This window comes from Schistocerca americana, chromosome 5, assembly GCF_021461395.2.
Source record: "Schistocerca americana isolate TAMUIC-IGC-003095 chromosome 5, iqSchAmer2.1, whole genome shotgun sequence".
Taxonomy (NCBI): Eukaryota; Metazoa; Arthropoda; class Insecta; order Orthoptera; family Acrididae; genus Schistocerca; species Schistocerca americana.
Window position 1 is genome coordinate 7,106,691 of NC_060123.1, and position 144,179 is coordinate 7,250,869.

The window sequence follows — 144,179 nt, forward strand, 5'->3', positions numbered from 1 at the left end:
TTAATCGATTTAGAAGGAAATGTCTTAGAACACATAGTACTCGTATTTCATAGCGTCGCAATTTCCGCGTGAATTCGTCAATGTTTGGGAGTGAGGGATGCAGTAAAGAACGATTAGTGGATCGGAAATGTGATTGTCGTATCCCAAAAGAAAATCCTGTCGTTTCCATAGAAACGTTACTCGATTTAGAAGGAAATGTCTTAGAACACATAGTACTCGTATTTCATAGCGACGCAATTTCCGTGTGAATTCGTCAATGTTTGGGAGTGAGGGATGCAGTAGAGAATGATTAGTTTATCGGAAATGTGATTGTCGTATCCCAAAAGAGAACCCTGTCGTTTCCATAGAAACGTTACTCGATTTAGAAGGAAATGTCTTAGAACACATAGTACTCGTATTTCATAGCGACGCAACTTCCGTGTGAATTCGTCAATGTTTGGGAGTGAGGGATGCAGTAAAGAACGATTAGTGGATCGGAAATGTGATTGTCGTATCCCAAAAGAAAATCCTGTCGTTTCCATAGAAACGTTAATCGATTTAGAAGGAAATGTCTTAGAACACATAGTACACGTATTTCAAAGCGACGCAATTTCCGTGTGAATTCGTCAATGTTTGGGAATGAGGGATGCAGTAAAGAACGATTAGTGGATCTGAAATGTGATTGTCGTATCCCAAAAGAAAATCCTGTCGTTTCCATAGAAACGTTACTCGATTTAGAAGGAAATGTCTTAGAACACTTAGTACTCGTATTTCATAGCGACGCAACTTCCGTGTGAATTCGTCAATGTTTGGGAGTGAGGGATGCAGTAAAGAACGATTAGTGGAAAGGAAATGTGATTGTCGTATCCCAAAAGAAAATCCTGTCGTTTCCATAGAAACGTTACTCGATTTAAAAGGAAATGTCTTAGAACACATAGTACTCGTATTTCATAGCGACGCAATTTCCGTGTGAATTCGTCAATGTTTGGGAGTGAGGGATGCAGTAAAGAACGATTAGTGGATCGGAAATGTGATTGTCGTATACCAAAAGAAAATCCTGTCGTTTCCATAGAAACGTTACTCGATTTAGGAGGAAATGTCTTAGAACACATAGTACTCGTATTTCACAGCGACGCAATTTCCGTGTGAATTCGTCAATGTTTGGGAGTGAGGGATGCAGTAAAGAACGATTAGTGGATCGGAAATGTGATTGTCGTATCCCAAAAGAAAATCCTGTCGTTTCCATAGAAACGTTACTCGATTTAGAAGGAAATGTCTTAGAACACATAGTACTCGTATTTCACAGCGACGCAATTTCCGTGTGAATTCGTCAATGTTTGGGAGTGAGGGATGCAGTAAAGAACGATTAGTGGATCGGAAATGAGATTGTCGTATCCCAAAAGAAAATCCTGTCGTTTGCATGGAAACGTTACTCGATTTAGAAGGCAATGTCTTAGAACACATTGTACTCTTAATTCACAGCGTCGCAATTTCCGTGTGAATTCGTCAATGTTTGGGAGTGAGGGATGCAGTAAAGAACGATTAGTGGATCCGAAATGTGATTGTCGTATCCCAAAAGAAAATCCTGTCGTTTCCATAGAAACGTTACTCTATTTAGTAGGAAATGTCTTAGAACACATAGTACTCGTATTTCACAGCGACGGAATTTCCGTGTGAATTCGTCAATGTTTGGGAGTGAGGGATGCAGTAAAGAAGGATTAGTGGACCGGAAATGTGATTGTCGTATCCCTAAAGAAAATCCTGTCGTTTCCATAGAAACGTTACTCGATTTAGAAGGAAATGTCTTAGAACACATAGTACTCGTATTTCACAGCGACGGAATTTCCGTGGGAATTCGTCAATGTTTGGGAGTGAGGGATGCAGTAAAGAAGGATTAGTGGATCGGAAATGAGATTGTCGTATCCCAAAAGAAAATCCTGTCGTTTCCATAGAAACGTTACTCGATTTAGAAGGAAATGTCTTAGAACACATAGTACTCGCATTTCATAGCGACGCAACTTCCGTGTGAATTCGTCAATGTTTGGGAGTGTGGGATGCAGTAAAGAACGATTAGTGGATCGGAAATGTGATTGTCGTATCCCAAAAGAAAATCCTGTCGTTTCCATCGAAACGTTACTCGATTTAGAAGGAAATGTCTTAGAACACATAGTACTCGTATTTCATAGCGACGCAACTTCCGTGTGAATTCGTCAATGTTTGGGATTGAGGGATGCAGTAAAGAACGATTAGTGGATCGGAAATGTGATTGTCGTATTCCAAAAGAAAATCCTGTCGTTTCCATTGAAACGTTACTCGATTTAGAAGGAAATGTCTTAGAACACATAGTACTCGCATTTCATAGCGACGCAACTTCCGTGTGAATTCGTCAATGTTTGGGAGTGAGGGATGCAGTAAAGAACGATTAGTGGATCGGAAATGTGATTGTCGTATCCCAAAAGAAAATCCTGTCGTTTCCATAGAAACGTTACTCGATTTAGAAGGAAATGTCTTAGAACACATAGTACTCGTATTTCATAGCGACGCAATTTCCTAGTGAATTCGTCAATGTTTGAGAGTGAGGGATGCAGTAAAGAACAATTAGTGGATCTGAAATGTGATTGTCGTATCCCAAAAGAAAATCCTGTTGCTTCCATAGAAACGTTACTCGATTTAGAAGGAAATGTCTTAGAACACATAGTACTCGTATTTCATAGCGACGCAATTTCCGTGTGAATTCGTCAATGTTTGGGAGTGAGGGATGCAGTAAAGAACGATTAGTGGATCGGAAATGTGATTGTCGTATCCCAAAAGAAAATCCTGTCGTTTCCATAGAAACGTTACTCGATTTAGAAGGAAATGTCTTAGAACACATAGTACTCGTATTTCACAGCGACGCAATTTCCGTGTGAATTCGTCAATGTTTGGGAGTGAGGGATGCAGTAAAGAACGATTAGTGGATCGGAAATGAGATTGTCGTATCCCAAAAGAAAATCCTGTCGTTTCCATGGAAACGTTACTCGATTTAGAAGGCAATGTCTTAGAACACATTGTACTCTTAATTCACAGCGTCGCAATTTCCGTGTGAATTCGTCAATGTTTGGGAGTGAGGGATGCAGTAAAGAACGATTAGTGGATCCGAAATGTAATTGTCGTATCCCAAAAGAAAATCCTGTCGTTTCCATAGAAACGTTACTCTATTTAGTAGGAAATGTCTTAGAACACATAGTACTCGTATTTCACAGCGACGGAATTTCCGTGTGAATTCGTCAATGTTTGGGAGTGAGGGATGCAGTAAAGAAGGATTAGTGGACCGGAAATGTGATTGTCGTATCCCTAAAGAAAATCCTGTCGTTTCCATAGAAACGTTACTCGATTTAGAAGGAAATGTCTTAGAACACATAGTACTCGTATTTCACAGCGACGGAATTTCCGTGGGAATTCGTCAATGTTTGGGAGTGAGGGATGCAGTAAAGAAGGATTAGTGGATCGGAAATGAGATTGTCGTATCCCAAAAGAAAATCCTGTCGTTTCCATAGAAACGTTACTCGATTTAGAAGGAAATGTCTTAGAACACATAGTACTCGCATTTCATAGCGACGCAACTTCCGTGTGAATTCGTCAATGTTTGGGAGTGTGGGATGCAGTAAAGAACGATTAGTGGATCGGAAATGTGATTGTCGTATCCCAAAAGAAAATCCTGTCGTTTCCATCGAAACGTTACTCGATTTAGAAGGAAATGTCTTAGAACACATAGTACTCGTATTTCATAGCGACGCAACTTCCGTGTGAATTCGTCAATGTTTGGGATTGAGGGATGCAGTAAAGAACGATTAGTGGATCGGAAATGTGATTGTCGTATTCCAAAAGAAAATCCTGTCGTTTCCATTGAAACGTTACTCGATTTAGAAGGAAATGTCTTAGAACACATAGTACTCGCATTTCATAGCGACGCAACTTCCGTGTGAATTCGTCAATGTTTGGGAGTGAGGGATGCAGAAACGAACGATTAGTGGATCGGAAATGTGATTGTCGTATCCCAAAAGAAAATCCTGTCGTTTCCATAGAAACGTTACTCGATTTAGAAGGAAATGTCTTAGAACACATAGTACTCGTATTTCATAGCGACGCAATTTCCTAGTGAATTCGTCAATGTTTGAGAGTGAGGGATGCAGTAAAGAACAATTAGTGGATCGGAAATGTGATTGTCGTATCCCAAAAGAAAATCCTGTTGCTTCCATAGAAACGTTACTCGATTTAGAAGGAAATGTCTTAGAACACATAGTACTCGTATTTCATAGCGACGCAATTTCCGTGTGAATTCGTCAATGTTTGGGAGTGAGGGATGCAGTAAAGAACGATTAGTGGATCGGAAATGTGATTGTCGTATCCCAAAAGAAAATCCTGTCGTTTCCATAGAAACGTTACTCGATTTAGAAGGAAATGTCTTAGAACACATAGTACTCGTATTTCATAGCGACGCAATTTCCTAGTGAATTCGTCAATGTTTGAGAGTGAGGGATGCAGTAAAGAACAATTAGTGGATCGGAAATGTGATTGTCGTATCCCAAAAGAAAATCCTGTTGCTTCCATAGAAACGTTACTCGATTTAGAAGGAAATGTCTTAGAACACATAGTACTCGTATTTCATAGCGACGCAATTTCCGTGTGAATTCGTCAATGTTTGGGAGTGAGGGATGCAGTAAAGAACGATTAGTGGATCGGAAATGTGATTGTCGTATCCCAAAAGAAAATCCTGTCGTTTCCATAGAAACGTTACTCGATTTAGAAGGAAATGTCTTAGAACACATAGTACTCGTATTTCATAGCGCCGCAATTTCCGTGTGAATTCGTCAATGTTTGGGAGTGAGGGATGCAGTAAAGAACGATTAGTGGATCGGAAATGTAATTGTCGTATCCCAAAAGGAAATTATGTCGTTTCCATGGAAACGTTACTCGATTTAGAAGGAAATGTCTTAGAACACATAGTACTCGTATTTCAAAGCGACGCAATTTCCGTGTGAATTCGTCAATGTTTGGGAGTGAGGGATGCAGTAAAGAACGATTAGTGGATCTGAAATGTGATTGTCGTATCCCAAAAGAAAATCCTGTCGTTTCCATAGAAACGTTACTCGATTTAGAAGGAAATGTCTTAGAACACTTAGTACTCGTATTTCATAGCGACGCAACTTCCGTGTGAATTCGTCAATGTTTGGGAGTGAGGGATGCAGTAAAGAACGATTAGTGGATCGGAAATGTGATTGTCGTATCCCAAAAGAAAATCCTGTCGTTTCCATAGAAACGTTACTCGATTTAAAAGGAAATGTCTTAGAACACATAGTACTCGTATTTCATAGCGACGCAATTTCCGTGTGAATTCGTCAATGTTTGGGAGTGAGGGATGCAGTAAAGAACGATTAGTGGATCGGAAATGTGATTGTCATATACCAAAAGAAAATCCTGTCGTTTCCATAGAAACGTTACTCGATTTAGAAGGAAATGTCTTAGAACACATAGTACTCGTATTTCACAGCGACGCAATTTCCGTGTGAATTCGTCAATGTTTGGGAGTGAGGGATGCAGTAAAGAACGATTAGTGGATCGGAAATGTGATTGTCGTATCCCAAAAGAAATTCCTGTCGTTTCCATAGAAACGTTACTCGATTTAGAAGGAAATGTCTTAGAACACATAGTACTCGTATTTCACAGCGACGCAATTTCCGTGTGAATTCGTCAATGTTTGGGAGTGAGGGATGCAGTAAAGATCGATTGGTGGATCGGAAATGTGATTGTCGTATCCCAAAAGAAAATCCTGTCGTTTCCATAGAAACGTTACTCGATTTAGAAGGCAATGTCTTAGAACATATAGTACTCGTATTTCACAGCGACGCAATTTCCGTGTGAATTCGTCAATGTTAGGGAGTGAGGGATGCAGTAAAGAACGATTAGTGGATCGGAAATGTGATTGTCGTATCCCAAAAGAAAATCCTGTCGTTTCCATAGAAACGTTACTCTATTTAGAAGGAAATGTCTTAATACACATAGTACTCGTATTTCACAGCGACGGAATTTCCGTGTGAATTCGTCAATGTTTGGGAGTGAGGGATGCAGTAAAGAAGGATTAGTGGATCGGAAATGTGATTGTCGTATCCCAAAAGAAAATTTTGTCGTTTCCATATAAACGTTACTCGATTTAAAAGGAAATGTCTTAGAACACATAGTACTCGTAATTCACAGCGACGGAATTTCCGTGTGAATTCGTCAATGTTTGGGAGTGAGGGATGCAGTAAAGAAGGATTAGTGGATCGGAAATGAGATTGTCGTATCCCAAAAGAAAATCCTGTCGTTTCCATCGAAACGTTACTCGATTTAGAAGGAAATGTCTTAGAACACATAGTACTCGTATTTCATAGCGACGCAACTTCCGTGTGAATTCGTCAATGTTTGGGATTGAGGGATGCAGTAAAGAACGATTAGTGGATCGGAAATGTGATTGTCGTATTCCAAAAGAAAATCCTGTCGTTTCCATTGAAACGTTACTCGATTTAGAAGGAAATGTCTTAGAACACATAGTACTCGCATTTCATAGCGACGCAACTTCCGTGTGAATTCGTCAATGTTTGGGAGTGAGGGATGCAGTAAAGAACGATTAGTGGATCGGAAATGTGATTGTCGTATCCCAAAAGAAAATCCTGTCGTTTCCATAGAAACGTTACTCGATTTAGAAGGAAATGTCTTAGAACACATAGTACTCGTATTTCATAGCGACGCAATTTCCTAGTGAATTCGTCAATGTTTGAGAGTGAGGGATGCAGTAAAGAACAATTAGTGGATCGGAAATGTGATTGTCGTATCCCAAAAGAAAATCCTGTTGCTTCCATAGAAACGTTACTCGATTTAGAAGGAAATGTCTTAGAACACATAGTACTCGTATTTCATAGCGACGCAATTTCCGTGTGAATTCGTCAATGTTTGGGAGTGAGGGATGCAGTAAAGAACGATTAGTGGATCGGAAATGTGATTGTCGTATCCCAAAAGAAAATCCTGTCGTTTCCATAGAAACGTTACTCGATTTAGAAGGAAATGTCTTAGAACACATAGTACTCGTATTTCATAGCGACGCAATTTCCTAGTGAATTCGTCAATGTTTGAGAGTGAGGGATGCAGTAAAGAACAATTAGTGGATCGGAAATGTGATTGTCGTATCCCAAAAGAAAATCCTGTTGCTTCCATAGAAACGTTACTCGATTTAGAAGGAAATGTCTTAGAACACATAGTACTCGTATTTCATAGCGACGCAATTTCCGTGTGAATTCGTCAATGTTTGGGAGTGAGGGATGCAGTAAAGAACGATTAGTGGATCGGAAATGTGATTGTCGTATCCCAAAAGAAAATCCTGTCGTTTCCATAGAAACGTTACTCGATTTAGAAGGAAATGTCTTAGAACACATAGTACTCGTATTTCATAGCGCCGCAATTTCCGTGTGAATTCGTCAATGTTTGGGAGTGAGGGATGCAGTAAAGAACGATTAGTGGATCGGAAATGTAATTGTCGTATCCCAAAAGGAAATTATGTCGTTTCCATGGAAACGTTACTCGATTTAGAAGGAAATGTCTTAGAACACATAGTACTCGTATTTCAAAGCGACGCAATTTCCGTGTGAATTCGTCAATGTTTGGGAGTGAGGGATGCAGTAAAGAACGATTAGTGGATCTGAAATGTGATTGTCGTATCCCAAAAGAAAATCCTGTCGTTTCCATAGAAACGTTACTCGATTTAGAAGGAAATGTCTTAGAACACTTAGTACTCGTATTTCATAGCGACGCAACTTCCGTGTGAATTCGTCAATGTTTGGGAGTGAGGGATGCAGTAAAGAACGATTAGTGGATCGGAAATGTGATTGTCGTATCCCAAAAGAAAATCCTGTCGTTTCCATAGAAACGTTACTCGATTTAAAAGGAAATGTCTTAGAACACATAGTACTCGTATTTCATAGCGACGCAATTTCCGTGTGAATTCGTCAATGTTTGGGAGTGAGGGATGCAGTAAAGAACGATTAGTGGATCGGAAATGTGATTGTCATATACCAAAAGAAAATCCTGTCGTTTCCATAGAAACGTTACTCGATTTAGAAGGAAATGTCTTAGAACACATAGTACTCGTATTTCACAGCGACGCAATTTCCGTGTGAATTCGTCAATGTTTGGGAGTGAGGGATGCAGTAAAGAACGATTAGTGGATCGGAAATGTGATTGTCGTATCCCAAAAGAAATTCCTGTCGTTTCCATAGAAACGTTACTCGATTTAGAAGGAAATGTCTTAGAACACATAGTACTCGTATTTCACAGCGACGCAATTTCCGTGTGAATTCGTCAATGTTTGGGAGTGAGGGATGCAGTAAAGATCGATTGGTGGATCGGAAATGTGATTGTCGTATCCCAAAAGAAAATCCTGTCGTTTCCATAGAAACGTTACTCGATTTAGAAGGAAATGTCTTAGAACACATAGTACTCGTATTTCACAGCGACGCAATTTCCGTGTGAATTCGTCAATGTTAGGGAGTGAGGGATGCAGTAAAGAACGATTAGTGGATCGGAAATGTGATTGTCGTATCCCAAAAGAAAATCCTGTCGTTTCCATAGAAACGTTACTCTATTTAGAAGGAAATGTCTTAATACACATAGTACTCGTATTTCACAGCGACGGAATTTCCGTGTGAATTCGTCAATGTTTGGGAGTGAGGGATGCAGTAAAGAAGGATTAGTGGATCGGAAATGTGATTGTCGTATCCCAAAAGAAAATCCTGTCGTTTCCATATAAACGTTACTCGATTTAAAAGGAAATGTCTTAGAACACATAGTACTCGTAATTCACAGCGACGGAATTTCCGTGTGAATTCGTCAATGTTTGGGAGTGAGGGATGCAGTAAAGAAGGATTAGTGGATCGGAAATGAGATTGTCGTATCCCAAAAGAAAATCCTGTCGTTTCCATAGAAACGTTACTCGATTTAGAAGGAAATGTCTTAGAACACATAGTACTCGCATTTGATAGCGACGCAACTTCCGTGTGAATTCGTCAATGTTTGGGAGTGTGGGATGCAGTAAAGAACGATTGGTGGATCGGAAATGTGATTGTCGTATCCCAAAAGAAAATCCTCACGTTTCCATCGAAACGTTACTGGATTTAGAAGGAAATGTCTTAGAACACATAGTACTCGTATTTCACAGCGACGAAATTTCCGTGTGAATTCGTCAATGTTTGGAAGTGAGGGATGCAGTAAAGAACCATTAGTGGATCGGAAATGTGATTGTCGTATCCCAAAAGGAAATTATGTCGTTTCCATAGAAACGTTACTCGATTTAGAAGGAAATGTCTTAGAACACATAGTACTCGTAATTCTCAGCGACGCAATTTCCGTGTGAATTCGTCAATGTTTGGGAGTGAGGGATGCAGTAAAGAACGATTAGTGGATCCGAAATGTGATTGTCGTATCCCAAAAGAAAATCCTGTCGTTTCCATAGAAACGTTACTCTATTTAGAAGGAAATGTCTTAGAACACATAGTACTCGTATTTCATAGCGACGCAATTTCCGTGTGAATTCGTCAATGTTTGGGAGTGAGGGATGCAGTAAAGAACGATTAGTGGATCGGAAATGTGATTGTCGTATCCCAAAAGAAAATCCTGTCGTTTCCATAGAAACGTTACTCGATTTAGAAGGAAATGTCTTAGAACACATAGTACTCGTAATTCACAGCGACGCAATTTCCGTGTGAATTCGTCAATGTTTGGGAGTGAGGGATGCAGTAAAGAACGATTAGTGGATCGGAAATGTGATTGTCGTATCCCAAAAGAAAATCCTGTCGTTTCCATAGAAACGTTACTCGATTTAGAAGGAAATGTCTTAGAATACATAGTACTCGTATTTCACAGCGACGCAATTTCCGTGTGAATTCGTCAATGTTTGGGAGTGAGGGATGCAGAAAAGAACGATTAGTGGATCGGAAATGTGATTGTCGTATCCCAAAGGAAAAACCTGTCGTTTCCATAGAAACGTTACTCGATTTAGAAGGTAATGTCTTAGAACACATAGTATTCGTATTTCATAGCGACGCAATTTCCGTGTGAATTCGTCAATGTTAGGGAGTGAGGGATGCAGTAAAGAACGATTAGTGGATCGGAAATGTGTTTGTCGTATCCCAAAAGAAAATCTTGTCGTTTCCACAGAAACGTTACTCGATTTAGAATGAAATGTCTTAGAACACATTGTACTCGTATTTCACAGCGACGCAATTTCCGTGTGAATTCGTCAATGTTTGGGAGTGAGGGATGCAGTAAAGAACGATTAGTGGATCGGAAATGTGATTGTCGTATCCCAAAAAAAAAATCCTGTGGTTTTCATAGAAACGTTACTCGATTTAGAAGGATATGTCTTAGAACACATATTGCTCGTATTTCACAGCGACGGAACTTCCGTGTGAATTCGTCAATGTTTGGGAGTGAGGGATGCAGTAGAGAACGATTAGTGGATCGGAAATGTGATTGTCTTATCCCAAAAGAAAATCCTGTCGTTTCCATAGAAACGTTACTCGATTTAGAAGGAAATGTCTTAGAACACATAGTACTCGTATTTCACAGCGACGCAATTTCCGTGTGAATTCGTCAATGTTTGGGAGTGAGGGATGCAGTAAAGAACGATTAGTGGATCCGAAATGTGATTGTCGTATCCCAAAAGAAAATCCTGTCGTTTCCATAGTAACGTTACTCGATTTAGAAGGAAATGTCTTAGAACACATAGTACTCGTATTTCACAGCGACGCAATTCCCGTGTGAATTCGTCAATGTTTGGGAGTGAGGGATGCAGTAAAGAACGATTAGTGGATCGGAAATGTGATTGTATCCCAAATGAAAATCCTGTCGTTTCCATAGAAACGTTACTCGATTTAGAAGGAAATGTCTTAGAACACACAGTACTCGTATTTCACAGCGACGCAATTTCCGTGTGAATTCGTCAATGTTTGGGAGTGAGGGATGCAGTAAAGAACGATTAGTGGATCGGAAATGTGATTGTCGTATCCCAAAAGAAAATCCTGTCGTTTCCATAGAAACGTTACTCGATTTAGAAGGAAATGTCTTAGAATACATAGTACTCGTATTTCACAGCGACGGAATTTCCGTGTGAATTCGTCAATGTTTGGGAGTGAGGGATGCAGTAAAGAACGATTAGTGGATCGGAAATGTGATTGTCGTATCCCAAAAGAAAATCCTGTCGTTTCTATAGAAACGTTACTCGATTTAGAAGGAAATGTCTTAGAACACATAGTACTCGTATTTCACAGCGACGCAATTTCCGTGTGAATTCGTCAATGATTGGGAGTGAGGGATGCAGTAAAGAACGTTTAGTGGATCGGATATGTGATTGTATCCCAAAAGAAAATCCTGTCGTTTCCATAGAAACGTTACTCGATTTAGAAGGAAATGTCTTAGAATACATAGTACTCGTATTTCACAGCGACGCAATTTCCGTGTGAATTCGTCAATGTTTGGGAGTGAGGGATGCAGAAAAGAACGATTAGTGGATCAGAAATGTGATTGTCGTATCCCAAAAGAAAAACCTGTCGTTTCCATAGAAACGTTACTCGATTTAGAAGGAAATGTCTTAGAACACATAGTACTCGCATTTCATAGCGACGCAACTTCCGTGTGAATTCGTCAATGTTTGGGAGTGAGGGATGCAGTAAAGAACGATTAGCGGATCGGAAATGTGATTGTCGTATCCGAAAAGAAAATCCTGTCGTTTCCATAGAAACGTTACTCGATTTAGAAGGAAATGTCTTAGAACACATAGTACTCGTAATTCATAGCGACGCAATTTCCGTGTGAATTCGTCAATGTTTGGGAGTGAGGAATGCAGTAATGAACGATTAGTGGATCGGAAATGTGATTGTCGTATACCAAAAGAAAATCCTGTCGTTTCCATAGAAACGTTACTCGATTTAGAAGGAAATGTCTTAGAACACATAGTACTCGCATTTCATAGCGACGCAACTTCCGTGTGAATTCGTCAATGTTTGGCAGTAAGGGATGCAGTAAAGAACGATTAGTGGATCGGAAATGTGATTGTCGTATCCCAAAAGAAAATCCTGTCGTTTCCATAGAAACGTTACTCGATTTAGAAGGAAATGTCTTAGAACACATAGTACTCGTATTTCACAGCGACGCACTTTCCGTGTGAATTCATCATCGTTTGGGAGTGAGGGATGCAGTAAAGAACGATTAGTGGATCGGAAATGTGATTGTCGTATCCCAAAAGAAAATCCTGTCGTTTCCATAGAAACGTTACTCGATTTAGAAGGAAATGTCTTAGAACACATAGTACTCGCATTTCATAGCGACGCAATTTCCGTGTGAATTCGTCAATGTTTGGGAGTGAGGGATGCAGAAAAGAACGATTAGTGGATCGGAAATATGATTGTCGTATCCCAAAAGAAAAACCTGTCGTTTCCATAAAAACCTTACTCGATTTAGAAGGAAATGTCTTAGAACACATAGTACTCGTATTTCATATCGACGCAATTTCCGTGTGATTTCGTCAATGTTTGGGAGTGAGGGACGCAGTAAAGAACGATTAGTGGATCGGAAATGTGATTGTCGTATCCCAAAAGGAAATTATGTCGTTTCCATAGAAACGTTACTCGATTTAGAAGGAAATGTCTTAGAACACATAGTACTCGTATTTCAAAGCGACGCAATTTCCGTGTGAATTCGTCAATGTTTGGGAGTGAGGGATGCAGTAAAGAGCGATTAGTGGATCTGAAATGTGATTGTCGTATCCCAAAAGTAAATCCTGTCGTTTCCATAGAAACGTTACTCAATTTAGAAGGAAATGTCTTAGAACACTTAGTACTCGTATTTCATAGCGACGCAACTTCCGTGTGAATTCGTCAATGATTGGGAGTGAGGGATGCAGTAAAGAACGATTAGTGGATCGGAAATGTGATTGTCGTATCCCAAAAGAAAATCCTGTCGTTTCCATAGAAACGTTACTCGATTTTAAAGGAAATGTCTTAGAACACATAGTACTGGTATTTCATAGCGACGCAATTTCCGTGTGAATTCGTCAATGTTTGGGAGTGAGGGATGCAGTAAAGAACGATTAGGGGATCGGAAATGTGATTGTCGTATCCCAAAAGAAAATCCTGTCGTTTCCATAGAAACGTTACTCGATTTAGAAGGAAATGTCTTAGAACACATAGTACTCGTAATTCTCAGCGACGCAATTTCCGTGTGAATTCGTCAATGTTTGGGAGTGAGGGATGCAGTAAAGAACGATTAGTGGATCCGAAATGTGATTGTCGTATCCCAAAAGAAAATCCTGTCGTTTCCATAGAAACGTTACTCTATTTAGAAGGAAATGTCTTAGAACACATAGTACTCGTATTTCATAGCGACGCAATTTCCGTGTGAATTCGTCAATGTTTGGGAGTGAGGGATGCAGTAAAGAACGATTAGTGGATCGGAAATGTGATTGTCGTATCCCAAAAGAATATCCTGTCGTTTCCATAGAAACGTTACTCGATTTAGAAGGAAATGTCTTAGAACACATAGTACTCGTAATTCACAGCGACGCAATTTCCGTGTGAATTCGTCAATGTTTGGGAGTGAGGGATGCAGTAAAGAACGATTAGTGGATCGGAAATGTGATTGTCGTATCCCAAAAGAAAATCCTGTCGTTTCCATAGAAACGTTACTCGATTTAGAAGGAAATGTCTTAGAATACATAGTACTCGTATTTCACAGCGACGCAATTTCCGTGTGAATTCGTCAATGTTTGGGAGTGAGGGATGCAGAAAAGAACGATTAGTGGATCGGAAATGTGATTGTCGTATCCCAAAAGAAAAACCTGTCGTTTCCATAGAAACGTTACTCGATTTAGAAGGTAATGTCTTAGAACACGTAGTATTCCTATTTCATAGCGACGCAATTTCCGTGTGAATTCGTCAATGTTAGGGAGTGAGGGATGCAGTAAAGAACGATTAGTGGATCGGAAATGTGTTTGTCGTATCCCAAAAGAAAATCCTGTCGTTTCCACAGAAACGTTACTCGATTTAGAATGAAATGTCTTAGAACACATAGTACTCGTATTTCACAGCGACGCAATTTCCGTGTGAATTCGTCAATGTTTGGGAGTGAGGGATGCAGTAAAGAACGATTAGTGGATCGGAAATGTGATTGTCGTATCCCAAAAGAAAATCCTGTCGTTTCCATAGAAACGTTACTCGATTTAGAAGGAAATGTCTTAGAACACATAGTACTCGTATTTCACAGCGACGCAATTCCCGTGTGAATTCGTCAATGTTTGGGAGTGAGGGACGCAGTAAAGAACGATTAGTGGATCGGAAATGTGATTGTATCCCAAATGAAAATCCTGTCGTTTCCATAGAAACGTTACTCGATTTAGAAGGAAATGTCTTAGAACACACAGTACTCGTATTTCACAGCGACGCAATTTCCGTGTGAATTCGTCAATGTTTGGGAGTGAGGGATGCAGTAAAGAACGATTAGTGGATCGGAAATGTGATTGTCGTATCCCAAAAGAATATCCTGTCGTTTCCATAGAAACGTTACTCGATTTAGAAGGAAATGTCTTAGAATACATAGTACTCGTATTTCACAGCGACGGAATTTCCGTGTGAATTCGTCAATGTTTGGGAGTGAGGGATGCAGTAAAGAACGATTAGTGGATCGGAAATGTGATTGTCGTATCCCAAAAGAAAATCCTGTCGTTTCCATAGAAACGTTACTCGATTTAGAAGGAAATGTCTTAGAACACATAGTACTCGTATATCACAGCGACGCAATTTCCGTGTGAATTCGTCAATGTTTGGGAGTGAGGGATGCAGTAAAGAACGTTTAGTGGATCGGATATGTGATTGTATCCCAAAAGAAAATCCTGTCGTTTCCATAGAAACGTTACTCGATTTAGAAGGAAATGTCTTAGAATACATAGTACTCGTATTTCACAACGACGCAATTTCCGTGTGAATTCGTCAATGTTTGGGAGTGAGGGATGCAGAAAAGAACGATTAGTGGATCAGAAATGTGATTGTCGTATCCCAAAAGAAAAACCTGTCGTTTCCATAGAAACGTTACTCGATTTAGAAGGAAATGTCTTAGAACACATAGTACTCGTATTTCATAGCGACGCAATTTCCGTGTGAATTCGTCAATGTTTGGTAGTGAGGGATGCAGTAAAGAACGATTAGTGGATCGAAAATGTGATTGTCGAATCCCAAGAGAAAATCCTGTCGTTTCCATAGAAACGTTGCTCGATTTAGAAGGAAATGTCTTGGAACACATAGTACTCACATTTCATAGCGACGCAATTTCCGTGTGAATTCGTCAATGTTTGGGAGTGAGGGATGCAGTAAAGAACGATTAGTGGATCGGAAATGTGATTGTCGTATCCCAAAAGAAAATCCTGTCGTTTCCATAGAAACGTTACTCGATTTAGAAGGAAATGTCTTAGAACACATAGTACTCGCATTTCATAGCGACGCAACTTCCGTGTGAATTCGTCAATGTTTGGGAGTGAGGGATGCAGTAAAGAACGATTAGCGGATCGGAAATGTGATTGTCGTATCCCAAAAGAAAATCCTGTCGTTTCCATAGAAACGTTACTCGTTTTAGAAGGAAATGTCTTAGAACACATAGTACTCGTATTTCATAGCGACGCAATTTCCGTGTGAATTCGTCAATGTTTGGGAGTGAGGGATGCAGTAATGAACGATTAGTGGATCGGAAATGTGATTGTCGTATACCAAAAGAAAATCCTGACGTTTCCATAGAAACGTTACTCGATTTAGAAGGAAATGGCTTAGAACACATAGTACTCGCATTTCATAGCGACGCAACTTCCGTGTGAATTCGTCAATGTTTGGCAGTAAGGGATGCAGTAAAGAACGATTAGTGGATCGGAAATGTGATTGTCGTATCCCAAAAGAAAATCCTGTCGTTTCCATAGAAACGTTACTCGATTTAGAAGGAAATGTCTTAGAACACATAGTACTCGCATTTCATAGCGACGCAATTTCCGTGTGAATTCGTCAATGTTTGGGAGTGAGGGATGCAGTAAAGAACGATTAGTGGATCGGAAATGTGATTGTCGTATCCCAAAAGAAAATCCTGTCGTTTCCATAGAAACGTTACTCGATTTAGAAGGAAATGTCTTAGAACACATAGTACACGCATTTCATAGCGACGCAATTTCCGTGTAAATAAGTCAATGTTTGGGAGTGAGGGATGCAGTAAAGAACGATTAGTGGATCGGAAATGTGATTGTCGTATCCCAAAAGAAAATCCTGTCGTTTCCATAGAAACGTTACTCGATTTAGAAGGAAATGTCTTAGAACACATAGTACTCGTATTTCTCAGCGACGGAATTTCCGTGTGAATTCGTCAATGTTTGGGAATGAGGGATGCAGTAAAGAACGATTAGTGGATCGGAAATGTGATTGTCGTATCCCAAAAGAAAATCCTGTCGTTTCCATAGAAACGTTACTCGGTTTAGAAGGAAATGTCTCAGAACACATAGTACTCGAATTTCACAGCGACGGAATTTCCGTGTGAATTCGTCAATGTTTGGGAGTGAGGGATGCAGTAAAGAACGATTAGTGGATCGGAAATGTGATTGTTGTATCCCAAAAGAAAATCCTGTCGTTTCCATAGAAACGTTACTCGATTTAGAAGGAAATGTCTTAGAACACATAGTACTCGTATTTCACAGCGTCGCAATTTCCGTGTGAATTTGTCAATGTTTGGGAGTGAGGGATGCAGTAAAGAACGATTAGTGGATCGGAAATGTGATTGTATACCAAAAGAAAATCCTGTCGTTTCCATAGAAACGTTACTCGATTTAGAAGGAAATGTCTTAGAACACATAGTACTCGTATTTCACATCGACGCAATTTCCGTGTGAATTCGTCAATGTTTGGGAGTGAGGGATGCAGTAAAGAACGATTAGTGGATCGGAAATGTGATTGTCGTATCCCAAAAGAAAATCCTGTCGTTTCCATAGAAACGTTACTCGATTTAGAAGGAAATGTCTTAGAACACATAGTACTCGTATTTCATAGCGGCGCAATTTCCGTGTGGATTCGTCAATGTTTGGGAGTGAGGGAAGCAGTAAAGAACGATTAGTGGATCGGAAATGTGATTGTCGTAACCCAAAAGAAAATCCTGTCGTTTCCATAGAAACGTTGCTCGATTTAGAAGGAAATGTCTTAGAACACATAGTACTCGCATTTCATAGCGACGCAATTTCCGTGTGAATTCGTCAATGTTTGGGAGTGAGGGATGCAGTAAAGAACGATTAGTGGATCGGAAATGTGACTGTCGTATCCCAAAAGAAAATCCTGTCGTTCCCATAGAAACGTTACTCGATTTAGAAGGAAATGTCTTAGAACACATAGTACTCGTATTTCATAGGGACGCAACTTCCGTGTGAATTCGTCAATGTTTGGGAGTGAGGGATGCAGTAAAGAACGATTAGTGGATCGGAAATGTCTTTGTCGTATCCCAAAAGAAAATCCTGTCGTTTCCATAGAAACGATACTCGATTTAGAAGGAAATGTCTTAGAACACATAGTACTCGTATTTCATAGCGACGCAATTTCCGTGTGAATTCGTCAATGTTTGGGAGTGAGGGATGCAGTAAAGAACGATTAGTGGATCGGAAATGTGATTGTCGTATCCCAAAAGAAAATCCTGTCGTTTCCATAGAAACGTTACTCGATTTAGAAGGAAATGTCTTAGAACACATAGTACTCGTATTTCATAGCGACGCAACTTCCGTGTGAATTCGTCAATGTTTGGGAGTGAGGGATGCAGTAAAGAACGATTAGTGGATCGGAAATGTGATTGTCGTATCCCAAAAGAAAATCCTGTCGTTTCCATAGAAACGTTACTCGATTTAGAAGGAAATGTCTTAGAATACATAGTACTCGCGTTTAATAGCGACGCAACTTCCGTGTGAATTCGTCAATGTTTGGGAGTAAGGGATGCAGTAAAGAACGATTAGTGGATCGGAAATGTGATTGTCGTATCCCAAAAGAAAATCCTGTCGTTTCCATAGAAACGTTACTCGATTTAGAAGGAAATGTCTTAGAACACATAGTACTCGCATTTCATAGCGACGCAACTTCCGTGTGAATTCGTCAATGTTTGGGAGTGAGGGATGCAGTAAAGAACGATTAGTGGATCGGAAATGTGATTGTCGTATCCCAAAAGAAAATCCTGTCGTTTCCATAGAAACGTTACTCGATTTAGAAGGAAATGTCTTAGAACACATAGTACTCGTATTTCACAGCGACGCAATTTCCGTGTGAATTCGTCATCGTTTGGGAGTGAGGGATGCAGTAAAGAACGATTAGTGGATCGGAAATGTGATTGTCGTATCCCAAAAGAAAATCCTGTCGTTTCCATAGAAACGTTACTCGATTTAGAAGGAAATGTCTTAGAACACATAGTACTCGCATTTCATAGCGACGCAATTTCCGTGTGAATAAGTCAATGTTTGGGAGTGAGGGATGCAGTAAAGAACGATTAGTGGATCGGAAATGTGATTGTCGTATCCCAAAAGAAAATCCTGTCGTTTCCATAGAAACGTTACTCGATTTAGAAGGAAATGTCTTAGATCACATAGTACTCGTATTTCTCAGCGACGGAATTTCCGTGTGAATTCGTCAATGTTTGGGAATGAGGGATGCAGTAAAGAACGATTAGTGGATCGGAAATGTGATTGTCGTATCCCAAAAGAAAATCCTGTCGTTTCCATAGAAACGTTACTCGGTTTAGAAGGAAATGTCTCAGAACACATAGTACTCGAATTTCACAGCGACGGAATTTCCGTGTGAATTCGTCAATGTTTGGAAGTGAGGGATGCAGTAAAGAACGATTAGTGGATCGGAAATGTGATTGTCGTATCCCAAAAGAAAATCCTGTCGTTTCCATAGAAACGTTACTCGGTTTAGAAGGAAATGTCTCAGAACACATAGTACTCGAATTTCACAGCGACGGAATTTCCGTGTGAATTCGTCAATGTTTGGGAGTGAGGGATGCAGTAAAGAACGATTAGTGGATCGGAAATGTGATTGTTGTATCCCAAAAGAAAATCCTGTCGTTTCCATAGAAACGTTACTCGATTTAGAAGGAAATGTCTTAGAACACATAGTACTCGTATTTCACAGCGTCGCAATTTCCGTGTGAATTTGTCAATGTTTGGGAGTGAGGGATGCAGTAAAGAACGATTAGTGGATCGGAAATGTGATTGTATACCAAAAGAAAATCCTGTCGTTTCCATAGAAACGTTACTCGATTTAGAAGGAAATGTCTTAGAACACATAGTACTCGTATTTCACATCGACGCAATTTCCGTGTGAATTCGTCAATGTTTGGGAGTGAGGGATGCAGTAAAGAACGATTAGTGGATCGGAAATGTGATTGTATACCAAAAGAAAATCCTGTCGTTTCCATAGAAACGTTACTCGATTTAGAAGGAAATGTCTTAGAACACATAGTACTCGTATTTCATAGCGACGCAATTTCCGTGTGAATTCGTCAATGTTTGGGAGTGAGGGATGCAGTAAAGAACGATTAGTGGATCGGAAATGTGATTGTCGTATCCCAAAAGAAAATCCTGTCGTTTCCATAGAAACGTTACTCGATTTAGAAGGAAATGTCTTAGAACACATAGTACTCGTATTTCATAGCGACGCAACTTCCGTGTGAATTCGTCAATGTTTGGGAGTGAGGGATGCAGTAAAGAACGATTAGTGGATCGGAAATGTGATTGTCGTATCCCAAAAGAAAATCCTGTCGTTTCCATAGAAACGTTACTCGATTTAGAAGGAAATGTCTTAGAATACATAGTACTCGCGTTTAATAGCGACGCAACTTCCGTGTGAATTCGTCAATGTTTGGGAGTAAGGGATGCAGTAAAGAACGATTAGTGGATCGGAAATGTGATTGTCGTATCCCAAAAGAAAATCCTGTCGTTTAGATAGAAACGTTACTCGATTTAGAAGGAAATGTCTTAGAACACATAGTACTCGCATTTCATAGCGACGCAACTTCCGTGTGAATTCGTCAATGTTTGGGAGTGAGGGATGCAGTAAAGAACGATTAGTGGATCGGAAATGTGATTGTCGTATCCCAAAAGAAAATCCTGTCGTTTCCATAGAAACGTTACTCGATTTAGAAGGAAATGTCTTAGAACACATAGTACTCGTATTTCACAGCGACGCAATTTCCGTGTGAATTCGTCATCGTTTGGGAGTGAGGGATGCAGTAAAGAACGATTAGTGGATCGGAAATGTGATTGTCGTATCCCAAAAGAAAATCCTGTCGTTTCCATAGAAACGTTACTCGATTTAGAAGGAAATGTCTTAGAACACATAGTACTCGCATTTCATAGCGACGCAATTTCCGTGTGAATAAGTCAATGTTTGGGAGTGAGGGATGCAGTAAAGAACGATTAGTGGATCGGAAATGTGATTGTCGTATCCCAAAAGAAAATCCTGTCGTTTCCATAGAAACGTTACTCGATTTAGAAGGAAATGTCTTAGATCACATAGTACTCGTATTTCTCAGCGACGGAATTTCCGTGTGAATTCGTCAATGTTTGGGAATGAGGGATGCAGTAAAGAACGATTAGTGGATCGGAAATGTGATTGTCGTATCCCAAAAGAAAATCCTGTCGTTTCCATAGAAACGTTACTCGGTTTAGAAGGAAATGTCTCAGAACACATAGTACTCGAATTTCACAGCGACGGAATTTCCGTGTGAATTCGTCAATGTTTGGAAGTGAGGGATGCAGTAAAGAACGATTAGTGGATCGGAAATGTGATTGTCGTATCCCAAAAGAAAATCCTGTCGTTTCCATAGAAACGTTACTCGGTTTAGAAGGAAATGTCTCAGAACACATAGTACTCGAATTTCACAGCGACGGAATTTCCGTGTGAATTCGTCAATGTTTGGGAGTGAGGGATGCAGTAAAGAACGATTAGTGGATCGGAAATGTGATTGTTGTATCCCAAAAGAAAATCCTGTCGTTTCCATAGAAACGTTACTCGATTTAGAAGGAAATGTCTTAGAACACATAGTACTCGTATTTCACAGCGTCGCAATTTCCGTGTGAATTTGTCAATGTTTGGGAGTGAGGGATGCAGTAAAGAACGATTAGTGGATCGGAAATGTGATTGTATACCAAAAGAAAATCCTGTCGTTTCCATAGAAACGTTACTCGATTTAGAAGGAAATGTCTTAGAACACATAGTACTCGTATTTCACATCGACGCAATTTCCGTGTGAATTCGTCAATGTTTGGGAGTGAGGGATGCAGTAAAGAACGATTAGTGGATCGGAAATGTGATTGTCGTATCCCAAAAGAAAATCCTGTCGTTTCCATAGAAACGCTACTAGATTTAGAAGGAAATGTCTTAGAACACATAGTACTCGTATTTCATAGCGACGCAATTTCCGTGTGAATTCGTCAATGTTTGGGAGTGAGGGAAGCAGTAAAGAACGATTAGTGGATCGGAAATGTGATTGTCGTAACCCAAAAGAAAATCCTGTCGTTTCCATAGAAACGTTGCTCGATTTAGAAGGAAATGTCTTAGAACACATAGTACTCGCATTTCATAGCGACGCAATTTCCGTGTGAATTCGTCAATGTTTGGGAGTGAGGGATGCAGTAAAGAACGATTAGTGGATCGGAAATGTGACTGTCGTATCCCAAAAGAAAATCCTGTCGTTCCCATAGAAACGTTACTCGATTTAGAAGGAAATGTCTTAGAACTCATAGTACTCGTATTTCATAGCGACGCAACTTCCGTGTGAATTCGTCAATGTTTGGGAGTGAGGGATGCAGTAAAGAACGATTAGTGGATCGGAAATGTGTTTGTCGTATCCCAAAAGAAAATCCTGTCGTTTCCATAGAAACGATACTCGATTTAGAAGGAAATGTCTTAGAACACATAGTACTTGTATTTCATAGCGACGCAATTTCCGTGTGAATTCGTCAATGTTTGGGAGTGAGGGATGCAGTAAAGAACGATTAGTGGATCGGAAATGTGATTGTCGTATCCCAAAAGAAAATCCTGTCGTTTCCATAGAAACGTTACTCGATTTAGAAGGAAATGTCTTAGAACACATAGTACTCGTATTTCATAGCGACGCAACTTCCGTGTGAATTCGTCAATGTTTGGGAGTGAGGGATGCAGTAAAGAACGATTAGTGGATCGGAAATGTGATTGTCGTATCCCAAAAGAAAATCCTGTCGTTTCCATAGAAACGTTACTCGATTTAGAAGGAAATGTCTTAGAACACATAGTACTCGTATTTCATAGCGACGCAACTTCCGTGTGAATTCGTCAATGTTTGGGAGTGAGGGATGCAGTAAAGAACGATTAGTGGATCGGAAATGTGATTGTCGTATCCCAAAAGAAAATCCTGTCGTTTCCATAGAAACGTTACTCGATTTAGAAGGAAATGTCTTAGAACACATAGTACTCGTATTTCATAGCGACGCAATTTCCGTGTGAATTCGTCAATGTTTGGGAGTGAGAGATGCAGTAAAGAACGATTAGTGGATCGGAAATGTGATTGTCGTATCCCAAAAGAAAATCCTGTCGTTTCCATAGAATCGTTACGCGATTTAGAAGGAAATGTCTTAGAACACATAGTACTCGTATATCACAGCGACGCAATTTCCGTGTGAATTCGTACATGTTTGGGAGTGAGGGATGCAGTAAAGGACGATTAGTGGATCGGAAATGTGATTGTCGTATCCCAAAAGAAAATCCTGTCGTTTCCATAGAAACGTTACTCGATTTAGAAGGAAATGTCTTAGAATACATAGTACTCGCGTTTAATAGCGACGCAACTTCCGTGTGAATTCGTCAATGTTTGGGAGTAAGGGATGCAGTAAAGAACGATTAGTGGATCGGAAATGTGATTGTCGTATCCCAAAAGAAAATCCTGTCGTTTCCATAGAAACGTTACTCGATTTAGAAGGAAATGTCTTAGAACACATAGTACTCGCATTTCATAGCGACGCAACTTCCGTGTGAATTCGTCAATGTTTGGGAGTGAGGGATGCAGTAAAGAACGATTAGTGGAGCGGAAATGTGATTGTCGTATCCCAAAAGAAAATCCTGTCGTTTCCATAGAAACGTTACTCGATTTAGAAGGAAATGTCTTAGAACACATAGTACTCGTATTTCACAGCGACGCAATTTCCGTGTGAATTCGTCATCGTTTGGGAGTGAGGGTTGCAGTAAAGAACGATTAGTGGATCGGAAATGTGATTGTCGTATCCCAAAAGAAAATCCTGTCGTTTCCATAGAAACGTTACTCGATTTAGAAGGAAATGTCTTAGAACACATAGTACTCGCATTTCATAGCGACGCAACTTCCGTGTGAATTCGTCAATGTTTGGGAGTGAGGGATGCAGTAAAGAACGATTAGTGGATCGGAAATGTGATTGTCGTATCCCAAAAGAAAATCCTGTCGTTTCCATAGAAACGTTACTCGATTTAGTGGGAAATGTCTTAGAACACATAGTACTCGCATTTCATAGCGACGCAATTTCCGTGTGAATTCGTCAATGTTTGGGAGTGAGGGATGCGGTAAAGAACGATTAGTGGATCGGAAATGAGATTGTCGTATCCCAAAAGAAAATCCTGTCGTTTCCATAGAAACGTTACTCGATTTAGAAGGAAATGTCTTAGAACACATAGTACTCGTATTTCACAGCGACGCAATTTCCGTGTGAATTCGTCATCGTTTGGGTGTGAGGGATGCAGTAAAGAACGATTAGTGGATCGGAAATGTGATTGTCGTATCCCAAAAGAAAATCCCGTCGTTTCCATAGAAACGTTACTCGATTTAGAAGGAAATGTCTTAGAACACATAGTACTCGCATTTCATAGCGACGCAACTTCCGTGTGAATTCGTCAATGTTTGGGAGTGAGGGATGCAGTAATGAACGATTAGTGGATCGGAAATGTGATTGTCGTATCCCAAAAGAAAATCCTGTCGTTTCCATAGAAACGTTACTCGATTTAGAAGGAAATGTCTTAGAACACATAGTACTCGCATTTCATAGCGACGCAATTTCCGTGTGAATTCGTCAATGTTTGGGAGTGAGGGATGCAGTAAAGAAGGATTAGTGGATCGGAAATGTGATTGTCGTATCCCAAAAGAAAATCCTGTCGTTTCCATAGAAACGTTACTCGATTTAGAAGGAAATGTCTTAGAACACATAGTACTCGCATTTCTTAGCGACGCTATTTCCGTGTGAATTCGTCAATGTTTGGGAGTGAGGGATGCAGTAAAGAACGATTAGTGGATCGGAAATGTGATTGTCGTATCCCAAAAGATAATCCTATCGTTTCCATAGAAACGTTACTCGATTTAGAAGGAAATGTCTTAGAACACATAGTACTCGCATTTCATAGCGACGCAATTTCCGTGTGAATTCGTCAATGTTTGGGAGTGAGGGATGCAGTAAAGAACGATTAGTGGATCGGAAATGTGATTGTCGTATCCCAAAAGAAAATCCTGTCGTTTCCATAGAATCGTTACGCGATTTAGAAGGAAATGTCTTAAAACACATAGTACTCGTATTTCACAGCGACGCAATTTCCGTGTGAATTCGTATATGTTTGGGAGTGAGGGATGCAGAAAAGAACGATTAGTGGATCGGAAATGTGATTGTCGTATCCCAAAAGAAAATCCTGTCGTTTCCATAGAAACGTTACTCGATTTAGAAGGAAATGTCTTAGAACACATAGTACTCGCGTTTAATAGCGACGCAACTTCCGTGTGAATTCGTCAATGTTTGGGAGTAAGGGATGCAGTAAAGAACGATTAGTGGATCGGAAATGTGATTGTCGTATCCCAAAAGAAAATCCTGTCGTTTCCATAGAAACGTTACTCGATTTAGAAGGAAATGTCTTAGAACACATAGTACTCGCATTTCATAGCGACGCAACTTCCGTGTGAATTCGTCAATGTTTGGGAGTGAGGGATGCAGTAAAGAACGATTAGTGGATCGGAAATGTGATTGTCGTATCCCAAAAGAAAATCCTGTCGTTTCCATAGAAACGTTACTCGATTTAGAAGGAAATGTCTTAGAACACATAGTACTCGTATTTCACAGCGACGCAATTTCCGTGTGAATTCGTCATCGTTTGGGAGTGAGGGATGCAGTAAAGAACGATTAGTGGATCGGAAATGTGATTGTCGTATCACAAAAGAAAATCCTTTCGTTTCCATAGAAACGTTACTCGATTTAGAAGGAAATGTCTTAGAACACATAGTACTCGCATTTCATAGCGACGCAACTTCCGTGTTAATTCGTCAATGTTTGGGAGTGAGGGATGCAGTAAAGAACGATTAGTGGATCGGAAATGTGATTGTCGTATCCCAAAAGAAAATCCTGTCGTTTCCATAGAAACGTTACTCGATTTAGTAGGAAATGTCTTAGAACACATAGTACTCGCATTTCATAGCGACGCAATTTCCGTGTGAATTCGTCAATGTTTGGGAGTGAGGGATGCAGTAAAGAACGATTAGTGGATCGGAAATGAGATTGTCGTATCCCAAAAGAAAATCCTGTCATTTCCATAGAAACGTTACTCGATTTAGAAGGAAATGTCTTAGAACACATAGTACTCGTATTTCACAGCGACGCAATTTCCGTGTGAATTCGTCATCGTTTGGGAGTGAGGGATGCAGTAAAGAACGATTAGTGGATCGGAAATGTGATTGTCGTATCCCAAAAGAAAATCCTGTCGTTTCCATAGAAACGTTACTCGATTTAGAAGGAAATGTCTTAGAACACATAGTACTCGCATTTCATAGCGACGAAACTTCCGTGTGAATTCGTCAATGTTTGGGAGTGAGGGATGCAGTAAAGAACGATTAGTGGATCGGAAATGTGATTGTCGTATCCCAAAAGAAAATCCTGTCGTTTCCATAGAAACGTTACTCGATTTAGAAGGAAATGTCTTAGAACACATAGTACTCGCATATCATAGCGACGCAATTTCCGTGTGAATTCGTCAATGTTTGGGAGTGAGGGATGCAGTAAAGAACGATTAGTGGATCGGAAATGTGATTGTCGTATCCCAAAAGAAAATCCTGTCGTTTCCATAGAAACGTTACTCGATTTAGTAGGAAATGTCTTAGAACACATAGTACTCGCATTTCATAGCGACGCAATTTCCGTGTGAATTCGTCAATGTTTGGGAGTGAGGGATGCGGTAAAGAACGATTAGTGGATCGGAAATGAGATTGTCGTATCCCAAAAGAAAATCCTGTCGTTTCCATAGAAACGTTACTCGATTTAGAAGGAAATGTCTTAGAACACATAGTACTCGTATTTCACAGCGACGCAATTTCCGTGTGAATTCGTCATCGTTTGGGTGTGAGGGATGCAGTAAAGAACGATTAGTGGATCGGAAATGTGATTGTCGTATCCCAAAAGAAAATCCCGTCGTTTCCATAGAAACGTTACTCGATTTAGAAGGAAATGTCTTAGAACACATAGTACTCGCATTTCATAGCGACGCAACTTCCGTGTGAATTCGTCAATGTTTGGGAGTGAGGGATGCAGTAATGAACGATTAGTGGATCGGAAATGTGATTGTCGTATCCCAAAAGAAAATCCTGTCGTTTCCATAGAAACGTTACTCGATTTAGAAGGAAATGTCTTAGAACACATAGTACTCGCATTTCATAGCGACGCAATTTCCGTGTGAATTCGTCAATGTTTGGGAGTGAGGGATGCAGTAAAGAAGGATTAGTGGATCGGAAATGTGATTGTCGTATCCCAAAAGAAAATCCTGTCGTTTCCATAGAAACGTTACTCGATTTAGAAGGAAATGTCTTAGAACACATAGTACTCGCATTTCTTAGCGACGCTATTTCCGTGTGAATTCGTCAATGTTTGGGAGTGAGGGATGCAGTAAAGAACGATTAGTGGATCGGAAATGTGATTGTCGTATCCCAAAAGATAATCCTATCGTTTCCATAGAAACGTTACTCGATTTAGAAGGAAATGTCTTAGAACACATAGTACTCGCATTTCATAGCGACGCAATTTCCGTGTGAATTCGTCAATGTTTGGGAGTGAGGGATGCAGTAAAGAACGATTAGTGGATTGGAAATGTGATTGTCGTATCCCAAAAGAAAATCCTGTCGTTTCCATAGAATCGTTACGCGATTTAGAAGGAAATGTCTTAAAACACATAGTACTCGTATTTCACAGCGACGCAATTTCCGTGTGAATTCGTATATGTTTGGGAGTGAGGGATGCAGAAAAGAACGATTAGTGGATCGGAAATGTGATTGTCGTATCCCAATAGAAAATCCTGTCGTTTCCATAGAAACGTTACTCGATTTAGAAGGAAATGTCTTAGAACACATAGTACTCGCGTTTAATAGCGACGCAACTTCCGTGTGAATTCGTCAATGTTAGGGAGTAAGGGATGCAGTAAAGAACGATTAGTGGATCGGAAATGTGATTGTCGTATCCCAAAAGAAAATCCTGTCGTTTCCATAGAAACGTTACTCGATTTAGAAGGAAATGTCTTAGAACACATAGTACTCGCATTTCATAGCGACGCAACTTCCGTGTGAATTCGTCAATGTTTGGGAGTGAGGGATGCAGTAAAGAACGATTAGTGGATCGGAAATGTGATTGTCGTATCCCAAAAGAAAATCCTGTCGTTTCCATAGAAACGTTACTCGATTTAGAAGGAAATGTCTTAGAACACATAGTACTCGTATTTCACAGCGACGCAATTTCCGTGTGAATTCGTCATCGTTTGGGAGTGAGGGATGCAGTAAAGAACGATTAGTGGATCGGAAATGTGATTGTCGTATCACAAAAGAAAATCCTTTCGTTTCCATAGAAACGTTACTCGATTTAGAAGGAAATGTCTTAGAACACATAGTACTCGCATTTCATAGCGACGCAACTTCCGTGTTAATTCGTCAATGTTTGGGAGTGAGGGATGCAGTAAAGAACGATTAGTGGATCGGAAATGTGATTGTCGTATCCCAAAAGAAAATCCTGTCGTTTCCATAGAAACGTTACTCGATTTAGTAGGAAATGTCTTAGAACACATAGTACTCGCATTTCATAGCGACGCAATTTCCGTGTGAATTCGTCAATGTTTGGGAGTGAGGGATGCAGTAAAGAACGATTAGTGGATCGGAAATGAGATTGTCGTATCCCAAAAGAAAATCCTGTCATTTCCATAGAAACGTTACTCGATTTAGAAGGAAATGTCTTAGAACACATAGTACTCGTATTTCACAGCGATGCAATTTCCGTGTGAATTCGTCATCGTTTGGGAGTGAGGGATGCAGTAACGAACGATTAGTGGATCGGAAATGTGATTGTCGTATCCCAAAAGAAAATCCCGTCGTTTCCATAGAAACGTTACTCGATTTAGAAGGAAATGTCTTAGAACACATAGTACTCGCATTTCATAGCGACGCAACTTCCGTGTGAATTCATCAATGTTTGGGAGTGAGGGATGCAGTAAAGAACGATTAGTGGATCGGAAATGTGATTGTCGTATCCCAAAAGAAAATCCTGTCGTTTCCATAGAAACGTTGCTCGATTTAGAAGGAAATGTCTTAGAACACATAGTACTCGCATTTCATAGCGACGCAACTTCCGTGTGAATTCGTCAATGTTTGGGAGTGAGGGATGCAGTAAAGAAGGATTAGTGGATCGGAAATGTGATTGTCGTATCCCAAAAGAAAATCCTGTCGTTTCCATAGAAACGTTACTCGATTTAGAAGGAAATGTCTGAGAACACATAGTACTCGCATTTCATAGCGACGCAATTACCGTGTGAATTCGTCAATGTTTGGGAGTGAGGGATGCAGTAAAGAACGATTAGTGGATCGGAAATGTGATTGTCGTATCCCAAAAGAAAATCCTCTCGTTTCCATAGAAACGTTACTCGATTTAGAAGGAAATGTCTTAGAACACATAGTACTCGCATTTCATAGCGACGCAATTTCCGTGTGAATTCGTCAATGTTTGGGAGTGAGGGATGCAGTAAAGAACGATTAGTGGATCGGAAATGTGATTGTCGTATCCCAAAAGAAAATCCTGTCGTTTCCATAGAAACGTTACTCGATTTAGAAGGAAATGTCTTAGTACACATAGTACTCATATTTCATAGCGACGCAATTTCCGTGTGAATTCGTCAATGTTTGGGAGTGAGGGATGCAGTAAAGAACGATTAGTTGATCGGAAATGTGATTGTCGTATCCCAAAAGAAAATCCTGTCGTTTCCATAGAAACGTTACTCGATTTAGAAGGAAAAGTCTTAGAACACATAGTACTCGCATTTCATAGCGACGCAATTACCGTGTGAATTCGTCAATGTTTGGGAGTGAGGGATGCAGTAAAGAACGATTAGTGGATCGGAAATGTGATTGTCGTATCCCAAAAGAAAATCCTGTCGTTTCCATAGAAACGTTACTCGATTTAGAAGGAAATGTCTTAGAACACATAGTACTCGTATTTCATAGCGCCGCAATTTCCGTGAGAATTCGTTAATGTTTGGGAGTGAGGGATGCAGTAAAGAACGATTAGTGGATCGGAAATGTGATTGTCATATCCCAAAAGAAAATCCTGTCGTTTCCATAGCAACGTTACTCGATTTAGAAGGAAATGTCTTAGAACACATAGTACTCGCATTTCATAGCGACGCAATTTCCGTGTGAATTCGTCAATGTTTGGAGTGAGGGATGCAGTAAAGAACGATTAGTGGATCGGAAATGTGATTGTTGTATCCCAAAAGAAAGTCCTGTCGTTTCCATAGAAACGTTACTCGATTTAGAAGGAAATGTCTTAGAACACATAGTACTCGTATTACATAGCGACGCAATTTCCGGGTGAATTCGTCAATGTTTGGGAGTGAGGGATGCAGTAAAGAACGATTAGTGGATCGGAAATGTGATTGTCGTATCCCAAAAGAAAATCCTGTCGTTTCCATAGAAACGTTACTCGATTTAGAAGGAAATGTCTTCGAACACATAGTACTCGTATTTCATAGCGACGCAATTTCCGTGTGAATTCGTCAATGTTTGGGAGTGAGGGATGCAGTAAAGAACGATTAGTGGATCGGAAATGTGATTGTCGTATCCCAAAAGAAAATCCTGTCGTTTCCATAGAAACGTTACTCGATTTAGAAGGAAATGTCTTAGATCACATAGTACTCGTATTTCATAGCGACGCAATTTCCGTGTGAATTCGTCAATGTTTGGGAGTGAGGGATGCAGTAAAGAACGATTAGTGTATCGGAAATGTGATTGTTGTATCCCAATAGAGAATCCTGTCGTTTCCATAGAAACGTTACTCGATTTAGAAGGAAATGTCTTAGAACACATAGTACTCGTATTTCATAGCGACGCAATTTCCGTGTGAATTCGTCAATGTTTGGGAGTGAGGGATGCAGTTAAGAACGATTAGTGGATCGGAAATGTGATTGTCGTATCCCAAAAGAAAATCCTGTCGTTTCCATAGAAACGTTACTCGATTTAGAAGGAAATGTCTTAGAACACATAGTACTCGTATTTCATAGCGACGCAATATCCGTGTGAATTCGTCAATGTTTGGGAGTGAGGGATGCAGTAAAGAACGATTAGTGGATCGGAAATGTGATTGTCGTATCCCAAAAGAAAATCCTGTCGTTTCCGTAGAAACGTTACTCGATTTAGAAGGAAATGTCTTAGAACACATAGTACTCGTATTTCATAGCGACGCAATTTCCGTGTGAATTCGTCAATGTTTGGGAGTGAGGGATGCAGTAAAGAACGATTAGTGGATCGGAAATGTGATTGTCGTATCCCAAAAGAAAATCCTGTCGTTTCCATAGAAACGTTACTCGATTTAGAAGGAAATGTCTTAGAACACATAGTACTCGTATTTCATAGCGACGCAATTTCCGTGTGAATTCGTCAATGTTTGGGAGTGAGGGATGCAGTAAAGAACGATTAGTGGATCGGAAATGTGATTGTCGTATCCCAAAAGAAAATCCTGTCGTTTCCATAGAAACGTTACTCGATTTAGAAGGAAATGTCTTAGAACACATAGTACTCGTATTTCATAGCGACGCAATTTCCGTGTGAATTCGTCAATGTTTGGGAGTGAGGGATGCAGTAAAGAACGATTAGTGGATCGGAAATGTGTTTGTTGTATCCCAAAAGAAAATCCTGTCGTTTCCATAGAAACGTTACTCGATTTAGAAGGAAATGTCTTAGAACACATAGTACTCGTATTTCATAGCGACGCAATTTCCGTGTGAATTCGTCAATGTTTGGGAGTGAGGGATGCAGTAAAGAACGATTAGTGGATCGGAAATGTGATTGTCGTATCCCAAAAGAAAATCCTGTCGTTTCCATAGAAACGTTACTCGATTTAGAAGGAAATGTCTTAGAACACATAGTACTCGTATTTCATAGCGACGCAATATCCGTGTGAATTCGTCAATGTTTGGGAGTGAGGGATGCAGTAAAGAACGATTAGTGGATCGGAAATGTGATTGTCGTATCCCAAAAGAAAATCCTGTCGTTTCCGTAGAAACGTTACTCGATTTAGAAGGAAATGTCTTAGAACACATAGTACTCGTATTTCATAGCGACGCAATTTCCGTGTGAATTCGTCAATGTTTGGGAGTGAGGGATGCAGTAAAGAACGATTAGTGGATCGGAAATGTGATTGTCGTATCCCAAAAGAAAATCCTGTCGTTTCCATAGAAACGTTACTCGATTTAGAAGGAAATGTCTTAGAACACATAGTACTCGTATTTCATAGCGACGCAATTTCCGTGTGAATTCGTCAATGTTTGGGAGTGAGGGATGCAGTAAAGAACGATTAGTGGATCGGAAATGTGATTGTCGTATCCCAAAAGAAAATCCTGTCGTTTCCATAGAAACGTTACTCGATTTAGAAGGAAATGTCTTAGAACACATAGTACTCGTATTTCATAGCGACGCAATTTCCGTGTGAATTCGTCAATGTTTGGGAGTGAGGGATGCAGTAAAGAACGATTAGTGGATCGGAAATGTGTTTGTTGTATCCCAAAAGAAAATCCTGTCGTTTCCATAGAAACGTTACTCGATTTAGAAGGAAATGTCTTAGAACACATAGTACTCGTATTTCATAGCGACGCAATTTCCGTGTGAATTCGTCAATGTTTGGGAGTGAGGGATGCAGTAAAGAACGATTAGTGGATCGGAAATGTGATTGTCGTATCCCAAAAGAAAATCCTGTCGTTTCCATAGAAACGTTACTCGATTTAGAAGGAAATGTCTTAGAACACATAGTACTCGTATTTCATAGCGACGCAATTTCCGTGTGAATTCGTCAATGTTTGGGAGTGAGGGATGCAGTAAAGAACGATTAGTGGATCGGAAATGTGATTGTCGTACCCCAAAAAAAAATCCTGTCGTTTCCATAGAAACGTTACTCGATTTAGAAGGAAATGTCTTAGAACACATAGTACTCGTATTTCATAGCGACGCAATTTCCGTGTGAATTCGTCAATGTTTGGGAGTGAGGGATGCAGTAAAGAACGATTAGTGGATCGGAAATGTGATTGTTGTATCCCAAAAGAAAATCCTGTCGTTTCCATAGAAACGTTACTCGATTTAGAAGGAAATGTCGTAGAACACATAGTACTCGTATTTCATAGCGACGCAATTTCAGTGTGAATTCGTCAATGTTTGGGAGTGAGGGATGCAGTAAAGAACGATTAGTGGATCGGAAATGTGATTGTCGTATCCCAAAAGAAAATCCTTTCGTTTCCATAGAAACGTTACTCGATTTAGAAGGAAATGTCTTAGAACACATAGTACTCGTATTTCATAGCGACGCAATTTCCGTGTGAATTCGTCAATGTTTGGGAGTGAGGGATGCAGTAAAGAACGATTAGTGGATCGGATATGTGATTGTCGTATCCCAAAAGAAAATCCTGTCGTTTCCATAGAAACGTTACTCGATTTAGAAGGAAATGTCTTAGAACATATAGTTCTCGTATTTCATCGCGACGCAATTTCTGAGTGAATTCGTCAATGTTTGGGGGTGAGGGATGCAGTAAAGAACGATTAGTGGATCGGAAATGTGATTGGCGTATCCCAAAAGAAAATCCTGTCGTTTCCATAGAAACGTTACTCGATTTAGAAGGAAATGTCTTAGAACACATAGTACTCGCATTTCATAGCGACGCAACTTCAGTGTGAATTCGTCAATGTTTGGTAGTGAGGGATGCAGTAAAGAACGATTAGTGGATCGGAAATGTGATTGTCGTATCCCAAAAGAAAATCCTGTCGTTTCCATAGAAACGTTACTCGATTGAGAAGGAAATGTCTTAGAACACATAGTACTCGCATTTCATAGCGACGCAACTTCTGTGTGAATTCGTCAATGTTTGGGAGTGAGGGATGCAGTAAAGAACGATTAGTGGATCGGAAATGTGATTGTCGTATCCCAAAAGAAAATCCTGTCGTTTCCATAGAAACGTTACCCGATTTAGAAGGAAATCTCTTAGAACACATAGTACTCGCATTTCATAGCGACGCTACTTCCGTGTGAATTCGTCAATGTTTGGGAGTGAGGGATGCAGTAAAGAACGATTAGTGGATCGGAAATGTGATTGTCGTATCCCAAAAGAAAATCCTGTCGTTTCCATAGAAACGTTACTCGATTTAGAAGGAAATGTCTTAGAACACATAGTACTCGCATTTCATAGCGACGCAACTTCCGTGTGAATTCGTCAATGTTTGGGAGTGAGGGATGCAGTAAAGAACGATTAGTGGATCGGAAATGTGATTGTCGTATCCCAAAAGAAAATCCTGTCGTTTCCATAGAAACGTTACTCGATTTAGAAGGAAATGTCTTAGAACACATAGTACTCGCATTTCATAGCGACGCAACTTCCGTGTGAATTCGTCAATGTTTGGGAGTGAGGGATGCAGTATAGAACGATTAGTGGATCAGAAATGTGATTGTCGTATCCCAAAAGAAAATCCTGTCGTTTCCATAGAAACGTTACTCGATTTAGAAGGAAATGTCTTAGAACACATAGTACTCGCATTTCATAGCGACGCAATTTCCGTGTGAATTCGTCACTGTTTGGGAGTGAGGGATGCAGTAAAGAACGATTAGTGGATCGGAAATGTGATTGACGTATCCCAAAAGGAAATCCTGTCGTTTCCATAGAAACGTTACTCGATTTACACTCCTGGAAATGGAAAAAAGAACACATTGACACCGGTGTGTCAGACCCACCATTCTTGCTCCGGACACTGCGAGAGGGCTGTACAAGCAATGATCACACGCACGGCACAGCGGACACACCAGGAACCGCGGTGTTGGCCGTCGAATGGCGCTAGCTGCGCAGCATTTGTGCACCGCCGCCGTCAGTGTCAGCCAGTTTGCCGTGGCATATGGAGCTCCATCGCAGTCTTTAACACTGGTAGCTTGCCGCGACAGCGTGGACGTGAACCGTATGTGCAGTTGACGGACTTTGAGCGAGGTCGTATAGTGGGCATGCGGGAGGCCGGGTGGACGTACCGCCGAATTGCTCAACACGTGGGGCGTGACGTCTCCACAGTACATCGATGTTGTCGCCAGTGGTCGGCGGAAGGTGCACGTGCCCGTCGACCTGGGACCGGACCGCAGCGACGCACGGATGCACGCCAAGACCGTAGGATCCTACGCAGTGCTGTAGGGGACCGCACTGCCACTTCCCAGCAAATTAGGGACACTGTTGCTCCTGGGGTATCGGCGAGGAGCATTCGCAACCGTCTCCATGAAGCTGGGCTACGGTCCCGCACACCGTTAGGCCGTCTTCCGCTCACGCCCCAACATCGTGCAGCCTGCCTCCAGCGGTGTCGCGACAGGCGTGAATGGAGGGACGAATGGAGACGTATCGTCTTCAGCGATGAGAGTCGCTTCTGCCTTGGTGCCAATGATGGTCGTATGCGTGTTTGGCGCCGTGCAGGTGAGCGCCACAATCAGGACTGCATACGACCGAGGCACACAGGGCCAACACCCGGCATCATGGTGTGGGGAGCGATCTCCTACACTGGCCGTACACCACTGGTGATCGTCGAGGGGACACTGAATAGTGCACGGTACATCCAAGCCGTCATCGAACCCATCGTTCTACCATTCCTAGACCAGCAAGGGAACTTGCTGTTCCAACAGGACAATGCACGTCCGCATGTATCCCGTGCCACCCAACGTGCTCTAGAAGGTGTAAGTCAACTACCCTGGCCAGCAAGATCTCCGGATCTGTCCCCCCATTGAGCATGTTTGGGACTGGATGAAGCGTCGTCTCACGCGGTCTGCACGTCCAGCACGAACGATGGTCCAACTGAGGCGCCAGGTGGAAATGGCATGGCAAGCCGTTCCACAGGACTACATCCAGCATCTCTACGATCGCCTCCATGGGAGAATAGCAGCCTGCATTGCTGCGAAAGGTGGATATACACTGTACTAGTGCCGACATTGTGCATGCTCTGTTGCCTGTGTCTATGTGCCTGTGGTTCTGTCAGTGTGATCATGTGATGTATCTGACCCCAGGAATGTGTCAATAAAGTTTCCCCTTCCTGGGACAAAGAATTCACGGTGTTCTTATTTCAATTTCCAGGAGTGTAGAAGGAAATGTCTTAGAACACATAGTACTCGTATTTCATAGCGACGCAACTTCCGTGTGAATTCGTCAATGTTTGGGAGTGAGGGATGCAGTAAAGAACGATTAGTGGATCGGAAATGTGATTGTCGTATCCCAAAAGAAAATCCTGTCGTTTCCATAGAAACGTTACTCGATTTAGAAGGAAATGTCTTAGAACACATAGTACTCGTATTTCATAGCGACGCAATTTCCGTGTGAATTCGTCAATGTTTGGGAGTGAGGGATGCAGTAAAGAACGATTAGTGGATCGGAAATGTGATTGTCGTATCCCAAAAGAAAATCCTGTCGTTTCCATAGCAACGTTACTCGATTTAGAAGGAAATGTCTTAGAACACATAGTACTCGCATTTCATAGCGACGCAATTTCCGTGTGAATTCGTCAATGTTTGGGAGTGAGGGATGCAGTAAAGAACGATTAGTGGATCGGAAATGTGATTGTCGTATCCCAAAAGAAAATCCTGTCGTTTCCATAGCAACGTCACTCGATTTAGACGGAAATGTCGTAGAACACATAGTACTCGTATTTCATAGCGACGCAATTTCCGTCTGAATTCGTCAATGTTTGGGAGTGAGGGATGCAGTAAAGAACGATTAGTGGATCGGAAATGTGATTGTCGTATCCCAAAAGAAAATCCTGTCGTTTCCATAGAAACGTTACTCGATTTAGAAGGAAATGTCTTAGAACACATAGTACTCGCATTTCATAGCGACGCAATTTCCGTGTGAATTCGTCAATGTTTGGGAGTGAGGGATGCAGTAAAGAACGATTATTGGATCGGAAGTGTGATTGTCGTATCCCAAAAGAAAATCCTGTCGTTTCCATAGAAACGTTACTCGATTTAGAAGGAAATGTCTTAGAACACATAGTACTCGTATATCATAGCGACGCAATTTCCGTGTGAATTCGTCAATGTTTGGGAGTGAGGGATGCAGTAAAGAACGATTAGTGGATCGGAAATGTGATTGTCGTATCCCAAAAGAAAATCCTGTCGTTTCCATGGAAACGTTACTCGATTTAGAAGGAAATGTCTTAGAACACATAGTACTCGTATTTCATAGCGACGCAATTTCCGTGTGAATTCGTCAATGTTTGGGAGTGAGGGATGCAGTAAAGAACGATTAGTGGATCGGAAATGTGATTGTCGTATCCCAAGAGAAAATCCTGTCGTTTCCATAGAAACGTTACTCGATTTAGGAGGAAATGTCTTAGAACACATAGTACTCGCATTTCATAGCGACGCAATTTCCGTTTGAATTCGTCAATGTTTGGGAGTGAGGGATGCAGTAAAGAACGATTAGTGGATCGGAAATGTGACTGTCGTATCCCAAAAGAAAATCCTGTCGTTTCCATAGAAACGTTACTCGATTTAGAAGGAAATGTCTTAGAACACATAGTACTCGCATTTCATAGCGACGCAATTTCCGTGCGAATTCGTCAATGTTTGGGAGTGAGGGATGCAGTAAAGAACGATTAGTGGATCGAAATGTGATTGTCGTATCCCAAAAGAAAATCCTGTCGTTTCCATAGAAACGTTACTCGATTTAGAAGGAAATGTCTTAGAACACATAGTATTCGTATTTCATAGCGACGCAATTTCCGTGTGAATTCGTCAATGTTTGGGAGTGAGGTATGCAGTAAAGAACGATTAGTGGATCGGAAATGTGATTGTCGTATCCCAAAAGAAAATCCTGTCGTTTCCATAGAAACGTTACTCGATTTAGAAGGAAATGTCTTAGAACACATAGTACTCGCATTTCATAGTGACGCAATTTCCGTGTGAATTCGTCAATGTTTGGGAGTGAGGGATGCAGTAGAGAACGATTAGTGGATCGGAAATGTGATTGTCGTATCCCAAAAGAAAATCCTGTCGTTTCCATAGCAACGTTACTCGATTTAGAAGGAAATGTCTTAGAACACATAGTACTCGTATTTCATAGCGACGCAATTTCCGTGTGAATTCGTCAATGTTTGGGAGTGAGGGATGCAGTAAAGAACGATTAGTGGATCGGAAATGTGATTGTCGTATCCCAAAAGAAAATCCTGTCGTTTCCATGGAAACGTTACTCGATTTAGAAGGAAATGTCTTAGAACACATAGTACTCGTATTTCATAGCGACGCAATTTCCGTGTGAATTCGTCAATGTTTGGGAGTGAGGGATGCAGTAAAGAACAATTAGTGGATCGGAAATGTGATTGTCGTATCCCAAGAGAAAATCCTGTCGTTTCCATAGAAACGTTACTCGATTTAGGAGGAAATGTCTTAGAACAGATAGTACTCGCATTTCATAGCGACGCAATTTCCGTTTGAATTCGTCAATGTTTGGGAGTGAGGGATGCAGTAAAGAACGATTAGTGGATCAGAAATGTGATTGTCGTATCCCAAAAGAAAATCCTGTCGTTTCCATAGAAACGTTACTCGATTTAGAAGGAAATGTCTTAGAACACATAGTACTCGTATTTCATAGCGACGCAATTTCCGTGTGAATTCGTCAATGTTTGGGAGTGAGGGATGCAGTAAAGAACGATTAGTGGATCGGAAATGTGATTGTCGTATCCCAAAAGAAAACCCTGTCGTTTCCATAGAAACGTTACTCGATTTAGAAGGAAATGACTTAGAACACATAGTTCTCGTATTTCATAGCGACGCACTTTCCGTGTGAATTCGTCAATGTTTGGGAGTAAGGGATGCTGTAAAGAACGATTAGTGGATCGGAAATGTGATTGTCGTATCCCAAAAGAAAATCCTGTCGTTTCCATTGAAACGTTACTCGATTTAGAAGGAAATGTCTTGGAACACATAGTACTCGCATTTCATAGCGACGCAACGTCCGTGTCAATTCGTCAATGTTTGGGAGTGAGGGATGCAGTAAAGAACGATTAGTGGATCGGAAATGTGATTGTCGTATCCCAAAAGAAAACCCTGTCGTTTCCATAGAAACGTTACTCGATTTAGAAGGAAATGTCTTAGAGCACATAGTACTCGTATTTCATAGCGACGCAATTTCCGTGTGAATTCGTCAATGTTTGGGAGTGTGGGATGCAGTAAAGAACGATTAGTGGATCGGAAATGTGATTGTCGTATCCCAAAAGAAAATCCTGTCGTTTCCATAGAAACGTTACTCGATTTAGAAGGAAATGTCTTAGAACACATAGTACTCGCATTTCATAGCGACGCATCTTCCGTGTGAATTCGTCAATGTTTGGGAGTGAGGGATGCAGTAAAGAACGATTAGTGGATCGGAAATGTGATTGTCTTATCCCAAAAGAAAATCCTGTCGTTTCCATAGAAACGTTACTCGATTTAGAACGAAATGTCTTAGAACACACAGTACTCGCATTTCATAGCGACGCAATTTCCGTGTGAATTCGTCAATGTTTGGGAGTGAGGGATGCAGTAAAGAATGATTAGTGAATCGGAAATGTGATTGTCGTATCCCAAAAGAAAATCCTGTCGTTTCCATAGAAACGTTACTCGATTTAGAAGGAAATGTCTTAGAACACATAGTATTCGTATTTCATAGCGACGCAATTTCCGTGTGAATTCGTCAATGTTTGGGAGTGAGGTATGCAGTAAAGAACCATTAGTGGATCGGAAATGTGATTGTCGTATCCCAAAAGAAAATCCTGTCGTTTCCATAGAAACGTTACTCGATTTAAAAGGAAATGTCTTAGAACACATAGTACTCGCATTTCATAGCGACGCAATTTCCGTGTGAATTCGTCAATGTTTGGGAGTGAGGGATGCAGTAGAGAACGATTAGTGGAAAGGAAATGTGATTGTCGTATCCCAAAAGAAAATCCTGTCGTTTCCATAGAAACGTTACTCGATTTAGAAGGAAATGTCATAGAACACATAGTACTCGTTTTTCATAGCGACGCAATTTCCATGTGAATTCGTCAAAGTTTGGGAGTGAGGGAAGCAGTAAAGAACGATTAGTGGATCGGAAATGTGATTGTCGTATCCCAAAAGAAAATCCTGTCGTTTCCATAGAAACGTTACTCGATTTAGAAGGAAATGTCTTAGAACACATAGTATTCGTATTTCATAGCGACGCAATTTCCGTGTGAATTCGTCAATGTTTGGGAGTGAGGTATGCAGTAAAGAACGATTAGTGGATCGGAAATGTGATTGTCGTATCCCAAAAGAAAATCCTGTCGTTTCCATAGAAACGCTACTCGATTTAGAAGGAAATGTCTTAGAACACATAGTACTCGCATTTCATAGTGACGCAATTTCCGTGTGAATTCGTCAATGTTTGGGAGTGAGGGATGCAGTAGAGAACGATTAGTGGATCGGAAATGTGATTGTCGTATCCCAAAAGAAAATCCTGTCGTTTCCATAGCAACGTTACTCGATTTAGAAGGAAATGTCTTGGAACACATAGTACTCGTATTTCATAGCGACGCAATTTCCGTGTGAATTCGTCAATGTTTGGGAGTGAGGGATGCAGTAAAGAACGATTAGTGGATCGGAAATGTGATTGTCGTATCCCAAAAGAAAATCCTGTCGTTTCCATGGAAACGTTACTCGATTTAGAAGGAAATGTCTTAGAACACATAGTACTCGTATTTCATAGCGACGCAATTTCCGTGTGAATTCGTCAATGTTTGGGAGTGAGGGATGCAGTAAAGAACAATTAGTGGATCGGAAATGTGATTGTCGTATCCCAAGAGAAAATCCTGTCGTTTCCATAGAAACGTTACTCGATTTAGGAGGAAATGTCTTAGAACAGATAGTACTCGCATTTCATAGCGACGCAATTTCCGTTTGAATTCGTCAATGTTTGGGAGTGAGGGATGCAGTAAAGAACGATTAGTGGATCAGAAATGTGATTGTCGTATCCCAAAAGAAAATCCTGTCGTTTCCATAGAAACGTTACTCGATTTAGAAGGAAATGTCTTAGAACACATAGTACTCGTATTTCATAGCGACGCAATTTCCGTGTGAATTCGTCAATGTTTGGGAGTGAGGGATGCAGTAAAGAACGATTAGTGGATCGGAAATGTGATTGTCGTATCCCAAAAGAAAATCCTGTCGTTTCCATAGAAACGTTACTCGATTTAGAAGGAAATGACTTAGAACACATAGTTCTCGTATTTCATAGCGACGCACTTTCCGTGTGAATTCGTCAGTGTTTGGGAGTGTGGGATGCAGTAAAGAACGATTAGTGGATCGGAAATGTGATTGTCGTATCCCAAAAGAAAATCCTGTCGTTTCCATAGAAACGATACTCGATTTAGAAGGAAATGTCTCAGAACACATAGTACTCGCATTTCATAGCGACGCAATTTCCGTGTGAATTCGTCAATGTTTGGGAGTGAGGGATGCAGTAAAGAGCGATTAGTGGATCGGAAATGTGATTGTCGTATCCCAAAAGAAAATCCTGTCGTTTCCATAGAAACGTTACTCGATTTAGAAGGAAATGTCTTAGAACACATAGTACTCGTATTTCATAGCGACGCAATTTCCGTGTGAATTCGTCAAAGTTTGGGAGTGAGGGATGCAGTAAAGAAGGATTAGAGGATCGGAAATGTGATTGTCGTATCCCAAAAGATAATCCTGTCGTTTCCATAGCAACGTTACTCGATTTAGAAGGAAATGTCTTAGAACACATAGTACTCGCATTTCATAGCGACGCATTTTCCGTGTGAATTCGTCAATGTTTGGGAGTGAGGGATGCAGTAAAGAACGACTAGTGGATTGGAAATCTGATTGTCGTATCCCAAAAGAAAATCCTGTCGTTTCCATAGAAACGTTACTCGATTTAGAAGGAAATGTCTTAGAACACATAGTACTCGCATTTCATAGCGACGCAACTTCCGTGTGAATTCGTCAATGTTTGGGAGTGAGGGATGCAGTAAAGAACGATTAGTGGATCGGAAATGTGATTGTCGTATCCCAAAAGAAAATCCTGTCGTTTCCATAGAAACGTTACTCGATTTAGAAGGAAATGTCTTAGAACACATAGTACTCGCATTTCATAGCGACGCAATTTCCGTGTGAATTCGTCAATGTTTGGGAGTGAGGGATGCAGTAAAGAACGATTAGTGGATCGGAAATGTGATTGTCGCATCCCAAAAGAAAATCCTGTCGTTTCCATAGAAACGTTACTCGATTTAGAAGGAAACGTCTTAGAACACATAGTACTCGCATTTCATAGCGACGCAATTTCCGTGTGAATTCGTCAATGTTTGGGAGTAAGGGATGCTGTAAAGAACGATTAGTGGATCGGAAATGTGATTGTCGTATCCCAAAAGAAAATCCTGTCGTTTCCATAGAAACGTTACTCGATTTAGAAGGAAATGTCTTGGAACACATAGTACTCGCATTTCATAGCGACGCAACGTCCGTGTCAATTCGTCAATGTTTGGGAGTGAGGGATGCAGTAAAGAACGATTAGTGGATCGGAAATGTGATTGTCGTATCCCAAAAGAAAACCCTGTCGTTTCCATAGAAACGTTACTCGATTTAGAAGGAAATGTCTTAGAGCACATAGTACTCGTATTTCATAGCGACGCAATTTCCGTGTGAATTCGTCAATGTTTGGGAGTGTGGGATGCAGTAAAGAACGATTAGTGGATCGGAAATGTGATTGTCGTATCCCAAAAGAAAATCCTGTCGTTTCCATAGAAACGTTACTCGATTTAGAAGGAAATGTCTTAGAACACATAGTACTCGCATTTCATAGCGACGCAACTTCCGTGTGAATTCGTCAATGTTTGGGAGTGAGGGATGCAGTAAAGAACGATTAGTGGATCGGAAATGTGATTGTCGGTCCCAAAAGAAAATCCTGTCGTTTCCATAGAAACGTTACTCGATTTAGAACGAAATGTCTTAGAACACATAGTACTCGCATTTCATAGCGACGCAATTTCCGTGTGAATTCGTCAATGTTTGGGAGTGAGGGATGCAGTAAAGAATGATTAGTGAATCGGAAATGTGATTGTCGTATCCCAAAAGAAAATCCTGTCGTTTCCATAGAAACGTTACTCGATTTAGAAGGAAATGTCTTAGAACACATAGTATTCGTATTTCATAGCGACGCAATTTCCGTGTGAATTCGTCAATGTTTGGGAGTGAGGTATGCAGTAAAGAACGATTAGTGGATCGGAAATGTGATTGTCGTATCCCAAAAGAAAATCCTGTCGTTTCCATAGAAACGTTACTCGATTTAAAAGGAAATGTCTTAGAACACATAGTACTCGCATTTCATAGCGACGCAATTTCCGTGTGAATTCGTCAATGTTTGGGAGTGAGGGATGCAGTAGAGAACGATTAGTGGATCGGAAATGTGATTGTCGTATCCCAAAAGAAAATCCTGTCGTTTCCATAGAAACGTTACTCGATTTAGAAGGAAATGACTTAGAACACATAGTACTCGTTTTTCATAGCGACGCAATTTCCATGTGAATTCGTCAAAGTTTGGGAGTGAGGGAAGCAGTAAAGAACGATTAGTGGATCGGAAATGTGATTGTCGTATCCCAAAAGAAAATCCTGTCGTTTCCATAGAAACGTTACTAGATTTAGAAGGAAATGTCTTAGAACACATAGTACTCGCATTTCATAGCGACGCAATTTCCGTGTGAATTCGTCAATGTTTGGGAGTGAGGAATGCAGTAGAGAACGATTAGTGGATCGGAAATGTGATTGTCGTATCCCAAAAGAAAATCCTGTCGTTTCCATAGCAACGTTACTCGACTTAGAAGGAAATGTCTTAGAACACATAGTACTCGCATTTCATAGCGACGCATTTTCCGTGTGAATTCGTTAATGTTTGGGAGTGAGGGATGCAGTAAAGAACGATTAGTGGATCGGAAATGTGATTGTCGTATCCCAAAAGAAAATCCTGTCGTTTCCATAGAAACGTTACTCGATTTAGAAGGAAATGTCTTAGAACACATAGTACTCGCATTTCATAGCGACGCAACTTCCGTGTGAATTCGTCAATGTTTGGGAGTGAGGGATGCAGTAAAGAACGATTAGTGGATCGGAAATGTGATTGTCGTATCCCAAAAGAAAATCCTGTCGTTTCCACAGAAACGTTACTCGATTTAGAAGGAAATGTCTTAGAACACATAGTACTCGTATTTCATAGCGACGCAATTTCCGTGTGAATTCGTCAATGTTTGGGAGTGAGGGATGCAGTAAAGAACGATTAGTGGATCGGAAATGTGATTGTCGTATCCCAAAAGAAAATCCTGTCGTTTCCATAGAAACGTTACTCGATTTAGAAGGAAATGTCTTAGAACACATAGTACTCGCATTTCATAGCGACGCAATTTCCGTGTGAATTCGTCAATGTTTGGGAGTGAGGGATGCAGTAAAGAACGATTAGTGGATCGGAAATGTGATTGTCGTATCCCAAAAGAAAATCCTGTCGTTTCCATAGAAACGTTACTCGATTTAGAAGGAAATGTCTTAGAACACGTAGTACTCGCATTTCATAGCGACGCAACTTCCGTGTGAATTCGTCAATGTTTGGGAGTGAGGGATGCAGTAAAGAACGATTAGTGGATCGGAAATGTGATTGTCGTATCCCAAAAGAAAATCCTGTGGTTTCCATAGAAACGTTACTCGATTTAGAAGGAAATGTCTTAGAACACATAGTACTCGTATTTCATAGCGACGCAATTTCCGTGTGAATTCGTCAATGTTTGGGAGTGTGGGATGCAGTAAAGAACGATTAGTGGATCGGAAATGTGATTGTCGTATCCCAAAAGAAAATCCTGTCGTTTCCATAGAAACGTTACTCGATTTAGAAGGAAATGTCTTAGAACACATAGTACTCGCATTTCATAGCGACGCAACTTCCGTGTGAATTCGTCAATGATTGGGAGTGAGGGATGCAGTAAAGATCGATTAGTGGATCGGAAATGTGATTATCGTATCCCAAAAGAAAATCCTGTCGTTTCCATAGAAACGTTACTCGATTTAGAAGGAAATGTCTTAGAACACATAGTACTCGCATTTCATAGCGACGCAACTTCCGTGTGAATTCGTCAATGATTGGGAGTGAGGGATGCAGTAAAGAACGATTAGTGGATCGGAAATGTGATTGTCGCATCCCAAAAGAAAATCCTGTCGTTTCCATAGAAACGTTACTCGATTTAGAAGGAAATGTCTTAGAACACATAGTACTCGCATTTCATAGCGACGCAACTTCCGTGTGAATTCGTCAATGGTTTGGAGTGAGGGATGCAGTAAAGAATGATTAGTGGATCGGAAATGTGATTGTCGTATCCCAAAAGAAAATCCTGTCGTTTCCATAGAAACGTTACTCGATTTAGAAGGAAATGTCTTAGAACACATAGTACTCGCATTTCATAGCTACGCAATTTCCGTGTGAATTCGTCAATGTTTGGGAGTGAGGGATGCAGTAGAGAACGATTAGTGGATCGGAAATGTGATTGTCGTATCCCTTAAAGAAAATCCTGTCGTTTCCATAGAAACGTTACTCGATTTAGAAGGAAATGTCTTAGAACACATAGTACTCGCATTTCATAGCGACGCAATTTCCGTGTGAATTCGTCAATGTTTGGGAGTGAGGGATGCAGTAAAGAACGATTAGTGGATCGGAAATGTGATTGTCGTATCCCAAAAGAAAACCTGTCGTATCCATAGAAACGTTACTCGATTTAGAAGGAAATGTCTTAGAACACATAGTACTCGCATTTCATAGCGACGCAACTTCCGTGTGAATTCGTCAATGTTTGGGAGTGAGGGATGCAGTAAAGAACGATTAGTGGATCGGAAATGTGATTGTCGTATCCCAAAAGAAAATCCTGTCGTTACCACAGAAACGTTACTCGATTTAGAAGGAAATGTCTTAGAACACATAGTACTCGCATTTCATAGCGACGCAACTTCCGTGTGAATTCGTCAATGATTGGGAGTGAGGGATGCAGTAAAGAACGATTAGTGGATCGGAAATGTGATTGTCGTATCCCAAAAGAAAATCCTGTCGTTTCCATAGAAACGTTACTCGATTTAGAAGGAAATGTCTTAGAACACATAGTACTCGTATTTCATAGCGACGCAACTTCCGTGTGAATTCGTCAATGTTTGGGAGTGAGGGATGCAGTAAAGAAGGATTAGTGGATCGGAAATGTGATTGTCGTATCCCAGAAGAAAATCCTGTCGTTTCCATAGAAAAGTTACTCGATTTAGAAGGAAATGTCTTAGAACACATAGTACTCGTATTTCATAGCGACGCAATTTCCGTGAGAATTCGTCAATGTTTGGGAGTGTGGGATGCAGTAAAGAACGATTAGTGGATCGGAAATGTGATTGTCGTATCCCAAAAGAAAATCCTGTCGTTTCCATAGAAACGTTACTCGATTTAGAAGGAAATGTCTTAGAACACATAGTACTCGCATTTCATAGCGACGCAACTTCCGTGTGAATTCGTCAATGATTGGGAGTGAGGGATGCAGTAAAGAACGATTAGTGGATCGGAAATGTGATTATCGTATCCCAAAAGAAAATCCTGTCGTTTCCATAGAAACGTTACTCGATTTAGAAGGAAATGTCTTAGAACACATAGTACTCGCATTTCATAGCGACGCAACTTCCGTGTGAATTCGTCAATGATTGGGAGTGAGGGATGCAGTAAAGAACGATTAGTGGATCGGAAATGTGATTGTCGTATCCCAAAAGAAAATCCTGTCGTTTCCATAGAAACGTTACTCGATTTAGAAGGAAATGTCTTAGAACACATAGTACTCGCATTTCATAGCGACGCAACTTCCGTGTGAATTCGTCAATGGTTTGGAGTGAGGGATGCAGTAAAGAACGATTAGTGGATCGGAAATGTGATTGTCGTATCCCAAAAGAAAATCCTGTCGTTTCCATAGAAACGTTACTCGATTTAGAAGGAAATGTCTTAGAACACATAGTACTCGCATTTCATAGCTACGCAATTTCCGTGTGAATTCGTCAATGTTTGGGAGTGAGGGATGCAGTAGAGAACGATTAGTGGATCGGAAATGTGATTGTCGTATCCCTTAAAGAAAATCCTGTCGTTTCCATAGAAACGTTACTCGATTTAGAAGGAAATGTCTTAGAACACATAGTACTCGCATTTCATAGCGACGCAATTTCCGTGTGAATTCGTCAATGTTTGGGAGTGAGGGATGCAGTAAAGAACGATTAGTGGATCGGAAATGTGATTGTCGTATCCCAAAAGAAAACCTGTCGTATCCATAGAAACGTTACTCGATTTAGAAGGAAATGTCTTAGAACACATAGTACTCGCATTTCATAGCGACGCAACTTCTGTGTGAATTCGTCAATGTTTGGGAGTGAGGGATGCAGTAAAGAAGGATTAGTGGATCGGAAATGTGATTGTCGTATCCCAAAAGAAAATACTGTCGTTTCCATAGAAACGTTACTCGATTTAGAAGGAAATGTCTTAGAACACATAGTACTCGCATTTCATAGCGACGCAACTTCCGTGTGAATTCGTCAATGATTGGGAGTGAGGGATGCAGTAAAGAACGATTAGTGGATCGGAAATGTGATTGTCGTATCCCAAAAGAAAATCCTGTCGTTTCCATAGAAACGTTACTCGATTTAGAAGGAAATGTCTTAGAACACATAGTACTCGTATTTCATAGCGACGCAACTTCCGTGTGAATTCGTCAATGTTTGGGAGTGAGGGATGCAGTAAAGAACGATTAGTGGATCGGAAATGTGATTGTCGTATCCCAGAAGAAAATCCTGTCGTTTCCATAGAAAAGTTACTCGATTTAGAAGGAAATGTCTTAGAACACATAGTACTCGCATTTCATAGCGACGCAACTTCCGTGTGAATTCGTCAATGATTGGGAGTGAGGGATGCAGTAAAGAACGATTAGTGGATCGGAAATGTGATTGTCGTATCCCAAAAGAAAATCCTGTCGTTTCCATAGAAACGTTACTCGATTTAGAAGGAAATGTCTTAGAACACATAGTACTCGCATTTCATAGCGACGCAACTTCCGTGTGAATTCGTCAATGATTGGGAGTGAGGGATGCAGTAAAGAACGATTAGTGGATCGGAAATGTGATTGTCGTATCCCAAAAGAAAATCCTGTCGTCTCCTTAGAAACGTTACTCGATTTAGAAGGAAATGTCTTAGAACACATAGTACTCGCATTCTATAGCGACGCAACTTCCGTGTGAATTCGTCAATGATTGGGAGTGAGGGATGCAGTAAAGAACGATTAGTGGATCGGAAATGTGATTGTCGTATCCCAAAAGAAAATCCTGTCGTTTCCATAGAAGCGATACTCGATTTAGAAGGAAATGTCTTAGAACACATAGTACTCGCATTTCATAGCGACGCAATTTCCGTGTGAATTCGTCAATGTTTGGGAGTGAGGGATGCAGTAGAGAACGATTAGTGGATCGGAAATGTGATTGTCGTATCCCTTAAAGAAAATCCTGTCGTTTCCATAGAAACGTTACTCGATTTAGAAGGAAATGTCTTAGAACACATAGTACTCGCATTTCATAGCGACGCAATTTCCGTGTGAATTCGTTAATGTTTGGGAGTGAGGGATGCAGTAAAGAACGATTAGTGCATCGGAAATGTGATTGTCGTATCCCAAAAGAAAACCTGTCGTTTCCATAGAAACGTTACTCGATTTAGAAGGAAATGTCTTAGAACACATAGTACTCGAATTTCATAGCGACGCAACTTCTGTGTGAATTCGTCAATGTTTGGGAGTGAGGGATGCAGTAAAGAACGATTAGTGGATCGGAAATGTGATTGTCGTATCCCAAAAGAAAATCCTGTCGTTTCCATAGAAACGTTACTCGATTTAGAAGTAAAGGTCTTAGAACATATAGTACTCGCATTTCATAGCGACGCAACTTCCGTGTGAATTCGTCAATGATTGGGAGTGAGGGATGCAGTAAAGAACGATTAGTGGATCGGAAATGTGATTGTCGTATCCCAAAAGAAAATCCTGTCGTTTCCATAGAAACGTTACTCGATTTAGAAGGAAATGTCTTAGAACACATAGTACTCGTATTTCATAGCGACGCAAATTCCGAGTGAACTCGTCAATGTTTGGGAGTGAGGGATGCAGTAAAGAACGATTAGTGGATCGGAAATGAGATTGTCGTATCCCAAAAGAAAATCCTGTCGTTTCCATAGAAACGTTACTCGATTTAGAAGGAAATGTCTTAGAACACATAGTACTCGCATTTCTTAGCGACGCAACTTCCGTGTGAATTCGTCAATGATTGGGAGTGAGGGATGCAGTAAAGAACGATTAGTGGATCGGAAATGTGATTGTCGTATCCCAAAAGAAAATCCTGTCGTTTCTATAGAAACGTTACTCGATTTAGAAGGAAATGTCTTAGAACACATAGTACTCGCATTTCATAGCGACGCAACTTCCGTGTGAATTCGTCAATGATTGGGAGTGAGGGATGCAGTAAAGAACGATTAGTGGATCGGAAATGTGATTGTCGTATCCCAAAAGAAAATCCTGTCGTTTCCATAGAAACGTTACTCGATTTAGAAGGAAATGTCTTAGAACACATAGTACTCGCATTTCATAGCGACGCAATTTCCGTGTGAATTCGTCAATGTTTGGGAGTGAGGGATGCAGTAAAGAACGATTAGTGGATCGGAAATGTGATTGTCGTATCCCAAAAGAAAACCTGTCGTATCCATAGAAACGTTACTCGATTTAGAAGGAAATGTCTTAGAACACATAGTACTCGCATTTCATAGCGACGCAACTTCTGTGTGAATTCGTCAATGTTTGGGAGTGAGGGATGCAGTAAAGAAGGATTAGTGGATCGGAAATGTGATTGTCGTATCCCAAAAGAAAATCCTGTCGTTTCCATAGAAACGTTACTCGATTTAGAAGGAAATGTCTTAGAACACATAGTACTCGCATTTCATAGCGACGCAACTTCCGTGTGAATTCGTCAATGATTGGGAGTGAGGGATGCAGTAAAGAACGATTAGTGGATCGGAAATGTGATTGTCGTATCCCAAAAGAAAATCCCGTCGTTTCCATAGAAACGTTACTCGATTTAGAAGGAAATGTCTTAGAACACATAGTACTCGTATTTCATAGCGACGCAACTTCCGTGTGAATTCGTCAATGTTTGGGAGCGAGGGATGCAGCAAAGAACGATTAGTGGATCGGAAATGTGATTGTCGTATCCCAAAAGAAAATCCTGTCGTTTCCATAGAAACGTTACTCGATTTAGAAGGAAATGTCTTAGAACACATAGTACTCGCATTTCATAGCGACGCAACTTCCGTGTGAATTCGTCAATGATTGGGAGTGAGGGATGCAGTAAAGAACGATTAGTGGATCGGAAATGTGATTGTCGTATCCCAAAAGAAAATCCTGTCGTCTCCATAGAAACGTTACTCGATTTAGAAGGAAATGTCTTAGAACACATAGTACTCGCATTTCATAGCGACGCAACTTCCGTGTGAATTCGTCAATGATTGGGAGTGAGGGATGCAGTAAAGAACGATTAGTGGATCGGAAATGTGATTGTCGTATCCCAAAAGAAAATCCTGTCGTTTCCATAGAAACGTTACTCGATTTAGAAGTAAATGTCTTAGAACACATAGTACTCGCATTTCATAGCGACGCAATTTCCGTGTGAATTCGTCAATGTTTGGGAGTGAGGGATGCAGTAGAGAACGATTAGTGGATCGGAAATGTGATTGTCGTATCCCTTAAAGAAAATCCTGTCGTTTCCATAGAAACGTTACTCGATTTAGAAGGAAATGTCTTAGAACACATAGTACTCGCACTTCATAGCGACGCAATTTCCGTGTGAATTCGTCAATGTTTGGGAGTGAGGGATGCAGTAAAGAACGATTAGTGCATCGGAAATGTGATTGTCGTATCCCAAAAGAAAACCTGTCGTTTCCATAGAAACGTTACTCGATTTAGAAGGAAATGTCTTAGAACACATAGTACTCGAAATTCATAGCGACGCAACTTCTGTGTGAATTCGTCAATGTTTGGGAGTGAGGGATGCAGTAAAGAAGGATTAGTGGATCGGAAATGTGATTGTCGTATCCCAAAAGAAAATCCAGTCGTTTCCATAGAAACGTTACTCGATTTAGAAGGAAATGTCTTAGAACATATAGTACTCGCATTTCATAGCGACGCAACTTCCGTGTGAATTCGTCAATGATTGGGAGTGAGGGATGCAGTAAAGAACGATTAGTGGATCGGAAATGTGATTGTCGTATCCCAAAAGAAAATCCTGTCGTTTCCATAGAGACGTTACTCGATTTAGAAGGAAATGTCTTAGAACACATAGTACTCGTATTTCATAGCGACGCAACTTCCGTGTGAATTCGTCAATGTTTGGGAGTGAGGGATGCAGTAAAGAACGATTAGTGGATCGGAAATGTGATTGTCGTATCCCAAAAGAAAATACTGTCGTTTCCATAGAAACGTTACTCGATTTAGAAGGAAATGTCTTAGAACACATAGTACTCGTATTTCATAGCGACGCAACTTCCGTGTGAATTCCTCGATGTTTGGGAGTGAGGGATGCAGTAAAGAACGATTAGTGGATCGGAAATGTGATTGTCGTATCCCAAAAGAAAATCCTGTCGTTTCCATAGAAACGTTAGTCGATTTAGAAGGAAATGTCTTAGAGCACATAGTACTCGCATTTCATAGCGACGCAATGTCCGTGTGAATTCGTCAATGTTTGGGAGTGAGGGATGCAGTAAAGAACGATTAGTGGATCGGAAATGTGATTGACGTATCCCAAAAGAAAATCCTGTCGTTTCCATAGAAACGTTACTCGATTTAGAAGGTAGTGTCTTAGAACACATAGTACTCGCATTTCATAGCGACGCAACTTCCGTGTGAATTCGTCAATGTTTGGGAGTGAGGGATGCAGTAAGGAACGATTAGTGGATCGGAAATGTGATTGTCGTATCCCAAAGGAAAATCCTGTCGTATCCATAGAAACGTTACTCGATTTAGAAGGAAATGTCTTAGAACACATAGTACTCGTATTTCATAGCGACGCAATTTCTGTGTGCATTCGTCAATGTTTGGGAGTGAGGGATGCAGCAAAGAACGATTAGTGGATCGGAAATGTGATTGTCGTATCCCAAAAGAAAATCCTGTCGTTTCCATAGAAACGTTACTCGATTTAGAAGGAAATGTCTTAGAACACATAGTACTCGTATTTCATAGCGACGCAATTTCCGAGTGAATTCGTCAATTTTTGGGAGTGAGGGATGCAGTAAAGAACGATTAGTGGATCGGAAATGTGATTGTCGTATCCCAAAAGAAAATCCTGTCGTTTCCATAGAAACATTACTCGATTTAGAAGGAAATGTCTTAGAACACATAGTACTCGTATTTCATAGCGACGCAATTTCCGTGTGAATTCGTCAAAGTTTGGGAGTGAGGGATGCAGTAAAGAACGATTAGTGGATCGGAAATGTGATTGTCGTATCCCAAAAGAAAATCCTGTCATTTCCATAGAAACGTTACTTGATTTAGAAGGAAATGTCTTAGAACACATAGTACTCGCATTTCATAGCGACGCAACTTCCGTGTGAATTCGTCAATGTTTGGGAGTGAGGGATGCAGTAAAGAACGATTAGTGGATCGGAAATGTGATTGTCGTATCCCAAAAGAAAATCCTGTGGTTTCCATAGAAACGTTACTCGATTTAGAAGGAAATGTCTTAGAACACATAGTACTCGTATTTCATAGCGACGCAATTTCCGTGTGAATTCGTCAATGTTTGGGACTGAGGGATGCAGTAAAGAACGATTAGTGGATCGGAAATGTGATTGTCGTATCCCAAAAGAAAATCCTGTCGTTTCCATAGAAACGTTACTCGATTTAGAAGGAAATGTCTCAGAACACATAGTACTCGCATTTCATAGCGACGCAATTTCCGTGTGAATTCGTCAATGTTTGGGAGTGAGGGATGCAGTAAAGAACGATTAGTGGATCGGAAATGTGATTGTCGTATCCCAAAAGAAAATCCTGTCGTTTCCATAGAAACGTTACTCGATTTAGAAGGAAATGTCTTAGAACACATAGTACTCGCATTTCATAGCTACGCAACTTCCGTGTGAATTCGTCAATGTTTGGGAGTGAGGGATGCAGTAAAGAACGATTAGTGGATCGGAAATGTGATTGTCGTATCCCAAAAGAAAATCCTGTCGTTTCCATAGAAACGTTACTCGATTTTGAAGGAAATGTCTTAGAACACATAGTACTCGTATTTCATAGCGACGCAATTTCCGTGTGAATTCGTCAATGTTTGGGAGTGAGGGATGCAGTAAAGAACGATTAATGGATCGGAAATGTGATTGTCGTATCCCAAAAGAAAATCCTGTCGTTTCCATAGAAACGTTACTCGATTTAGAAGGAAATGTCTTAGAACATATAGTACTCGTATTTCAAAGCGACGCAATTTCCGTGTGAATTCGTCAATGTTTGGGAGTGAGGGATGCAGTATAGAACGATTAGTGGATCGGAAATGTGATTGTCGTATCCCAAAAGAAAATCCTGTCGTTTCCATAGAAACGTTACTCGATTTAGAAGGAAATGTCTTAGAACACATAGTACTCGTATTTCATAGCGACGCAATTTCCGTGTGAATTCGTCAATGTTTGGGAGTGAGGGATGCAGTAAAGAACGATTAGTGGATCGGAAATGTCATTGTCGTATCCCAAAAGATAATCCTGTCGTTTCCATAGAAACGTTACTCGATTTAGAAGGAAATGTCTTAGAACACATAGTACTCGCATTTCATAGCGACGCAACTTCCGTGTGAATTCGTCAATGTTTGGGAGTGAGGGATGCAGTAAAGAACGATTAGTGGATCGGAAATGTGATTGTCGTATCCCAAAAGAAAATCCTGTCGTTTCCATAGAAACGTTACTCGATTTAGAAGGAAATGTCTTAGAACACATAGTACTCGTATTTCATAGCGACGCAACTTCCGTGTGAATTCGTCAATGTTTGGGAGTGAGGCATGCAGTAAAGAACGATTAGTGGATCGGAAATGTGATTGTCGTATCCCAAAAGAAAATCCTGTCGTTTCCATAGAAACTTTACTCGATTTAGAAGGAAATGTCTTAGAACACATAGTACTCGTATTTCATAGCGACGCAACTTCCGTGTGAACTCGTCAATGTTTGGGAGTGAGGGATGCAGTAAAGAACAATTAGTGGATCGGAAATGTGATTGTCGTATCCCAAAAGAAAATCCTGTCGTTTCCATAGAAACGTTAGTCGATTTAGAAGGAAATGTCTTAGAGCACATAGTACTCGCATTTCATAGCGACGCAATTTTAGTGTGAATTCGTCAATGTTTGGGAGTGAGGGATGCAGTAAAGAACGATTAGTGGATCGGAAATGTGATTGTCGTATCCCAAAGAAAATCCTGTCGCTTCCATAGAAACGTTACTCGATTTAGTAGGAAATGTCTTAGAACACATAGTACTCGCATTTTATAGCGACGCTATTTCCGTGCGAATTCGTCAATGTTTGGGAGTGAGGGATGCAGTAAAGAACGATTAGTGGATCGGAAATGTGATTGTCGTATCCCAAAAGAAAATCCTGTCGTTTCCATAGAAACGTTACTCGATTTAGAAGGAAATGTCTTAGAACACATGGTACTCGTATTTCATAGCGACGCAATTTCCGTGTGAATTCGTCAATGTTTGGGAGTGAGGGATGCAGTAAAGAACGATTAGTGGATCGGAAATGTGATTGTCGTATCCCAAAAGATAATCCTGTCGTTTCCATAGAAACGTTACTCGATTTAGAAGGAAATGTCTTAGAACACATAGTACTCGTATTTCATAGCGACGCAATTTCCGTGTGAATTCGTCAATGTTTGGGAGTGAGGGATGCAGTAAAGAACGATTAGTGGATCGGAAATGTGATTGTCGTATCCCAAAAGAAAATCCTGTCGTTTCCATAGAAACGTTACTCGATTTAGAAGGAAATGTCTTAGAACACATAGTACTCGTATTTCATAGCGACGCAATTTCCGTGCGAATTCGTCAATGTTTGGGAGTGAGGGATGCAGTAAAGAACGATTAGTGGATCGGAAATGTGATTGTCGTATCCCAAAAGAACATCCTGTCGTTTCCATAGAAACGTTACTCAATTTAGAAGGAAATGTCTTAGAACACATAGTACTCGTATTTCATAGCGACGCAATTTCCGTGTGAATTCGTCAATGTTTGGGAGTGAGGGATGCAGTAAAGAACGATTAATGGATCGGAAATGTGATTGTCGTATCCCAAAAGAAAATCCTGTCGTTTCCATAGAAACGTTACTCGATTTAGAAGGAAATGTCTTGTCTACATAGTACTCGTATTTCATAGCGACGAAATTTCCGTGTGAATTCGTCAATGTTTGGGAGTGAGGGATGCAGTAAAGAACGATTAGTGGATCGGAAATGTGATTGTCGTATCCCAAAAGAAAATCCTGTCGTTTCCATGGAAACGTTACTCGATTTAGAGGGAAATGTCTTAGAACACATAGTACTCGCATTTCATAGCGACGCAACTTCCGTGTGAATTCGTCAATGTTTGGGAGTGAGGGATGCAGTAAAGAACGATTAGTGGATCGGAAATGTGATTGTCGTATCCCAAAAGAAAATCCTGTCGTTTCCATAGAAACGTTACTCGAATTAGAAGGAAATGTCTTAGAACACATAGTGCTCGCATTTCATAGCCACGCAACTTCCGTGTGAATTCGTCAATGTTTGGGAGTGAGGGATGCAGTAAAGAACGATTAGTGGATCGGAAATGTGATTGTCGTATCCCAAAAGAAAATCCTGTCGTTTCCATAGAAACGTTACTCGATTTAGAAGGAAATGTCTTAGAACACATAGTACTCGCATTTCATAGCGACGCAATTTCCGTGTGAATTCGTCAATGTTTGGGAGTGAGGGATGCAGTAAAGAACGATTAGTGGATCGCAAATGTGATTGTCGTATCCCAAAAGAAAATCCTGTCGTTTCCATAGAAACGTTACTCGATTTAGAGGGAAATGTCTTAGAACACATAGTACTCGCATTTCATAGCGACGCAACTTCCGTGTGAATTCGTCAATGTTTGGGAGTGAGGGATGCAGTAAAGAACGATTAGTGGATCGGAAATGTGATTGTCGTATCCCAAAAGAAAATCCTGTCGTTTCCATAGAAACGTTACTCGATTTAGAAGGAAATGTCTTAGAACACATAGTACTCGCATTTCATAGCCACGCAACTTCCGTGTGAATTCGTCGATGTTTGGGAGTGAGGGATGCAGTAAAGAACGATTAGTGGATCGGAAATGTGATTGTCGTATCCCAAAAGAAAATCCTGTCGTTTCCATAGAAACGTTACTCGATTTAGAAGGAAATGTCTTAGAACACATAGTACTCGCATTTCATAGCGACGCAATTTCCGTGTGAATTCGTCAATGTTTGGGAGTGAGGGATGCAGTAAAGAACGATTAGTGTATCGCAAATGTGATTGTCGTATCCCGAAAGAAAATGCTGTCGTTTCCATAGAAACGTTACTCGATTTAGAAGGAAATGTCTTAGAACACATAGTACTCGTATTTCATCGCGACGCAATTTCCGTGTGAATTCGTCAATGTTTGGGAGTGAGGGATGCAGTAAAGAACGATTAGTGGATCGGATATGTGATTGTCGTATCCCAAAAGAAAATCCTGTCGTTTCCATAGAAACGTTACTCGATTTAGAAGGTAATGTCTCAGAACACATAGTACTCGTATTTCATAGCGACGCAATTTCCGTGTGAATTCGTCAATGTTTGGGAGTGAGGGATGCAGTAAAGAACGATTAGTGGATCGGAAATGTGATTGTCGTATCCCAAAAGAAAATCCTGTCGTTTCCATAGAAACGTTACTCGATTTAGAAGGAAATGTCTTAGAACACATAGTACTCGTATTTCATAGCGACGCAATTTCCGTGTGAATTCGTCAATGTTTGGGAGTGAGGGATGCAGTAAAGAACGATTAGTGGATCGGAAATGAGATTGTCGTATCCCAAAAGAAAATCCTGTCGTTTCCATAGAAACGTTACTCGATTTAGAAGGAAATGTCTTAGAACACATAGTACTCGCATTTCATAGCGACGCAACTTCCGTGTGAATTCGTCAATGTTTGGGAGTGATTGATGCAGTAAAGAACGATTAGTTCATCAGAAATGTGATTGTCGTATCCCAAAAGAAAATCCTGTCGTTTCCATAGAAACGTTACTCGATTTAGAAGGAAATGTCTTAGACCACATAGTACTCGCATTTCATAGCGACGCAACTTCCGTGTGAATTCGTCAATGTTTGGGAGTGAGGGATGCAGTAAAGAATGATTAGTGGATCGGAAATGTGATTGTCGTATCCCAAAAGAAAATCCTGTCGTTTCCATAGAAACGTTACTCGATTTAGAAGGAAATGTCTTAGAACACATAGTACTCGTATTTCATAGCGACGCAACTTCCGTGTGAATTCGTCAATGTTGGGAGTGAGGGATGCAGTAAAGAACGATTAGTGGATCGGAAATGTGATTCTCGTATCCCAAAAGAAAATCCTCTCGTTTTCATAGAAACGTTACTCGATTTAGAAGGAAATGTCTTAGAACACATAGTACTCGTATTTCATAGCGACGCAACTTCCGTGTGAACTCGTCAATGTTTGGGAGTGAGGGATGCAGTAAAGAACGATTAGTGGATCGGAAATGTGATTGTCGTATCCCAAAAGAAAATCCTGTCATTTCCATAGAAACGTTTCTCGATTTAGAAGGAAATGTCTTAGAACACATAGAACTCGCATTTCATAGCGACGCAACTTCCGTGTGAATTCGTCAATGTTTGGGAGTGAGGGATGCAGTAAAGAACGATTAGTGGATCGGAAATGTGATTGTCGTATCCCAAAAGAAAATCCTGTCGTTTCCATAGAAACGTTACTCGATTTAGAAGGAAACGTCTTAGAACACATAGTACTCGTATTTCATAGCGACGCAATTTCCGTGTGAATTCGTCAATGTTTGGGAGTGAGGGATGCAGTAAAGAACGATTAGTGGATCGGAAATGTGATTGTCGTATCCCAAAAGAAAATCCTGTCGTTTCCATAGAAACGTTACTCGATTTAGAAGGAAATGTCTTAGAACACATGGTACTCGTATTTCATAGCGACGCAATTTCCGTGTGAATTCGTCAATGTTTGGGAGTGAGGGATGCAGTAAAGAACGATTAGTGGATCGGAAATGTGATTGTCGTATCCCAAAAGATAATCCTGTCGTTTCCATAGAAACGTTACTCGATTTAGAAGGAAATGTCTTAGAACACATAGTACTCGTATTTCATAGCGACGCAATTTCCGTGTGAATTCGTCAATGTTTGGGAGTGAGGGATGCAGTAAAGAACGATTAGTGGATCGGAAATGTGATTGTCGTATCCCAAAAGAAAATCCTGTCGTTTCCATAGAAACGTTACTCGATTTAGAAGGAAATGTCTTAGAACACATAGTACTCGTATTTCATAGCGACGCAATTTCCGTGCGAATTCGTCAATGTTTGGGAGTGAGGGATGCAGTAAAGAACGATTAGTGGATCGGAAATGTGATTGTCGTATCCCAAAAGAACATCCTGTCGTTTCCATAGAAACGTTACTCGATTTAGAAGGAAATGTCTTAGAACACATAGTACTCGTATTTCATAGCGACGCAATTTCCGTGTGAATTCGTCAATGTTTGGGAGTGAGGGATGCAGTAAAGAACGATTAATGGATCGGAAATGTGATTGTCGTATCCCAAAAGAAAATCCTGTCGTTTCCATAGAAACGTTACTCGATTTAGAAGGAAATGTCTTGTCTACATAGTACTCGTATTTCATAGCGACGAAATTTCCGTGTGAATTCGTCAATGTTTGGGAGTGAGGGATGCAGTAAAGAACGATTAGTGGATCGGAAATGTGATTGTCGTATCCCAAAAGAAAATCCTGTCGTTTCCATAGAAACGTTACTCGATTTAGAGGGAAATGTCTTAGAACACATAGTACTCGCATTTCATAGCGACGCAACTTCCGTGTGAATTCGTCAATGTTTGGGAGTGAGGGATGCAGTAAAGAACGATTAGTGGATCGGAAATGTGATTGTCGTATCCCAAAAGAAAATCCTGTCGTTTCCATAGAAACGTTACTCGAATTAGAAGGAAATGTCTTAGAACACATAGTGCTCGCATTTCATAGCCACGCAACTTCCGTGTGAATTCGTCAATGTTTGGGAGTGAGGGATGCAGTAAAGAACGATTAGTGGATCGGAAATGTGATTGTCGTATCCCAAAAGAAAATCCTGTCGTTTCCATAGAAACGTTACTCGATTTAGAAGGAAATGTCTTAGAACACATAGTACTCGCATTTCATAGCGACGCAATTTCCGTGTGAATTCGTCAATGTTTGGGAGTGAGGGATGCAGTAAAGAACGATTAGTGGATCGCAAATGTGATTGTCGTATCCCAAAAGAAAATCCTGTCGTTTCCATAGAAACGTTACTCGATTTAGAGGGAAATGTCTTAGAACACATAGTACTCGCATTTCATAGCGACGCAACTTCCGTGTGAATTCGTCAATGTTTGGGAGTGAGGGATGCAGTAAAGAACGATTAGTGGATCGGAAATGTGATTGTCGTATCCCAAAAGAAAATCCTGTCGTTTCCATAGAAACGTTACTCGATTTAGAAGGAAATGTCTTAGAACACATAGTACTCGCATTTCATAGCCACGCAACTTCCGTGTGAATTCGTCGATGTTTGGGAGTGAGGGATGCAGTAAAGAACGATTAGTGGATCGGAAATGTGATTGTCGTATCCCAAAAGAAAATCCTGTCGTTTCCATAGAAACGTTACTCGATTTAGAAGGAAATGTCTTAGAACACATAGTACTCGCATTTCATAGCGACGCAATTTCCGTGTGAATTCGTCAATGTTTGGGAGTGAGGGATGCAGTAAAGAACGATTAGTGTATCGCAAATGTGATTGTCGTATCCCGAAAGAAAATGCTGTCGTTTCCATAGAAACGTTACTCGATTTAGAAGGAAATGTCTTAGAACACATAGTACTCGTATTTCATCGCGACGCAATTTCCGTGTGAATTCGTCAATGTTTGGGAGTGAGGGATGCAGTAAAGAACGATTAGTGGATCGGATATGTGATTGTCGTATCCCAAAAGAAAATCCTGTCGTTTCCATAGAAACGTTACTCGATTTAGAAGGTAATGTCTCAGAACACATAGTACTCGTATTTCATAGCGACGCAATTTCCGTGTGAATTCGTCAATGTTTGGGAGTGAGGGATGCAGTAAAGAACGATTAGTGGATCGGAAATGTGATTGTCGTATCCCAAAAGAAAATCCTGTCGTTTCCATAGAAACGTTACTCGATTTAGAAGGAAATGTCTTAGAACACATAGTACTCGTATTTCATAGCGACGCAATTTCCGTGTGAATTCGTCAATGTTTGGGAGTGAGGGATGCAGTAAAGAACGATTAGTGGATCGGAAATGAGATTGTCGTATCCCAAAAGAAAATCCTGTCGTTTCCATAGAAACGTTACTCGATTTAGAAGGAAATGTCTTAGAACACATAGTACTCGCATTTCATAGCGACGCAACTTCCGTGTGAATTCGTCAATGTTTGGGAGTGATTGATGCAGTAAAGAACGATTAGTGGATCAGAAATGTGATTGTCGTATCCCAAAAGAATATCCTGTCGTTTCCATAGAAACGTTACTCGATTTAGAAGGAAATGTCTTAGACCACATAGTACTCGCATTTCATAGCGACGCAACTTCCGTGTGAATTCGTCAATGTTTGGGAGTGAGGGATGCAGTAAAGAATGATTAGTGGATCGGAAATGTGATTGTCGTATCCCAAAAGAAAATCCTGTCGTTTCCATAGAAACGTTACTCGATTTAGAAGGAAATGTCTTAGAACACATAGTACTCGTATTTCATAGCGACGCAACTTCCGTGTGAATTCGTCAATGTTTGGGAGTGAGGGATGCAGTAAAGAACGATTAGTGGATCGGAAATGTGATTGTCGTATCCCAAAAGAAAATCCTGTCGTTTTCATAGAAACGTTACTCGATTTAGAAGGAAATGTCTTAGAACACATAGTACTCGTATTTCATAGCGACGCAACTTCCGTGTGAACTCGTCAATGTTTGGGAGTGAGGGATGCAGTAAAGAACGATTAGTGGATCGGAAATGTGATTGTCGTATCCCAAAAGAAAATCCTGTCGTTTCCATAGAAACGTTAGTCGATTTAGAAGGAAATGTCTTAGAGCACATAGTACTCGCATTTCATAGCGACGCAATTTCCGTGTGAATTCGTCAATGTTTGGGAGTGAGGGATGCAGTAAAGAACGATTAGTGGATCTGAAATGTGATTGTCGTATCCCAAAAGAAAATCCTGTCGTTTCCATAGAAACGTTACTCGATTTAGAAGGAAATGTCTTAGAACACATAGTACTCGTATTTCATAGCGACGCAATTTCCGAGTGAATTCGTCAATGTTTGGGAGTGAGGGATGCAGTAAAGAACGATTAGTGGATCGGAAATGTGATTGTCGTATCCCAAAAGAAAATCCTGTCGTTTCCATAGAAACGTTACTCGATTTAGAAGGAAATGTCTTAGAACACATAGTACTCGTATTTCCTAGCGACGCAATTTCCGTGTGAATTCGTCAATGTTTGGGAGTGAGGGATGCAGTAAAGAACGATTAGTGGATCGGAAATGTGATTGTCGTATCCCAAAAGAAAATCCTGTCATTTCCATAGAAACGTTTCTCGATTTAGAAGGAAATGTCTTAGAACACATAGAACTCGCATTTCATAGCGACGCAACTTCCGTGTGAATTCGTCAATGTTTGGGAGTGAGGGATGCAGTAAAGAACGATTAGTGGATCGGAAATGTGATTGTCGTATCCCAAAAGAAAATCCTGTCGTTTCCATAGAAACGTTACTCGATTTAGAAGGAAACGTCTTAGAACACATAGTACTCGTATTTCATAGCGACGCAATTTCCGTGTGAATTCGTCAATGTTTGGGAGTGAGGGATGCAGTAAAGAACGATTAGTGGATCGGAAATGTGATTGTCGTATCCCAAAAGAAAATCCTGTCGTTTCCATAGAAACGTTACTCGATTTAGAAGGAAATGTCTCAGAACACATAGTACTCGCATTTCATAGCGACGCAATTTCCGTGTAAATTCGTCAATGTTTGGGAGTGAGGGATGCAGTAAAGAACGATTAGTGGATCGGAAATGTGATTGTCGTATCCCAAAAGAAAATCCTGTCGCTTCCATAGAAACGTTACTCGATTTAGAAGGAAATGTCTTAGAACACATAGTACTCGCATTTCATAGCGACGCAACTTCCGTGTGAATTCGTCAATGTTTGGGAGTGAGGGATGCAGTAAAGAACGATTAGTGGATCGGAAATGTGATTGTCGTATCCCAAAAGAAAATCCTGTCGTTTCCATAGAAACGTTACTCGATTTTGAAGGAAATGTCTTAGAACACATAGTACTCGTATTTCATAGCGACGCAATTTCCGTGTGAATTCGTCAATGTTTGGGAGTGAGGGATGCAGTAAAGAACGATTAGTGGATCGGAAATGTGATTGTCGTATCCCAAAAGAAAATCCTGTCGTTTCCATAGAAACGTTACTCGATTTAGAAGGAAATGTCTTAGAACATATAGTACTCGTATTTCATAGCGACGCAATTTCCGTGTGAATACGTCGATGTTTGGGAGTGAGGGATGCAGTAAAGAAGGATTAGTGGATCGGAAATGTGATTGTCGTATCCCAAAAGATAATCCTGTCGTTTCCATAGAAACGTTACTCGATTTAGAAGGAAATGTCTTAGAACACATAGTACTCGTATTTCATAGCGACGCAATTTCCGTGTGAATTCGTCAATGTTTGGGAGTGAGGGATGCAGTAAAGAACGATTAGTGGATCGGAAATGTGATTGTCGTATCCCAAAAGAAAATCCTGTCGTTTCCATAGAAACGTTACTCGATTTAGAAGGAAATGTCTTAGAACACATAGTACTCGTATTTCATAGCGACGCAATTTCCGTGTGAATTCGTCAATGTTTGGGAGTGAGGGATGCAGTAAAGAACGATTAGTGGATCGGAAATGTGATTGTCGTATCCCAAAAGAAAATCCTGTCGTTTCCATAGAAACGTTACTCGATTTAGAGGGAAATGTCTTAGAACACATAGTACTCGCATTTCATAGCGACGCAACTTCCGTGTGAATTCGTCAATGTTTGGGAGTGAGGGATGCAGTAAAGAACGATTAGTGGATCGGAAATGTGATTGTCGTATCCCAAAAGAAAATCCTGTCGTTTCCATAGAAACGTTACTCGATTTAGAAGGAAATGTCTTAGAACACATAGTACTCGCATTTCATAGCCATGCAACTTCCGTGTGAATTCGTCAATGTTTGGGAGTGAGGGATGCAGTAAAGAACGATTAGTGGATCGGAAATGTGATTGTCGTATCCCAAAAGAAAATCCTGTCGTTTCCATAGAAACGTTACTCGATTTAGAAGGAAATGTCTTAGAACACATAGTACTCGCATTTCATAGCGACGCAATTTCCGTGTGAATTCGTCAATGTTTGGGAGTGAGGGATGCAGTAAAGAACGATTAGTGGATCGCAAATGTGATTGTCGTATCCCAAAAGAAAATCCTGTCGTTTCCATAGAAACGTTACTCGATTTAGAGGGAGATGTCTTAGAACACATAGTACTCGCATATCATAGCGACGCAACTTCCGTGTGAATTCGTCAATGTTTGGGAGTGAGGGATGCAGTAAAGAACGATTAGTGGATCGGAAATGTGATTGTCGTATCCCAAAAGAAAATCCTGTCGTTTCCATAGAAACGTTACTCGATTTAGAAGGAAATGTCTCAGAACACATAGTACTCGCATTTCATAGCGACGCAATTTCCGTGTAAATTCGTCAATGTTTGGGAGTGAGGGATGCAGTAAAGAACGATTAGTGGATCGGAAATGTGATTGTCGTATCCCAAAAGAAAATCCTGTCGCTTCCATAGAAACGTTACTCGATTTAGAAGGAAATGTCTTAGAACACATAGTACTCGCATTTCATAGCGACGCAACTTCCGTGTGAATTCGTCAATGTTTGGGAGTGAGGGATGCAGTAAAGAACGATTAGTGGATCGGAAATGTGATTGTCGTATCCCAAAAGAAAATCCTGTCGTTTCCATAGAAACGTTACTCGATTTTGAAGGAAATGTCTTAGAACACATAGTACTCGTATTTCATAGCGACGCAATTTCCGTGTGAATTCGTCAATGTTTGGGAGTGAGGGATGCAGTAAAGAACGATTAGTGGATCGGAAATGTGATTGTCGTATCCCAAAAGAAAATCCTGTCGTTTCCATAGAAACGTTACTCGATTTAGAAGGAAATGTCTTAGAACATATAGTACTCGTATTTCATAGCGACGCAATTTCCGTGTGAATACGTCGATGTTTGGGAGTGAGGGATGCAGTAAAGAAGGATTAGTGGATCGGAAATGTGATTGTCGTATCCCAAAAGATAATCCTGTCGTTTCCATAGAAACGTTACTCGATTTAGAAGGAAATGTCTTAGAACACATAGTACTCGTATTTCATAGCGACGCAATTTCCGTGTGAATTCGTCAATGTTTGGGAGTGAGGGATGCAGTAAAGAACGATTAGTGGATCGGAAATGTGATTGTCGTATCCCAAAAGAAAATCCTGTCGTTTCCATAGAAACGTTACTCGATTTAGAAGGAAATGTCTTAGAACACATAGTACTCGTATTTCATAGCGACGCAATTTCCGTGTGAATTCGTCAATGTTTGTGAGTGAGGGATGCAGTAAAGAACGATTAGTGGATCGGAAATGTGATTGTCGTATCCCAAAAGAAAATCCTGTCGTTTCCATAGAAACGTTACTCGATTTAGAGGGAAATGTCTTAGAACACATAGTACTCGCATTTCATAGCGACGCAACTTCCGTGTGAATTCGTCAATGTTTGGGAGTGAGGGATGCAGTAAAGAACGATTAGTGGATCGGAAATGTGATTGTCGTATCCCAAAAGAAAATCCTGTCGTTTCCATAGAAACGTTACTCGATTTAGAAGGAAATGTCTTAGAACACATAGTACTCGCATTTCATAGCCATGCAACTTCCGTGTGAATTCGTCAATGTTTGGGAGTGAGGGATGCAGTAAAGAACGATTAGTGGATCGGAAATGTGATTGTCGTATCCCAAAAGAAAATCCTGTCGTTTCCATAGAAACGTTACTCGATTTAGAAGGAAATGTCTTAGAACACATAGTACTCGCATTTCATAGCGACGCAATTTCCGTGTGAATTCGTCAATGTTTGGGAGTGAGGGATGCAGTAAAGAACGATTAGTGGATCGCAAATGTGATTGTCGTATCCCAAAAGAAAATCCTGTCGTTTCCATAGAAACGTTACTCGATTTAGAGGGAAATGTCTTAGAACACATAGTACTCGCATATCATAGCGACGCAACTTCCGTGTGAATTCGTCAATGTTTGGGAGTGAGGGATGCAGTAAAGAACGATTAGTGGATCGGAAATGTGATTGTCGTATCCCAAAAGAAAATCCTGTCGTTTCCATAGAAACGTTACTCGATTTAGAAGGAAATGTCTTAGAACACATAGTACTCGCATTTCATAGCCACGCAACTTCCGTGTGAATTCGTCGATGTTTGGGAGTGAGGGATGCAGTAAAGAACGATTAGTGGATCGGAAATGTGATTGTCGTATCCCAAAAGAAAATCCTGTCATTTCCATAGAAACGTTACTCGATTTAGAAGGAAATGTCTTAGAACACATAGTACTCGCATTTCATAGCGACGCAATTTCCGTGTGAATTCGTCAATGTTTGGGAGTGAGGGATGCAGTAAAGAACGGTTAGTGGATCGCAAATGTGATTGTCGTATCCCAAAAGAAAATCCTGTCGTTTCCATAGAAACGTTACTCGATTTAGAAGGAAATGTCTTAGAACACATAGTACTCGTATTTCATCGCGACGCAATTTCCGTGTGAATTCGTCAATGTTTGGGAGTGAGGGATGCAGTAAAGAACGATTAGTGGATCGGATATGTGATTGTCGTATCCCAAAAGAAAATCCTGTCGTTTCCATAGAAACGTTACTCGATTTAGAAGGAAATGTCTCAGAACACATAGTACTCGTATTTCATAGCGACGCAATTTCCGTGTGAATTCGTCAATGTTTGGGAGTGAGGGATGCAGCAAAGAACGATTAGTGGATCGGAAATGTGATTGTCGTATCCCAAAAGAAAATCCTGTCGTTTCCATAGAAACGTTACTCGATTTAGAAGGAAATGTCTTAGAACACATAGTACTCGTATTTCATAGCGACGCAAGTTCCGTGTGAATTCGTCAATGTTTGGGAGTGAGGGATGCTGTAAAGAACGATTAGTGGATCGGAAATGAGATTGTCGTATCCCAAAAGAAAATCCTGTCGTTTCCATAGAAACGTTACTCGATTTAGAAGGAAATGTCTTAGAACACATAGTACTCGCATTTCATAGCGACGCAACTTCCGTGTGAATTCGTCAATGTTTGGGAGTGATTGATGCAGTAAAGAACGATTAGTGGATCAGAAATGTGATTGTCGTATCCCAAAAGAAAATCCTGTCGTTTCCATAGAAACGTTACTCGATTTAGAAGGAAATGTCTTAGACCACATAGTACTCGCTTTCATAGCGACGCAACTTCCGTGTGAATTCGTCAATGTTTGGGAGTGAGGGATGCAGTAAAGAATGATTAGTGGATCGGAAATGTGATTGTCGTATCCCAAAAGAAAATCCTGTCGTTTCCATAGAAACGTTACTCGATTTAGAAGGAAATGTCTTAGAACACATAGTACTCGTATTTCATAGCGACGCAATTTCCGTGTGAAATCGTCAATGTTTTTGAGTGAGGGATGCAGTAAAGAACGATTAGTGGATCGGAAATGTGATTGTCGTATCCCAAAAGAAAATCCTGTCGTTTCCATAGAAACGTTACTCGATTTAGAAGGAAATGTCTTAGAACACATAGTACTCGTATATCATAGCGACGCAATTTCCGTGTGAATTCGACAATGTTTGGGAGTGAGGGATGCAGTAAAGAACGATTAGTGGATCGGAAATGTGATTGTCGTATCCCAAAAGAAAATCCTGTCGTTTTCATAGAAACGTAACTCGATTTAGAAGGAAATGTCTTAGAACACATAGCACCCGTATTTCTTAGCGACGGAACTTCCGTGTGAATTCGTCAATGTTTGGGAGTGAGGGATGCAGTAAAGAACGATTAGTGGATCGGAAATGTGATTGTCGTATCCCAAAAGAAAATCCTGTCGTTTCCATAGAAACGTTACTCGATTTAGAAGGAAATGTCTTAGAACACATAGTACTCGTATTTCATAGCGACGCAATTTCCGTGTGAATACGTCGATGTTTGGGAGTGAGGGATGCAGTAAAGAAGGATTAGTGGATCGGAAATGTGATTGTCGTATCCCAAAAGAAAATCCTGTCGTTTCCATAGAAACGTTACTCGATTTATAAGGAAATGTCTTAGAACACATAGTACTCGTATTTCATAGCGACGCAATTTCCGTGTGAATTCGTCAATGTTTGGGAGTGAGGGATGCAGTAAAGAACGATTAGTGGATCGGAATTGTGATTGTCGTATCCCAAAAGAAAATCCTGTCGTTTCCATAGAAACGTTACTCGGTTTAGAAGGAAATGTCTTAGAACACATAGTACTCGTATTTCATAGCGACGCAATTTCCGTGTGAATTCGTCAATGTTTTGGAGTGAGGGATGCAGAAAAGAACGATTAGTGGATCGGAAATGTGATTGTCGTATCCCAAAAGAAAATCCTGTCGTTTCCATAGAAACGTTACTCGATTTAGAAGGAAATGTCTTAGAACACATAGTACTCGTATTTCATAGCGACGCAATTTCCGTGTGAATTCGTCAATGTTTGTGAGTGTGGGATGCAGTAAAGAACGATTAGTGGATCGGAAATGAGACTGTCGTATCCCAAAAGAAATTCCTGTCGTTTCCATAGAAACGTTACTCGATTTAGAAGGAAATGTCTTAGAACACATAGTACTCGCATTTCATGGCGACGCAACTTCCGTGTGAATTCGTCAATGTTTAGGAGTGAGGGATGCAGTAAAGAACGATTAGTGGATCGGAAATGTGATTGTCGTATCCCAAAAGAAAATCCTGTCGTTTCCATAGAAACATTAGTCGATTTAGAAGGAAATGTCTTAGAACACATAGTACTCGCATTTCATAGCGACGGAATTTCCGTGTGAATTCGTCAATGTTTGGGAGTGAGGGATGCAGTAAAGAACGATTAGTGGATCGGAAATGTGATTGTCGTATCCCAAAAGAAGATCCTGTCGTTTCCATAGAAACGTTACTCGATTTAGAAGGAAATGTCTTAGACGACATAGTACTCGTATTTCATAGCGACGCAATTTCCGTGTGAATTCGTCAATGTGTGGGAGTGAGAGATGCAGTAAAGAAGGATTAGTGGATCGGAAATGAGATTGTCGTATCCCAAAAGAAAATCCTGTCGTATCCACAGAAACGTTACTCGATTTAGAAGGAAATGTCTTAGAACACATAGTACTCGTATTACATAGCGACGGAATTTCCGTGTGAATTCATCAATGGTTGGGAGTGAGGGATGCAGTAAAGAAAGATTAGTGGATCGGAAATGAGATTGTCGTATCCCAAAAGAAAATCGTGTCGTTTCCATAGAAACGTTACTCGATTTAGAAGGAAATGTCTTAGAGCACATAGTACTCGTATTTCATAGTGACGGAATATCCGTGTGAATTCGTCAATGTGTGGGAGTGAGGGATGCAGTAAAGAAGGATTAGTGGATCGGAAATGAGATTGTCGTATCCCAAAAGAAAATCCTGTCGTTGCCATAGAAACGTTACTCGATTTAGTAGGAAATGTCTTAGAACACATGGTACTCGTATTTCATAGCGACGCAATTTCCGTGTGAATTCGTCAATGTGTGGGAGTGAGGGATGCAGTAAAGAAGCATTAGAGGATCGGAAATGAGATTGTCGTATCCCAAAAGAAAATCCTGTCGTTTCCATAGAAACGTTACTCGATTTAGAAGGAAATGTCTTAGAACACATAGTATTTCATAGCGTCGCAATTTCCGTGTGAATTGGTCAATGAGTGGGAGTGAGGGATGCAGTAAAGAAGGATTAGTGGATCGGAAATATTATTGTCGTATCCCAAAAGAAAATCCTGTCGTTTCCATAGAAACGGTACTCGATTTAGAAGGAGAAGTCATAGAACCCATAGTATTTCATAGCGACGCAATTTCCGTGTGAATTCGTCAATGTATGGGAGTGAGGGATGCAGTAAAGAAGGATTAGTGGATCGGAAATGTGATTGTCGTATCCCAAAAGAAAATCCTGTCGTTTCCATAGAAACGTTACTCGATTTAGAAGGAAATGTCTTAGAACACATAGTATTTCTTAGCGACGCAATTTCCGTGTGAATTCGTCAATGTGTGGGAGTGAGGGATGCAGTAAAGAAGGATTAGAAGATCGGAAATGAGACTGTCGTATCCCAAAAGAAAAAATTGTCGTTTCCATAGAAACGTTACTCGATTAAAAGGAAATGTCTTAGAACACATAGTATTTCATAGCGACGCAATTTCCGTGTGAATTGGTCAATGAGTGGGAGTGAGGGATGCAGTAAAGAAGGATTAGTGGATCGGAAATAAGATTGTCGTATCCCAAAAGAAAATCCTATCGTTTCCATAGAAACGGTACTCGATGTAGAAGGAGAAGTCATAGAACCCATAGTATTTCAAAGCGACGCAATTTCCGTGTGAATTCGCCAATGTGTGGGAGTGAGGGATGCAGTAAAGAACGATTAGTGGATCGGAAATGTGATTGTCGTATCCCAAAAGAAAATCCTGTCGTTTTCATAGAAACGTAACTCGATTTAGAAGGAAATGTCTTAGAACACATAGCACCCGTATTTCATAGCGACGGAACTTCCGTGTGAATTCGTCAATGTTTGGGAGTGAGGGATGCAGTAAAGAACGATTAGTGGATCGGAAATGTGATTGTCGTATCCCAAAAGAAAATCCTGTCGTTTCCATAGAAACGTTACTCGGTTTAGAAGGAAATGTCTTAGAACACATAGTACTCGTATTTCATAGCGACGCAATTTCCGTGTGAAATCGTCAATGTTTTTGAGTGAGGGATGCAGGAAAGAACGATTAGTGGATCGAAAATGTGATTGTCGTATCCCAAAAGAAAATCCTGTCGTTTCCATAGAAACGTTACTCGATTTAGAAGGAAATGTCTTAGAACACATAGTACTCGTATATCATAGCGACGCAATTTCCGTGTGAATTCGACAATGTTTGGGAGTGAGGGATGCAGTAAAGAACGATTAGTGGATCGGAAATGTGATTGTCGTATCCCAAAAGAAAATCCTGTCGTTTTCATAGAAACGTAACTCGATTTAGAAGGAAATGTCTTAGAACACATAGCACCCGTATTTCATAGCGACGGAACTTCCGTGTGAATTCGTCAATGTTTGGGAGTGAGGGATGCAGGAAAGAACGATTAGTGGATCGGAAATGTGATTGTCGTATCCCAAAAGAAAATCCTGTCGTTTCCATAGAAACGTTACTCGATTTAGAAGGAAATGTCTTAGAACACATAGTACACGTATTTCATAGCGACGCAATTTCCGTGTGAATACGTCGATGTTTGGGAGTGAGGGATGCAGTAAAGAAGGATTAGTGGATCGGAAATGTGATTGTCGTATCCCAAAAGAAAATCCTGTCGTTTCCATAGAAACGTTACTCGATTTATAAGGAAATGTCTTAGAACACATAGTACTCGTATTTCATAGCGACGCAATTTCCGTGTGAATTCGTCAATGTTTGGGAGTGAGGGATGCAGTAAAGAACGATTAGTGGATCGGAAATGTGATTGTCGTATCCCAAAAGAAAATCCTGTCGTTCCCATAGAAACGTTACTCGGTTTAGAACGAAATGTCTTAGAACACATAGTAATCGTATTTCATAGCGACGCAATTTCCGTGTGAATTCGTCAATGTTTTGGAGTGAGGGATGCAGAAAAGAACGATTAGTGGATCGGAAATGTGATTGTCGTATCCCAAAAGAAAATCCTGTCGTTTCCATAGAAACGTTACTCGATTTAGAAGGAAATGTCTTAGAACACATAGTACTCGTATTTCATAGCGACGCAATTTCCGTGTGAATTCGTCAATGTTTGTGAGTGAGGGATGCAGTAAAGAACGATTAGTGGATCGGAAATGAGACTGTCGTATCCCTAAAGAAATTCCTGTCGTTTCCATAGAAACGTTACTCGATTTAGAAGGAAATGTCTTAGAACACATAGTACTCGCATTTCATAGCGACGCAACTTCCGTGTGAATTCGTCAATGTTTGGGAGTGAGGGATGCAGTAAAGAACGATTAGTGGATCGGAAATGTGATTGTCGTATCCCAAAAGAAAATCCTGTCGTTTCCATAGAAACATTACTCGATTTAGTAGGAAATGTCTTAGAACACATAGTACTCGTATTTCATAGTGACGGAATATCCGTGTGAATTCGTCAATGTGAGGGAGTGAGGGATGCAGTAAAGAAGGATTAGTGGATCGGAAATAAGTTTGTCGTATCCCAAAAGAAAATCCTATCGTTTCCATAGAAACGGTACTCGATTTAGAAGGAGAAGTCATAGAACCCATAGTATTTCATAGCGACGCAATTTCCGTGTGAATTCGTCAATGTATGCGAGTGAGGGATGCAGTAAAGAAGGATTAGTGGATCGGAAATGTGATTGTCGTATCCCAAAAGAAAATCCTGTCGTTTCCATAGAAACGTTACTCGATTTAGAAGGAAATGTCTCAGATCACATAGTATTTCATAGCGACGCAATTTCCGTGTGAATTCGTCAATGTGTGGGAGTGAGGGATGCAGTAAAGAAGGATTAGAAGATCGGAAATGAGACTGTCGTATCCCAAAAGAAAAAATTGTCGTTTCCATAGAAACGTTACTCGATTTAGAAGGAAATGTCTTAGAACACATAGTATTTCATAGCGACGCAATTTCCGTGTGAATTGGTCAATGAGTGGGAGTGAGGGATGCAGTAAAGAACGATTAGTGGATCGGAAATAAGATTGTCGTATCCCAAAAGAAAATCCTACCGTTTCCATAGAAACGGTACTCGATTTAGAAGGAGAAGTCATAGAACCCATAGTATTTCATAGCGACGCAATTTCCGTGTGAATTCGTCAATGTGTGGGAGTGAGGGATGCAGTAAAGAAGGATTAGTGGATCGGAAATGAGATTGTCGTATCCCAAAAGAAAATCCTGTCGTTTCCATAGAAACGTTACTCGATTTAGAAGGAAATGTCTTAGAACACATAGTTCTCGTATTTCATAGCGACGGAATTTTTGTGTGAATTCGTCAATGGTTGGGAGTGAGGGATGCAGTAAAGAAAGATTAGTGGATCGGAAATGTGATTGTCGTATCCCAAAAGAAAATCCTGTCGTTTCCATAGAAACGTTACTCGATTTAGAAGGAAATGTCTTAGAACACATAGTACTCGTATTTCATAGTGACGGAATTTCCGTGTGAATTCGTCAATGTGTGGGAGTGAGGGCTGCAGTAGAGAAGGATTAGTGGATCGGAAATGAGATTGTCGTATCCCAAAAGAAAATCCTGTCGTTTCCATAGAAACGTTACTCGATTTAGAAGGAAATGTCTTAGAACACATAGTACTCGTATTTCATAGCGACGCAATTTCCGTGTGAATTCGTCAATGTGTGGGAGTGAGGGATGCAGTAAAGAAGGATTAGAGGATCGGAAATGAGATTGTCGTATCCCAAAAGAAAATCCTGTCGTTTCCATAGAAACGTTACACGATTTAGAAGGAAATGTCTTTGAACACATAGTACTCGTATTTCATATCGACGCAATTTCCGTGTGAATTCGTCAATGTTTGGGAGTGTGGGATGCAGTAAAGAAGGATTAGTGGATCGGAAATGAGATTGTCGTATCACAAAGGAAAATCCTGTCGTTTCCATAGAAACGTTACTCGATTTAGAAGGAAATGTCTTAGAACACATAGTACTCGTATTTCATAGCGACGCAATTTCCGTGTGTATTCGTCAATGTGTGGGAGTGAGGGACGCAGTAAAGAAGGATTAGTGGATCGGAAATGAGATTGTCGTATCCCAAAAGAAAATCCTGTCGTTTCCATAGAAACGGTACTCGATTTAGAAGGAGAAGTCATAGAACCCATAGTATTTCATAACGACGCAATTTCCGTGTGAATTCGTCAATGTATGGGAGTGAGGGATGCAGTAAAGAAGGATTAGTGGATCGGAAATGTGATTGTCGTATCCCAAAAGAAAATCCTGTCGTTTCCATAGAAACGTAACACAATTTAGAAGAAAATGTCTTAGAACACATGGTATTTCATAGCGACGCAATTTCCGTGTGAATTCGTCAATATGTGGGAGTGAGGGATGCAGTAAAGAAGGATTAGAGGATCGGAAATGAGATTGTCGTATCCCAAAAGAAAATCCTGTCGTTTCCATGGAAACGTTACTCGATTTAGAAGGAAATGTCTTAGAACACATAGTATTTCATAGCGACGCAATTTCCGTGTGAATTGGTCAATGAGTGGGAGTGAGGGATGCAGTAAAGAAGGATTGGTTGATCGGAAATAAGATTGTCGTATCCCAAAAGAAAATCCTGTCGTTTCCATAGAAACGGTACTCGATTTAGAAGGAGAAGTCGTAGAACCCATAGTATTTCATAGCGACGCAATTTCCGTGTGAAATCGTCAATGACTGGGAGTGAGGGAAGCAGTAAAGAAGGATTAGTGGATCGGAAATGAGATTGTCGTACCCCAAAAGAAAATCCTGTCGTTTCCATAGAATTGGTACTCGATTTAGAAGGAAATGTCTTAGAACACACAGTTCTCGTATTTCATAGCGACGGAATTTCCGTGTGAATTCGTCAATGGTTGGATGTGAGGGATGCAGTAAAGAAAGATTAGTTGATCGGAAATGTGATTGTCGTATCCCAAAAGAAAATCCTGTCGTTTCCATAGAAACGTTACTCGATTTAGAAGGAAATGTCTTAGAACACATAGTACTCGTATTTCATAGTGACGGAATTTCCGTGTGAATTCGTCAATGTGTGGGAGTGAGGGATGCAGTAGAGTAGGATTAGTGGATCGGAAATGAGATTGTCGTATCCCAAAAGAAAATCCTGTCGTTTCCATAGAAACGTTACTCGATTTAGAAGGAAATGTCTTAGAACACATAGTACTCGTTTTTCATAGCGACGCAATTTCCGTGTGAATTCGTCAATGTGTGGGAGTGAGGGATGCAGTAAAGAAGGATTAGAGGATCGGAAATGAGATTGTCGTATCCCAAAAGAAAATCCTGTCGTTTCCATAGAAACGATACTCGATTTAGAAGGAAATGTCTTAGAACACATAGTACTCGCATTTCATAGCGACGCAACTTCCGTGTGAATTCGTCAATGTTTGGGAGTGAGGGATGCAGTAAAGAACGATTAGTGGATCGGAAATGTGATTGTCGTATCCCAAAAGAAAATCCTGTCGTTTCCATAGAAACATTACTCGATTTAGAAGGAAATGTCTTAGAACACATAGTACTCGCATTTCATAGCGACGGAATTTCCGTGTGAATTCGTCAATGTTTGGGAGTGAGGGATGCAGTAAAGAACGATTAGTGGATCGGAAATGTGATTGTCGTATCCCAAAAGAAGATCCTGTCGTTTCCATAGAAACGTTACTCGATTTAGAAGGAAATGTCTTAGACCACATAGTACTCGAATTTCATAGCGACGCAATTTCCGTGTGAATTCGTCAATGTGTGGGAGTGAGAGATGCAGTAAAGAAGGATTAGTGGATCGGAAATGAGATTGTCGTATCCCAAAAGAAAATCCTGTCGTTTCCACAGAAACGTTACTCGATTTAGAAGGAAATGTCTTAGAACACATAGTACTCGTATTACATAGCGACGGAATTTCCGTGTGAATTCATCAATGGTTGGGAGTGAGGGATGCAGTAAAGAAAGATTAGTGGATCGGAAATGAGATTGTCGTATCCCAAAAGAAAATCGTGTCGTTTCCATAGAAACGTTACTCGATTTAGAAGGAAATGTCTTAGAACACATAGTACTCGTATTTCATAGTGACGGAATATCCGTGTGAATTCGTCAATGTGTGGGAGTGAGGGATGCAGTAAAGAAGGATTAGTGGATCGGAAATGAGATTGTCGTATCCCAAAAGAAAATCCTGTCGTTGCCATAGAAACGTTACTCGATTTAGTAGGAAATGTCTTAGAACACATGGTACTCGTATTTCATAGCGACGCAATTTCCGTGTGAATTCGTCAATGTGTGGGAGTGGAGGATGCAGTAAAGAAGGATTAGAGGATCGGAAATGAGATTGTCGTATCCCAAAAGAAAATCCTGTCGTTTCCATAGAAACGTTACTCGATTTAGAAGGAAATGTCTTAGAACACATAGTATTTCATAGCGTCGCAATTTCCGTGTGAATTGGTCAATGAGTGGGAGTGAGGGATGCAGTAAAGAAAGATTAGTGGATCGGAAATATGATTGTCGTATCCCAAAAGAAAATCCTTTCGTTTCCATAGAAACGGTACTCGATTTAGAAGGAGAAGTCATAGAACCCATAGTATTTCATAGCGACGCAATTTCCGTGTGAATTCGTCAATGTATGGGAGTGAGGGATCCAGTAAAGAAGGATTAGTGGATCGGAAATGTGATTGTCGTATCCCAAAAGAAAATCCTGTCGTTTCCATAGAAACGTTACTCGATTTAGAAGGAAATGTCTCAGAACACATAGTATTTCATAGCGACGCAATTTCCGTGTGAATTCGTCAATGTGTGGGAGTGAGGGATGCAGTAAAGAAGGATTAGAAGATCGGAAATGAGACTGTCATATCCCAAAAGAAAAAATTGTCGTTTCCATAGAAACGTTACGCGATTTAGAAGGAAATGTCTTAGAACACATAGTATTTCATAGCGACGCAATTTCCGTGTGAATTGGTCAATGAGTGGGAGTGAGGGATGCAGTAAAGAAGGATTAGTGGATCGGAAATAAGATTGTCGTATCGCAAAAGAAAATCCTATCGTTTCCATAGAAACGGTACTCGATTTAGAAGGAGAAGTCATAGAACCCATAGTATTTCATAGCGACGCAATTTCCGTGTGAATTCGTCAATGTGTGGGAGTGAGGGATGCAGTAAAGAAGGATTAGTGGATCGGAAATGAGATTGTCGTATCCCAAAAGAAAATACTGTCGTTTCCATAGAAACGTTACTCGATTTAGAAGGAAATGTCTTAGAACACATAGTACTCGTATTTCATAGCGACGCAATTTCCGTGTGAATTCGTCAATGTGTGGGAGTGAGGGATGCAGTAAAGAAGGATTAGAGGATCGGAAATGAGATTGTCGTATCCCAAAAGAAAATCCTGTCGTTTCCATAGAAACGTTACTCGATTTAGAAGGAAATGTCTTTGAACACATAGTACTCGTATTTCATATCGACGCAATTTCCGTGTGAATTCGTCAATGTTTGGGAGTGTGGGATGCAGTAAAGAAGGATTAGTGGATCGGAAATGAGATTGTCGTATCACAAAAGAAAATCCTGTCGTTTCCATAGAAACGTTACTCGATTTAGAAGGAAATGTCTTAGAACACATAGTACTCGTATTTCATAGCGACGCAATTTCCGTGTGTATTCGTCAATGTGTGGGAGTGAGGGACGCAGTAAAGAAGGATTAGTGGATCGGAAATGTGATTGTCGTATCCCAAAAGAAAATCCTGTCGTTTCCATAGAAACGGTACTCGATTTAGAAGGAGAAGTCATAGAACCCATAGTATTTCATAGCGACGCAATTTCCGTGTGAATTCGTCAATGTATGGGAGTGAGGGATGCAGTAAAGAAGGATTAGTGGATCGGAAATGTGATTGTCGTATCCCAAAAGAAAATCCTGTCGTTTCCATAGAAACGTTACTCGATTTAGAAGGAAATGTCTCAGAACACATAGTATTTCATAGCGACGCAATTTCCGTGTGAATTCGTCAATGTGTGGGAGTGAGGGATGCAGTAAAGGAGGATTAGAAGATCGGAAATGAGACTGTCGTATCCCAAAAGAAAAAATTGTCGTTTCCATAGAAACGTTACTCGATTTAGAAGGAAATGTCTTAGAACACATAGTATTTCATAGCGACGCAATTTCCGTGTGAATTGGTCAATGAGTGGGTGTGAGGGATGCAGTAAAGAAGGATTAGTGGATCGGAAATAAGATTGTCGTATCCCAAAAGAAAATCCTATCGTTTCCATAGAAACGGTACTCGATTTAGAAGGAGAAGTCATAGAACCCATAGTATTTCATAGCGACGCAATTTCCGTGTGAATTCGTCAATGTGTGGGAGTGAGGGATGCAGTAAAGAAGGATTAGGAGATCGGAAATGAGATTGTCGTATCCCAAAAGAAAATCCTGTCGTTTCCATAGAAACGTTACTCGATTTAGAAGGAAATGTCTTAGAACACATAGTACTCGTATTTCATAGCGACGGAATTTCCGTGTGAATTCGTCAATGGTTGGGAGTGAGGGATGCAGTAAAGAAAGATTAGTGGATCGGAAATGTGATTATCGTATCCCAAAAGAAAATCCTGTCGTCTCCATAGAAACGTTACTCGATTTAGAAGGAAATGTCTTAGAACACATAGTACTCGTATTTCATAGTGACGGAATTTCCGTGTGAATTCGTCAATGTGTGGGAGTGAGGGCTGCAGTAGAGAAGGATTAGTGGATCGGAAATGAGATTGTCGTATCCCAAAAGAAAATCCTGTCGTTTCCATAGAAACGTTACTCGATTTAGAAGGAAATGTCTTAGAACACATAGTACTCGTATTTCATAGCGACGCAATTTCCGTGTGAATTCGTCAATGTGTGGGAGTGAGGGATGCAGTAAAGAAGGATTAGAGGATCGGAAATGAGATTGTCGTATCCCAAAAGAAAATCCTGTCGTTTCCATAGAAACGTTACTCGATTTAGAAGGAAATGTCTTTGAACACATAGTACTCGTATTTCATATCGACGCAATTTCCGTGTGAATTCGTCAATGTTTGGGAGTGTGGGATGCAGTAAAGAAGGATTAGTGGATCGGAAATGAGATTGTCGTATCACAAAAGAAAATCCTGTCGTTTCCATAGAAACGTTACTCGGTTTAGAAGGAAATGTCTTAGAACACATAGTACTCGTATTTCATAGCGACGCAATTTCCGTGTGTATTCGTCAATGTGTGGGAGTGAGGGACGCATTAAAGAAGGATTAGTGGATCGGAAATGAGATTATCGTATCCCAAAAGAAAATCCTGTCGTTTCCATAGAAACGGTACTCGATTTAGAAGGAGAAGTCATAGAACCCATAGTATTTCATAGCGACGCAATTTCCGTGTGAATTCGTCAATGTATGGGAGTGAGGGATGCAGTAAAGAAGGATTAGTGGATCGGAAATGTGATTGTCGTATCCCAAAAGAAAATCCTGTCGTTTCCATAGAAACGTAACTCAATTTAGAAGGAAATGTCTTAGAACACATAGTATTTCATAGCGACGCAATTTCCGTGTGAATTCGTCAATGTGTGGGAGTGAGGGATGCAGTAAAGAAGGATTAGAGGATCGGAAATGAGATTGTCGTATCCCAAAAGAAAATCCTGTCGTTTCCATGGAAACGTTACTCGATTTAGAAGGAAATGTCTTAGAACACATAGTATTTCATAGCGACGCAATTTCCGTGTGAATTGGTCAATGAGTGGGAGTGAGGGATGCAGTAAAGAAGGATTGGTTGATCGGAAATAAGATTGTCGTATCCCAAAAGAAAATCCTGTCGTTTCCATAGAAACGGTACTCGATTTAGAAGGAGAAGTCGTAGAACCCATAGTATTTCATAGCGCCGCAATTTCCGTGTGAATTCGTCAATGAGTGGGAGTGAGGGAAGCAGTAAAGAAGGATTAGTGGATCGGAAATGAGATTGTCGTAACCCAAAAGAAAATCCTGTCGTTTCCATAGAAACGGTACTCGATTTAGAAGGAAATGTCTTAGAACACACAGTACTCGTATTTCATAGCGACGGAATTTCCGTGTGAATTCGTCAATGGTTGGGTGTGAGGGATGCAGTAAAGAAAGATTAGTGGTTCGGAAATGTGATTGTCGTATCCCAAAAGAAAATCCTGTCGTTTCCATAGAAACGTTACTCGATTTAGAAGGAAATGTCTTAGAACACATAGTACTCGTATTTCATAGTGACGGAATTTCCGTGTGAATTCGTCAATGTGTGGGAGTGAGGGATGCAGTAGAGAAGGATTAGTGGATCGGAAATGAGATTGTCGTATCCCAAAAGAAAATCCTGTCGTTTCCATAGAAACGTAACTCGATTTAGAAGGAAATGTCTTAGAACACATAGTACTCGTTTTTCATAGCGACGCAATTTCAGTGTGAATTCGTCAATGTGTGGGAGTGAGGGATGCAGTAAAGAAGGATTAGAGGATCGGAAATGTGATTGTCGTATCCCAAAAGAAAATCCTGTCGTTTCCATAGAAACGTTACTCGATTTAGAAGGAAATGTCTTAGAACACATAGTACTCGTATTTCATAGCGACGCAATTTCCGTGCGAATTCTTCAATGTTTGGGAGTGTGGGATGCAGTAAAGAAGGATTAGTGGATCGGAAATGAGATTGTCGTATCCCAAAAGAAACTCCTGTCGTTTCCATAGCACCGTTACTCGATTTAGAAGGAAATGTCTTAGAACACATAAAACTCGTATTTCATAGCGACGCAATTTCCGTGTGTATTCGTCAACGTGTGGGAGTGAGGGTCGCAGTAAAGACGGATTAGTGGATCGGAAATGAGATTGTCGTATCCCAAAAGAAAATCCTGTCGTTTCCATAGAAACGTTACTCGATTTAGAAGGAAATGTCTTAGAACACATAGTACTCGTATTTCATAGTGACGAAATTTCCTTGTGAATTCGTCAATGTGTGGGAATAAGGGATGCACCAAAGAAGGATTAGTGGATCGGAAATGAGATTGTCGTATCCCAAAAGAAAATCCTGTCGTTTCCATAGAAACGTTACTCGATTTAGAAGGAAATGTCTTAGAACACATAGTACTCGTATTTCATAGCGACGCAATTTCCGTGTGAATTCGTCAATATGTGGGAGTGAGGGATGCAGTAAAGAAGGATTAGAGGATCGGAAATGAGATTGTCGTATCCCAAAAGAAAATCCTGTCGTTTCCATAGAAACGGTACTCGATTTAGAAGGAGAGGTCATAGAACCCATAGTATATCATAGCGACGCAATTTCCGTGTGAATTCGTCAATGTATGGGAGTGAGGGATGCAGTAAAGAAGGATTAGTGGATCGGAAATGTGATTGTCGTATCCCAAAAGAAAATCCTGTCGTTTCCATAGAAACGTTACTCGATTTAGAAGGAAATGTCTTAGAACACATAGTATTTCATAGCGACGCAATTTCCGTGTGAATTCGTCAATGTGTGGGAGTGAGGGATGCAGTAAAGAAGAATTAGAGGATCGGAAAAGAGATTGTCGTATCCCAAAAGAAAATCCTCTCGTTTCCATAGAAACGTTACTCGATTTAGAAGGAAATGTCTTAGAACACATAGTATTTCATAGCGACGCAATTTCCGTGTGAATTGGTCAATGAGTGGGAGTGAGGGATGCAGTAAAGAAGGATTAGTGGATCGGAAATAAGATTGTCGTATCCCAAAAGAAAATCCTGTCGTTTCCATAGAAATGGTACTCGATTTAGAAGGAGAAGTCATAGAACCCATAGTATTTCATAGCGACGCAATTTCCGTGTGAATTCGTCAATGCGTGGGAGTGAGGGATGCAGTAAAGAAGGATTAGTGGATCGGAAATGAGATTGTCGTATCCCAAAAGAAAATCCTGTCGTTTCCATAGAAACGTTACTCGATTTAGAAGGAAATGTCTTAGAACACATAGTACTCGTATTTCATAGCGACGCAATTTCCGTGTGTATTCGTCAATGTGTGGGAGTGAGGGACGCAGTAAAGAAGGATTAGTGGATCGGAAATGAGATTGTCGTATCCCAAAAGAAAATCCTGTCGTTTCCATAGAAACGTTACTCGATTTAGAAGGAAATGTCTTAGAAAACATAGTACTCGTATTTCATAGCCACGGAATTTCCGTGTGAATTCGTCAATGTTTGGGAGTGAGGGATGCAGTAAAGAAGTATTAGTGGATCGGAAATGTGATTGTCGTACCCCAAAAGAAAATCCTGTCGTTTCCATAGAAACGTTACTCGATTTAGAAGGAAAAGTCTTAGAACACATAGTACTCGTATTTCATAGCGACGGAATTTCCGTGTGAATTCGTCAATGTGTGGGAGTGAGGGATGCAGTAAACAAGGATTAGTGGATCGGAAATGAGATTGTCGCATCCCAAAAGAAAATCCTGTCGTTTCCATAGAAACGTTACTCGATTTAGAAGGAAATGTCTTAGAACACATAGTACTCGTATTTCATAGCGACGGAATTTCCGTGTGAATTCGTCAATGGTTGGGAGTGAGGGATGCAGTAAAGAAAGATTAGTGGATCGGAAATGTGATTGTCGTATCCCAAAAGAAAATCCTATCGTTTCCATAGAAACGTTACTCGACTTAGAAGGAAATGTCTTAGAACACATAGTACTCGTATTTCATAGTGACGGAATTTCCGTGTGAATTCGTCAATGTGTGGGAGTGAGGTATGCAGTAAAGAAGGATTAGTGGATCGGAAATAAGATTGACGTATCCCAAAAGAAAATCCTGTCGTTTCCATAGAAACGGTACTCGATTTAGAAGGAGAAGTCATAGAACCCATAGTATTTCATAGCGACGCAATTTCCGTGTGAATTCGTCAATGGTTGGGAGTGAGGGATGCAGTAAAGAAGGATTAGTGGATCGGAAATGTGATTGTCGTATCCCAAAACAAAATCCTGTCGCTTCCATAGAAACGTTACTCGATTTAGAAGGAAATGTCTTAGAGCACATAGTACTCGTATTTCATAGCGACGGAATTTCCGTGTGAATTCGTCAATGTGTGGGAGTGAGGGATGCAGTAAAGAAGGATTAGTGGATCGGAAATGAAATTGTCGTATCCCAAAAGAAAATCCTGTCGTTTCCATAGAAACGTTACTCTATTTAGAAGGAAATGTCTTAGAACACATAGTATTTCATAGCGACGCAATTTCCGTGTGAATTGGTCAATGAGTGGGAGTGAGGGATGCAGTAAAGAAGGATTAGTGGATCGGAAATAAGATTGTCCTATCCCAAAAGAAAATCCTGTCGTTTCCATAGAAACGGTACTCGATTTAGAAGTAGAAGTCATAGAACCCATAGTATTTCATAGCGACGCAATTTCCGTGTGAATTCGTCAATGTGTGGGAGTGAGGGATGCAGTAGAGAAGGATTAGTGGATCGGAAATGAGATTGTCGTATCCCAAAAGAAAATCCTGTCGTTTCCATAGAAACGTAACTCGATTTAGAAGGAAATGTCTTAGAACACATAGTACTCGTTTTTCATAGCGACGCAATTTCAGTGTGAATTCGTCAATGTGTGGGAGTGAGGGATGCAGTAAAGAAGGATTAGAGGATCGGAAATGAGATTGTCGTATCCCAAAAGAAAATCCTGTCGTTTCCATAGCACCGTTACTCGATTTAGAAGGAAATGTCTTAGAACACATAGTACTCGTTTTTCATAGCGACGCAATTTCCGTGCGAATTCTTCAATGTTTGGGAGTGTGGGATGCAGTAAAGAAGGATTAGTGGATCGGAAATGAGATTGTCGTATCCCAAAAGAAAATCCTGTCGTTTCCATAGCACCGTTACTCGATTTAGAAGGAAATGTCTTAGAACACATAAAACTCGTATTTCATAGCGACGCAATTTCCGTGTGTATTCGTCAACGTGTGGGAGTGAGGGTCGCAGTAAAGACGGATTAGTGGATCGGAAATGAGATTGTCGTATCCCAAAAGAAAATCCTGTCGTTTCCATAGAAACGTTACTCGATTTAGAAGGAAATGTCTTAGAACACATAGTACTCGTATTTCATAGTGACGAAATTTCCTTGTGAATTCGTCAATGTGTGGGAATAAGGGATGCACCAAAGAAGGATTAGTGGATCGGAAATGAGATTGTCGTATCCCAAAAGAAAATCCTGTCGTTTCCATAGAAACGTTACTCGATTTAGAAGGAAATGTCTTAGAACACATAGTACTCGTATTTCATAGCGACGCAATTTCCGTGTGAATTCGTCAATATGTGGGAGTGAGGGATGCAGTAAAGAAGGATTAGAGGATCGGAAATGAGATTGTCGTATCCCAAAAGAAAATCCTGTCGTTTCCATAGAAACGGTACTCGATTTAGAAGGAGAGGTCATAGAACCCATAGTATATCATAGCGACGCAATTTCCGTGTGAATTCGTCAATGTATGGGAGTGAGGGATGCAGTAAAGAAGGATTAGTGGATCGGAAATGTGATTGTCGTATCCCAAAAGAAAATCCTGTCGTTTCCATAGAAACGTTACTCGATTTAGAAGGAAATGTCTTAGAACACATAGTATTTCATAGCGACGCAATTTCCGTGTGAATTCGTCAATGTGTGGGAGTGAGGGATGCAGTAAAGAAGAATTAGAGGATCGGAAAAGAGATTGTCGTATCTAAAAGAAAATCCTCTCGTTTCCATAGAAACGTTACTCGATTTAGAAGGAAATGTCTTAGAACACATAGTATTTCATAGCGACGCAATTTCCGTGTGAATTGGTCAATGAGTGGGAGTGAGGGATGCAGTAAAGAAGGATTAGTGGATCGGAAATAAGATTGTCGTATCCCAAAAGAAAATCCTGTCGTTTCCATAGAAACGGTACTCGATTTAGAAGGAGAAGTCATAGAACCCATAGTATTTCATAGCGACGCAATTTCCGTGTGAATTCGTCAATGCGTGGGAGTGAGGGATGCAGTAAAGAAGGATTAGTGGATCGGAAATGAGATTGTCGTATCCCAAAAGAAAATCCTGTCGTTTCCATAGAAACGTTACTCGATTTAGAAGGAAATGTCTTAGAACACATAGTACTCGTATTTCATAGCGACGCAATTTCCGTGTGTATTCGTCAATGTGTGGGAGTGAGGGACGCAGCAAAGAAGGATTAGTGGATCGGAAATGAGATTGTCGTATCCCAAAAGAAAATCCTGTCGTTTCCATAGAAACGTTACTCGATTTAGAAGGAAATGTCTTAGAAAACATAGTACTCGTATTTCATAGCCACGGAATTTCCGTGTGAATTCGTCAATGTTTGGGAGTGAGGGATGCAGTAAAGAAGTATTAGTGGATCGGAGATGTGATTGTCGTACCCCAAAAGAAAATCCTGTCGTTTCCATAGAAACGTTACTCGATTTAGAAGGAAAAGTCTTAGAACACATAGTACTCGTATTTCATAGCGACGGAATTTCCGTGTGAATTCGTCAATGTGTGGGAGTGAGGGATGCAGTAAACAAGGATTAGTGGATCGGAAATGAGATTGTCGCATCCCAAAAGAAAATCCTGTCGTTTCCATAGAAACGTTACTCGATTTAGAAGGAAATGTCTTAGAACACATAGTACTCGTATTTCATAGCGACGGAATTTCCGTGTGAATTCGTCAATGGTTGGGAGTGAGGGATGCAGTAAAGAAAGATTAGTGGATCGGAAATGTGATTGTCGTATCCCAAAAGAAAATCCTATCGTTTCCATAGAAACGTTACTCGACTTAGAAGGAAATGTCTTAGAACACATAGTACTCGTATTTCATAGTGACGGAATTTCCGTGTGAATTCGTCAATGTGTGGGAGTGAGGTATGCAGTAAAGAAGGATTAGTGGATCGGAAATAAGATTGACGTATCCCAAAAGAAAATCCTGTCGTTTCCATAGAAACGGTACTCGATTTAGAAGGAGAAGTCATAGAACCCATAGTATTTCATAGCGACGCAATTTCCGTGTGAATTCGTCAATGGTTGGGAGTGAGGGATGCAGTAAAGAAGGATTAGTGGATCGGAAATGTGATTGTCGTATCCCAAAACAAAATCCTGTCGCTTCCATAGAAACGTTACTCGATTTAGAAGGAAATGTCTTAGAGCACATAGTACTCGTATTTCATAGGGACGGAATTTCCGTGTGAATTCGTCAATGTGTGGGAGTGAGGGATGCAGTAAAGAAGGATTAGTGGATCGGAAATGAAATTGTCGTATCCCAAAAGAAAATCCTGTCGTTTCCATAGAAACGTTACTCTATTTAGAAGGAAATGTCTTAGAACACATAGTATTTCATAGCGACGCAATTTCCGTGTGAATTGGTCAATGAGTGGGAGTGAGGGATGCAGTAAAGAAGGATTAGTGGATCGGAAATAAGATTGTCCTATCCCAAAAGAAAATCCTGTCGTTTCCATAGAAACGGTACTCGATTTAGAAGTAGAAGTCATAGAACCCATAGTATTTCATAGCGACGCAATTTCCGTGTGAATTCGTCAATGTGTGGGAGTGAGGGATGCAGTAGAGAAGGATTAGTGGATCGGAAATGAGATTGTCGTATCCCAAAAGAAAATCCTGTCGTTTCCATAGAAACGTAACTCGATTTAGAAGGAAATGTCTTAGAACACATAGTACTCGTTTTTCATAGCGACGCAATTTCAGTGTGAATTCGTCAATGTGTGGGAGTGAGGGATGCAGTAAAGAAGGATTAGAGGATCGGAAATGTGATTGTCGTATCCCAAAAGAAAATCCTGTCGTTTCCATAGAAACGTTACTCGATTTAGAAGGAAATGTCTTAGAACACATAGTACTCGTATTTCATAGCGACGCAATTTCCGTGCGAATTCTTCAATGTTTGGGAGTGTGGGATGCAGTAAAGAAGGATTAGTGGATCGGAAATGAGATTGTCGTATCCCAAAAGAAAATCCTGTCGTTTCCATAGCACCGTTACTCGATTTAGAAGGAAATGTCTTAGAACACATAAAACTCGTATTTCATAGCGACGCAATTTCCGTGTGTATTCGTCAATGTGTGGGAGTGAGGGTCGCAGTAAAGACGGATTAGTGGATCGGAAATGAGATTGTCGTATCCCAAAAGAAAATCCTGTCGTTTCCATAGAAACGTTACTCGATTTAGAAGGAAATGTCTTAGAACACATAGTACTCGTATTTCATAGCGACGGAATTTCCGTGTGAATTCGTCAATGGTTGGGAGTGAGGGATGCAGTAAAGAAAGATTAGTGGATCGGAAATGTGATTGTCGTATCCCAAAAGAAAATCCTGTCGTTTCCATAGAAACGTTACTCGATTTAGAAGGAAATGTCTTAGAACACATAGTATTTCATAGCGACGCAATTTCCGTGTGAATTCGTCAATGTGTGGGAGTGAGTTATGCAGTAAAGAAGGATTAGTGGATCGGAAATGAGATTGCCGTATCCCAAAAAGAAAATCCTGTCGTTTCCATAGAAACGTTACTCGATTTAAAAGGAAATTTCTTAGAACGCATAGCTTTCGCATTTCATAGCGACGGAATTTCCGTGTGAATTCGTCAATGTTTGGGAGTGAGGGATGCAGTTAAGAACGATTAGTGGATCGGAAATGTGATTGTCGTATCCCAAAAGAAAATCCTGTCGTTTCCATAGAAACGTTACTCGATTTAGAAGGAAATGTCTTAGAACCCATAGTATTTCATAGCGACGCAATTTCCGTGTGAATTCGTCAATGTGTGGGAGTGAGGGATGCAGTAAAGAAGAATTAGAGGATCGGAAAAGAGATTGTCGTATCCCAAAAGAAAATCCTGTCGTTTCCATAGAAACGTTACTCGATTTAGAAGGAAATGTCTTAGAACACATAGTACTCGTATTTCATAGCGACGCAATTTCCGTGTGTATTCGTCAATGTGTGGGAGTGAGGGACGCAGTAAAGAAGGATTAGTGGATCGGAAATGAGATTGTCATATCCCAAAAGAAAATCCTGTCGTTTCCATAGAAACGTTACTCGATTTAGAAGGAAATGTCTTAGAAAACATAGTACTCGCATATCATAGCGGCGCAATTTCCGTGTGAATTCGTCAATGTTTGGGAGTGTGGGATGCAGTAAAGAAGGATTAGTGGATCGGAAATGAGATTGTCGTATCCCAAAAGAAAATCCTGTCGTTGCCATAGAAACGTTACTCGATTTAGAAGGAAATGTCTTAGAACACATAGTACTCGTATTTCATAGCGACGCAATTTCCGTGTGTATTCGTCAATGTGTGGGAGTGAGGGACGCAGTAAAGAAGGATTAGTGGATCGGAAATGAGATTGTCGTATCCCAAAAGAAAATCCTGTCGTTTCCATAGAAACGTTACTCGATTTAGAAGGAAATGTCTTAGAAAACATAGTACTCGTATTTCATAGCCACGGAATTTCCGTGTGAATTCGTCAATGTTTGGGAGTGAGGGATGCAGTAAAGAAGTATTAGTGGATCGGAAATGTGATTGTCGTACCCCAAAAGAAAATCCTGTCGTTTCCATAGAAACGTTACTCGATTTAGAAGGAAAAGTCTTAGAACACATAGTACTCGTATTTCATAGCGACGGAATTTCCGTGTGAATTCGTCAATGTGTGGGAGTGAGGGATGCAGTAAACAAGGATTAGTGGATCGGAAATGAGATTGTCGCATCCCAAAAGAAAATCCTGTCGTTTCCATAGAAACGTTACTCGATTTAGAAGGAAATGTCTTAGAACACATAGTACTCGTATTTCATAGCGACGGAATTTCCGTGTGAATTCGTCAATGGTTGGGAGTGAGGGATGCAGTAAAGAAAGATTAGTGGATCGGAAATGTGATTGTCATATCCCAAAAGAAAATCCTATCGTTTCCATAGACACGTTACTCGACTTAGAAGGAAATGTCTTAGAACACATAGTACTCGTATTTCATAGTGACGGAATTTCCGTGTGAATTCGTCAATGTGTGGGAGTGAGGTATGCAGTAAAGAAGGATTAGTGGATCGGAAATAAGATTGACGTATCCCAAAAGATAATCCTGTCGTTTCCATAGAAACGGTACTCGATTTAGAAGGAGAAGTCATAGAACCCATAGTGTTTCATAGCGACGCAATTTCCGTGTGAATTCGTCAATGGTTGGGAGTGAGGGATGCAGTAAAGAAGGATTAGTGGATCGGAAATGTGATTGTCGTATCCCAAAACAAAATCCTGTCGCTTCCATAGAAACGTTACTCGATTTAGAAGGAAATGTCTTAGAACACATAGTACTCGTATTTCATAGCGACGGAATTTCCGTGTGAATTCGTCAATGTGTGGGAGTGAGGGATGCAGTAAAGAAGGATTAGTGGATCGGAAATGAAATTGTCGTATCCCAAAAGAAAATCCTGTCGTTTCCATAGAAACGTTACTCGATTTAGAAGGAAATGTCTTAGAACACATAGTATTTCATAGCGACGCAATTTCCGTGAGAATTGGTCAATGAGTGGGAGTGAGGGATGCAGTAAAGAAGGTATAGTGGATCGGAAATAAGATTGTCCTATCCCAAAAGAAAATCCTGTCGTTTCCATAGAAACGGTACTCGATTTAGAAGTAGAAGTCATAGAACCCATAGTATTTCATAGCGACGCAATTTCCGTGTGAATTCGTCAATGAGTGGGAGTGAGGGATGCAGTATAGAAGGATTAGTGGATCGGAAATGAGATTGTCGTATCCCAAAAGAACATCCTGTCGTTTCCATAGAAACGTTACTCGATTTAGTAGGAAATGTCTTAGAACACGTGGTATTTCATAGCGACGCAATTTCCGTGTGAATTCGTCAATGTGTGGGAGTGAGGGATGCAGTAAAGTAGGATTAGTGAATCGGAAATGAGGTTGCCGTATCCCAAAAGAAAATCCTGCCGTTTCCATTGAAATGTTACTCGATTTAGAAGGAGAAGTCATAGAACCCATAGTATTTCATAGCGACGCAATTTCCGTGTGAATTCGTCAATGTGTGGGAGTGAGGGATGCAGTAAAGAAGGATTAGTGGATCGGAAATGTGATTGTCGTATCCCAAAAGAAAACCCTGTCGTTTCCATAGAAACGGTACTTGATTTAGAAGGAAATTTCTTAGAACACATAGTACTCGTATATCATAGCGACGCAATTTCCGTGTGAATTCGTCAATGTGTGGGAGTGAGTTATGCAGTAAAGAAGGATTAGTGGATCGGAAATGAGATTGCCGTATCCCAAAAAGAAAATCCTGTCGTTTCCATAGAAACGTTACTCGATTTAAAAGGAAATTTCTTAGAACACATAGCTTTCGCATTTCATAGCGACGGAATTTCCGTGTGAATTCGTCAATGTTTGGGAGTGAGAGATGCAGTTAAGAACGATTAGTGGATCGGAAATGTGATTGTCGTATCCCAAAAGAAAATCCTGTTGTTTCCATAGAAACGTTACTCGATTTAGAAGGAAATGTCTTAGAACACATAGTACTCGTATTTCATAGCGACGGAATTTCCGTGTGAATTCGTCAATGTGTGGGAGGGAGGGATGCAGTAAAGAACGATTAGTGGATCGGAAATGAGATTGTCGTATCCCAAAAGAAAATCCGGTCGTTTCCATAGAAACGTTACTCGATTTAGAAGGAAATGTCTTAGAACACATGGTACTCGCATTTCATAGCGACGGAATTTCCGTGTGAATTCGTCAATGTGTGGGAGTGAGGGATGCAGTAAAGAAAGATCAGTGGATCGGAAATGTGATTGTCGTATCCCAAAAGAAAATCCTATCGTTTCCATAGAAACGTTACTCGACTTAGAAGGAAATGTCTTAGAACACATAGTACTCGTATCTCATAGTGACGGAATTTCCGTGTGATTTCGTCAATGTGAGGGAGTGAGGGATGCAGTAAAGAAGGATTAGTTAATCGGAAATAAGATTGTCGTATCCCAAAAGAAAATCCTGTCGTTTCCATAGAAACGGTACTCGATTTAGAAGGAGAAGTCATAGAACCCATAGTATTTCATAGCGACGCAATTTCCGTGTGAATTCGTCAATGTATGGGAGTGAGGGATGCAGTAAAGAAGGATTAGTGGATCGGAAATGTGATTGTCGTACCCCAAAAGAAAATCCTGTCGTTTCCATAGAAACGTTACTCGATTTAGAAGGAAATGTCTTAGAACACATAGTATTTCATGGCGACGCAATTTCCGTGTGAATTCGTCAATGTGTGGGAGTGAGGGATGCAGTAAAGAAGGATTAGAGAATCGGAAATGTGATTGTCGTATCCCAAAAGAAAATCCTGTCGTTTCCATAGAAACGTTACTCGATTTAGAAGGAAATGTCTTAGTACACATAGTATTTCATAGCGACGCAGTTTCCGTGTGAATTGGTCAATGAGTGGGAGTGAGGGATGCAGTAAAGAAGGATTAGTGGATCGGAAATAAGATTGTCGTATCCCAAAAGAAAATCCTGTCGTTTCCATAGAAACGGTACACGATTTAGAAGGAGAAGTCATAGAACCCATAGTATTACATAGCGACGCAATTTCCAAGTGAATTTGTCAATGAGTGGGAGTGAGGGATGCAGTAAAGAAGGATTAGTGGATCGGAAATGAAATTGTCGTATCCCAAAAGAAAATCCTGTCGTTTCCATAGAAACGTTACTCGATTTAGTAGGAAATGTCTTAGAACCCATAGTATTTCATAGCGACGCAATTTCCGTGTGAATTCGTCAATGTGTGGGAGTGAGGGATGCAGTAAAGAAGGATTAGTGGATCGGAAATGTGATTGTCGTATCCCAAAAGAAAATCCTGTCGTTTCCATAGAAACGGTACTCGATTTAGAAGGAAATTTCTTAGAACACATAGTACTCGTATTTCATAGCGACGCAATTTCCGTGTGAATTCGTCAATGTGTGGGAGTGAGTTATGCAGTAAAGAAGGATTAGTGGATCGGAAATGAGATTGTCGTATCCCAAAAGAAAATCCTGTCGTTTCCATAGAAACGTTACTCGATTTAGAAGGAAATTTCTTAGAACACATAGCTTTCGCATTTCATAGCGACGGAATTTCCGTGTGAATTCGTCAATGTTTGGGAGTGAGGGATGCAGTAAAGAAGGATTAGTGGATCGGAAATGAAATTGTCGTATCCCAAAAGAAAATCCTGTCGTTTCCATAGAAACGTTACTCGACTTAGAAGGAAATGTCTTAGAACACATAGTATTTCATAGCGACGCAATTTCCGTGTGAATTGGTCAATGAGTGGGAGTGAGGGATGCAGTAAAGAAGGATTAGTGGATCGGAAATGTGATTGTCGTATCCCAAAACAAAATCCTGTCGCTTCCATAGAAACGTTACTCGATTTAGAAGGAAATGTCTTAGAACACATAGTACTCGTATTTCATAGCGACGGAATTTCCGTGTGAATTCGTCAATGTGTGGGAGTGAGGGATGCAGTAAAGAAGGATTAGTGGATCGGAAATGAAATTGTCGTATCCCAAAAGAAAATCCTGTCGTTTCCATAGAAACGTTACTCGATTTAGAAGGAAATGTCTTAGAACACATAGTATTTCATAGCGACGCAATTTCTGTGTGAATTGGTCAATGAGTGGGAGTGAGGGATGCAGTAAAGAAGGATTAGTGGATCGGAAATAAGATTGTCCTATCCCAAAAGAAAATCCTGTCGTTTCCATAGAAACGGTACTCGATTTAGAAGTAGAAGTCATAGAACCCATAGTATTTCATAGCGACGCAATTTCCGTGTGAATTCGTCAATGAGTGGGAGTGAGGGATGCAGTATAGAAGGATTAGTGGATCGGAAATGAGATTGTCGTATCCCAAAAGAACATCCTGTCGTTTCCATAGAAACGTTACTCGATTTAGTAGGAAATGTCTTAGAACACGTGGTATTTCATAGCGACGCAATTTCCGTGTGAATTCGTCAATGTGTGGGAGTGAGGGATGCAGTAAAGTAGGATTAGTGAATCGGAAATGAGGTTGCCGTATCCCAAAAGAAAATCCTGCCGTTTCCATTGAAATGTTACTCGATTTAGAAGGAGAAGTCATAGAACCCATAGTATTTCATAGCGACGCAATTTCCGTGTGAATTCGTCAATGTGTGGGAGTGAGGGATGCAGTAAAGAAGGATTAGTGGATCGGAAATGTGATTGTCGTATCCCAAAAGAAAATCCTGTCGTTTCCATAGAAACGTTACTCGATTTAGAAGGAAATGTCTTAGAACACATAGTACTCGTATTTCATAGCGACGGAATTTCCGTGTGAATTCGTCAATGTGTGGGAGGGAGGGATGCAGTAAAGAAGGATTAGTGGATCGGAAATGAGATTGTCGTATCCCAAAAGAAAATCCTGTCATTTCCATAGAAACGTTACTCGATTTAGAAGGAAATGTCTTAGAACACATGGTACTCGCATTTCATAGCGACGGAATTTCCGTGTGAATTCGTCAATGTGTGGGAGTGAGGGATGCAGTAAAGAAAGATTAGTGGATCGAAAATGTGATTGTCGTATCCCAAAAGAAAATCCTGTCGTTTCCATAGAAACGTTACTCGACTTAGAAGGAAATGTCTTAGAACACATAGTACTCGTATTTCATAGTGACGGAATTTCCGTGTGAATTCGTCAATGTGTGGGAGTGAGGTATGCAGTAAAGAAGGATTAGTGGATCGGAAATAAGATTGTCGTATCCCAAAAGAAAATCCTGTCGTTTCCATAGAAACGGTACTCGATTTAAAAGGAGAAGTCATAGAACCCATAGTATTTCATAGCGACGCAATTTCCGTGTGAATTCGTCAATGTGTGGGAGTGAGGGATGCAGTAAAGAAGGATTAGAGAATCGGAAATGAGATTGTCGTATCCCAAAAGAAAATCCTGTCGTTTCCATAGAAACGTTATTCGATTTAGAAGGAAATGTCTTAGAACACATAGTATTTCATAGCGACGCAATTTCCGTGTGAATTGGTCAATGAGTGGGAGTGAGGGATGCAGTAAAGAAGGATTAGTGGATCGGAAATAAGATTGTCGTATCCCAAAAGAAAATCCTGTCGTTTCCATAGAAACGGTACACGATTTTGAAGGAGAAGTCATAGAACCCATAGTATTTCATAGCGACGCAATTTCCGTGTGAATTTGTCAATGAGTGGGAGTGAGGGATGCAGTAAGGAAGGATTAGTGGATCGGAAATGAGATTGTCGTATCCCAAAAGAAAATCCTGTCGTTTCCATAGAAACGTTACTCGATTTAGAAGGAAATGTCTTAGAACACATAGTACTCGTATTTCATAGCGACGGAATTTCCGTGTGAATTCGTCAATGGTTGGGAGTGAGGGATGCAGTAAAGAAGGATTAGTGGATCGGATATGTGATTGTCGTATCCCAAAAGAAAATCCTGTCGCTTCCATAGAAACGTTACTCGATTTAGAAGGAAATGTCTTAGAACACATGGTACTCGCATTTCATAGCGACGGAATTTCCGTGTGAATTCGTCAATGTGTGGGAGTGAGGGATGCAGTAAAGAAAGATTAGTGGATCGAAAATGTGATTGTCGTATCCCAAAAGAAAATCCTGTCGTTTCCATAGAAACGTTACTCGATTTAGAAGGAAATGTCTTAGTACACATAGTATTTCATAGCGACGCAATTTCCGTGTGAATTGGTCAGTGAGTGGGAGTGAGGGATGCAGTAAAGAAGGATTAGTGGATCGGAAATAAGATTGTCGTATCCCAAAAGAAAATCCTGTCGTTTCCATAGAAACGGTACTCGATTTAGAAGTAGAAGTCATAGAACCCATAGTATTTCATAGCGACGCAATTTCCGTGTGAATTCGTCAATGAGTGGGAGTGAGGGAGGCAGTATAGAAGGATTAGTGGATCGGAAATGAGATTGTCGTATCCCAAAAGAAAATCCTGTCGTTTCCATAGAAACGTTACTCGATTTAGTAGGAAATGTCTTAGAACACGTGGTATTTCATAGCGACGCAATTTCCCTGTGAATTCGTCAATGTGTGGGAGTGAGGGATGCAGTAAAGTAGGATTAGTGAATCGGAAATGAGGTTGCCGTATCCCAAAAGAAAATCCTACCTTTTCCATAGAAACGTTACTCGATTTAGAAGGAGAAGTCATAGAACCCATAGTATTTCATAGCGACGCAATTTCCGTGTGAATTCGTCAATGTGTGGGAGTGAGGGATGCAGTAAAGAAGGATTAGTGGATCATAAATGTGATTGTCGTATCCCAAAAGAAAATCCTGTCGTTTCCATAGAAACTGTACTCGATTTAGAAGGAAATTTCTTAGAACACATAGTACTCGTATTTCATAGCGACGCAATTTCCGTGTGAATTCGTCAATGTGTGGGAGTGAGTTATGCAGTAAAGAAGGATTAGTGGATCGGAAATGAGATTGTCGTATCCCAAAAGAAAATCCTGTCGTTTCCATAGAAACGTTACTCGATTTAGAAGGAAATTTCTTAGAACACATAGCTTTCGCATTTCATAGCGACGGAATTTCCGTGTGAATTCGTCAATGTTTGGGACTGAGTGATGCAGTAAAGAACGATTAGTGGATCGGAAATGTGATTGTCGTATCCCAAAAGAAAATCCTGTCGTTTCCATAGAAACGTTACTCGATTTAGAAGGAAATGTCTTAGAACACATAGTACTCGTATTTCATAGCGACGGAATTTCCGTGTGAATTCGTCAATGTGTGGGAGGGAGGGATGCAGTAAAGAAGGATTAGTGGATCGGAAATGAGATTGTCGTATCCCAAAAGAAAATCCTGTCGTTTCCATAGAAACGTTACTCGATTTAGAAGGAAATGTCTTAGAACACATGGTACTCGCATTTCATAGCGACGGAATTTCCGTGTGAATTCGTCAATGTGTGGGAGTGAGGGATGCAGTAAAGAAAGATTAGTGGATCGAAAATGTGATTGTCGTATCCCAAAAGAAAATCCTGTCGTTTCCATAGAAACGTTACTCGACTTAGTAGGAAATGTCTTAGAACACATAGTACTCGTATTTCATAGTGACGGAATTTCCGTGTGATTTCGTCAATGTGTAGGAGTGAGGGATGCAGTAAAGAAGGATTAGTGGATCGGAAATAAGATTGTCGTATCCCAAAAGAAAATCCTGTCGTTTCCATAGAAACGGTACTCGATTTAGAAGGAGAAGTCATTGAACCCATAGTATTTCATAGCGACGCAATTTCCGTGTGAAGTCGTCAATGTATGGGAGTGAGGGATGCAGTAAAGAAGGATTAGTGGATCGGAAATGTGATTGTCGTACCCCAAAAGAAAATCCTGTCGTTTCCATAGAAACGTTACTCGATTTAGAAGGAAATGTCTTAGAACACATAGTATTTCATAGCGACGCAATTTCCGTGTGAATTGGTCAATGAGTGGGAGTGAGGGATGCAGTAAAGAAGGATTAGTGGATCGGAAATGAGATTGTCGTATCCCAAAAGAAAATCCTGTCGTTTCCATAGAAACGGTACACGATTTAGAAGGAGAAGTCATAGAACCCATAGTATTTCATAGCGACGCAATTTCCGTGTGAATTTGTCAATGAGTGGGAGTGAGGGATGCAGTAAGGAAGGATTAGTGGATCGGAAATGAGATTGTCGTATCCCAAAAGAAAATCCTGTCGTTTCCATAGAAACGTTACTCGATTTAGAAGGAAATGTCTTAGAACACATAGTACTCGTATTTCATAGCGACGGAATTTCCGTGTGAATTCGTCAATGGTTGGGAGTGAGGGATGCAGTAAAGAAGGATTAGTCGATCGGATATGTGATTGTCGTATCCCAAAAGAAAATCCTGTCGCTTCCATAGAAACGTTACTCGATTTAGAAGGAAATGTCTTAGAACACATAGTACTCGTATTTCATAGCGACGGAATTTCCGTGTGAATTCGTCAATGTGTGGGAGTGAGGGATGCAGTAAAGAAGGATTAGTGGATCGGAAATGAAATTGTCGTATCCCAAAAGAAAATCCTGTCGTTTCCATAGAAACGTTACTCGATTTAGAAGGAAATGTCTTAGTACACATAGTATTTCATAGCGACGCAATTTCCGTGTGAATTGGTCAATGAGTGGGAGTGAGGGATGCAGTAAAGAAGGATTAGTGGATCGGAAATAAGATTGTCGTATCCCAAAAGAAAATCCTGTCGTTTCCATAGAAACGGTACTCGATTTAGAAGTAGAAGTCATAGAACCCATAGTATTTCATAGCGACGCAATTTCCGTGTGAATTCGTCAATGAGTGGGAGTGATGGATGCAGTATAGAAGGATTAGTGGATCGGAAATGAGATTGTCGTATCCCAAAAGAAAATCCTGTCGTTTCCATAGAAACGTTACTCGATTTAGTAGGAAATGTCTTAGAACACGTGGTATTTCATAGCGACGCAATTTCCGTGTGAATTCGTCAATGTGTGGGAGTGAGGGATGCAGTAAAGTAGGATTAGTGAATCGGAAATGGGGTTGCCGTATCCCAAAAGAAAATCTTGCCGTTTCCATAGAAACGTTACTCGAATTAGAAGGAGAAGTCATAGAACCCATAGTATTTCATAGCGACGCAATTTCCGTGTGAATTCGTCAATGTGTGGGAGTGAGGGATGCAGTAAAGAAGGATTAGTGGATCGGAAATGTGAATGTCGTATCCCAAAAGAAAATCCTGTCGTTTCCATAGAAACTGTACTCGATTTAGAAGGAAATTTCTTAGAACACATAGTACTCGTATTTCATAGCGACGCAATTTCCGTGTGAATTCGTCAATGTGTGGGAGTGAGTTATGCAGTAAAGAAGGATTAGTGGATCGGAAATGAGATTGTCGTATCCCAAAAGAAAATCCTGTCGTTTCCATAGAAACGTTACTCGATTTAGAAGGAAATTTCTTAGAACACATAGCTTTCGCATTTCATAGCGACGGAATTTCCGTGTGAATTCGTCAATGTTTGGGAGTGAGGGATGCAGTAAAGAACGATTAGTGGATCGGAAATGTGATTGTCGTATCCCAAAAGAAAATCCTGTCGTTTCCATAGAAACGTTACTCGATTTAGAAGGAAATGTCTTAGAACACATAGTACTCGTATTTCATAGCGACGGAATTTCCGTGTGAATTCGTCAATGTGTGGGAGGGAGGGATGCAGTAAAGAAGGATTAGTGGATCGGAAATGAGATTGTCGTATCCCAAAAGAAAATCCTGTCGTTTCCATAGAAACGTTACTCGATTTAGAAGGAAATGTCTTAGAAAACATGGTACTCGCATTTCATAGCGACGGAATTTCCGTGTGAATTCGTCAATGTGTGGGAGTGAGGGATGCAGTAAAGAAAGATTAGTGGATCGAAAATGTGATTGTCGTATCCCAAAAGAAAATCCTGTCGTTTCCATAGAAACGTTACTCGATTTAGAACTAAATGTCTTAGAACACATAGTATTTCATAGCGACGCAATTTCCGTGTGAATTGGTCAATGAGTGGGAGTGAGGGATGCAGTAAAGAAGGATTAGTGGATCGGAAATAAGATTGTCGTATCCCAAAAGAAAATCCTGTCGGTTCCATAGAAACGGTACACGATTTAGAAGGAGAAGTCATAGAACCCATAGTTTTTCATAGCGACGCAATTTCCGTGTGAATTTGTCAATGAGTGGGAGTGAGGGATGCAGTAAGGAAGGATTAGTGGATCGGAAATGAGATTGTCGTATCCCAAAAGAAAATCCTGTCGTTTCCATAGAAACGTTACTCGATTTAGAAGGAGATGTCTTAGAACACATAGTACTCGTATTTCATAGAGACGGAATTTCCGTGTGAATTCGTCAATGGTTGGGAGTGAGGGATGCAGTAAAGAAGGATTAGTGGATCGGAAATGTGGATGTCGTATCCCAAAAGAAAATCCTGTCGTTTCCATAGAAACGTTACTCGATTTAGAAGGAAATGTCTTAGAACACATAGTACTCGTATTTCATAGCGACGGAATTTCCGTGTGAATTCGTCAATGTGTGGGAGTGAGGGATGCTGTTAAGAAGGATTAAAGGATCGGAAATGAAATTGTCGTATTCCAAAAGAAAATCCTGTCGTTTCCATAGAAACGTTACTCGATTTAGAAGGAAATGTCTTAGAACACATAGTATTTCATAGCGACGCAATTTCCGTGTGAATTGGTCAATGAGTGGGAGTGAGGGATGCAGTAAAGAAGGATTAGTGGATCGGAAATAAGATTGTCGTATCCCAAAAGAAAATCCTGTCGTTTCCATAGAAACGGTACTCGATTTAGAAGGAGAAGTCATAGAACCCATAGTATTTCATAGCGACGCAATTTCCGTGTGACTTCGTCAATGAGTGGGAGTGAGGGATGCAGTAATGAAGGATTAGTGGATCGGAAATGAGATTGTCGTATCCCAAAAGAAAATCCTATCGTTTCCATAGAAACGTTACTCGATTTAGTAGGAAATGTCTTAGAACACGTGGTATTTCATAGCGACGCAATTTCCGTGTGAATTCGTCAATGTGTGGGAGTGAGGGATACAGTAAAGAAAGATTAGTGAATCGGAAATGAGATTGCCGTATCCCAAAAGGAAATCCTGCCGTTTCCATAGAAACGTTACTCGATTTAGAAGGAGAAGTCATAGAACCCATAGTATTTCATAGCGACGCAATATCCGTGTGAATTCGTCAATGTGTGGGAGTGAGGGATGCAGTGAAGAAGGATTAGTGGATCGGAAATGTGATTGTCGTATCCCAAAAGAAAATCCTGTCGTTTCCATAGAAACGTTACTCGATTTAGAAGGAAATTTCTTAGAACACATAGTACTCGTATTTCATAGCGACGCAATTTCCGTGTGAATTCGTCAATGTGTGGGAGTGAGTTATGCAGTAAAGAAGGATTAGTGGATCGGAAATGAGATTGTCGTATCCCAAAAGAAAATCCTGTCGTTGCCATAGAAACGTTACTCGATTTAGTAGGAAATTTCTTAGAACACATAGCTTTCGCATTTCATAGCGACGGAATTTCCGTGTGAATTCGTCAATGTTTGGGAGTGAGGGATGCAGTAAAGAACGATTAGTGGATCGGAAAAGTGATCGTCGTATCCCAAAAGAAAATCCTGTCGTTTCCATAGAAACGTTACTCGATTTAGAAGGAAATGTCTTAGAACACATATTACTCGTATTTCATAGCGACGGAATTTCCGTGTGAATTCGTAAATGTGTGGGAGTGAGGGATGCAGTAAAGAAGGATTAGTGGATCGGAAATAAGATTGTCGTATCCCAAAAGAAAATCCTGTCGTTTCCATAGAAACGTTACTCGATTAAGAAGGAAATGTCTTAGAACACATAGTACTCGTATTTCATAGCGACGCAATTTCCGTGTGTATTCGTCAATGTGTGGGAGTGAGGGACGCAGTAAAGAAGGATTAGTGGATCGGAAAAGAGATTGTCGTATCCCAAAAGAAAATCCTGCCGTTTCCATAGAAACGTTACTCAATTTAGAAGGAAATGTCTTACAACACATAGTACTCGTATTTCATAGCGACGCAATTTCCGTGTGAATTCGTCAATGTGTGGGAGTGAGGGACGCAGTAAAGAAGGATTAGTGGATCGGAAATGTGATTGTCGTATCCCAAAAGAAAATCCTGTCGTTTCCATAGAAACGTTACTCGATTTAGAAGGAAATGTCTTAGTACACATAGTACTCGTATTTTATAGCGACGGAATTGCCGTGTGAATTCGTCAATGATGGGAGTGTGGGATGCAGTAAAGAAATATTAGTGGATCGGAAATGTGATTGTCGTATCCCAAAAAAAATACTGTCGTTTCCATAGAAACGTTACTCGATTTAGAAGGAAGTGTCTTAGAACACATAGTACTCGTATTTCATAGCGACGCAATTTCCGTGTGAATTCGTCAATGTGTGGGAGTGAGGGACGCAGTAAAGAAGGATTAGTGGATCGGAAATGAGATTGTCGTATCCCAAAAGAAAATCCTTTCGTTTCCATAGAAACGTTACTCGAATTAGAAGGAAATGTCTTAGAACACATAGTACTCGTAATTCATAGCGACGGAATTTCCGTGTGAATTCGTCAATGTGTGGGAGGGAGGGATGCAGTAAAGAAGGATTAGTGGATCGGAAATGAGATTGTCGTATCCCAAAAGAAAATCCTGTCGTTTCCATAGAAACGTTACTCGATTTAGAAGGAAATGTCTTAGAACACATGGTACTCGCATTTCATAGCGACGGAATTTCCGTGTGAATTCGTAAATGTGTGGGAGTGAGGGATGCAGTAAAGAAGGATTAGTGGATCGGAAATAAGATTGTCGTATCCCAAAAGAAAATCCGGTCGTTTCCATAGAAACGTTACTCGATTAAGAAGGAAATGTCTTAGAACACATAGTACTCGTATTTCATAGCGACGCAATTTCCGTGTGTATTCGTCAATGTGTGGGAGTGAGGGACGCAGTAAAGAAGGATTAGTGGATCGGAAATGAGATTGTCGTATCCCAAAAGAAAATCCTGCCGTTTCCATAGAAACGTTACTCGAATTAGAAGGAAATGTCTTAGAACACATAGTACTCGTATTTCATAGCGACGCAATTTCCGTGTGAATTCGTCAATGTTTGGGAGTGAGGGATGGAGTAAAGAAGGATTAGTGGATCGGAAATAAGATTGTCGTATCCCAAATGAAAATCCTGTCGTTTCCATAGAAACGGTACTCGATTTAGAAGGAGAAGTCATAGAACCCATAGTATTTCATAGCGACGCAATTTCCGTGTGTATTCGTCAATGTGTGGGAGTGAGGGACGCAGTAAAGAAGGATTAGTGGATCGGAAATGAGATTGTCGTATCCCAAAAGAAAATCCTGTCGTTTCCATAGAAACGTTACTCGATTTAGAAGGAAATGTCTTAGAACACACAGTACTCGTATTTCATAGCGACGCAATTTCCGTGTGAATTCGTCAATGGTTGGGAGTGTGGGATGCAGTAAAGAAGGATTAGTGGATCGGAAATGAGATTGTCGTATCCCAAAAGAAAATCCTGTCGTTTCCATAGAAACGTTACTCGAGTTAGAAGGAAATGTCTTAGAACACATAGTACTCGTATTTCATAGCGACGCAATTTCCGTGTGTATTCGTCAATGTGTGGGAGTGAGGGACGCAGTAAAGAAGGATTAGTGGATCGGAAATGAGATTGTCGTATCCCAAAAGAAAATCCTGTCGTTTCCATAGAAACGTTACTCGATTTAGAAGGAAATGTCTTAGAACACACAGTACTCGTATTTCATAGCGACGCAATTTCCGTGTGAATTCGTCAATGGTTGGGAGTGTGGGATGCAGTAAAGAAGGATTAGTGGATCGGAAATGAGATTGTCGTATCCCAAAAGAAAATCCTGTCGTTTCCTTAGAAACGTTACTCGAGTTAGAAGGAAATGTCTTAGAACACATAGTACTCGTATTTCATAGCGACGCAATTTCCGTGTGTATTCGTCAATGTGTGGGAGTGAGGGACGCAGTAAAGAAGGATTAGTGGATCGGAAATGAGATTGTCGTATCCCAAAAGAAAATCCTGTCGTTTCCATAGAAACGTTACTCGATTTAGAAGGAAATGTCTTAGAAAACATAGTACTCGTATTTCATAGCGACGGAATTTCCGTGTGAATTCGTCAATGTTTGGAAGTGTGGGATGCAGTAAAGAAGGATTACTGGATCGGAAATGAGATTGTCGTATCCCAAAAGAAAATCCTGTCGTTTCCATAGAAACGTTACTCGATTTAGAAGGAAATGTCTTAGAACACATAGTACTCGTATTTCATAGCGACGGAATTGCCGTGTGAATTCGTCAATGTGTGGGAGTGAGGGACGCAGTAAAGAAGGATTAGTGGATCGGAAATGAGATTGTCGTATCCCAAAAGAAAATCCTGTCGTTTCCATAGAAACGTTACTCGATTTAGAAGGAAATGTCTTAGTACACATAGTACTCGTATTTTATAGCGACGGAATTGCCGTGTGAATTCGTCAAAGTTTGGGAGTGTGGGATGCAGTAAAGAAGGATTAGTGGATCGGAAATGTGATTGTTGTATCCCAAAAAAAAACTGTCGTTTCCATAGAAACGTTACTCGATTTAGAAGGAAATTTCTTAGAACACATAGTACACGTATTTCATAGCGACGCAATTTCCGTGTGAATTCGTCAATGTGTGGGAGTGAGGGACGCAGTAAAGAAGGATTAGTGGATCGGAAATGAGATTGTCGTATCCCAAAAGAAAATCCTGTCGTTTCCATAGAAACGTTACTCGAATTAGAAGGAAATGTCTTAGAACACATAGTACTCGTAATTCATAGCGACGGAATTTCCGTGTGAATTCGTCAATGTGTGGGATTGAGGGATGCAGTAAAAAAGGATTAGTGGATCGGAAATGAGATTGTCGTATCCCAAAAGAAAATCCTGTCGTTTCCATAGAAACGTTACTCGATTTAGAAGGAAATGTCTTAGAACACATAGTACTTGTATTTCATAGCGACGCAATTTCCGTGTGAATTCGTCAATGTTTGGGAGTGAGGGATGCAGTAAAGAAGGATTAGTGGATCGGAAAAGAGATTGTCGTATCCCAAAAGAAATTCCTGTCGTTTCCATAGAAACGTTACTCGAATTAGAAGGAAATGTCTTAGAACACATAGTACTCGTATTTCATAGCGACGGAATTTCCGTGTGAATTCGTCAATGTGTGGGATTGAGGGATGCAGTAAAGAAGGATTAGTGGATCGGAAATGAGATTGTCGTATCCCAAAAGAAAATCCTGTCGTTTCCATAGAAACGTTACTCGAATTAGAAGGAAATGTCTTAGAACACATAGTACTCGTATTTCATAGCGACGGAATTGCCGTGTGAATTCGTCAATGTTTGGGAGTGTGGGATGCAGTAAAGTAGGATTAGTAGATCGGAAATGTAATTGTCGTATCCCAAAAGAAAATCCTGTCGTTTCCGTAGAAACGTTACTCGGTTTAGAAGGAATTGTCTTAGAACACATAGTACTCGTATTTCATAGCGACGGAAATTTTGTGTGAATTCGTCAATGTGTGGGAGTGAGGGATGCAGTAAAGAAGGATTAGTGGATCGGAAATGAGATTGTCGTATCCCAAAAGAAAATCCTGTCGTTTCCATAGAGACGTTACTCGATTTAGAAGGAAATGTCTTAGAACACATAGTACTCGTATTTCATAGCGACGGAATTTCCGTGTGAATTCGTCAATGTGTGGGAGTGGGGGACGCAGTAAAGAAGGATTAGTGGATCGGAAATGAGATTGTCGTATCCCAAAAGAAAATCCAGTCGTTTCCATAGAAACGTTACTCGATTTAGAAGGAAATGTCGTAGAACACATAGTACTCGTATTTCATAGCGACGGAATTTCCGTGTGAATTCGTGAATGTGTGGGAGTGAGGGATGCAGTAAAGAAGGATTAGTGGATCGGAAATGAGATTGTCGTATCCCAAAAGAAAATCCTGTCGTTTCCATAGAAACGTTACTCGATTTAGAAGGAAATGTCTTAGAAAACATAGTACTCGTATTTCATAGCGACGCAATTTCCGTGTGAATTCGTCAATGTTTGGGAGTGTGGGATGCAGTGAAGAAGGATTACTGGATCGGAAATGAGATTGTCGTATCCCAAAAGAAAATACTGTCGTTTCCATAGAAACGTTACTCGATTTAGAAGGAAATGTCTTAGAACACATAGTACTCGTATTTCATAGCGATGCAATTTCCGTGTGTATTCGTCAATGTGTGGGAGTGAGGGACGCAGTAAAGAAGGATTAGTGGATCGGAAATGAGATTGTCGTATCCCAAAAGAAAATCCTGTCGTTTCCATAGAAACGTTACTCGATATGGAAGGAAATGTCTTAGAACTCATAGTATTTCATAGCGACGCAATTTCCGTGTGAATTGGTCAATGAGTGGGAGTGAGGGATGCAGTAATGAAGGATTAGTGGATCGGAAATAAGATTGTCGTATCCCAAAAGAAAATCCTGTCGTTTCCATAGAAATGGTACTCGACTTAGAAGGAGAAGTCATAGAACCCATAGTATTTCATAGCGACGCAATTTCCGTGTGAATTCGTCAATGTATGGGAGTGTGGGATGCAGTAAAGAAGGATTAGTGGATCGGAAATGAGATTGTCGTATCCCAAAAGAAAAAAACTGTCGTTTCCATAGAAACGTTACTCGATTTAGAAGGAAATGTCTTAGAACACACAGTACTCGTATTTCATAGCGACGCAATTTCCGTGTGAATTCGTCAATGGATGGGAGTGTGGGATGCAGTAAAGAAGGATTAGTGGATCGGAACTTTGATTGTCGTATCCCAAAAGAAAATCCTGTCGTTTCCATAGAAACGTTACTCGATTTAGAGGGAAATGTCTTAGAACACATAGTACTCGTATTTCATAGCGACGCAATTTCCGTGTGTATTCGTCAATGTGTGGGAGTGAGGGACGCAGTAAAGAAGGATTAGTGGATCGGAAATGAGATTGTCGTATCCCAAAAGAAAATCCTGTCGTTTCCATAGAAACGTTACTCGATTTAGAAGGAAATGTCTTAGAAAACATAGTACTCGTATTTCATAGCGACGCAATTTCCGTGTGAATTCGTCAATGTTTGGGTGTGTGGGATGCAGTGAAGAAGGATTACTGGATCGGAAATGAGATTGTCGTATCCCAAAAGAAAATACTGTCGTTTCCATAGAAACGTTACTCGATTAAGAAGGAAATGTCTTACAACACATAGTACTCGTATTTCATAGCGATGCAATTTCCGTGTGTATTCGTCAATGTGTGGGAGTGAGGGACGCAGTAAAGAAGGATTAGTGGATCGGAAATGAGATTGTCGTATCCCAAAAGAAAATCCTGTCGTTTCCATAGAAACGTTACTCGAATTAGAAGGAAATGTCGTAGAACACATAGTACTCGTATTTCATAGCGACGGAATTTCCGTGTGAATTCGTCAATGTGTGGGATTGAGGGATGCAGTAAAGAAGGATTAGTGGATCGGAAATGAGATTGTCGTATCCCAAAGGAAAATCCTGTCGTTTCCATAGAAACGTTACTCGATTTAGAAGGAAATGTCTTAGAACACATAGTACTCGCATTTCATAGCGACGAAATTGCCGTGTGAATTCGTCAATGTTTGGGAGTGAGGGATGCAGTAAAGAAGGATTAGTGGATCGGAAATGTAATTGTCGTATCCCAAAAGAAAATCCTGTCGTTTCCATAGAAACGTTACTCGATATAGAGGGAAATGTCTTAGAACACATAGTATTTCATAGCGACGCAATTTCCGTGTGAATTGGTCAATGAGTGGGAGTGAGGGATGCAGTAAAGAAGAATTAGTGGATCGGAAATAAGATTGTCGTATCCCAAAAGAAAATCCTGCCGTTTCCATAGAAACGGTACTCGATTTAGAAGGAGAAGTCATAGAACCCATAGTATTTCATAGCAACGCAATTTCCGTGTGAATTCGTCAATGTATGGAAGTGTGGGATGCAGTAAAGAAGGATTAGTGGATCGGAAATGAGATTGTCGTATCCCAAAAGAAAAAAACTGTCGTTTCCATAGAAACGTTACTCGATTTAGAAGGAAATGTCTTAGAACACACAGTACTCGTATTTCATAGCGACGCAATTTCCGTGTGAATTCGTCAATGGTTGGGAGTGTGGGATGCAGTAAAGAAGGATTAGTGGATCGGAAATGAGATTGTCGTATCCCAAAAGAAAAACCTGTCGATTCCATAGAAACGTTACTCGATTTAGAAGGAAATGTCTTACAACACATAGTACTCGTATTTCATAGCGACGCAATTTCCGTGCGTATTCGTCAATGTGTGGGAGTGAGGGACGCAGTAAAGAAGGATTAGTGGATCGGAAATGAGATTGTCGTATCCCAAAAGAAAATCCTGTCGTTTCCATAGAAACGTTACTCGATTTAGAAGGAAATGTCTTAGAAAACATAGTACTCGTATTTCATAGCGACGCAAATTCCGTGTGAATTCGTCAATGTTTGGGAGTGTGGGATGCAGTAAAGAAGGATTACTGGATCGGAAATGAGATTGTCGTATCCCAAAAGAAAATCCTGTCGTTTCCATAGAAACGTTACTCGATTTAGAAGGAAATGTCTTAGAACACATAGTACTCGTATTTCATAGCGATGCAATTTCCGTGTGTATTCGTCAATGTGTGGGAGTGAGGGACGCAGTAAAGAAGGATTAGTGGATCGGAAATGAGATTGTCGTATCCCAAAAGAAAATCCTGTCGTTTCCATAGAAACGTTACTCGATTTAGAAGGAAATGTCTTAGAAAACATAGTACTCGTATTTCATAGCCACGGAATTTCCGTGTGAATTCGTCAATGTGTGGGAGTGAGGGATGCAGTAAAGAAGGATTAGTGGATCGGATATGAGATTGTCGTATCCCAAAAGAAAATCCTGTCGTTTCCATAGAAACGTTACTCGATTTAGAAGGAAATGTCTTAGAACACATAGTACTCGTATTTCATAGCGACGGAATTGCCGTGTGAATTCGTCAATGTTTGGGAGTGTGGGATGCAGTAAAGAAGGATTAGTAGATCGGAAATGAGATTGTCGTATCCCAAAAGAAAATCCAGTCGTTTCCATAGAAACGTTACTCGATTTAGAAGGAAATGTCTTAGAACACAAAGTACTCGTATTTCATAGCGACGCAATTTCCGTGTGAATTCGTCAATGTGTGGGAGTGAGGGACGCAGTATAGAAGGATTAGTGGATCGGAAATGAGATTGTCGTATCCCGAAAGAAAATCCTGTCGTTTCCATAGAAACGTTACTCGATTTAGAAGGAAATGTCTTAGAACACACAGTACTCGTATTTCATAGCGACGCAATTTCCGTGTGAATTCCTCAATGTTTGGGAGTGTGGGATGCAGTAAAGAAGGATTAGTGGATCGGAAATGAGATTGTCGTATCCCAAAAGAAAATCCTGTCGTTTCCATAGAAACGTTACTCGATTTAGAAGGAAATGTCTTAGAACACATAGTACTCGTATTTCATAGCGACGGAATTGCAGTGTGAATTCGTCAATGTTTGGGAGTGTGGGATGCAGTAAAGAAGGATTAGTAGATCGGAAATGAGATTGTCGTATCCCAAAAGAAAATCCTGTCGTTTCCATAGAAACGTTACTCGATTTAGAAGGAAATGTCTTAGAACACATAGTACTCGTATTTCATAGCGACGCAATTTCCGTGTGAATTCGTCAATGTGTGGGGGTGAGGGACGCAGTATAGAAGGATTAGTGGATCGGAAATGAGATTGTCGTATCCCAAAAGAAAATCCTGTCGTTTCCATTGAAACGTTACTCGATTTAGAAGGAAATGTCTTAGAACACACAGTACTCGTATTTCATAGCGACGCAATTTCCGTGTGAATTCATCAATGTTTGGGAGTGTAGGATGCAGTAAAGAAGGATTAGTGGATCGGAAATGAGATTGTCGTATCCCAAAAGAAAATCCTGTCGTTTCCATAGAAACGTTACTCGATTTAGAAAGAAATGTCTTAGAACACATAGTACTCGCATTTCATAGCGACGCAATTTCCGTGTGTATTCGTCAATGTGTGGGAGTGAGGGACGCAGTAAAGAAGGATTAGTGGATCGGAAATGAGATTGTCGTATCCCAAAAGAAAATCCTGTCGTTTCCATAGAAACGTTACTCGATTTAGAAGGAAATGTCTTAGAAAACATAGTACTCGTATTTCATAGCGACGCAATTTCCGTGTGAATTCGTCAATGTTTGGGAGTGTGGGATGCAGTAAAGAAGGATTACTGGATCGGAAATGAGAATGTCGTATCCCAAAAGAAAATCCTGTCGTTTCCATAAAAACGTTACTCGATTTAGAAGGAAATGTCTTAGAACACATAGTACTCGTATTTCATAGCGATGCAATTTCCGTGTGTATTCGTCAATGTGTGGGAGTGAGGGACGCAGTAAAGAAGGATTAGTGGATCGGAAATGAGATTGTCGTATCCCAAAAGAAAATCCTGTCGTTTCCATAGAAATATTACTCGATTTAGAAGGAAATGTCTTAGAAAACATAGTACTCGTATTTCATAGCGACGGAATTTCCGTGTGAATTCGTCAATGGTTGGGAGTGAGGGATGCAGTAAAGAAAGATTAGTGGATCGGAAATGTGATTGTCGTATCCCAAAAGAAAATCCTGTCGTTTCCATAGAAACGTTACTCGATTTAGAAGGAAATGTCTTAGAACACATAGTACTCGTATTTCATAGTGACGGAATTTCCGCGTGAATTTGTCAATGTGTGGGAGTGAGGGATGCAGTAAAGAAGGATTAGTGGATCGGAAATGTGATTGTCGTATCCCAAAAGAAAATCCTGTCGTTTCCATAGAAACGTTACTCGATTTACAAGGAAATGTCTTAGAACACATAGTATTTCATAGCGACGCAATTTCCGTGTGAATTCGTCAATGTGTGGGAGTGAGGGAAGCAGTAAAGAAGGATTAGAGAATCGGAAATGAGATTGTCGTATCCCAAAAGAAAATCCTGACGTTTCCATAGAAACGTTACTCGATTTAGAAGGAAATGTCTTAGAACACATAGTACTCGTATTTCATAGCGACGGAATTTCCGTGTGAATTCGTCAATGGTTGGGAGTGAGGGATGCAGTAAAGAAGGTTTAGTGGATCGGATATGTGATTGTCGTATCCCAAAAGAAAATCCTGTCGCTTCCATAGAAACGTTACTCGATTTAGAAGGAAATGTCTTAGAACACATAGTACTCGTATTTCATAGCGACGGAATTTCCGTGTGAATTCGTCAATGTGTGGGAGTGAGGGATGCAGTAAAGAAGGATTAGTGGATCGGAAATGAAATTGCCGTATCCCAAAAGAAAATCCTGTCGTTTCCATAGAAACGTTACTCGATTTAGAAGGAAATGTCTTAGTACACATAGTATTTCATAGCGACGCAATTTCCGTGTGAATTGGTCAATGAGTGGGAGTGAGGGATGCAGTAAAGAAGGATTAGTGGATCGGAAATAAGATTGTCGTATCCCAAAAGAAAATCCTGTCGTTTCCATAGAAACGGTACTCGATTTAGAAGTAGAGGTCATAGAACCCATAGTATTTCATAGCGACGCAATTTCCGTGTGAATTCGTCAATGAGTGGGAGTGAGGGATGCAGTATAGAAGGATTAGTGGATCGGAAATGAGATTGTCGTATCCCAAAAGAAAATCCTGTCGTTTCCATAGAAACGTTACTCGATTTAGTAGGAAATGTCTTAGAACACGTGGTATTTCATATCGACGCAATTTCCCTGTGAATTCGTCAATGTGTGGGAGTGAGGGATGCAGTAAAGTAGGATTAGTGAATCGGAAATGAGGTTGCCGTATCCCAAAAGAAAATCCTACCGTTTCCATAGAAACGTTACTCGATTTAGAAGGAGAAGTCATAGAACCCATAGTATTTCATAGCGACGCAATTTCCGTGTGAATTCGTCAATGTGTGGGAGTGAGGGATGCAGTAAAGAAGGATTAGTGGATCGGAAATGTGATTGTCGTATCCCAAAAGAAAATCCTGTCGTTTCCATAGAAACTGTACTCGATTTAGAAGGAAATTTCTTAGAACACATAGTACTCGTATTTCATAGCGACGCAATTTCCGTGTGAATTCGTCAATGTGTGGGAGTGAGTTATGCAGTAAAGAAGGATTAGTGGATCGGAAATGAGATTGTCGTATCCCAAAAGAAAATCCTGTCGTTTCCATAGAAACGTTACTCGATTTAGAAGGAAATTTCTTAGAACACATAGCTTTCGCATTTCATAGCGACGGAATTTCCGTGTGAATTCGTCAATGTTTGGGAGTGAGGGATGCAGTAAAGAACGATTAGTGGTTCGGAAATGTGATTGTCGTATCCCAAAAGAAAATCCTGTCGTTTCCATAGAAACGTTACTCGATTTAGAAGGAAATGTCTTAGAACACATAGTACTCGTATTTCATAGCGACGGAATTTCCGTGTGAATTCGTCAATGTGTGGGAGGGAGGGATGCAGTAAAGAAGGATTAGTGGATCGGAAATGAGATTGTCGTATCCCAAAAGAAAATCCTGTCGTTTCCATAGAAACGTTACTCGATTTAGAAGGAAATGTCTTAGAACACATGGTACTCGCATTTCATAGCGACGGAATTTCCGTGTGAATTCGTCAATGTGTGGGAGTGAGGGATGCAGTAAAGAAAGATTAGTGGATCGAAAATGTGATTGTCGTATCCCAAAAGAAAATCCTGTCGTTTCCATAGAAACGTTACTCGACTTAGTAGGAAATGTCTTAGAACACATAGTACTCGTATTTCATAGTGACGGAATTTCCGTGTGACTTCGTCAATGTGTGGGAGTGAGGGATGCAGTAAAGAAGGATTAGTGGATCGGAAATAAGATTGTCGTATCCCAAAAGAAAATCCTGTCGTTTCCATAGAAACGGTACTCGATTTAGAAGGAGAAGTCATAGAACCCATTGTATTTCATAGCGACGCAATTTCCGTGTGAATTTGTCAATGAGTGGGAGTGAGGGATGCAGTAAGGAAGGATTAGTGGATCGGAAATGAGATTGTCGTATCCCAAAAGAAAATCCTGTCGTTTCCATAGAAACGTTACTCGATTTAGAAGGAAATGTCTTAGAACACATAGTACTCGTATTTCATAGCGACGGAATGTCCGTGTGAATTCGTCAATGGTTGGGAGTGAGGGATGCAGTAAAGAAGGATTAGTCGATCGGATGTGTGATTGTCGTATCCCAAAAGAAAATCCTGTCGCTTCCATAGAAACGTTACTCGATTTAGAAGGAAATGTCTTAGAACACATAGTACTCGTATTTCATAGCGACGGAATTTCCGTGTGAATTCGTCAATGTGTGGGAGTGAGGGATGCAGTAAAGAAGGATTAGTGGATCGGAAATGAAATTGTCGTATCCCAAAACAAAATCCTGTCGTTTCCATAGAAACGTTACTCGATTTAGAAGGAAATGTCTTAGTACACATAGTATTTCATAGCGACGCAATTTCCGTGTGAATTGGTCAAAGAGTGGGAGTGAGGGATGCAGTAAAGAAGGATTAGTGGATCGGAAATGAAATTGCCGTATCCCAAAAGAAAATCCTGTCGTTTCCATAGAAACGTTACTCGATTTAGAAGGAAATGTCTTAGTACACATAGTATTTCATAGCGACGCAATTTCCGTGTGAATTGGTCAATGAGTGGGAGTGAGGGATGCAGTAAAGAAGGATTAGTGGATCGGAAATAAGATTGTCGTATCCCAAAAGAAAATCCTGTCGTTTCCATAGAAACGGTACTCGATTTAGAAGTAGAGGTCATAGAACCCATAGTATTTCATAGCGACGCAATTTCCGTGTGAATTCGTCAATGAGTGGGAGTGAGGGATGCAGTATAGAAGGATTAGTGGATCGGAAATGAGATTGTCGTATCCCAAAAGAAAATCCTGTCGTTTCCATAGAAACGTTACTCGATTTAGTAGGAAATGTCTTAGAACACGTGGTATTTCATAGCGACGCAATTTCCCTGTGAATTCGTCAATGTGTGGGAGTGAGGGATGCAGTAAAGTAGGATTAGTGAATCGGAAATGAGGTTGCCGTATCCCAAAAGAAAATCCTACCGTTTCCATAGAAACGTTACTCGATTTAGAAGGAGAAGTCATAGAACCCATAGTATTTCATAGCGACGCAATTTCCGTGTGAATTCGTCAATGTGTGGGAGTGAGGGATGCAGTGAAGAAGGATTAGTGGATCGGAAATGTGATTGTCGTATCCCAAAAGAAAATCCTGTCGTTTCCATAGAAACTGTACTCGATTTAGAAGGAAATTTCTTAGAACACATAGTACTCGTATTTCATAGCGACGCAATTTCCGTGTGAATTCGTCAATGTGTGGGAGTGAGTTATGCAGTAAAGAAGGATTAGTGGATCGGAAATGAGATTGTCGTATCCCAAAAGAAAATCCTGTCGTTTCCATAGAAACGTTACTCGATTTAGAAGGAAATTTCTTAGAACACATAGCTTTCGCATTTCATAGCGACGGAATTTCCGTGTGAATTCGTCAATGTTTGGGAGTGAGGGATGCAGTAAAGAACGATTAGTGGATCGGAAATGTGATTGTCGTATCCCAAAAGAAAATCCTGTCGGTTCCATAGAAACGTTACTCGATTTAGAAGGAAATGTCTTAGAACACATAGTACTCGTATTTCATAGCGACGGAATTTCCGTGTGAATTCGTCAATGTGTGGGAGGGAGGGATGCAGTAAAGAAGGATTAGTGGATCGGAAATGAGATTGTCGTATCCCAAAAGAAAATCCTGTCGTTTCCATAGAAACGTTACTCGATTTAGAAGGAAATGTCTTAGAACACATGGTACTCGCATTTCATAGCGACGGAATTTCCGTGTGAATTCGTCAATGTGTGGGAGTGAGGGATGCAGTAAAGAAAGATTAGTGGATCGAAAATGTGATTGTCGTATCCCAAAAGAAAATCCTGTCGTTTCCATAGAAACGTTACTCGACTTAGTAGGAAATGTCTTAGAACACATAGTACTCGTATTTCATAGTGACGGAATTTCCGTGTGACTTCGTCAATGTGTGGGAGTGAGGGATGCAGTAAAGAAGGATTAGTGGATCGGAAATAAGATTGTCGTATCCCAAAAGAAAATCCTGTCGTTTCCATAGAAACGGTACTCGATTTAGAAGGAGAAGTCATTGAACCCATAGTATTTCATAGCGACGCAATTTCCGTGTGAAGTCGTCAATGTATGGGAGTGAGGGATGCAGTAAAGAAGGATTAGTGGATCGGAAATGTGATTGTCGTACCCCAAAAGAAAATCCTGTCGTTTCCATAGAAACGTTACTCGATTTAGAGGGAAATGTCTTAGAACACATAGTATTTCATAGCGACGCAATTTCCGTGTGAATTGGTCAATGAGTGGGAGTGAGGGATGCAGTAAAGAAGGATTAGTGGATCGGAAATGAGATTGTCGTATCCCAAAAGAAAATCCTGTCGTTTCCATAGAAACGGTAAACGATTTAGAAGGAGAAGTCATAGAACCCATTGTATTTCATAGCGACGCAATTTCCGTGTGAATTTGTCAATGAGTGGGAGTGAGGGATGCAGTAAGGAAGGATTAGTGGATCGGAAATGAGATTGTCGTATCCCAAAAGAAAATCCTGTCGTTTCCATAGAAACGTTACTCGATTTAGAAGGAAATGTCTTAGAACACATAGTACTCGTATTTCATAGCGACGGAATTTCCGTGTGAATTCGTCAATGGTTGGGAGTGAGGGATGCAGTAAAGAAGGATTAGTCGATCGGATATGTGATTGTCGTATCCCAAAAGAAAATCCTGTCGCTTCCATAGAAACGTTACTCGATTTAGAAGGAAATGTCTTAGAACACATAGTACTCGTATTTCATAGCGACGGAATTTCCGTGTGAATTCGTCAATGTGTGGGAGTGAGGGATGCAGTAAAGAAGGATTAGTGGATCGGAAATGAAATTGTCGTATCCCAAAACAAAATCCTGTCGTTTCCATAGAAACGTTACTCGATTTAGAAGGAAATGTCTTAGTACACATAGTATTTCATAGCGACGCAATTTCCGTGTGAATTGGTCAATGAGTGGGAGTGAGGGATGCAGTAAAGAAGGATTAGTGGATCGGAAATAAGATTGTCGTATCCCAAAAGAAAATCCTGTCGTTTCCATAGAAACGGTACTCGATTTAGAAGTAGAAGTCATAGAACCCATAGTATTTCATAGCGACGCAATTTCCGTGTGAATTCGTCAATGAGTGGGAGTGAGGGATGCAGTATAGAAGGATTAGTGGATCGGAAATGAGATTGTCGTATCCCAAAAGAAAATCCTGTCGTTTCCATAGAAACGTTACTCGACTTAGTAGGAAATGTCTTAGAACACGTGGTATTTCATAGCGACGCAATTTCCGTGTGAATTCGTCAATGTGTGGGAGTGAGGGATGCAGTAAAGTAGGATTAGTGAATCGGAAATGAGGTTGCCGTATCCCAAAAGAAAATCCTGCCGTTTCCATAGAAACGTTACTCGATTTAGAAGGAGAAGTCATAGAACCCATAGTATTTCATAGCGACGCAATTTCCGTGTGAATTCGTCAATGTGTGGGAGTGAGGGATGCAGTAAAGAAGGATTAGTGGATCGGAAATTTGATTGTCGTATCCCAAAAGAAAATCCTGTCGTTTCCATAGAAACTGTACTCGATTTAGAAGGAAATTTCTTAGAACACATAGTACTCGTATTTCATAGCGACGCAATTTCCGTGTGAATTCGTCAATGTGTGGGAGTGAGTTATGCAGTAAAGAAGGATTAGTGGATCGGAAATGAGATTGTCGTATCCCAAAAGAAAATCCTGTCGTTTCCATAGAAACGTTACTCGATTTAGAAGGAAATTTCTTAGAACACATAGTACTCGTATTTCATAGAGACGGAATTTCCGTGTGAATTCGTCAATGGTTGGGAGTGAGGGATGCAGTAAAGAAGGATTAGTGGATCGGAAATGTGGATGTCGTATCCCAAAAGAAAATCCTGTCGTTTCCATAGAAACGTTACTCGATTTAGAAGGAAATGTCTTAGAACACATAGTACTCGTATTTCATAGCGACGGAATTTCCGTGTGAATTCGTCAATGTGTGGGAGTGAGGGATGCTGTAAAGAAGGATTAAAGGATCGGAAATGAAATTGTCGTATTCCAAAAGAAAATCCTGTCGTTTCCATAGAAACGTTACTCGATTTAGAAGGAAATGTCTTAGAACACATAGTATTTCATAGCGACGCAATTTCCGTGTGAATTGGTCAATGAGTGGGAGTGAGGGATGCAGTAAAGAAGGATTAGTGGATCGGAAATAAGATTGTCGTATCCCAAAAGAAAATCCTGTCGTTTCCATAGAAACGGTACTCGATTTAGAAGGAGAAGTCATAGAACCCATAGTATTTCATAGCGACGCAATTTCCGTGTGACTTCGTCAATGAGTGGGAGTGAGGGATGCAGTAAAGAAGGATTAGTGGATCGGAAATGAGATTGTCGTATCCCAAAAGAAAATCCTATCGTTTCCATAGAAACGTTACTCGATTTAGTAGGAAATGTCTTAGAACACGTGGTATTTCATAGCGACGCAATTTCCGTGTGAATTCGTCAATGTGTGGGAGTGAGGGATACAGTAAAGAAAGATTAGTGAATCGGAAATGAGATTGTCGTATCCCAAAAGAAAATCCTGCCGTTTCCATAGAAACGTTACTCGATTTAGAAGGAGAAGTCATAGAACCCATAGTATTTCATAGCGACGCAATATCCGTGTGAATTCGTCAATGTGTGGGAGTGAGGGATGCAGTGAAGAAGGATTAGTGGATCGGAAATGTGATTGTCGTATCCCAAAAGAAAATCCTGTCGTTTCCATAGAAACGTTACTCGATTTAGAAGGAAATTTCTTAGAACACATAGTACTCGTATTTCATAGCGACGCAATTTCCGTGTGAATTCGTGAATGTGTGGGAGTGAGTTATGCAGTAAAGAAGGATTAGTGGATCGGAAATGAGATTGTCGTATCCCAAAAGAAAATCCTGTCGTTGCCATAGAAACGTTACTCGATTTAGAAGGAAATTTCTTAGAACACATAGCTTTCGCATTTCATAGCGACGGAATTTCCGTGTGAATTCGTCAATGTTTGGGAGTGAGGGATGCAGTAAAGAACGATTAGTGGATCGGAAAAGTGATCGTCGTATCCCAAAAGAAAATCCTGTCGTATCCATAGAAACGTTACTCGATTTAGAAGGAAATGTCTTAGAACACATATTACTCGTATTTCATAGCGACGGAATTTCCGTGTGAATTCGTAAATGTGTGGGAGTGAGGGATGCAGTAAAGAAGGATTAGTGGATCGGAAATAAGATTGTCGTATCCCAAAAGAAAATCCTGTCGTTTCCATAGAAACGTTACTCGATTAAGAAGGAAATGTCTTAGAACACATAGTACTCGTATTTCATAGCGATGCAATTTCCGTGTGTATTCGTCAATGTGTGGGAGTGAGGGACGCAGTAAAGAAGGATTAGTGGATCGGAAATGAGATTGTCGTATCCCAAAAGAAAATCCTGCCGTTTCCACAGAAACGTTACTCAATTTAGAAGGAAATGTCTTACAACACATAGTACTCGTATTTCATAGCGACGCAATTTCCGTGTGAATTCGTCAATGTGTGGGAGTGAGGGACGCAGTAAAGAAGGATTAGTGGATCGGAAATGTGATTGTCGTATCCCAAAAGAAAATCCTGTCGTTTCCATAGAAACGTTACTCGATTTAGAAGGAAATGTCTTAGTACACATAGTACTCGTATTTTATAGCGACGGAATTGCCGTGTGAATTCGTCAATGTTTGGGAGTGTGGGATGCAGTAAAGAAATATTAGTGGATCGGAAATGTGATTGTCGTATCCCAAAAAAAATACTGTCGTTTCCATAGAAACGTTACTCGATTTAGAAGGAAGTGTCTTAGAACACATAGTACTCGTATTTCATAGCGACGCAATTTCCGTGTGAATTCGTCAATGTGTGGGAGTGAGGGACGCAGTAAAGAAGGATTAGTGGATCGGAAATGAGATTGTCGTATCCCAAAAGAAAATCCTTTCGTTTCCATAGAAACGTTACTCGAATTAGAAGGAAATGTCTTAGAACACATAGTACTCGTAATTCATAGCGACGGAATTTCCGTGTGAATTCGTCAATGTGTGGGAGGGAGGGATGCAGTAAAGAAGGATTAGTGGATCGGAAATGAGATTGTCGTATCCCAAAAGAAAATCCTGTCGTTTCCATAGAAACGTTACTCGATTTAGAAGGAAATGTCTTAGAACACATGGTACTCGCATTTCATAGCGACGGAATTTCCGTGTGAATTCGTAAATGTGTGGGAGTGAGGGATGCAGTAAAGAAGGATTAGTGGATCGGAAATAAGATTGTCGTATCCCAAAAGAAAATCCTGTCGTTTCCATAGAAACGTTACTCGATTAAGAAGGAAATGTCTTAGAACACATAGTACTCGTATTTCATAGCGACGCAATTTCCGTGTGTATTCGTCAATGTGTGGGAGTGAGGGACGCAGTAAAGAAGGATTAGTGGATCGGAAATGAGATTGTCGTATCCCAAAAGAAAATCCTGCCGTTTCCATAGAAACGTTACTCGAATTAGAAGGAAATGTCTTAGAACACATAGTACTCGTATTTCATAGCGACGCAATTTCCGTGTGAATTCGTCAATGTTTGGGAGTGAGGGATGGAGTAAAGAAGGATTAGTGGATCGGAAATAAGATTGTCGTATCCCAAATGAAAATCCTGTCGTTCCCATAGAAACGGTACTCGATTTAGAAGGAGAAGTCATAGAACCCATAGTATTTCATAGCGACGCAATTTCCGTGGGAATTCGTCAATGTATGGGAGTGTGGGATGCAGTAAAGAAGGATTAGTGGATCGGAAATGAGATTGTCGTATCCCAAAAGAAAAAAACTGTCGTTTCCATAGAAACGTTACTCGATTTAGAAGGAAATGTCTTAGAACACACAGTACTCGTATTTCATAGCGACGCAATTTCCGTGTGAATTCGTCAATGGTTGGGAGTGTGGGATGCAGTAAAGAAGGATTAGTGGATCGGAAATGAGATTGTCGTATCCCAAAAGAAAATCCTGTCGTTTCCATAGAAACGTTACTCGAGTTATAAGGAAATGTCTTAGATCACATAGTACTCGTATTTCATAGCGACGCAATTTCCGTGTGTATTCGCCAATGTGTGGGAGTGAGGGACGCAGTAAAGAAGGATTAGTGGATCGGAAATGAGATTGTCGTATCCCAAAAGAAAATCCTGTCGTTTCCATAGAAACGTTACTCGATTTAGAAGGAAATGTCTTAGAACACACAGTACTCGTATTTCATAGCGACGCAATTTCCGTGTGAATTCGTCAATGGTTGGGAGTGTGGGATGCAGTAAAGAAGGATTAGTGGATCGGAAATGAGATTGTCGTATCCCAAAAGAAAATCCTGTCGTTTCCATAGAAACGTTACTCGAGTTAGAAGGAAATGTCTTAGAACACATAGTACTCGTATTTCATAGCGACGCAATTTCCGTGTGTATTCGTCAATGTGTGGGAGTGAGGGACGCAGTAAAGAAGGATTAGTGGATCGGAAATGAGATTGTCGTATCCCAAAAGAAAATCCTGTCGTTTCCATAGAAACGTTACTCGATTTAGAAGGAAATGTCTTAGAAAACATAGTACTCGTATTTCATAGCGACGCAATTTCCGTGTGAATTCGTCAATGTTTGGGAGTGTGGGATGCAGTAAAGAAGGATTACTGGATCGGAAATGAGATTCTCGTATCCCAAAAGAAAATCCTGTCGTTTCCATAGAAACGTTACTCGATTTAGAAGGAAATGTCTTAGAACACATAGTACTCGTATTTCATAGCGACGGAGTTGCCGTGTGAATTCGTCAATGTGTGGGAGTGAGGGACGCAGTAAAGAAGGATTAGTGGATCGGAAATGAGATTGTCGCATCCCAAAAGAAAATCCTGTCGTTTCCATAGAAACGTTACTCGATTTAGAAGGAAATGTCTTAGTACACATAGTACTCGTATCTTATAGCGACGGAATTGCCGTGTGAATTCGTCAAAGTTTGGGAGTGTGGGATGCAGTAAAGAAGGATTAGTGGATCGGAAGTGTGATTGTTGTATCCCAAAAAAAATACTGTCGTTTCCATAGAAACGTTACTCGATTTAGAAGGAAATGTCTTAGAACACATAGTACTCGTATTTCATAGCGACGCAATTTCCGTGTGAATTCGTCAATGTGTGGGAGTGAGGGACGCTGTAAAGAAGGATTAGTGGATCGGAAATGAGATTGTCGTATCCCAAAAGAAAATCCTGTCGTTTATATAGAAACGTTACTCGAATTAGAAGGAAATGTCTTAGAACACATAGTACTCGTAATTCATAGCGACGGAATTTCCGTGTGAATTCGTCAATGTGTGGGATTGAGGGATGCAGTAAAAAAGGATTAGTGGATCGGAAATGAGATTGTCGTATCCCAAAAGAAAATCCTGTCGTTTCCATAGAAACGTTACTCGATTTAGAAGGAAATGTCTTAGAACACATAGTACTTGTATTTCATAGCGACGCAATTTCCGTGTGAATTCGTCAATGTTTGGGAATGAGGGATGCAGTAAAGAAGGATTAGTGGATCGGAAATGAGATTGTCGTATCCCAAAAGAAATTCCTGTCGTTTCCATAGAAACGTTACTCGAATTAGAAGGAAATGTCTTAGAACACATAGTACTCGTATTTCATAGCGACGGAATTTCCGTGTGAATTCGTCAATGTGTGGGATTGAGGGATGCAGTAAAGAAGGATTAGTGGATCGGAAATGAGATTGTCGTATCCCAAAAGAAAATCCTGTCGTTTCCATAGAAACGTTACTCGAATTAGAAGGAAATGTCTTAGAACACATAGTACTCGTATTTCATAGCGAAGGAATTTCCGTGTGAATTCGTCAATGTGTGGGATTGAGGGATGCAGTAAAGAAGGATTAGTGGATCGGAAATGAGATTGTCGTATCCCAAAAGAAAATCCTGTCGTTTCCATAGAAACGTTACTCGAATTAGAAGGAAATGTCTTAGAACACATAGTACTCGTATTTCATAGCGACGCAATTTCCGTGTGAATTCGTCAATGTTTGGGAGTGAGGGATGGAGTTAAGAAGGATTAGTGGATCGGAAATAAGATTGTCGTATCCCAAAAGAAAATCCTGTCGTTTCCATAGAAACGGTACTCGATTTAGAAGGAGAAGTCATAGAACCCATAGTATTTCATAGCGACGCAATTTCCGTGGGAATTCGTCAATGTATGGGAGCGTGGGATGCAGTAAAGAAGGATTAGTGGATCGGAAATGAGATTGTCGTATCCCAAAAGAAAAAAACTGTCGTTTCCATAGAAACGTTACTCGATTTAGAAGGAAATGTCTTAGAACACACAGTACTCGTATTTCATAACGACGCAATTTCCGTGTGAATTCGTCAATGGTTGTGAGTGTGGGATGCAGTAAAGAAGGATTAGTGTATCGGAAATGAGATTGTCGTATCCCAAAAGAAAATCCTGTCGTTTCCATAGAAACGTTACTCGATTTAGAAGGAAATGTCTTAGAACACATAGTACTCGTATTTCATAGCGACGGAATTGCCGTGTGAATTCGTCAATGTTTGGGAGTGTGGGATGCAGTAAAGAAGGATTAGTAGATCGGAAATGTAATTGTCGTATCCCAAAAGAAAATCCTGTCGTTTCCGTAGAAACGTTACTCGGTTTAGAAGGAATTGTCTTAGGACACATAGTACTCGTATTTCATAGCGACGGAAATTTTGTGTGAATTCGTCAATGTGTGGGAGTGAGGGATGCAGTAAAGAAGGATTAGTGGATCGGAAATGAGATTGTCGTATCCCAAAAGAAAATCCTGTCGTTTCCATAGAGACGTTACTCGATTTAGAAGGAAATGTCTTAGAACACATAGTACTCGTATTTCATAGCGACGGAATTTCCGTGTGAATTCGTCAATGTGTGGGAGTGGGGGACGCAGTAAAGAAGGATTAGTGGATCGGAAATGAGATTGTCGTATCCCAAAAGAAAATCCAGTCGTTTCCATAGAAACGTTACTCGATTTAGAAGGAAATGTCGTAGAACACATAGTACTCGTATTTCATAGCGACGGAATTTCCGTGTGAATTCGTGAATGTGTGGGAGTGAGGGATGCAGTAAAGAAGGATTAGTGGATCGGAAATGAGATTGTCGTATCCCAAAAGAAAATCCTGTCGTTTCCATAGAAACGTTACTCGATTTAGAAGGAAATGTCTTAGAACACATAGTACTCGTATTTCATAGCGACGGAATTGCCGTGTGAATTCGTCAATGTTTGGGAGTGTGGGATGCAGTAAAGAAGGATTAGTAGATCGGAAATGAGATTGTCGTATCCCAAAAGAAAATCCTGTCGTTTCCATAGAAACGTTACTAGATTTAGAAGGAAATGTCTTAGAACACACAGTACTCGTATTTCATAGCGACGCAATTTCCGTGTGAATTCGTCAATGTTTGGGAGTGTGGGATGCAGTAAAGAAGGATTAGTGGATCGGAACTGAGATTGTCGTATCCCAAAAGAAAATCCTGTCGTTTCCATAGAAACGTTACTCGATTTAGAAGGAAATGTCTTAGAACACATAGTACTCGTATTTCATAGCGACGCAATTTCCGTGTGTATTCGTCAATGTGTGGGAGTGAGGGACGCAGTAAAGAAGGATTAGTGGATCGGAAATGAGATTGTCGTATCCCAAAAGAAAATCCTGTCGTTTCCATAGAAACGTTACTCGATTTAGAAGGAAATGTCTTAGAAAACATAGTACTCGTATTTCATAGCGACGCAATTTCCGTGTGAATTCGTCAATGTTTGGGAGTGTGGGATGCAGTGAAGGAGGATTACTGGATCGGAAATGAGATTGTCGTATCCCAAAAGAAAATACTGTCGTTTCCATAGAAACGTTACTCGATTTAGAAGGAAATGTCTTAGAACACATAGTACTCGTATTTCATAGCGATGCAATTTCCGTGTGTATTCGTCAATGTGTGGGAGTGAGGGACGCAGTAAAGAAGGATTAGTGGATCGGAAATGAGATTGTCGTATCCCAAAAGAAAATCCTGTCGTTTCCATAGAAACGTTACTCGATATGGAAGGAAATGTCTTAGAACTCATAGTATTTCATAGCGACGCAATTTCCGTGTGAATTGGTCAATGAGTGGGAGTGAGGGATGCAGTAATGAAGGATTAGTGGATCGGAAAAAAGATTGTCGTATCCCAAAAGAAAATCCTGTCGTTTCCATAGAAATGGTACTCGACTTAGAAGGAGAAGTCATAGAACCCATAGTATTTCATAGCGACGCAATTTCCGTGTGAATTCGTCAATGTATGGGAGTGTGGGATGCAGTAAAGAAGGATTAGTGGATCGGAAATGAGATTGTCGTATCCCAAAAGAAAAAAACTGTCGTTTCCATAGAAACTTTACTCGATTTAGAAGGAAATGTCTTAGAACACACAGTACTCGTATTTCATAGCGACGCAATTTCCGTGTGAATTCGTCAATGTTTGGGAGTGTGGGATGCAGTAAAGAAGGATTAGTGGATCGTAACTTTGATTGTCGTATCCCAAAAGAAAATCCTGTCGTTTCCATAGAAACGTTACTCGATTTAGAAGGAAATGTCTTAGAACACATAGTACTCGTATTTCATAGCGACGCAATTTCCGTGTGTATTCGTCAATGTGTGGGAGTGAGGGACGCAGTAAAGAAGGATTAGTGGATCGGAAATGAGATTGTCGTATCCCAAAAGAAAATCCTGTCGTTTCCATAGAAACGTTACTCGATTTAGAAGGAAATGTCTTAGAAAACATAGTACTCGTATTTCATAGCGACGCAATTTCCGTGTGAATTCGTCAATGTTTGGGTGTGAGGGATGCAGTGAAGAAGGATTACTGGATCGGAAATGAGATTGTCGTATCCCAAAAGAAAATACTGTCGTTTCCATAGAAACGTTACTCGATTAAGAAGGAAATGTCTTAGAACACATAGTACTCGTATTTCATAGCGATGCAATTTCCGTGTGTATTCGTCAATGTGTGGGAGTGAGGGACGCAGTAAAGAAGGATTAGTGGATCGGAAATGAGATTGTCGTATCCCAAAAGAAAATCCTGTCGTTTCCATAGAAACGTTACTCGAATTAGAAGGAAATGTCGTAGAACACATAGTACTCGTATTTCATAGCGACGGAATTTCCGTGTGAATTCGTCAATGTGTGGGATTGAGGGATGCAGTAAAGAAGGATTAGTGGATCGGAAATGAGATTGTCGTATCCCAAAGGAAAATCCTGTCGTTTCCATAGAAACGTTACTCGATTTAGAAGGAAATGTCTTAGAACACATAGTACTCGCATTTCATAGCGACGAAATTGCCGTGTGAATTCGTCAATGTTTGGGAGTGAGGGATGCAGTAAAGAAGGATTAGTGGATCGGAAATGTAATTGTCGTATCCCAAAAGAAAATCCTGTCGTTTCCATAGAAACGTTACTCGATATAGAGGGAAATGTCTTAGAACACATAGTATTTCATAGCGACGCAATTTCCGTGTGAATTGGTCAATGAGTGGGAGTGAGGGATGCAGTAAAGAAGAATTGGTGGATCGGAAATAAGATTGTCGTATCCCAAAAGAAAATCCTGTCGTTTCCATAGAAACGGTACTCGATTTAGAAGGAGAAGTCATAGAACCCATAGTATTTCATAGCGACGCAATTTCCGTGTGAATTCGTCAATGTATGGAAGTGTGGGATGCAGTAAAGAAGGATTAGTGGATCGGAAATGAGATTGTCGTATCCCAAAAGAAAAAAACTGTCGTTTCCATAGAAACGTTACTCGATTTAGAAGGAAATGTCTTAGAACACACAGTACTCGTATTTCATAGCGACGCAATTTCCGTGTGAATTCGTCAATGGTTGGGAGTGTGGGATGCAGTAAAGAAGGATTAGTGGATCGGAAATGAGATTGTCGTATCCCAAAAGAAAATCCTGTCGTTTCCATAGAAACGTTACTCGATTTAGAAGGAAATGTCTTACAACACATAGTACTCGTATTTCATAGCGACGCAATTTCCGTGCGTATTCGTCAATGTGTGGGAGTGAGGGACGCAGTAAAGAAGGATTAGTGGATCGGAAATGAGATTGTCGTATCCCAAAAGAAAATCCTGTCGTTTCCATAGAAACGTTACTCGATTTAGAAGGAAATGTCTTAGAAAACATAGTACTCGTATTTCATAGCGACGCAATTTTCGTGTGAATTCGTCAATGTTTGGGAGTGTGGGATGCAGTAAAGAAGGATTACTGGATCGGAAATGAGATTGTCGTATCCCAAAAGAAAATCCTGTCGTTTCCATAGAAACGTTACTCGATTTAGAAGGAAATGTCTTAGAACACATAGTACTCGTATTTCATAGCGACGCAATTTCCGTGTGTATTCGTCAATGTGTGGGAGTGAGGGACGCAGTAAAGAAGGATTAGTGGTTCGGAAATGAGATTGTCGTATCCCAAAAGAAAATCCTGTCGTTTCCATAGAAACGTTACTCGAATTAGAAGGAAATGTCTTAGAAAACATAGTACTCGTATTTCATAGCCACGGAATTTCCGTGTGAATTCGTCAATGTGTGGGAGTGAGGGATGCAGTAAAGAAGGATTAGTGGATCGGATATGAGATTGTCGTATCCCAAAAGAAAATCCTGTCGTTTCCATAGAAACGTTACTCGATTTAGAAGGAAATGTCTTAGAACACATAGTACTCGTATTTCATAGCGACGGAATTGCCGTGTGAATTCGTCAATGTTTGGGAGTGTGGGATGCAGTAAAGAAGGATTAGTAGATCGGAAATGAGATTGTCGTATCCCAAAAGAAAATCCTGTCGTTTCCATAGAAACGTTACTCGATTTAGAAGGAAATGTCTTAGAACACATAGTACTCGTATTTCATAGCGACGCAATTTCCGTGTGAATTCGTCAATGTGTGGGAGTGAGGGACGCAGTATAGAAGGATTAGTGGATCGGAAATGAGATTGTCGTATCCCGAAAGAAAATCCTGTCGTTTCCATAGAAACGTTACTCGATTTAGAAGGAAATGTCTTAGAACACACAGTACTCGTATTTCATAGCGACGCAATTTCCGTGTGAATTCCTCAATGTTTGGGAGTGTGGGATGCAGTAAAGAAGGATTAGTGGATCGGAAATGAGATTGTCGTATCCCAAAAGAAAATCCTGTCGTTTCCATAGAAACGTTACTCGATTTAGAAGGAAATGTCTTAGAACACATAGTACACGTATTTCATAGCGACGGAATTGCGGTGTGAATTCGTCAATGTTTGGGAGTGTGGGATGCAGTAAAGAAGGATTAGTAGATCGGAAATGAGATTGTCGTATCCCAAAAGAAAATCCTGTCGTTTCCATAGAAACGTTACTCGAATTAGAAGGAAATGTCTTAGAACACATAGTACTCGTATTTCATAGCGACGCAATTTCCGTGTGAATTCGTCAATGTTTGGGAGTGAGGGATGGAGTTAAGAAGGATTAGTGGATCGGAAATAAGATTGTCGTATCCCAAAAGAAAATCCTGTCGTTTCCATAGAAACAGTACTCGATTTAGAAGGAGAAGTCATAGAACCCATAGTATTTCATAGCGACGCAATTTCCGTGGGAATTCGTCAATGTATGGGAGTGTGGGATGCAGTAAAGAAGGATTAGTGGATCGGAAATGAGATTGTCGTATCCCAAAAGAAAAAAACTGTCGTTTCCATAGAAACGTTACTCGATTTAGAAGGAAATGTCTTAGAACACACAGTACTCGTATTTCATAACGACGCAATTTCCGTGTGAATTCGTCAATGGTTGTGAGTGTGGGATGCAGTAAAGAAGGATTAGTGGATCGGAAATGAGATTGTCGTATCCCAAAAGAAAATCCTGTCGTTTCCATAGAAACGTTACTCGATTTAGAAGGAAATGTCTTAGAACACATAGTACTCGTATTTCATAGCGACGGAATTGCCGTGTGAATTCGTCAATGTTTGGGAGTGTGGGATGCAGTAAAGAAGGATTAGTAGATCGGAAATGTAATTGTCGTATCCCAAAAGAAAATCCTGTCGTTTCCGTAGAAACGTTACTCGGTTTAGAAGGAATTGTCTTAGAACACATAGTACTCGTATTTCATAGCGACGGAAATTTTGTGTGAATTCGTCAATGTGTGGGAGTGAGGGATGCAGTAAAGAAGGATTAGTGGATCGGAAATGAGATTGTCGTATCCCAAAAGAAAATCCTGTCGTTTCCATAGAGACGTTACTCGATTTAGAAGGAAATGTCTTAGAACACATAGTACTCGTATTTCATAGCGACGGAATTTCCGTGTGAATTCGTCAATGTGTGGGAGTGGGGGACGCAGTAAAGAAGGATTAGTGGATCGGAAATGAGATTGTCGTATCCCAAAAGAAAATCCAGTCGTTTCCATAGAAACGTTACTCGATTTAGAAGGAAATGTCGTAGAACACATAGTACTCGTATTTCATAGCGACGGAATTTCCGTGTGAATTCGTGAATGTGTGGGAGTGAGGGATGCAGTAAAGAAGGATTAGTGGATCGGAAATGAGATTGTCGTATCCCAAAAGAAAATCCTGTCGTTTCCATAGAAACGTTACTCGATTTAGAAGGAAATGTCTTAGAACACATAGTACTCGTATTTCATAGCGACGGAATTGCCGTGTGAATTCGTCAATGTTTGGGAGTGTGGGATGCAGTAAAGAAGGATTAGTAGATCGGAAATGAGATTGTCGTATCCCAAAAGAAAATCCTGTCGTTTCCATAGAAACGTTACTAGATTTAGAAGGAAATGTCTTAGAACACACAGTACTCGTATTTCATAGCGACGCAATTTCCGTGTGAATTCGTCAATGTTTGGGAGTGTGGGATGCAGTAAAGAAGGATTAGTGGATCGGAACTGAGATTGTCGTATCCCAAAAGAAAATCCTGTCGTTTCCATAGAAACGTTACTCGATTTAGAAGGAAATGTCTTAGAACACATAGTACTCGTATTTCATAGCGACGCAATTTCCGTGTGTATTCGTCAATGTGTGGGAGTGAGGGACGCAGTAAAGAAGGATTAGTGGATCGGAAATGAGATTGTCGTATCCCAAAAGAAAATCCTGTCGTTTCCATAGAAACGTTACTCGATTTAGAAGGAAATGTCTTAGAAAACATAGTACTCGTATTTCATAGCGACGCAATTTCCGTGTGAATTCGTCTATGTTTGGGAGTGTGGGATGCAGTGAAGGAGGATTACTGGATCGGAAATGAGATTGTCGTATCCCAAAAGAAAATACTGTCGTTTCCATAGAAACGTTACTCGATTTAGAAGGAAATGTCTTAGAACACATAGTACTCGTATTTCATAGCGATGCAATTTCCGTGTGTATTCGTCAATGTGTGGGAGTGAGGGACGCAGTAAAGAAGGATTAGTGGATCGGAAATGAGATTGTCGTATCCCAAAAGAAAATCCTGTCGTTTCCATAGAAACGTTACTCGATATGGAAGGAAATGTCTTAGAACTCATAGTATTTCATAGCGACGCAATTTCCGTGTGAATTGGTCAATGAGTGGGAGTGAGGGATGCAGTAATGAAGGATTAGTGGATCGGAAATAAGATTGTCGTATCCCAAAAGAAAATCCTGTCGTTTCCATAGAAATGGTACTCGACTTAGAAGGAGAAGTCATAGAACCCATAGTATTTCATAGCGACGCAATTTCCGTGTGAATTCGTCAATGTATGGGAGTGTGGGATGCAGTAAAGAAGGATTAGTGGATCGGAAATGAGATTGTCGTATCCCAAAAGAAAAAAACTGTCGTTTCCATAGAAACTTTACTCGATTTAGAAGGAAATGTCTTAGAACACACAGTACTCGTATTTCATAGCGACGCAATTTCCGTGTGAATTCGTCAATGTTTGGGAGTGTGGGATGCAGTAAAGAAGGATTAGTGGATCGGAACTTTGATTGTCGTATCCCAAAAGAAAATCCTGTCGTTTCCATAGAAACGTTACTCGATTTAGAAGGAAATGTCTTAGAACACATAGTACTCGTATTTCATAGCGACGCAATTTCCGTGTGAATTCGTCAATGTTTGGGAGTGTGGGATGCAGTGAAGGAGGATTACTGGATCGGAAATGAGATTGTCGTATCCCAAAAGAAAATACTGTCGTTTCCATAGAAACGTTACTCGATTTAGAAGGAAATGTCTTAGAACACATAGTACTCGTATTTCATAGCGATGCAATTTCCGTGTGTATTCGTCAATGTGTGGGAGTGAGGGACGCAGTAAAGAAGGATTAGTGGATCGGAAATGAGATTGTCGTATCCCAAAAGAAAATCCTGTCGTTTCCATAGAAACGTTACTCGATATGGAAGGAAATGTCTTAGAACTCATAGTATTTCATAGCGACGCAATTTCCGTGTGAATTGGTCAATGAGTGGGAGTGAGGGATGCAGTAATGAAGGATTAGTGGATCGGAAATAAGATTGTCGTATCCCAAAAGAAAATCCTGTCGTTTCCATAGAAATGGTACTCGACTTAGAAGGAGAAGTCATAGAACCCATAGTATTTCATAGCGACGCAATTTCCGTGTGAATTCGTCAATGTATGGGAGTGTGGGATGCAGTAAAGAAGGATTAGTGGATCGGAAATGAGATTGTCGTATCCCAAAAGAAAAAAACTGTCGTTTCCATAGAAACTTTACTCGATTTAGAAGGAAATGTCTTAGAACACACAGTACTCGTATTTCATAGCGACGCAATTTCCGTGTGAATTCGTCAATGTTTGGGAGTGTGGGATGCAGTAAAGAAGGATTAGTGGATCGGAACTTTGATTGTCGTATCCCAAAAGAAAATCCTGTCGTTTCCATAGAAACGTTACTCGATTTAGAAGGAAATGTCTTAGAACACATAGTACTCGTATTTCATAGCGACGCAATTTCCGTGTGTATTCGTCAATGTGTGGGAGTGAGGGACGCAGTAAAGAAGGATTAGTGGATCGGAAATGAGATTGTCGTATCCCAAAAGAAAATCCTGTCGTTTCCATAGAAACGTTACTCGATTTAGAAGGAAATGTCTTAGAAAACATAGTACTCGTATTTCATAGCGACGCAATTTCCGTGTGAATTCGTCAATGTTTGGGTGTGTGGGATGCAGTGAAGAAGGATTACTGGATCGGAAATGAGATTGTCGTATCCCAAAAGAAAATACTGTCGTTTCCATAGAAACGTTACTCGATTAAGAAGGAAATGTCTTAGAACACATAGTACTCGTATATCATAGCGATGCAATTTCCGTGTGTATTCGTCAATGTGTGGGAGTGAGGGACGCAGTAAAGAAGGATTAGTGGATCGGAAATGAGATTGTCGTATCCCAAAAGAAAATCCTGTCGTTTCCATAGAAACGTTACTCGAATTAGAAGGAAATGTCGTAGAACACATAGTACTCGTATTTCATAGCGACGGAATTTCCGTGTGAATTCGTCAATGTGTGGGATTGAGGGATGCAGTAAAGAAGGATTAGTGGATCGGAAATGAGATTGTCGTATCCCAAAGGAAAATCCTGTCGTTTCCATAGAAACGTTACTCGATTTAGAAGGAAATGTCTTAGAACACATAGTACTCGCATTTCATAGCGACGAAATTGCCGTGTGAATTCGTCAATGTTTGGGAGTGAGGGATGCAGTAAAGAAGGATTAGTGGATCGGGAATGTAATTGTCGTATCCCAAAAGAAAATCCTGTCGTTTCCATAGAAACGTTACTCGATATAGAGGGAAATGTCTTAGAACACATAGTATTTCATAGCGACGCAATTTCCGTGTGAATTGGTCAATGAGTGGGAGTGAGGGATGCAGTAAAGAAGAATTAGTGGATCGGAAATAAGATTGTCGTATCCCAAAAGAAAATCCTGTCGTTTCCATAGAAACGGTACTCGATTTAGAAGGAGAAGTCATAGAACCCATAGTATTTCATAGCGACGCAATTTCCGTGTGAATTCGTCAATGTATGGAAGTGTGGGATGCAGTAAAGAAGGATTAGTGGATCGGAAATGAGATTGTCGTATCCCAAAGGAAAAAAACTGTCGTTTCCATGGAAACGTTACTCGATTTAGAAGGAAATGTCTTAGAACACACAGTACTCGTATTTCATAGCGACGCAATTTCCGTGTGAATTCGTCAATGGTTGGGAGTGTGGGATGCAGTAAAGAAGGATTAGTGGATCGGAAATGAGATTGTCGTATCCCAAAAGAAAATCCTGTCGTTTCCATAGAAACGTTACTCGATTTAGAAGGAAATGTCTTACAACACATAGTACTCGTATTTCATAGCGACGCAATTTCCGTGCGTATTCGTCAATGTGTGGGAGTGAGGGACGCAGTAAAGAAGGATTAGTGGATCGGAAATGAGATTGTCGTATCCCAAAAGAAAATCTTGTCGTTTCCATAGAAACGTTACTCGATTTAGAAGGAAATGTCTTAGAAAACATAGTACTCGTATTTCATAGCGACGCAATTTCCGTGTGAATTCGTCAATGTTTGGGAGTGTGGGATGCAGTAAAGAAGGATTACTGGATCGGAAATGAGATTGTCGTATCCCAAAAGAAAATCCTGTCGTTTCCATAGAAACGTTACTCGATTTAGAAGGAAATGTCTTAGAACACATAGTACTCGTATTTCATAGCGACGCAATTTCCGTGTGTATTCGTCAATGTGTGGGAGTGAGGGACGCAGTAAAGAAGGATTAGTGGTTCGGAAATGAGATTGTCGTATCCCAAAAGAAAATCCTGTCGTTTCCATAGAAACGTTACTCGAATTAGAAGGAAATGTCTTAGAAAACATAGTACTCGTATTTCATAGCCACGGAATTTCCGTGTGAATTCGTCAATGTGTGGGAGTGAGGGATGCAGTAAAGAAGGATTAGTGGATCGGATATGAGATTGTCGTATCCCAAAAGAAAATCCTGTCGTTTCCATAGAAACGTTACTCGATTTAGAAGGAAATGTCTTAGAACACATAGTACTCGTATTTCATAGCGACGGAATTTCCGTGTGAATTCGTCAATGTTTGGGAGTGTGGGATGCAGTAAAGAAGGATTAGTAGATCGGAAATGAGATTGTCGTATCCCAAAAGAAAATCCTGTCGTTTCCATAGAAACGTTACTCGATTTAGAAGGAAATGTCTTAGAACACATAGTACTCGTATTTCATAGCGACGCATTTTCCGTGTGAATTCGTCAATGTGTGGGAGTGAGGGACGCAGTATAGAAGGATTAGTGGATCGGAAATAAGATTGTCGTATCCCAAAAGAAAATCCTGTCGTTTCCATAGAAACGGTACTCGATTTGGAAGGAGAAGTCATAGAACACATAGTATTTCATAGCGACGCAATTTCCGTGTGAATTCGTCAATGTATGGAAGTGTGGGATGCAGTAAAGAAGGATTAGTGGATCGGAAATGAGATTGTCGTATCCCAAAGGAAAAAAACTGTCGTTTCCATAGAAACGTTACTCGATTTAGAAGGAAATGTCTTAGAACACACAGTACTCGTATTTCATAGCGACGCAATTTCCGTGTGAATTCGTCAATGGTTGGGAGTGTGGGATGCAGTAAAGAAGGATTAGTGGATCGGAAATGAGATTGTCGTATCCCAAAAGAAAATCCTGTCGTTTCCATAGAAACGTTACTCGATTTAGAAGGAAATGTCTTACAACACATAGTACTCGTATTTCATAGCGACGCAATTTCCGTGCGTATTCGTCAATGTGTGGGAGTGAGGGACGCAGTAAAGAAGGATTAGTGGATCGGAAATGAGATTGTCGTATCCCAAAAGAAAATCTTGTCGTTTCCATAGAAACGTTACTCGATTTAGAAGGAAATGTCTTAGAAAACATAGTACTCGTATTTCATAGCGACGCAATTTCCGTGTGAATTCGTCAATGTTTGGGAGTGTGGGATGCAGTAAAGAAGGATTACTGGATCGGAAATGAGATTGTCGTATCCCAAAAGAAAATCCTGTCGTTTCCATAGAAACGTTACTCGATTTAGAAGGAAATGTCTTAGAACACATAGTACTCGTATTTCATAGCGACGCAATTTCCGTGTGTATTCGTCAATGTGTGGGAGTGAGGGACGCAGTAAAGAAGGATTAGTGGTTCGGAAATGAGATTGTCGTATCCCAAAAGAAAATCCTGTCGTTTCCATAGAAACGTTACTCGAATTAGAAGGAAATGTCTTAGAAAACATAGTACTCGTATTTCATAGCCACGGAATTTCCGTGTGAATTCGTCAATGTGTGGGAGTGAGGGATGCAGTAAAGAAGGATTAGTGGATCGGATATGAGATTGTCGTATCCCAAAAGAAAATCCTGTCGTTTCCATAGAAACGTTACTCGATTTAGAAGGAAATGTCTTAGAACACATAGTACTCGTATTTCATAGCGACGGAATTGCCGTGTGAATTCGTCAATGTTTGGGAGTGTGGGATGCAGTAAAGAAGGATTAGTAGATCGGAAATGAGATTGTCGTATCCCAAAAGAAAATCCTGTCGTTTCCATAGAAACGTTACTCGATTTAGAAGGAAATGTCTTAGAACACATAGTACTCGTATTTCATAGCGACGCATTTTCCGTGTGAATTCGTCAATGTGTGGGAGTGAGGGACGCAGTATAGAAGGATTAGTGGATCGGAAATGAGATTGTCGTATCCCGAAAGAAAATCCTGTCGTTTCCATAGAAACGTTACTCGATTTAGAAGGAAATGTCTTAGAACACACAGTACTCGTGTTTCATAGCGACGCAATTTCCGTGTGAATTCCGCAATGTTTGGGAGTGTGGGATGCAGTAAAGAAGGATTAGTGGATCGGAAATGAGATTGTCGTATCCCAAAAGAAAATCCTGTCGTTTCCATAGAAACGTTACTCGATTTAGAAGGAAATGTCTTAGAACACATAGTACACGTATTTCATAGCGACGGAATTGCGGTGTGAATTCGTCAATGTTTGGGAGTGTGGGATGCAGTAAAGAAGGATTAGTAGATCGGAAATGAGATTGTCGTATCCCAAAAGAAAATCCTGTCGTTTCCATAGAAACGTTACTCGATTTAGAAGGAAATGTCTTAGAACACATAGTACTCGTATTTCATAGCGATGCAATTTCCGTGTGTATTCGTCAATGTGTGGGAGTGAGGGACGCAGTAAAGAAGGATTAGTGGATCGGAAATGTGATTGTCGTATCCCAAAAGAAAATCCTGTCGTTTCCATAGAAACGTTACTCGATTTAGAAGGAAATGTCTTAGAACACATAGTACTCGTATTTCATAGTGACGGAATTTCCGAGTGAATTCGTCAATGTGTGGGAGTGAGGGATGCAGTAAAGAAGGATTAGTGGATCGGAAATGTGATTGTCGTATCCCAAAAGAAAATCCTGTCGTTTCCATAGAAACGTTACTCGATTTACAAGGAAATGTCTTAGAACACATAGTATTTCATAGCGACGCAATTTCCGTGTGAATTCGTCAATGTGTGGGAGTGAGGGATGCAGTAAAGAAGGATTAGAGAATCGGAAATGAGATTGTCGTATCCCAAAAGAAAATCCTGACGTTTCCATAGAAACGTTACTCGATTTAGAAGGAAATATCTTAGAACACATAGTACTCGTATTTCATAGCGACGGAATTTCCGTGTGAATTCGCCAATGTGTGGGAGTGAGGGATGCAGTAAAGAAAGATTAGTGGATCGGAAATGAAATTGTCGTATCCCAAAAGAAAATCCCGTCGTTTCCATAGAAACATTACTCGATTTAGAAGGAAATGTCTTAGAACACATAGTATTTCATAGCGACGCAATTTCCGTGTGAATTGGTCAATGAGTGGGAATGAGGGATACAGTAAAGAATGATTAGTGGATCGGAAATAAGATTGTCGTATCCCAAAAGAAAATCCTGTCGTTTCCATAGAAACGGTACTCGATTTAGAAGGAGATGTCATAGAACCCACAGTATTTCATAGCGACGCAATTTCCGTGTGAATACGTCAATGAGTGGGAGTGAGGGATGCAGTAAGGAAGGATTAGTGGATCGGAAATGAGATTGTAGTATCCCGAAAGAAAATCCTGTCGTTTCCATAGAAACGTTACTCGATTTAGAATGAAATGTCTTAGAACACGTAGTATTTCATAGCGACGCAATTTCCGTGTGAATTCGTCAATGTGTGGGAGTGAGGGATGCAGTAAAGAAATATTAGTGAATCGGAAATGAGATTGTCGTATCCCAAGAGAAAATCCTGCCGTTTCCATAGAAACGTTACTCGATTTAGAAGGAGAAGTCATAGAACCCATAGTATTTCATAGCGACGCAATTTCCGTGTGAATTCGTCAACGTGTGGGAGTGAGGGATGCAGTAAAGAAGGATTAGTGGATCGGAAATGTGATTGTCGTATCCCAAAAGAAAATCCTGTCGTTTCCATAGAAACGTTACTCGATTTAGAAGGAAATTTCTTAGAACACATAGTACTCGTATTTCATTGCGACGCAATTTCCGTGTGAATTCGTCAATGCGTGGGAGTGAGTTGTGCAGTAAAGAAGGATTAGTGGATCGGAAATGAGATTGTCGTATCCCAAAAGAAAATCCTGTCGTTTCCATAGAAACGTTACTCGATTTAGAAGGAAATTTCTTAGAACACATAGCTTTCGCATTTCATAGCGACGGAATTTCCGTGTGAATTCGTCAATGTTTGGGATTGAGGGATGCAGTAAAGAAGGATTAGTGGATCGGAAATGTGATTGTCGTATCCCAAAAGAAAATCCTGTCGTTTCCATAGAAACGTTACTCTATTTAGAAGGAAATGTCTTAGAACACATAGTACTCGTATTTCATAGCGACGCAATTTCCGTGTGAATTCGTCAATGTGTGGGAGTGAGGGACGCCGTAAAGAAGGATTAGTGGATCGGAAATGAGATTGTCGTATCCCAAAAGAAAATCCTATCGTTTCCATAGAAACGTTACTCGATTTAGAAGGAAATGTCTTAGAACACATAGTACTCGTATTTCATAGCGACGGATTTTCCGTGTGAATTCGTCAATGTGTGGGAGTGAGGGATACAGTAAAGAAGGATTAGTGGATCGGAAATGAGATTGTCGTATCCCAAAAGAAAATCCTGGCGTTTCCGGAGAAACGTTACTCGATTTAGAAGGAAATGTCTTAGAACACATAGTACTCGCATTTCATAGCGACGGAATTGCCGTGTGAATTCGTCATTGTTTGGGAGTGAGGGATGCAGTAAAGAAGGATTAGTGGATCGGAAATGAGATTGTCGTATCCCAAAAGAAAATCCTGTCGTTTCCATAGAAACGTTACTCGATTTAGAAGGAAATGTTTTAGAACACATAGTACTCGTATTTCATAGCGACGCAATTTCCGTGTGAATTCGTCAATGTGTGGGAGTGAGGGACGCAGTAAAGAAGGATTAGTGGATCGGAAATGAGATTGTCGTATCCTAAAAGAAAATCCTGTCGTTTCCATAGAAACGTTACTCCATTTAGAAGGAAATGTCTTAGAACACATAGTACTCGTATTTCATAGCGACGGAATTTCCGTGTGAATTCGTCAATGTGTGGGAGTGAGGGATGCAGTAAAGAAGGATTAGTGGATCGGAAATGAGATTGTCCTATCCCAAAAGAAAATCCTGCCGTTTCCATAGAAACGTTACTCGATTTAGAAGGACATGTCTTAGAACACATAGTATTTCATAGCGACGCAATTTCCGTGTGAATTGGTCAATGAGTGGGAGTGAGGGATGCAGTAAAGAAGGATTAGTGGATCGGAAAGAAGATTGTCGTATCCCAAAAGAAAATCCTGTCGTTTCCATAGAAACGGTACTCGATTTAGAAGGAGAAGTCATAGAACCCATAGTATTTCATAGCGACGCAATTTCCGTGTGAATTCGTCAATGAGTGGGAGTGAGGGTTGCAGTAAAGAAGGATTAGTGGATCGGAAATGAGATTGTCGTATCCCAAAAGAAAATCCTGTCGTTTCCATAGAAACGTTACTCGATTTAGAAGGAAATGTCTTAGAACACGTAGTATTTCATAGCGACGCAATTTCCGTGTGAATTCGTCAATGTGTGGGAGTGAGGGATGCAGTAAAGAAGGATTAGTGAATCGGAAATGAGATTGTCGTATCCCAAAAGAAAATCCTGCCGTTTCCATAGAAACGTTACTTGATTTAGAAGGAGAAGTCATAGAACCCATAGTATTTCTTAGCGACGCAATTTCCGTGTGAATTCGTAGTTGTGTGGGAGTGAGGGATGCAGTAAAGAAAGATAAGTGGATCGGAAATGTGATTGTCGTATCCCAAAAGAAAATCCAGTCGTTTCCATAGAAACGTTACTCGATTTAGAAGGAAATTTCTTAGAACACATAGTACTCGTATTTCATGTCGACGCAATTTCCGTGTGAATTCGTCAATGTGTGGGAGTGAGTTATGCAGTAAAGAAGGATTAGTAAATCGGAAATGAGATTGTCGTATCCCAAAAGAAAATCCTGTCATTTCCATAGAAACGTTACTCGATTTAGAAGGAAATTTCTTAGAACACATAGCTTTCGCATTTCATAGCGACGGAATTTCCGTGTGAATTCGTCAATGAGTGGGAGTGAGGGTTGCAGTAAAGAAGGATTAGTGGATCGGAAATGAGATTGTCGTATCCCAAAAGAAAATCCTGTCGTTTCCATAGAAACGTTACTCGATTTAGAAGGAAATGTCTTAGAACACGTAGTATTTCATAGCGACGCAATTTCCGTGTGAATTCGTCAATGTGTGGGAGTGAGGGATGCAGTAAAGAAGGATTAGTGAATCGGAAATGAGATTGTCGTATCCCAAAAGAAAATCCTGCCGTTTCCATAGAAACGTTACTTGATTTAGAAGGAGAAGTCATAGAACCCATAGTATTTCTTAGCGACGCAATTTCCGTGTGAATTCGTAATTGTGTGGGAGTGAGGGATGCAGTAAAGAAAGATTAGTGGATCGGAAATGTGATTGCCGTATCCCAAAAGAAAATCCAGTCGTTTCCATAGAAACGTTACTCGATTTAGAAGGAAATGTCTTAGAACACATAGCACTCGCATTTCATAGCGACGGAATTTCCGTGTGAATTCGTCAATGTGTGGGAGTGAGGGATGCAGTAAAGAAGGATTAGTGAATCGGAAATGAGATTGTCGTATCCCAAAAGAAAATCCTGCCGTTTCCATAGAAACGTTACTTGATTTAGAAGGAGAAGTCATAGAACCCATAGTATTTCTTAGCGACGCAATTTCCGTGTGAATTCGTAATTGTGTGGGAGTGAGGGATGCAGTAAAGAAAGATTAGTGGATCGGAAATGTGATTGTCGTATCCCAAAAGAAAATCCAGTCGTTTCCATAGAAACGTTACTCGATTTAGAAGGAAATTTCTTAGAACACATAGTACTCGTATTTCATGTCGACGCAATTTCCGTGTGAATTCGTCAATGTGTGGGAGTGAGTTATGCAGTAAAGAAGGATTAGTAAATCGGAAATGAGATTGTCGTATCCCAAAAGAAAATCCTGTCATTTCCATTGAAACGTTACTCGATTTAGAAGGAAATTTCTTAGAACACATAGCTTTCGCATTTCATAGAGACGGAATTTCCGTGTGAATTCGTCAATGAGTGGGAGTGAGGGTTGCAGTAAAGAAGGATTAGTGGATCGGAAATGAGATTGTCGTATCCCAAAAGAAAATCCTGTCGTTTCCATAGAAACGTTACTCGATTTAGAAGGAAATGTCTTAGAACACGTAGTATTTCATAGCGACGCAATTTCCGTGTGAATTCGTCAATGTGTGGGAGTGAGGGATGCAGTAAAGAAGGATTAGTGAATCGGAAATGAGATTGTCGTATCCCAAAAGAAAATCCTGCCGTTTCCATAGAAACGTTACTTGATTTAGAAGGAGAAGTCGTAGAACCCATAGTATTTCTTAGCGACGCAATTTCCGTGTGAATTCGTAATTGTGTGGGAGTGAGAGATGCAGTAAAGAAAGATTAGTGGATCGGAAATGTGATTGCCGTATCCCAAAAGAAAATCCAGTCGTTTCCATAGAAACGTTACTCGATTTAGAAGGAAATGTCTTAGAACACATAGCACTCGCATTTCATAGCGACGGAATTTCCGTGTGAATTCGTCAATGTGTGGGAGTGAGGGATGCAGTAAAGAAGGATTAGTGAATCGGAAATGAGATTGTCGTATCCCAAAAGAAAATCCTGCCGTTTCCATAGAAACGTTACTTGATTTAGAAGGAGAAGTCATAGAACCCATAGTATTTCTTAGCGACGCAATTTCCGTGTGAATTCGTAATTGTGTGGGAGTGAGGGATGCAGTAAAGAAAGATTAGTGGATCGGAAATGTGATTGTCGTATCCCAAAAGAAAATCCAGTCGTTTCCATAGAAACGTTACTCGATTTAGAAGGAAATTTCTTAGAACACATAGTACTCGTATTTCATGTCGACGCAATTTCCGTGTGAATTCGTCAATGTGTGGGAGTGAGTTATGCAGTAAAGAAGGATTAGTAAATCGGAAATGAGATTGTCGTATCCCAAAAGAAAATCCTGTCATTTCCATTGAAACGTTACTCGATTTAGAAGGAAATTTCTTAGAACACATAGCTTTCGCATTTCATAGAGACGGAATTTCCGTGTGAATTCGTCAATGAGTGGGAGTGAGGGTTGCAGTAAAGAAGGATTAGTGGATCGGAAATGAGATTGTCGTATCCCAAAAGAAAATCCTGTCGTTTCCATAGAAACGTTACTCGATTTAGAAGGAAATGTCTTAGAACACGTAGTATTTCATAGCGACGCAATTTCCGTGTGAATTCGTCAATGTGTGGGAGTGAGGGATGCAGTAAAGAAGGATTAGTGAATCGGAAATGAGATTGTCGTATCCCAAAAGAAAATCCTGCCGTTTCCATAGAAACGTTACTTGATTTAGAAGGAGAAGTCATAGAACCCATAGTATTTCTTAGCGACGCAATTTCCGTGTGAATTCGTAATTGTGTGGGAGTGAGGGATGCAGTAAAGAAAGATTAGTGGATCGGAAATGTGATTGTCGTATCCCAAAAGAAAATCCAGTCGTTTCCATAGAACCGTTACTCGATTTAGAAGGAAATGTCTTAGAACACATAGTACTCGCATTTCATAGCGACGGAATTTCCGTGTGAATTCGTCAATGTGTGGGAGTGAGAGATGCAGTAAAGAAGGATTAGTGGATCGGAAATGAGATTGTCGTATCCCAAAAGAAAATCCTGTCGTTTCCATAGAAACGTTACTCGATTAAGAAGGAAATGTCTTAGAACACATAGTACTCGTAATTCATAGCGACGCAATTTCCGTGTGAATTCGTCAATGTGTGGGAGTGAGGGACGCAGTAAAGAAGGATTAGTGGATCGGAAATGAGATTGTCGTATCCCAAAAGAAAATCCTGTCGTTTCCACAGAAACGTTACTCGATTTAGAAGGAAATGTCTTAGAACACATAGTACTCGTATTTCATAGCGACGGAATTTCCGTGTGAATTCGTCAATGTGTGGGAGTGAGGGATGCAGTAAAGAAGGATTAGTGGATCGGAAATGAGATTGTCGTATCCCAAAAGAAAATCCTGTCGTTTCCATAGAAACGTTACTCGATTTAGGAGGAAATGTCTTAGAACACATAGTACTCGCATTTCACAGCGACGGAATTTCCGTGTGAATTCGTCAATGTGTGGGAGTGAGGGACGCAGTAAAGAAGGATTAGTGGATCGGAAATGAGATTGTCGTATCCCAAAAGAAAATCCTGTCGTTTCCATAGAAACGTTACTCGATTTAGAAGGAAATGTCGTAGAACACATAGTACTCGTATTTCATAGCGCGGAATTTCTGTGTGAATTCGTCAATGTGTGGGAGTGAGGGATGCAGTAAAGAAGGATTAGTGGATCGGAAATGAGATTGTCGTATCCCAAAAGAAAATCCTGTCGTTTCCATAGAAACGTTACTCGATTTAGAAGGAAATGTCTTAGAACACATAGTACTCGCATTTCATAGCGACGGAATTGCCGTGTGAATTCGACAATGTTTGGGAGTGAGGGATGCAGTAAAGAAGGTTTAGTGGATCAGAAATGTGATTGTCGTATCCCAAAAGAAAATCCTGTCGTTTCCATAGAAACGTAACTCGATTTAGAAGGAAATGTCTTAGAACACATAGTACTCGTATTTCATAGCGACGCAATTTCCGTGTGAATTCGTCAATGTGTGGGAGTGAGGGACGCAGTAAAGAAGGATTAGTGGATCGGAAATGAGATTGTCGTATCCCAAAAGAAAATCCTGTCGTTTCCATAGAAACGTTACTCCATTTAGAAGGAAATGTCTTAGAACACATAGTACTCGTATTTCATAGCGACGGAATTTCCGTGTGAATTCGTCAATGTGTGGGAGTGAGGGATGCAGTAAAGGAGGATTAGTGGATCGGAAATGAGAATGTCGTATCCCAAAAGAAAATCCTGTCGTTTCCATAGAAACGTTACTCGATTTACAAGGAAATGTCTTAGAACACATAGTATTTCATAGCGACGCAATTTTCGTGTGAATTCGTGAATGTGTGGGAGTGAGGGATGCAGTAAAGAAGGATTAGAGAATCGGAAATGAGATTGTCGTATCCCAAAAGAAAATCCTGACGTTTCCATAGAAACGTTACTCGATTTAGAAGGAAATGTCTTAGAACACATAGTACTCGTATTTCATAGCGACGGAATTTCCGTGTGAATTCGCCAATGTGTGGGAGTGAGGGATGCAGTAAAGAAAGATTAGTGGATCGGAAATGAAATTGTCGTATCCCAAAAGAAAATCCTGTCGTTTCCATAGAAACATTACTCGATTTAGAAGGAAATGTCTTAGAACACATAGTATTTCATAGCGACGCAATTTCCGTGTGAATTGGTCAATGAGTGGGAGTGAGGGATGCAGTAAAGAATGATTAGTGGATCGGAAATAAGATTGTCGTATCCCAAAAGAAAATCCTGTCGTTTCCATAGAAACGGTACTCGATTTAGAAGGAGATGTCATAGAACCCACAGTATTTCATAGCACGCAATTTCCGTGTGAATTCGTCAATGAGTGGGAGTGAGGGATGCAGTAAGGAAGGATAAGTGGATCGGAAATGAGATTGTCGTATCCCGAAAGAAAATCCTGTCGTTTCCATAGAAACGTTACTCGATTTAGAATGAAATGTCTTAGAACACGTAGTATTTCATAGCGACGCAATTTCTGTGTGAATTCGTCAATGTGTGGGAGTGAGGGATGCAGTAAAGAAATATTAGTGAATCGGAAATGAGATTGTCGTATCCCAAAAGAAAATCCTGCCGTTTCCATAGAAACGTTACTCGATTTAGAAGGAGAAGTCATAGAACCCATAGTATTTCATAGCGACGCAATTTCCGTGTGAATTCGTCAACGTGTGGGAGTGAGTTGTGCAGTAAAGAAGGATTAGTGGATCGGAAATGAGATTGTCGTATCCCAAAAGAAAATCCTGTCGTTTCCTTAGAAACGTTACTCGATTTAGAAGGAAATTTCTTAGAACACATAGCTTTCGCATTTCATAGCGACGGAATTTCCGTGTGAATTCGTCAATGTTTGGGAGTGAGGGATGCTGTAAAGAAGGATTAGTGGATCGGAAATGAAATTGTCGTATTCCAAAAGAAAATCCTGTCGTTTCCATAGAAACGTTACTCGATTTAGAAGGAAATGTCTTAGAACACATAGTATTTCATAGCGACGCAATTTCCGTGTGAATTGGTCTATGAGTGATAGTGAGGGATGCAGCAAAGAAGGATTAGTGGATCGGAAATAAGATTGTCGTATCCCAAAAGAAAATCCTGTCGTTTCCATAGAAACGGTACTCGATTTAGAAGGAGAAGTCATAGAACCCATAGTATTTCATAGCGACACAATTTCCGTGTGAATTCGTCAATGAGTGGGAGTGAGGGATGCAGTAAAGAAGGATTAGTGGATCGGAAATGAGATTGTCGTATCCCAAAAGAAAATCCTGTCGTTTCCATAGAAACGTTACTCGATTTAGTAGGAAATGTCTTAGAACACGTGGTATTTCATAGCGACGCAATTTCCGTGTAAATTCGTCAATGTGTGGGAGTGAGGGATACAGTAAAGAAAGATTAGTGAATCGGAAATGAGATTGCCGTATCCCAAAAGAAAATCCTGCCGTTTCCATAGAAGCGTTACTCAATTTAGAAGGAGAAGTCATAGAACCCATAGTATTTCATAGCGACGCAATATCCGTGTGAATTCGTCAATGTGTGGGAGTGAGGGACGCAGTGAAGAAGGATTAGTGGATCGGAAATGTGATTGTCGTATGCCAAAAGAAAATCCTGTCGTTTCCATAGAAACGTTACTCGATTTAGAAGGAAATTTCTTAGAACACATAGTACTCGTATTTCACAGCGACGCAATTTCCGTGTGAATTCGTCAATGTGTGGGAGTGAGTTATGCAGTAAAGAAGGATTAGTGGATCGGAAATGAGATTGTCGTACCCCAAAAGAAAATCCTGTCGTTTCCATACAAACGTTACTCGATTTAGAAGGAAATTTCTTAGAACACATAGCTTTCGCATTTCATAGCGACGGAATTTCCGTGTGAATTCGTCAATGTTTGGGAGTGAGGGATGCAGTAAAGAACGATTAGTGGATCGGAAAAGTGATCGTCGTATCCCAAAAGAAAATCCTGTCGTTTCCATAGAAACGTTACTCGATTTAGAAGGAAATGTCTTAGAACACATATTACTCGTATTTCATAGCGCGGAATTTCTGTGTGAATTCGGCAATGTGTGGGAGTGAGGGATGCAGTAAAGAAGGATTAGTGGATCGGAAATGAGATTGTCGTATCCCAAAAGAAAATCCTGTCGTTTCCATAGAAACGTTACTCGATTTAGAAGGAAATGTCTTAGAACACATAGTAGTCGCATTTCATAGCGACGGAATTGCCGTGTGAATTCGTCAATGTTTGGGAGTGAGGGATGCAGTAAAGAAGGTTTAGTGGATCAGAAATGTGATTGTCGTATCCCAAAAGAAAATCCTGTCGTTTCCATAGAAACGTAACTCGATTTAGAAGGAAATGTCTTAGAACACATAGTACTCGTATTTCATAGCGACGCAATTTCCGTGTGAATTCGTCAATGTGTGGGAGTGAGGGACGCAGTAAAGAAGGATTAGTGGATCGGAAATGAGATTGTCGTATCCCAAAAGAAAATCCTGTCGTTTCCATAGAAACGTTACTCCATTTAGAAGGAAATGTCTTAGAACACATAGTACTCGTATTTCATAGCGACGGAATTTCCGTGTGAATTCGTCAATGTGTGGGAGTGAGGGATGCAGTAAAGGAGGATTAGTGGATCGGAAATGAGAATGTCGTATCCCAAAAGAAAATCCTGTCGTTTCCATAGAAACGTTACTCGATTTACAAGGAAATGTCTTAGAACACATAGTATTTCATAGCGACGCAATTTCCGTGTGAATTCGTGAATGTGTGGGAGTGAGGGATGCAGTAAAGAAGGATTAGAGAATCGGAAATGAGATTGTCGTATCCCAAAAGAAAATCCTGACGTTTCCATAGAAACGTTACTCGATTTAGAAGGAAATGTCTTAGAACACATAGTACTCGTATTTCATGGCGACGGAATTTCCGTGTGAATTCGCAAATGTGTGGGAGTGAGGGATGCAGTAAAGAAAGATTAGTGGATCGGAAATGAAATTGTCGTATCCCAAAAGAAAATCCTGTCGTTTCCATAGAAACATTACTCGATTTAGAAGGAAATGTCTTAGAACACATAGTATTTCATAGCGACGCAATTTCCGTGTGAATTGGTCAATGAGTGGGAGTGAGGGATGCAGTAAAGAATGATTAGTGGATCGGAAATAAGATTGTCGTATCCCAAAAGAAAATCCTGTCGTTTCCATAGAAACGGTACTCGATTTAGAAGGAGATGTCATAGAACCCACAGTATTTCATAGCACGCAATTTCCGTGTGAATTCGTCAATGAGTGGGAGTGAGGGATGCAGTAAGGAAGGATAAGTGGATCGGAAATGAGATTGTCGTATCCCGAAAGAAAATCCTGTCGTTTCCATAGAAACGTTACTCGATTTAGAATGAAATGTCTTAGAACACGTAGTATTTCATAGCGACGCAATTTCTGTGTGAATTCGTCAATGTGTGGGAGTGAGGGATGCAGTAAAGAAATATTAGTGAATCGGAAATGAGATTGTCGTATCCCAAAAGAAAATCCTGCCGTTTCCATAGAAACGTTACTCGATTTAGAAGGAGAAGTCATAGAACCCATAGTATTTCATAGCGACGCAATT